Source organism: Oncorhynchus masou, chromosome 9, assembly GCF_036934945.1.
Source record: "Oncorhynchus masou masou isolate Uvic2021 chromosome 9, UVic_Omas_1.1, whole genome shotgun sequence".
In the NCBI taxonomy this organism is placed as follows: Eukaryota; Metazoa; Chordata; class Actinopteri; order Salmoniformes; family Salmonidae; genus Oncorhynchus; species Oncorhynchus masou.
The window spans coordinates 4,721,010-4,865,188 of record NC_088220.1 but is presented as its reverse complement, the minus strand read 5'-3'; the positions used below and the strand labels follow the sequence as shown (position 1 = coordinate 4,865,188).

Here is a 144,179-nt window from a genome sequence, read left to right as displayed (position 1 = left end):
AGAACACTTTTTGGAGACACTTCACCTGGAGAAGACACAAGCTGGACTTCTACAAAAGATCTCCACCAAGGATGACTACTCATGCTGAAAGACCAGACCCCAGCTCCAAGCTACACCCTAGATACACCTCACCTGGACCAAGCCGCCAGCTGGTACTCTACACTCCCCACGAATATTCCATCTCCAAAGTCTACTCCTTTTGAACAAAAGGTACTCCTTTTGAACAAAAGGTCCCTAAAACTTCATGCTACACCCCGAATTTGGACCACTCCGAGCCGCTTTTAAATCCTTGCGATTTCTTCCCTAATCTAGGTACTCCCACATCACGGAACCCACCCTTCAGAGAATCAACGCCCTTTTTGGCCCTTTTTCCTTCAACGGACCTTCATAGACCTCCAGACCATCGAGCCTCAACTACACATATACCCACACACACCCCGTTTTCTCTGGTCCAAAATACGGCCTTTTTACCGTACTACGACCAAGTGCACCTATTTTGCACCTTTCTTTTCTCCTCCCTGCCACCTGATGAAGCCGAGTAAGGCAGCGTCGTGGCTGGGCTACCCCTAGACCCGTTGTGCAGCTGTAAGGAAGGCAGGTCCCACACGGACTTCGGGGGTACCTCCTTTTGGCTCTCTATTTTCATTTGTACTTTTCTCTTACCCTTATTTTGAGTCTTACACAGGGACACACTACAATGGAAGATCTACGAGACAACGAGGACCCCGGGCACTCTGATGGCAACTCAGACACCCTACTCTACAACAAAACGGGCCCACAAATTTCGACGGGGCATAGATACTCACTTAGACCCTCTACACCTTTTAAGAAGAGACGCACAGAGGGGCCAGCCGAAAAAAAGTTGACTGGCAACCGAGTCTCATTACAGGAACGTCGACTTCGCCTAACATTACGTCTCTTTTTCAGGCTTCAACGAATGGCAGAACAGGCTCCCACCACTACAACTCCGACCACACAGGACAACCCGGTCTCACAAACCCAAGACCAACCGGAACCGAGAAGAAAGAAACCCTTCTAAAAAAGCGGCCAAACCCCCACCATACCAGAGGACCCAGAGACCCGGTCATACCCTCACAAGGTTGACATAGGGAAGGGCTCCTTTTGGGCAACACAAACCCTCCTAACCTTCCCCCACATCATACCTTGACCAGGGTGATTAAGGGAACGGAGCAGAGGCAGAGTGTTAAGGTGGCCTCTGAATTGTCATCTCCATCCCATACCCAGTCCTGGGTGGTATGGAATGATAATCAGCAGGAACAGGTTAAAACTCCGCAACCATCTATGTCCACATACTCTTCCCAGTCAACACCATCTAACATGGGATTTCTGGACAGAACCACTAGATGACATCCCCAGCAGGCAACCAAACCCACAGCCAATCCCACATGATGCGAATCCAGGACCTTCTAGACACCTAGCCCCTTGAGAAGGACACGCCTCAAACCTGCCAAACAGGTCACTCTTCAAACAGAATACCACCATCGCTCACCACACCATAGGATGGAGAGATAGGACGTGGACACCCCAGAGGACGGTCCCCCACATAGGACAAGAGGGCACCAGTACCGAACCACCTTCACGAGCACTAAGACGCTGCAGGAAACTCAAAGAACACCATCAACTTCCTACACCCCAACATAAGCTATCCAATTTTGGACCATGACTCCCTGCTATGTCCCCCTCCAGAAACTCCACGGACCGGATCAACCCACCCACTCCATCAAACAGCAAACCCTTCCAAAAGGCGAAGCTCTCACCGATCCAGTGGAGAGATAGGAAGTGGACAACCCAGAGGACGGTCCCCCACATAGGACTAGAGGGCACCAGTGCCGGAACACCTTTAAGAACACTAAGACGCTGCAGGAAATTCCAAAAACACCATCAACTTCCTACATCCCAACAGAAGCTATCCATTTGTGGATCCTGACTCTGTGCTTTGTCCCCCTCCAGAAACCCCACGGCCCGGATCAACCCACCTGCCCCATCAAGCAGCAAAACCCAGTGAAAGGCGAAGCCCTCGCCGATCCAGTACCACAGGGTTAATGCCTCCACAGGTGGGACAATACCACAGCAAAATATAAGAAACCGTTTGGAACACCAGGCCCTCACCACTACCACTCTGAAAACACGGGACAACCTGGCCTCACCAACCAAAGACCAACTAGAACCAATGTTAAAGAAACTCTCCCAAGAAAGAGGCTCCACCCCACCATACCCAATGGCCCACTTCCACCATACAACTCACCAAGCTGCCGGGTAGCGACCCACATCTAGAAGAGACTACGGTCAAAACAACTACTCCCTCTTCACACACCGACCCTGGCCTCCCAAAGGAATAAAACACCTCAAGGATTCCTTGGTATACAGCCACCTCTAAAGACCACCACAAGGAACCAAAGAATCTCACCGGGACCCACAGACCAAGGATGGACCTCCCAAACCCCTCGAGGACCAACACCACTTCCAACAGGAACCGATGTTAAAGAAACTCTCCTAGAAGCGGATCAACCCCACCATACCCGATGACCCACCCCCACCATACCACTCACCATCTTCCGAGTGGCTACTCGCATCCCCCAAAATGATGACTCAAATCCAAGCAACTAACTCACTCATCACCTACCCATCCTGGCCTTCAAAAGGAACAAAAAAACATCAAGGATTTCTTGTTGAGCAGCCACCCCTAAAACAAAACCACAACGTAGAAATCAAAGAATAACACCTGGACTCACGGATCAAGGATGGACCCCCCTAAACCCCTCCAGGACCAACACCACTACCACGGGAGGGACCACCACTGAGGCTCCCAGTACAGCGGAGAAACATCTGGACATACACTGCACCCGCACCTTACACACCCCACATCCCATATAAAAAATAGGGGGTCATTTAGACCACAAAAATAGGCCTCCAATAGCACTAATAGAGGTACCGTGACCACGGACTCTCAAATATACTTATCTTTAAATCACTTTACTTACACATAAAAAATAATAATAATAATAAATGAAAATGTAATATATATATATATATATATATATATTTGTTTTTTAGTTTCTGGAAGTAAGGGTTACCATGACCATGGACCCTTAACTATAAAATAGAACACAAATAGACTAAATTTAACAACAAAAAACCTTCACCAACCCACCATCCTTCTAAAACCCTTTTTTGTAGATACCCACCAGCACCCCCAACGGACGAGAACTTTTTTTCTCCAACTACTCTGGGGACCCCGACCTGGCGACTCCCCCGCAGCGATTACACCCTAAGCAATTAGGCTCTTCCATACACCAAGCAAGAAGACAGGAGGAAATGGATAGACCGGACTCCTTCGGGACCTCTCGGGGTCCTGTTGGCAGACCAATCGGCTCAACGCTCCCAGCCCACAAAAACAGGAGACTCACGTACCGCGCTGAACGACTATCTACCCCAGTTTAGAATTGGATTGGATCAGTAGCGCGTGTTTCATCCTAGCGGGTTGGGGCAGTTAAGTCCTCGAAAAGTGGGGCTTTTGGGTCAGGCGCTGCGGCTGGAGGTTTCACTTCGGCCGTGTAATCCCTGGGGTGCCCAGATTACGTCTGGCGGAGAATTGGATCCCACAGAACAATTTTTTACTGGGGACTCCTTACCCCGCCGCACTAAGCCTGGACAACCGAACCACTTTTTTACCTGGACTACGAAAAAAATTCACTGTCTAGGGTTTAGTCACGATCACCCAAACCACTGAATTACCTACGACTGAGATGGTGGGGATGGACACATGGCAATCAACTTCTACTACTGCCGGACGTACAATACGAAAATCAGAGAAGATTTGCCTGATCCTAAACCCTCCATATACATACTGAAACACAAGACGGAACACCAAGGGCGGATGCATGACAACCGTAGAGAGGGCTTGCCTTCTGGGTTTTTGTCTGCTCAAACCACTGGTAGTTTAAAGACTAACCACTTGACAGGGACACATGGCAACCAACTGACGCCCGGACCTGCATAAGGTACGCAACTCGACGGTTTTGCCTGATCCTACGCCGAGTATACCCATACAGACCAGCTGGATTCGACTAGACATGGGCTGATTCAGAGTTAGGATCCTGGAAGAGAATAACCCCTGAATTACACAACATGATTGAAAACATCCAGGACCTAAAGACGGACGAACACGGAAGTAAATACATAGACAACATGGAGCTAAGAAAAAAGGATCCGATGGGGAGTAAACTCCTAGGTTGCACTATGCTTTCCACATCCGTTGACAAGCGGACCTAGACATCATGACCACACCACTCGATATGGACACATGGCAACCAACCGAGGACCAAACCTGCATAAGGTGAGCAACTCAAGGGTTTGGCCTGATCCTACGTTGAGTTGACAGACCTACCTAAACCTAACCTTAACCTTTCTAAAAAACTATACCTTAACCTAACCCTAACCATCCTAAAAACCATACCTAACCTTAACCCTCACCCTAACCCCTTACCCTAACCTTAACCTAAATATTAAAATACTATACCTTCCCCTAACCTCAACCCTAACCTTAACCATTCTACCAACTATACCTAACCCTAACCCCTACCCTACGGACAGACGGCGTTTTAACCCAACCAATGGGTTAATCTACAAGTGGGCAACCATGGGGCCTACAACTTTGGCCAGCCGCGCCCGGACCCCTCCGGCCTATGCGCACATGAGTGGAGTGCACCCCCTCCCTTCCCCCCTCCGGTTTCCACGTGTCAGAGATGGAAGTGGATCAACCGACTCAAAACTAGAAACCTAACCCTAACCCATATCAACCCACTTTTTATTACCGCTTTTTAGACGATATAATAGGAGCCTGGCCCCACAACATCCAGTTATTCACAGATTTTATAAACATTCTCAACGGTCATCATCGATCCATTAAGGTTAAATACACAATTCATCCACAAGAAGTCAACTTCTTAGACAAGTTTTTTTCAGTAATAACAATCAATCACAGAAAACACTACACACTAGAGTTTACTTCAAACCAACAAACACACACGCTTTACTTCATGAACACAGTTACCATCCTAAACATACATTTAAGGGAATAATAAAATTACAAATCATACGGTTCCACAGGATATCTTGCAAGCAAGACCTGGATCATGCAATAAATACACTATTCAATGCACTTAGAAGAGGATGATATTCAAAACTATTTTTAAGATCCATTAAAAACAACACATTGGCCGCCCTCCCTCCCATTCATCCAACACTCACAGACCACAGCAAATCACCCACTTCTCTTAACCTTAACCCCTCCCCAAACCCCATGCCTAACCTTAACCCCTTCCCAAACCCCATGCCTAACCTTAACCTTTCCCCAAACCCCACGCCTAACCCCAATGTGTACCATTACCCTAACCAGGGTTCTCATCCTATCTCCCTCCCTCACCCTAATCCTGACTCCCCTATGGAAAGTGATCTGCACCAATCACTAAACTGAAACACTTCCTCGGTCTCTTCTCCTTTGCCATCAATACTCAATCAACAGACAATTATCATCCCCCTAGTAACCACATTTTCACATAGAATTAGACCCCTACATCAATCAAACACAATTTCTCTACAGTTCAGCACACGTACATACCACTCAAACCATACAGAATCATTTCAGCATTTAGAAAGAACAAAAATTTAAAGGACCTCCTCACCAAAGCAAGATTCAGTAGTAAGCCACCACAAGACCTCAAACCTCATCATTTCCATTTGACAGATAAAGTTCATTACAAATATACACAGCCACACATCAGCACCAGTACAAGAATCCTATTCATTGAACACACATAACACCATTTATATCATTACATGTACACTTTGTAACAGTTTTGACTTGAGGTTATTAATTATAGGGGTGCCAGGTAGGTTTTGCCTACCAGAGAAAACATTGGTTTCTCATTTTGGTTTGGGAGGGAATGAGTCCCATTTGGTCCGTCAAGTCTACACCAATACAAAGGACTTATGTAAAAGTCAGGATGGAAATAAACTTTTCATAAACCCTTAAAACATTGGAAAAACTTTAAAAAAACAACTATTCTTTTGCGTGGGTTGTATTAGCAACATCAATGATTACACACACATATAATAATATAACAAGGAGTTCTGGTTCCTCCAGAAATGTCCTGTACCTCGGGCCTAAAAAGAGTCCAGCCCGGTAAAGGAGTTCAGGGAACTCAAGTGACTACTGTCACGCAGTGTTTGTCCGTTCATTCAGTGTAGAGTATACCCAGTATTAAATCATACAATCAATATAACAATTTTACCACAGAACTTTAAAGCGTATCAACTCTTACTAAGTCCTCAACTACAACTAACTACATAAATCACCGTATACATGACATCAAAACAAATGAAATACCGTATACAAAAAGGTTGTAGTCAGTCGGTCAGTCAGACAATCCAATCAGCCAATAGATCTCCAGCGGAGAAAAGCCACGAAGAACGAAGAGGTGTAGTCCACAGACGCAAAGAGTGGATCCGATCCTGGGTAAACTCTATTAGGCTACAAAACAACGGAATAGAGAAGCTTCCGAACTGAGGCTTGACCTCATCCTCATTCACGTCTCCATCAAAAACCCCACTTTTGCGCAGCTGATGTTGGCTATTTAATTGGGAATTAAAGGGAAAGCACCCTATTGGAAGGTGCTGCACTGAGATGGTTCAGAAAAATTCAGGGCCGTCACAACTTTGCAATAAACAATACATTGGAGAAACCAAACACACCATAGAAACCAGACTCAAACTACACCTGTATTACATTAAAAGGGCACATCTACCGACGTAACTCATAAACCACTTCCAGGACCACCCCATCACTCACCTTAACATATCAGGGTTACAGTCACATATAGGCTGGACCTGTGGGCAGCGAAAGAGGGTAGAACGGGAGTGGATCCAGCACCTACAGACAGTAACGCCAAATGGCCTGAACGAGAGGTTTTAGAAAATGGGTTTTAACAGACAGGAAAATGGATGGAGAAGAACATGGTTTTATTCAAATTGTAGTTTTACTCTCTATATATTTATAGTTTGTTTGGTGGCACTTCCTTTTTTAGGTTTTCCTTTCCTTTAACAAAACAATAAAACCATTTAAATGCACAATATGGCGTTTAGGTTCATATTTAACAACACTATGGTTGAATGAATCTCTCACCACATCGACTTCTGTACTGCCACCCAGAAAAAGAGGCAACTTGGAGCTTACCTCAGTTTAATGTATGATCCTAGGAGGACATCTACGGGCCTTAAGTACTACACCTATGATATCAGATCATCAGAAATGGGAGGGATAAACAGGAGATAGGCCTGTGCACCGTAAAACTAACTAGTTGAAACGAAACACAATTATATTCAAAACCTAACCCTAACCCCACCCCAACCCTAACCTTAACCATCCTAACCCTAACCATTCCTAACACTAACACTAATCCTAACCTTAACCCTAGCCCCCCACCTTAACTGCAATCCTAGCCCGAACCCCCCTGTGAGTGTGTGTATTAGTATATGTATCTGTGTCTGACCTTATGTTGTTAACCTTGTCTGTCTCTTATAATGTACTGTGATCCCTATTTGTTATTTGGACCTTACAAGACTTAACCAACTCCTCACCTACTGATAACCTAACGTTAACCATTCTAACCCTAACCGCAACCATTCTTACTCTAAACCTAACCTCAATCACCCTTACTTTGTCCTTAACACTAACCCTAACCAATCTAACCCTAACGCCAACCTTAACCATTCTAACTTTGACCTTAACCCTAGCCTGAATAACTCCAACCCTAACCGTAACTATTCTAACCCAAACCTTAACCATTCTACCCTAAACCTACCCCTAAACTTAACCATTCTTACTCTGACCTCAACCTTAGCCTTAACCATTCTAACCCCTACCATTCCTAACACTAACTCTAACCTTAACCCTAGCCCCTAACCCGAACTGCAACCCCAGTTCTAACCCCTCTGTGTGTGTGTGTGTACATGTATCTGTACCTGACCTCATGTCGTTAACCTTGTCTGTCCCGTACAATGTATTGTGACCCCTGTTTTGTCACACTCCATTCTTCATTCATACCAAATAATATTTTGAAAACCTTGTGTCACTACAAGGTTGAACTTTTATCACATTGGGTCTCCATTCTATTGTTGTTAGGTGTGCTTGACCTCTACTCTAACTGCCCATCCACTTTACTGCATCCCCATTCCACTCTCACCTTTATCTGAACCCTCCACACCACAACCTGTTACCGGCTATCCTACCTAGTAACAGTACAGACCAATCAAAATAACCTAAGCCACCTGGCCCACACATGCACACACCAGAGAGGTAGCACTCCTCACAACTTTACAGGGAGACCACCGGACAGGCAGCATTTCTCTCCACACACCCAACCAGGACTACATTCAAGGCAAGTAAATTACACAGTACACCCTACTGTACATGTAGATATATATACATACATTTTTACTACTTTTTTGCACCTTTTATTTCAATTTTATTTATGTATTCTCCTCCCTGCTACCTGATGAAGCCGAGTAAGGCAGAAACGCGTCGTGGCTGGGACTTCTCTAGATCTGTAGTGTTGCTGCAAGGAAGGGCAGGTTCCACACAGACGTCGGAGGAGTCTCCTTTTGGCTACTATTTTATTTGTACACTTTTCTTTCCTTAATTGGATTTTTACATACATGAAAGGTTGTGTGGCTTAATGGGTAGCGCACTTGCCTCACAATTGGACAGTCAGTGTTCGAGACCCGCCTGGGTATTCCATTTTTTGTTTCCACAGGGGCCTGGTAACCCAAAAAAGGCCCATAGGCCCATAGGCCAGAAAGCCACTGGCCTGGTCTGGTACCTACATATCCCTAGCCTGGTTACATGCCTTTATCTGGGCATGAGAGGACACAGACAGGCATAAAGGTCAGGACTCTCTCTCATGGGATGAAGGGACATACAGGCCTAAAGGCCTTATAGCCCTACCCGGGTTACATGCCTTTATCTGGGCATCAGAGGACACAAACAGGCCTCAAGGCCTTATATGACCTAACCGGGTTACATGCCTTTATCTGGGCATGAGAGGACACAGACAGGCCTAAAGGTCAGGCCTCTCTCATGGGATGAAGGGACAGAAAGGCCTAAAGGCCTTATAGCCCTACCCGGGTTACATGCCTTCATATGGCTATGAGAGGACACACACAGCTTGCCCACTCTCTCTCTGGGCCTATGGACTCTGGACTTACCCACAAGGTAATAGCTGGGATAGAGCACCTGCCCAGGACAAGGCTCAATATCCTCCCACCACCAAGCTGGGAAACATGGATCATCAGTTAGGACAAATCGGGCGGTTTCCGTTTTCTAAAATTTCCAAATTTTGGTCATTTTTCCGCTGTCCCTGTAAATCTCACAAGAAGGCGAGTGGAATCATATTGCAAATGTTCAAAATATCACCAATCACGACGTGGCCTTTTCTCCTAAATGGAAAAGACTTTGAAGACGAAACTTGGTGAGATAGGTTTGCCATAATGGACAGTTGGCCCCGAACAAGATGGTGTCGAGGGCTCAATGGTTTTGAGTTATGGCCATTCTTCTGGGATTAAAGGTAAAAAATGAAAATAGAGTGCTAATTTTTCCGCTTCACGTCAAAGTAAATGAACCTACGGTGTCAATAAAAAATTAACCAGCCATTTATCTATCGTAATTTAAGAGAAATCTACAATGTACAATTGGTGATGTTAAAAAAGAGTTACAGATCCAGTTGCAGCGTGTTCAGATTAAACTTTTTGAAGTGTGTTTCCGAGCTCTGCGAGATTTCTGTGATTTTTTGTGATTTTCCGAAATAACACACACTCATTCAACCCTCTGTAAATAAGTCAGTTCTTAACATAGACTTAAAACTCAATATACTGTACTATAAGTGCCTACCCAAAGGAAGATATGTGTTCACTTTCAGCTTCCTGTGTAAATCTGAAGTGCCTTAAAATGGTGTCATAGGTGCTGTTTCGAAGGGTTAAAAAGGTCAGATCTTTTCAAAACTTCATAAGTGTGATTAGGCAACCCTCAGGAACTGTAAATCAGTAATTTCTCCCAACAGATGTCAAAGAAAAGCTCTCTCTCACTCACTCATTCACTCAAACACACACACACACACACACACACACACACACACACACACACACACACACACACACACACACACACACACACACACACACACACACACACACACACACACACACACACACACACACACACACACACAGCCTATGTAGGTTATTAATGCCATGTTGTCGAATGATTGGAGACAGGCACAGGAACACATAATAGGGGGTTTAATTTTCTCCACTCAATAGAGCGAAGTGTAAACCTCTAAATAATATACGGGTCGAGACCCATAAAAACAAGTGCACAAATACATGTAGCATGGAAGCCGGTAAAAAAACACAGGACCAACGGACATGGTAACAATAACCAGAGGCCACATATATACACATACTAATCAGGGGGAACAAGGTTTGTGTAATGAGACAAGACAGTCTTGGGTTGGTGGTAATGAATCCAGTTCAGTGACTCCTAGAAGGCCGGTGACGTAGACCTCCGGAACTGGTGAACGGAATGAGCTGCAGTACCGGGCCGCGAAAAGCCTGAGAGAAAATTATGCACACACCTGCAGCCAATGTGAGCACAGGTGTCCCTATATAAGGGGACTCTTCCTCTCAATCATCCTTCCATTATATTCAGTGACTTGACATGGACTGAAGAAGCCGAGAAGAGAAACTCAGGACGAACCCTCCTTCCAAGCCTCAACTTCATCCTTCAATTAGCACACCAGGAGATTTTCCATCCCCAAAAGCTCTTTTCAGAGAGCTTCTCCTCTCTGGCGTCTGTGGACTCACGACCTGTGTTTCGTATGTCTATGCTCACAGCACGCTACGAGTGGCCTGGTGTTTGCTGGGAGTTGGGGAAAGAGCATGCCCAATCATCGGATTGTCTACCTGGGGATACAGCTAGACACTGTGACTATGAAGGCTCCTGTCTCAGCCTCCAGTATTTATGCTGCAGTAGTTTATGTGTCGGGGGCTAGGGTCAGTCTGTTATACCTGGAGTATTTCTCCTGTCTTATCCGGTGTCCTGTGTGAATTTAAGTATGCTCTCTCTAATTCATTCATTCTTTCTCAGAGGACCTGAGCCCTAGGACCATGCGTCAGGACTACCTGGCATGATGACTCTTTCTGTCCCCAGTCCACCTGTTCGCGCTGCAACTCCAGTTTCAACTGTTCTGCCTGCGGCTATGGAACCCTGACCTGTTCACTGGACGTGCTACCTGTCCCAGACCTGCTTTTTCAACTCTCTAGAGACAGCAGGAGTGGTAGAGATACTCTTAATGATCGGCTATGAAATGCCAACTGACATTTACTCCTGAGGTGTTGACCTGTTGCACCCTCTACAACCACTTATTATTATTTGACCATGCTGGTCATTTGAACATCTTGGCCATGTTCTGTTAAAATCTCCACCTGGCACAGCTAGAAGAGGACTGGCCACCCCCATGGCCTGGCTCCTCTTTAGGTTTCTTCCTAAGTTGTGTCCTTTCTAGGGAGTTTTTCCTAGCCACCGTGCTTCTACACCTGCATTGCTTGCTGTTTGGGGTTTAGGCTGGGTTTATGTACAGTACTTTGTGACATCAGCTGATGTAAGAAGGGCTTCATAAATCCATTTGATTGATTGAGTATAGGGCGACACATTGTGTTGTGAAACTAGTACCGGTAGTTATAGGGATATTAGAGCGTTAACTGTCTGCTTGTTCAGTTCAGTTTTTAGCTCATGTCTTGAACTCTGGTTCAGTCTGTACTCAGCTTAACTGATGGGAGGACTTTGACTAAGAGGGAAAGGAGCAGGGCCACGGGGCATGGTTCACATTAGGTCCACGCTTTTCTCAATGAGAGATATTTCAGTCAGGTAGAGGTCATTATGTTAGATTAGTATGGCTCATATTCTGGTTGTCTGCCCACTAGCCATTGGCATTGCCTTGGACTGAGTGTGGCGGATTGTAACGAGGACACAGTGTATTGTAACACCTTTCAGTATATTGTACCCTTTCAGACAATTTTTGTGAACTCAGTCGATTCACTTAATGTTTGGTGCAGTGTGAACTCTCCAAAGGAACTTTCTCTGCAAAGGACTCCTCAAAACAGCCACAAACCCAACTGAGAACATCTGGAGAGGTGGTTGGAGTTCGGTTCGCTTGTCATTATTCCTGCATCACATACTACACTACTGCAACAACATTTCCTCAGCCATTGACATGGTTCCATCTGTCACCAGAGGGCAGCAGAGACCGTCCTAGAGACATTAACGACACTCAAGTGTGTCATATTTACTCATTATGTTGTCACTGTTAATTAAAAGAGGTCTGTTTTCTGTTTTCCATTGCTGAAGCAAGAATTGTTTACAGTGTGCATTTGTTTCCTGAGGGAGTTTTTGAGACTTAGCGTTTGTTGTTTTTCAAGTGTACTGTGATACTATGACTAAGGTTTCTCAGTAAAGTATTACGTTTAAGGAAAATATGAATGGTCTGATGAGGTGGTAAGGGAACTATATGAATGGTCTGATGGCTAGGTGGTAAGGGAACTATATGAATGGTCTGATGTCTAGGTGGTAAGGGAACAATATGAATGGTCTGATGAGGTGGTAAGGGAACTATATGAATGGTCTGATGGCTAGGTGGTAAGGGAACTATATGAATGGTCTGATGGCTAGGTGGTAAGGGAACTATATGAATGGTCTGATGGCTAGGTGGTAAGGGAACTATATGAATGGTCTGATGTCTAGGTGGTAAGGGAACAATATGAATGGTCTGATGAGGTGGTAAGGGAACTATATGAATGGTCTGATGGCTAGGTGGTAAGGGAACTATATGAATGGTCTGATGGCTAGGTGAAAGGGAACTATATGAATGGTCTGATGGCTAGGTGAAAGGGAACTATATTAATGGTCTGATGGCTAGGTGGAAAGGGAACTATATGAATGGTCTGATGAGGGTTAAGGGAACTATATGAATGTTCTGATGAGGTGGTAAGGGAACTATATTAATGTTCTTCTTGATCCAAATCAGTCAGGTTTCAAGGCTAGTCATTCAACTGAGACTGCTCTTCTTTGTATCACGGAGGCGCTCCGCACTGCTAAAGCTAACTCTCTCTCCTCTGCTCTCATCCTTCTAGACCTATCGGCTGCCTTCGATACTGTGAACCATCAGATCCTCCTCTCCACCCTCTCCGAGTTGGGCATCTCCGGCGCGGCCCACGCTTGGATTGCGTCCTACCTGACAGGTCGCTCCTACCAGGTGGCGTGGCGAGAATCTGTCTCCTCGCCACGCGCTCTCACCACTGGTGTCCCCCAGGGCTCTGTTCTAGGCCCTCTCCTATTCTCGCTATACACCAAGTCACTTGGCTCTGTCATAACCTCACATGGTCTCTCCTATCATTGCTATGCAGACGACACACAATTAATCTTCTCCTTTCCCCCTTCTGATGACCAGGTGGCGAATCGCATCTCTGCATGTCTGGCAGACATATCAGTGTGGATGACGGATCACCACCTCAAGCTGAACCTCGGCAAGACGGAGCTGCTCTTCCTCCCGGGGAAGGACTGCCCGTTCCATGATCTCGCCATCACGGTTGACAACTCCATTGTGTCCTCCTCCCAGAGCGCTAAGAACCTTGGCGTGATCCTGGACAACACCCTGTCGTTCTCAACTAACATCAAGGCGGTGGCCCGTTCCTGTAGGTTCATGCTCTACAACATCCGCAGAGTACGACCCTGCCTCACACAGGAAGCGGCGCAGGTCCTAATCCAGGCACTTGTCATCTCCCGTCTGGATTACTGCAACTCGCTGTTGGCTGGGCTCCCTGCCTGTGCCATTACACCCCTACAACTCATCCAGAACGCCGCAGCCCGTCTGGTGTTCAACCTTCCCAAGTTCTCTCACGTCACCCCGCTCCTCCGCTCTCTCCACTGGCTTCCAGTTGAAGCTCGCATCCGCTACAAGACCATGGTGCTTGCCTACGGAGCTGTGAGGGGAACGGCACCGCAGTACCTCCAGGCTCTGATCAGGCCCTACACCCAAACAAGGGCACTGCGTTCATCCACCTCTGGCCTGCTCGCCTCCCTACCACTGAGGAAGTACAGTTCCCGCTCAGCCCAGTCAAAACTGTTCGCTGCTCTGGCCCCCCAATGGTGGAACAAACTCCCTCACGACGCCAGGACAGCGGAGTCAATCACCACCTTCCGGAGACACCTGAAACCCCACCTCTTCAAGGAATACCTAGGATAGGATAAAGTAATCCTTCTCACCCCCCCCCTTAAATGATTTAGATGCACTATTGTAAAGTGGCTGTTCCACTGGATGTCAGAAGGTGAATTCACCAATTTGTAAGTCGCTCTGGATAAGAGCGTCTGCTAAATGACTTAAATGTAAATGTTCTGATGAGGTGGTAAGGGAACTATATGAATGGTCTGATGGCGAGGTGGTAAGGGAACGATATGAATGTTCTGATGAGGTGGTAAGGGAACTATATGAATGGGCTGATGGCTAGGTGGTAAGGGCACTATATGAATGGTCTGATGGCTAGGTGGTAAGGGAACTATATGAATGGTCTGATGGCTAGATGGTAAGGTAACTATATGAATGGTCTGATGGCTAGGTGGTAAGGGAACTACATGAATGGTCTGATGAGGTGGTAAGGGAACTATATTAATGGTCTGATGAGGTGGTAAGGGAACAATATGAATGGTCTGATGAGGTGGTAAGGGAACTATATTAATGTTCTGATGAGGTGGTAAGGGAACTATATGAATGGGCTGATGGCTAGGTGGTAAGGGAACTATATGAATGGTCTGATGGCTAGATGGTAAGGGAACTATATGAATGGTCTGATGGCGAGGTGGTAAGGGAACGATATGAATGTTCTGATGAGGTGGTAAGGGAACTATATTAATGTTCTGATGAGGTGGTAAGGGAACTATATGAATGGGCTGATGGCTAGGTGGTAAGGGCACTATATGAATGGTCTGATGAGGTGGTAAGAGAACTATATGAATGGTTTGAGGAGGTGGTCAGGGAACTATATGAATGTTCTGATGAGGTGGTAAGGGAACTATATTAATGGTCTGATGAGGTGGTAAGGGAACAATATGAATGGTTTGATGAGGTGGTAAGGGAACGATATGAATGTTCTGATGAGGTGGTAAGGGAACTATATTAATGTTCTGATGAGGTGGTAAGGGAACTATATGAATGGTTTGATGAGGTGGTAAGGGAACGATATGAATGTTCTGATGAGGTGGTAAGGGAACTATATTAATGTTCTGATGAGGTGGTAAGGGAACGATATGAATGTTCTGATGAGGTGGTAAGGGAACTATATTAATGTTCTGATGAGGTGGTAAGGGAACTATATTAATGTTCTGATGAGGTGGTAAGGGAATGATATGAATGTTCTGATGAGGTGGTAAGGGAACTATATTAATGGTCTGATGAGGTGGTAAGGGAACAATATGAATGGTTTGATGAGGTGGTAAGGGAACGATATGAATGTTCTGATGAGGTGGTAAGGGAACTATATTAATGTTCTGATGAGGTGGTAAGGGAACTATATGAATGGGCTGATGGCTAGGTGGTAAGGGAACTATATGAATGGTCTGATGGCTAGATGGTAAGGTAACTATATGAATGGTCTGATGGCGAGGTGGTAAGGGAACTACATGAATGGTCTGATGAGGTGGTAAGAGAACTATATGAATGGTTTGAGGAGGTGGTCAGGGAACTATATGAATGTTCTGATGAGGTGGTAAGGGAACTATATTAATGGTCTGATGAGGTGGTAAGGGAACAATATGAATGGTCTGATGAGGTGGTAAGGGAACGATATGAATGTTCTGATGAGGTGGTAAGGGAACTATATTAATGTTCTGATGAGGTGGTAAGGGAACAATATGAATGGTCTGATGAGGTGGTAAGGGAACGATATGAATGTTCTGATGAGGTGGTAAGGGAACTATATTAATGTTCTGATGAGGTGGTAAGGGAACTATATGAATGGGCTGATGGCTAGGTGGTAAGGGAACTACATGAATGGTCTGATGAGGTGGTAAGAGAACTATATGAATGGTTTGAGGAGATGGTCAGGGAACTATATGAATGTTCTGATGAGGTGGTAAGGGAACTATATTAATGGTCTGATGAGGTGGTAAGGGAACAATATGAATGGTCTGATGAGGTGGTAAGGGAACGATATGAATGTTCTGATGAGGTGGTAAGGGAACTATATTAATGTTCTGATGAGGTGGTAAGGGAACTATATGAATGGTCTGATGGCTAGGTGGTAAGGGAACTATATGAATGGTCTGATGGCTAGATGGTAAGGGAACTATATGAATGGCCTGATGGCTAGGTGGTAAGGGAACTATATGAATGGTCTGATGGCTAGATGGTAAGGTAACTATATGAATGGTCTGATGGCTAGGTGGTAAGGGAACTACATGAATGGTCTGATGAGGTGGTAAGAGAACTATATGAATGGTTTGAGGAGGTGGTCAGGGAACTATATGAATGTTCTGATGAGGCTGTAAGGGAACTATATGAATGGTCTGATGAGGTGGTAAGGGAACTATATGAATGGTCTGATGAGGTGGTAAGGGAACTATATGAATGTTCTGATGAGGTGGTAAGGGAACTATATGAATGGTCTGATGGCTAGGTAGTAAGGGAACTATATGAATGGTCTGATGGCTAGGTGGTAAGGGAACTATATGAATGGTCTGATGGCTAGGTGGTAAGGGAACTATATGAGTAGTCTGATGAGGTGGTAAGGGAACTATATGAATGGTCTGATGCCTAGGTGGTAAGGGAGCTATATGAATGGTCTGATGGCTAGGTGGTAAGGGAGTTAACTATATGAATGGTCTGATTGCTAGGTGGTAAGGGAGTTAACTATATGAATGGTCTGATGGCTAGGTGTTAAGGGAACTATATGAATGGTCTGATTGCTAGGTGGTAAGGGAGCTATATGAATGGTCTGATGGGGTGGTAAGGGAACTATATGAATGTTCTGATGGCGAGGTGGTAAGGGAACGATATGAATGTTCTGATGAGGCTGTAAGGGAACTATATGAATGTTCTGATGAGGTGGTAAGGGAACTATATGAATGGTCTGATGGCTAGGTGGTAAGGGAACTATATGAATGGTCTGATGAGGTGGTAAGGGAACTATATGAATGGTCTGATGAGGTGGTAAGGGAACTATATTAATGGTCTGATGAGGTGGTAAGGGAACTAGATTAATGGTCTGATGAGGTGGTAAGGGAACTATATGAATGTTCTGATGGCGAGGTGGTAAGGGAACGATATGAATGTTCTGATGAGGCTGTAAGGGAACTATATGAATGTTCTGATGAGGTGGTAAGGGAACTATATGAATGGTCTGATGAGGTGGTAAGGGAACTATATGAATGGTCTGATGAGGTGGTAAGGGAACTATATGAATGGTCTGATGCCTAGGTGGTAAGGGAGCTATATGAATGGCCTGATGGCTAGGTGGTAAGGGAGTTAACGATATGAATGGTCTGATGGCTAGGTGGTAAGGGAGTTAACGATATGAATGGTCTGATGAGGTGGTAAGGGAACTATATGAATGGTCTGATGAGGTGGTAAGGGAACTATATGAATGGTCTGATGAGGTGGTAAGGGAACTATATGAATGGTTTGATGAGGGTGTAAGGGAACTACATGAATGGTCTGATGAGGTGGTAAGGGAACTATATGAATGGTCTTATGAGGTGGTAAGGGAACTATATGAATGGTCTGATGAGGTGGTAAGGGAACTATATGAATAGTCTGAGGTGGTATGGGAACTATATGAATGGTCTGATGAGATGGTAAGGGAACTATATGAATGGTCTGATGAGGTGGTAAGGGAACTATATGAATGGTTTGATGAGGTGGTAAGAGAACTATATGAATGGTTTGATGGCTAGGTGGTAAGGAAACTGTATGAATGTTCTGATGAGGGTGTAAGGGAACTATATGAATGTTCTGATGAGGTGGTAAGGGAACTATATGAATGTTCTGATTAGGTGGTAAGGGAACTATATGAATGTTCTGATGAGGTGGTAAGGGAACTATGTTAATGGTCTGATGAGGTGGTAAGGGAACTATATGAATGGGCTGATGATTTGGTAAGGGAACTATATGAATGTTCTGATGAGGTGGTAAGGGAACTATATGAATGGTCTGATGGCTAGGTGGTAAGGGAGCTATATGAATGGCCTGATGGCTAGGTGGTAAGGGAGTTAACGATATGAATGGTCTGATGAGGTGGTAAGGGAGTTAACGATATGAATGGTCTGATGGCGAGGTGGTAAGGGAACTATATGAATTGTCTGATGAGGTGGTAAGGGAACTTTATGAATGGTCTGATGAGGTGGTAAGGGACTTATATGAATGGTCTGATGAGGGGGTAAGGGAACTATATATTTTTTATTTATTTTTATTTATTTCACCTTTATTTAACCTCTTGATACTCCCCACCCCGGATCCGGGATCGTGACTAAAGCTTCAGGCTCATTAGCATTACGCAACGTTAACGATTTCTGAAAATCACAAATAAAATGAAAATAATGCACCTGCTCTCAAGCTTAGCCTTTTCTTAACAACACTGTCATCTCAGATTTTCAAAATATGCTTTTGAACCATAGCAAATCACTAATTTGTGTAAGAGTATGCTAAGCTAGCTTAGCATTTTGAGTAGCATTTAGCACGCAACATTTTCACAAAAACCATATAACCAAATAAATAAAATCATTTTTGAAGAGCTTCGGATGTTTTCAATGAGGAGACTCTCAGTTACATAGCAAATGTTCAGTTTTTCCTGAAAGAATCTTTGTGTAGGAGAAATCGCTCCGTTTTGTACATCACATTTGGCTACCGAAACGAAACGAAAATTCAGTCACCAAAACGTCAAACTTTTTCCGAATTAACTCCATAATATCGACCGAAACATGGCAAACGTTGTTTGGAATCAATCCTCAAGGTGTTTTTTCACATATCTCTTCATTGATATGCAGTTCGTGGAAGCCTGCTTTCCCCTCAGAATCGCATGGAAAAATACCAGCAGCTGAAAAAGACGAACCAATTTCGACGGAGGACACCGGGCGGACACCTGGAAAATGTAGTCTCTTATGGTCAATCTTCCAATGATATGCCTACAAATACGTCACAATGCTGCAGACACCTTGGGGAAACGACAGAAAGGGCAGGCTCATTCCTCTCGCATTCACAGCCATATAAGGAGACAATGGAAAACGGAGCCTCAAAAATCCTGCTGGTTTCCTGGATGCCGTTTCATCTCGGTTTTGCCTGTAGCTCCCGTTCTAGGGCACCCACAGAGAATATCTTTGCAGTTCTGGTAACGTCAGAGTGTTTCCTTTCCAGAGCTATCAATTATATGCATAGTCGAGCATCTTTTTGTGACAAAATATTGCGCTTAAAACGGGCACGTCTTTTTATCCAAAAATGAAATAGCGCCCCCATAGCATCAAGAGGTTTTAACCAGGTGGGCTAATTGAGAACAAGTTCTCATGTGCAACTGCGACCTGGCCAAGATAAAGCATAGCAGTGTGAACAGATAACACAGAGTTACACATGGAGTAAACAATTAACAAGTCAATAACACAGTTGAAAAAAAGTCTATATACATTATGTGCAAAATGCATGAGGAGGTAGGCGAATAATTACAATTTTGCAGATTAACACTGGAGTGATAAATAATCAGATGGTCATGTACAGGTAGAGATATTGGTGTGCAAAAGAGCAGAAAAGTAAATAAATATAAACAGTATGGGGATGGGGTAGGTAAATTGGGTGGGCTATTTACCGGTAGACTATGTACAGCTGCAGCGATATGTTAGCTGCTCAGATAGCTGATGTTTGAAGTTGGTGAGGGAGATAAAAGTCTCCAACTTCAGCGATTTTTGTAATTCGTTCCAGTCACAGGCAGCAGAGAACTGGAACGAAAGGCGGCCAAATGAGGTGTTGGCTTTAGGGATGATCAGTGAGATACACCTGCTGGAGCGCGTGCTACGGGTGGATGTTGCCATCGTGACCAGTGAACTGAGATAAGGTGGAGCTTTACCTAGCATGGACTTGTAGATGACATGGAGCCAGTGGGTCTGGCGACGAATATGTAGCGAGGGCCAGCCGACTAGAGCATACAGGTCGCAGTGGTGGGTGGTATAAGGTGCTTTAGTAACAAAATGGATGGCACTGTGATAAACTGCATCCAGTTTTCTGAGTAGAGTATTGGAAGCTATTTTGTAGATGACATCGCCGAAGTCGAGGATCGGTAGGATAGTCAGTTTTACTAGGGTAAGTTTGGCGCCGTGAGTGAAGGAGGCTTTGTTGCGGAATAGAAAGCCGACTCTAGATTTTATTTTAGATTGGAGATGTTTGACATGAGTCTGGAAGGAGAGTTTACAGTCTAGCCAGAAACCTAGGTACTTAACGATGTCCACATATTCTAGATCGGAACCATCCAGGGTGGTGATGCTAGTCGGGCGTGCGGGTGCAGGCAGCGAATGGTTGAAAAGCATGCATTTGGTTTAACTAGCATTTAAGAACAGTTGGAGGCCACGGAAGGAGTGTTGTATGGCATTGAAGCTCGTTTGGAGGTTAGATAGCACAGCGTCCAAGGACGGACCGGAAGTATACAGAATGGTGTCGTCTGCGTAGAGATGGATCAGGGAATCGCCCGCAGCAAGAGCAACATCATTGATATATACAGAGAAAAGAGTCGGCCCGAGAATTTAACCCTGTGACACCCCCATAGAGACTGCCAGAGGACCAGACAACATGCCCTCCGATTTGACACACTGAACTCTGTCTGCAAAGTAGTTGGTGAACCAGGCAAGGCAGTCATTAGAAAAACTGAGGCTACTGAGTCTGCCGATAAGAGTATGGTGATTGACAGAGTCGAAAGCCTTGGCCAGGTTGATGAAGACGGCTGCACAGTACTATCTTTTATCGATGGCGGTTATGATGTCGTTTAGTACCTTGAGCGTGGCTGAGGTGCACCCGTGACCGGCTCGGAAACCAGATTGCACAGCGGAGAAGGTAAGGTGGGATTCGAGATGGTTAGTGATCTGTTTGTTGACTTGGCTGTCGAAGACCTTAGATAGGCAGGGCAGGATGGATATAGGTCTGTAACAGTTTGGGTCCAGGGTGTCTCCCCCTTTGAAGAGGGGGATGACTGCGGCAGCTTTCCAATCCTTGGTGATCTCAGACGATATGAAAGAGAGGTTGAAGAGGCTGGTAATAGGGGTTGCGACAATGGCGTCGGATAGTTTCAGAAATAGAGGGTCCAGATTGTCAAGCCCGGCTGATTTGTACGGGTCCAGGTTTTGCAGCTCTTTCAGAACATCTGCTATCTGGATTTGGGTAAAAGAGAAGCTGCGGAGGCTTGGGCGAGTAGCTTCGGGGGGGGCGGAGCTGTTGGCCGAGGTTGGAGTAGCCAGGAGGAAGGCATGGCCAGCCGTTGAGCTTGTTGAAGTTTTCGATAATCATGGATTTATTGGTGGTGACTGTGTCACCTAGCCTCAGTGCAGTGGGCAGCTGGGAGGAGGTGCTCTTGTTCTCCATGGACTTTACAGTGCCCCAGAACTTTTTGGAGTTAGAGCTACAGGATGCAAATTTCTGCCTGAAGAAGCTGGCCTTTGCTTTCCTGACTGACTGACATTTGAATGGTCTGATGAGGTGGTAATGGAAATATGAGGGATTTTATAACTTCAGGCTTTTTTGTTTCTTGAGTAGATTTGTGCTAAAAAAAAATATTACTATTTTACATATTTTAAGTAGACACTAAAATAATGTAACTTTGTTTTCAGCTTTCAGATTTTTATATATATATATTTTTATTTATTTATTTAATGTCCTGATTTCACTTTTTGTCTTGTCTCACACCCAGACTTTTGATATTCTGTTACCGATTACCAAATGTTGAGAATTTGAAAATATTTAATGAAAACAATTAGCTATATAAATGTAATTTAGTAAATCTGCATTCTCTGTGAGGGCTTCCCATGTCTGGAATACACTGCCATCAGACACACATAACTGCACCACATATCACACTTTCACAAAATGCTTGAAGACATGGCTAAAGGTCAATCAGATTTGTGAACATGGTCCCTAGCTGTGTGATGCCGCTTTCCATGTTGTCTGTTGTCTGTAGCTTGTGAGGTGTGGAAACACTTTGTTGCTTTTATGAATTTTGCCTTGCTGCTTTTTGTTCTATGTTGCTCTGTCTGTATGCTACGCCTTGCTTGTCCTATGTTGCTCTGTCTGTATGCTATGTCTTGCTTGTCCTATGTTGATATGTCTTGCTTGTTCTATGTTGCTATTGTCTATATTGTAGTTGTTTTTAATAACCTGCCCAGGGACTGCGGTTGAAAATTAGCCGGCTGGCTAAAACCGGCACTTTTAATGAAACGTTGATTAATGTGCAATGTCCCTGTAAAAATAAAAATAAACTAAACCTAATGTACATAGCAGGTCAGATTAATAAAGCTATATAAACGTTATTTACATAGCGGGTCAGATAAATAACGCTATATAAGCATTATTTACATAGCGGGTGAGATTAATAAAGCTATATAAACATTATTTACATAGCGGGTGAGATTAATAAAGCTATATAAATGTACATAGGACTAAGTACTCTATGGTTGTACACAACAGCTGTCTCACAGTATCGTCTCATTAACATCACACTGAACAACATGACCAATTTTGGAGTTTTACAACATTTTTAGACATCGAGTCACCCAAGAACTGTGAAGTCAGTGTAGAACAAGGGTGTCAAACTCATTCCTCGGAGGGCTTGGTGTCTGCAGGTTTCAAATCTTTCAATTAAGCACTAGACAATCATTTGTGGGGAGTTCCTTACTAATTAGTGACCTTATTTAATCAATCAAATACAAGGAAGGAGCGAAAACACTCTGCCTTCCCTGTTATGAGTTTGACGCATGCTTTAGAACAGGAAGTGACAGTGTAAAAAAGGAAGTGACAGTGGAACAGAATATGACATGAAAGAGGGTTTGGTAGGTTCCAAGAGGGTTCCACCTTCAAGAAAAGTCTGTGAATGTGTCAAAATAGGAAATTGTTTTGTATTCTGGTCATTACCGCAACGGTGATAACTCATTTAGATTGTCCACTATTTGAATAAAGATGGATTGATTTATTACACAATGACACACCAATGCCAATACCACATTCTGATGTTAATTAATTGAATATTTTCAAAGTGACACGGATGTAGAAGAACTGAACATGTGATGTTATAAAACGTGATGACCTGTGTCTTCTCCTTAAACCCTTGTTGGTTTGCTGTTCATTTAACTTGTCTCAAATCTTTGTTTTTAACGTTTCAGAGTGAACTATTTGAAACGTTTAAAAACAATACTCATTTTGAATGCACCCCAAATCTTACTTCATACACCCAATACTAATTTTCAAAGATTATTTTTTTTTTTACCTTTATTTAACAAGGCAAGTCAGTTAAGAACAAATTCTTATTTTGAATGACTGCCTGGGAACAGTGGGTTACCTGCCTGTTCAGGGGCAGAACGACAGATTTGTACCTTGTCAGCTTGGGGGTTTGAACTCGCAACCTTCTGGTTACTAGTCCAATGCTCTAACCACCAGGCTACCCTGCCGCCCTGATGGTGGATAAATAAGATAGCTTACTCCTGCCATTTACCATTGAAAATAATTCTGAGCATTTATTTATGTCCTGTGAGCATGCTTTCCCTCATGGGCTCACGGTTCAGAGAAGAGGAAGAGAGGCCCAATTTAGCATGAAATCTGTGTGAAATCTCCAGAAGGTGGCGTTTCCCCCCCCCCCCCCCCCCCCCCCCACCAAGCAAGACGTTTTTGTTTGGGGGTCAATAAAAGTGTTTAATTTGGCCAACAAAAGAATTAATGGTTTATTTGCTACGTGAGTTTTTTTTGATCGAATAGAAGTTTTGTAAGATTTAAGTTTTTATGCTTGTACTAATATAAGTAGTACACGTGACATCCCGGCAACTTTGAGAAAAAACCCCCACTTTATATCGGAATTGTCTCGAGATGGCTATGCATATTCATGGTATATGAGGCTAGTAGCATAGCATCTCTTTCCATTTAATACAGGTGGGTGACGTAAACAACCCTCATCAAATACTAAAAACAAGCATTACAATAAGGAGATGCCCCACCCCAATCAGTAAAAATTCGGAAGTAGGGTGTCTCGCTTTCTTTACAGTCTCTGCCCCTATCACGCCATTGGCTCTTGAGGCGGAAAATCGACCAATCGGAATGTTACAGAGAATCCTTCAATCCGTGGTCAGTCGATTGACGGAAGCGCCTCTGTGAAAGATGATTAAAATGTATCTAAAAGTTTTGTATGCGTTGTTGTTGATGTTGAGTTTCTATGGAATCCCTTCAACCGGACAGAAGAAAAAGGAGGTATTTTATTCTCAGCGCACGGTGTCATAATCATTACACTAGCTAGCAGGCTAACGTTAGCTCATGGGTCTAGGAGAGATGGGTTTAGCTAGCTAGCCATGAACTTTTAGGAAGGAACCGTTTACCTAGCTAGTTTGCATCGTCAGTATGCTTCATATATAAGTATCTAGCTCATTGTAATAACTAACACGTCACATGCCGTGTCTATGTTCTACTTGGTCTAGAACTTTGACCTTTCCTGCAGCTATAATCCGCATCATTCCTAAACGTTGTTAGCACTTCCGGGTGAGGAAGGTGCCTTCTTTCGGCTCGAGCTAGGTAGATACACTAGAGACTTGTTCTCTGAGAGGGTGGGCCAGTTGATGGACTGGGCTGGTATTAAGACCCTGATCTCTAACCCCTCTTCTCTCTCCCTCCAGACCCTGCTGTCTGAGTGGTTGGGCCAGCTGATGGACCAGGTCGCTATACGACTCTGACCTCTAACCCCTCTTCCCCTTTTCTCCCTCCAGACTCTACTCTCTGAGAAGGTGGGTCAGCTTATGGACTGGACAGGGAAGAGAGCTGTGATCCGTATGAACGGGGAGAAGTTTCGTCGCTTTGTGAAGGCTCCTCCCAGGAACTACTCTGTGGTCATCATGTTCACCGCCCTGCAGCCACAGAGACAGTGTGGCGTCTGCAAGTAACTTATCTACAAATTGTTACACCAGATAATGTGATTTAATCAAAGGTGTTTGGTATCCATTACTGGGAGTTACAGGGTGGGTACAGTTTGGTGTAGTGGAGGGAATTTTGTACCAACCTTGGCGATACTGTATTTGTCCACGATTCGTGCAAACATGAGTCTCATAAAATGTCTGTCTCCAGTGCAGGGGTTTCATTTGAATTGGGGTGACAGGTGGGTATCACATGTCATGATACTCACCTGTCTCGATCAATGAGAGAAGATTTGAAATAGGCAAGATGACAGCGTACACATTGTTGGATTACTTTATGGAGCCAAAAAATAATTTATTCAAACAAACCGTCTGCCAGTCAGTAACCGAGACAATTTGTAGTCTGCCGGTCCATAACAGAGACAATTTGTAGTCTGAAGGTCCGTAACAGAGACTGTGTGTAGTCTGCCAGTCAGTAACAGAGACTGTGTGTAGTCTGCCAGTCAGTAACAGAGACTGTGTGTAGTCTGCCAGTCAGTAACAGAGACTGTGTGTAGTCTGCCAGTCAGTAACAGAGACTGTGTGTAGTCTGCCAGTCAGTAACAGAGACTGTGTGTAGTCTGCCAGTCAGTAACAGAGACTGTTTGTAGTCTGCCAGTCAGTAACAGAGACTGTGTGTAGTCTGCCAGTCAGTAACAGAGACTGTGTGTAGTCTGCCAGTCAGTAACAGAGACTGTGTGTAGTCTGCCAGTCAGTAACAGAGACTGTGTGTAGTCTGCCAGTCAGTAACAGAGACTGTGTGTAGTCTGCCAGTCAGTAACAGAGACTGTGTGTAGTCTGCCAGTCAGTAACAGAGACTGTGTGTAGTCTGCCAGTAAGGGGTCACATGTTAGTTTTACACATGGATGGGGCAAATGCATGTCCTAATATGCCTTTGTGGTACGCCCAGTATGCCAGACTTTTGTGACTATTTTATTAGTTCCATTGTTCTGGACACACTAAATCAATCGTATCTCAAATATTGAAAGGTATTTGACATACTGTGTGTCCACCACCTCTACAGACAGGCTGACGAGGAGTACCAGATCCTAGCTAATTCCTGGCGTTACTCCAGTGCCTTCACCAACAAGGTCTTCTTCGCTACCGTCGACTTTGATGAAGGATCTGACGTCTTTCAGATGGTAAAACTCTTCTGTCTCTTTTAGTTTATTTCACCCTTCATGTGTTATTTAGAGCCGGGCTTTAAGCTGTCCATTAGAGCCTAACGGTTGGCATCGGTAAACCAGCCTGATCTCGACAGCTCGCATTCTTTAAGTGAAACTACACTTTACAGCAGCTCTGTCTGGTGACTCTACCTGACTAGATCATTACAACATGAACCTTCTGGAACACTGCTTTAACTGGTGCATATCAACTCAGTAGTGTGTATGAATATAGTAGTAGTTATACAGTGGGGCAAAAAAGTATTTAGTCAGCCACCAATTGTGCAAGTTCTCCCACTTAAAAAGATGAGAGGCCTGTAATTTTCATCATAGGTACACTTCAACTATGACAGACAAAATGAGAAAAAAAATCCAGAAAATCACATTGTAGGATTTTTAATGAAATTATTTTCAAATTATGATGGAAAATAAGTATTTGGTCACCTACAAACAAGCAACATTTCTGGCTCTCACAGACCTGTAACTTCTTCTTTAAGAGGCTCCTCTGTCCTCCACTTGTTAGGGTTAGGGCTAACCCACAACCTCAAACAGTCACACTCCAAACTCCACTATGGCCAAGAACAAAGAGTTGTCAAAGGACACCAGAAACAAAATTGTAGACCTGCACCAGGCTGGGAAGACTGAATCTGCAATAGGTAAGCAACTTGGTTCGAAGAAGTCAACTGTGGGAGCAATTATTAGGAAATGGAAGACATACAAGACCACTGATAATCTCCCTCGATCTGGGGTTCCACGCAAGATCTCACCCGTGGGGTTAAAATGATCAAAAGAACGGTGAGCAAAAATCCCAGAACCACACGGGGGACCTAGTGAATGACCTGCAGAGAGCTGGGACCAAAGTAACAAAGCCTACCATCAGTAACACACTATGCCACCAGGGAATCAAATCCTGCAGTGCCAGACGTGTCCCCTTGCTTAAGCCAGTACATGTCCAGGCCCGTCTGAAGTTTGCTAGAGAGCATTTGGATGATCCAGAAGAAGATTGGGAGAATGTCATATGGTCAGATGAAACCAAAATATAACTTTTTGGTAAAAACTCAACTCGTCGTATTTGGAGGACAAAGAATGCTGAGTTGCATCCAAAGAACGCCATACCTACTGTGAAGCATGGGGGTGGAAACATCATGCTTTGGGGCTGTTTTTCTGCAAATGGACCAGGACGACTGATCCGTGTAAAGGAAAGAATGAATGGGGCCATGTATCGTGAGATTTTGAGTAAAAACCTCCTTCCATCAGCAAGGGCATTGAAGATGAAACGTGGCTGGGTCTTTCAGCATGACAATGATCCCAAACACACCGCCCGGGCAACGAAGGAGTGGCTTCGTAAGAAGCATTTCAAGGTCCTGGAGTGGCCTAGCCAGTCTCCAGATCTCAACCCCATAGAAAATCTTTGGAGGGAGTTGAAAGTCCGTGTTGCCCAGCAACAGCCCCAAAACATCACTTCTCTAGAGATCTGCATGGAGGAATGGGCCAAAATACCAGCAACAGTGTGTGAAGACTTACAGAAAACGTTTGACCTCTGTCATTGCCAACAAAGGGTATATAACAAAGTATTGAGAAAAACTTCTAATATTAACCAAATACTTATTTTCCACCATTATTTGCGAATAAAAAAAATAAAAATCCTACAATGTAATTTTATGGATTTTTTTTCCCTCATTTTGTCTGTCATAGTTGAAGCGTACCTATGATGAAAATTACAGGCCTCATCTTTTTAAGTGGGAGAACTTGCACAATTGGTGGCTGACTAAATACTTTTTTGCCCCACTGTATAACTACTACTAAATTCATATATACTACATATATAACTACTACTACATTCATATACACTACATATATAACTCCTACTATATTCATATATACTAAAGATTGAACTACTATATTCATATACTACTATATTCATATATACTACAGATTTAAATACTACTATATTCATATATACTACATATTTAACTACTACTATATTCACATATACTACATTAATATAGTAGTAGTGTATATATGTAGTATGTATGAATATATCTAGTAGTTATATACACTGCTCAAAAAAATAAAGGGAACACAGAAACAGACTCCATGAGGGTGGTATGAGGGCCCGACGTCCACAGGTGGGGGTTCTGCTGCCTGCAACATCCTCCAGCATGACCGGTTTGGCGGTGAGTCAGACATAGTGTGGGGTGGCATTTCTTTGGGGGGGCCGCACAGCCCTCCATGTGCTCGCCAGAGGTAGCCTGACTGCCATTAGGTACCGAGATGAGATCCTCAGACCCCCTTGTGAGACCATATGCTGGTGCGGTTGGCCCTGGGTTCCTCCTAATGCAAGACAATGCTAGATCTCATGTGGCTGGAGTGTGTCAGCAGTTCCTGCAAGAGGAAGGCATTGATGCTATGGACTGGCCCGCCCGTTCCCCAGAGCTGAATCCAATTAGCACATCTGGGACATCATGTCTCGCTCCATCCACCAACGCCACGTTGCACCACAGACTGTCCAGGAGTTGGCGGATGCTTTAGTCCAGGTCTGGGAGGAGATCCCTCAGGAGACCATCCGCCACCTCATCAGGAGCATGCCCAGGCGTTGTAGGGAGGTTATACAGGCACGTGGAGGCCACACACACTACTGAGCCTAATTTTGACTTGTTTTAAGGACATTACATCAAAGTTGGATCAGCCTGTAATGTTGTTTTCCACTTTAATTTTGAGTGTGACTCCAAATCCAGACCTACATGGGTTGATAAATTTGAATACCATTGATAATTTTTGTGTGATTTTGTTGTCAGCACATTCAACTATGTAAAGAAAAAAAGTATTTAATAAGGATATTTCATTCACTAGCATGTGTTATTTTAGTGTTCCCTTTATTTTTTGAGCAGTGTATGTTGTGTATATGAATATTGTAGTAGTTAAATCTGTAGTGTATGCGAATATAGTAGAAGTTATATATGTAGTGTATATGAATATAGTAGTAGTCATATATGCAGTGTATATGAAAATAGTAGTAGTTATATATCTTATTTGTGTATATAGTTGTAGTTACATATCTTATTTGTGTATATAGTAGTAGTTATATATCTGTGTTATTTGTGTATATTGTAGTATTTATATATCTGTGTTATTTGTGTATATAGTAATAGTTATATATCTGTGTTATTTGTCTCCCCAGTTGAATATGAACTCGGCTCCCTCCTTCATCCATTTTCCTGCTAAAGGGAAGCCTAAGAAGTCTGACTCCTATGAGCTGCAGGTCAGAGGCTTCGCTGCAGAACAACTGGCCCGCTGGGTCGGGGACCGCACTGACGTACAGGTAGCCCCTCCTGACCTCTCACCTCTTTACCTTTCACCTCTCACGCTAGGTATTTGCGTAATGTATTAGTCTGTGTTTATCTGAGTAGATGTGGGTGATCAGGTGTGTATTTTTTAAATTTGTTTTATTTCAACTTTAATTAACCAGGTTGGCCAGTTGAGAACAAGTTCTCATTTACAACTGTGATCTGGCCAAGATAAAGCAAAGCAGTGCGACAAAAACAACAACGCAGAGTTACACATTGGATAAACAAACGTACAGTCAATAATACAATAGAAAATAAATCTATATACAGTGTGTGCAAATGTCGTGTCTTTGGCTATGCCGGATAAAGTGATATGACGTGCTATTCTATAAAATAATTTCTCCGTAATTAATATTACCTGATTGAGCTAATCATGTAAATGTAATTAACTAGACAGTCTGGCACCACAAAATAATATTTATAGAGCTGTTATCTTCCGAATAAACTCTTAAAGACCTAGTAATATTTTACATCAATAGCAGTCAGTATTAATCGTCATCTTAATTCAGTCTCATCTGAAAGTTGTAAATTCTTAGTTATCTGCACGAACCCGGGCTAACAAGTTGAATCAGCAATACAAAATTGGGTTTAATTATTTATTTACTAAATACCTAACTAATCACACAGAATTACACATAATTAATCATAACTTGATTACAAATGACGTCATCAAGGAAAAAGTCCCTAGCGGGAGGAATAGATATGACAGCTTGTTACACAAAAGAAAAGGGGCTGGGTGAAAGTGAAGGAGCGGAAAGACTGAGAAACAAAGGGCGAAGCTGTGCTAACGTAAATACAGTATCTTATGCATTCTAAATTACCGGCAATTTGGAAAAGGAAAATGCAATAAATATTTACTCTGAGCTGCGCTTCAGTAGGTTGGTGGTAGATGGAAGGCCACGTTGCCCAACCTAGTCCTTTGAAGAAGGTCTCTGATTGTCAATTGGATATGTTGTAGTAACGTCATTCTGTGATAGACGGGATACTCTGTCTGTTCCTTCCTAACCCACGTTTGCCGCGGCTGTTGCTAACTCAATGGCTAGTAGGTATCACTTCTGTAGTGAATAAGAGTTCAAAGTTCATACCATTCGCAACCAAAGCTCACGCTGATGTTGGCTTCGTTCTGTAGTTATTATCTGAACCATTCTGACATCGGACCATCGTCCTCGGAACAGGAGGTTATATTGTCGTCAAGGGCTTATATAGGAAGGGAGAGGAGGGCGTGTTTGAAAAGTTTTATAGCCCTTGTCCCTTCACAGGGCCACTGTTTGGGCAGAGTCCTATCTTATGAAAACCCAAATCTCACATTTTAGAAGCTAAAATCACATTTCATCCCATCATGAATAATTTCATATTCAAACATTTAAATTGAACAACAATTCCATATGAATCCGATAACTCTGATGTGTAGACTTTCCACTGTAGAGTTTGTCATCTTATCATTGATGAGAATGTCTCAGATGACATGATATTCAATAAGTACCACCGCATATGTTCCATTGGTCGGATTACCAGAATATAGTTAATTTCCCCCCACCTTCTGATGTTCCCAGAATCTCTATGTTAACCAAGGGTTTTGCAAATGTAACATCAATAGGGTAAAGAGAGGAAAAAGGGGGAAAGAGGTATTTATGACTGTCATAAACATACCAACAGGCCAACTTCATGACAGTAGTAAGATTAGGAAGGTAAGGCAATACAATATGTATGTGTGTGTCAATCTGTTTGTGTGTGTGTCTCTCTCTTGTGTAGATCCGTGTGATCCGTCCTCCTAACTATGCGGGGCCGTTGATGCTGGGATTCCTGCTGGCAGTGATAGGAGGACTGGCTTACCTCCGCAGAAACAACCTGGAATTCCTCTACAACAAGAACGTCTGGGCCTTCTCTGCTCTGGTAGGAACACACTGGTTCATTATGTAGCTGACTATCAAAGTTATGGATGAATAAGTGTTGAGTCATTGTCAACGGTTTGCATTCTCTCTAGTGTTTCTGCCTGATCATGACTTCAGGTCAGATGTGGAACCACATTAGAGGACCTCCCTACGCCCACAAGAACCCCACCACTGGACAAGTGGTACGTCCCTCTCTCTCTCTATAGAGATCTGTCAACTTCTTGACAGTATTGAGTAGCTTGGATGAATAAGTTGCTCAAAAGTAAACGGCCTGCTCCTCAGTCTCAGTTTCTAATATATGCATATTATTATTAGTATTGGATAGAAAACACTCTAAAGTTTCTAAAACTGTTTGAATGATGTATGTGAGTATAACAGAACTCATATGGCAGGCAAAATCCTGGTGAGAAATCAAAACAGGAAGTGAGAAATCTGAGCTTGGTATGTATTCATCACAGTTCCCATTGAAATCCCCTTGGGTATTAATGATGTTGCACTTCCTAGGGCTTCCACTAGATGTCAAACATCTATAGAAATTTGAATGAGACTTCTACTGTGTTGTGGGACTGAATGAGAGCAGAATGTATCAGGTGTCTGGCAGTCAGCCAATTTCTGATCATGCACAATCCTCATGGTATCCACTTGCGTTACATTGCTCATCAAGACGCAAAGTCATACTCCGGTTGGAACTTTATTGAAGCTATATGTTAAAAACATCCTAATGATTGATTCTGTACTTAGTTTGAAATGTTTCTTCACCTTGGATTCCTGGGAGTGCTTTCTGATGAAGATCATCAAAGGTAAGGGAATATTTATCATGTAATTTCTTGTTTATGTTGACTCCAACACGGCGGCTATTTTGACTATTTTTCTGAGCGCAGTCTCAGATTATTGCATTGTTTGCTTATTCCGTAAGGTTTTTTGAAATCAGACACAGCGGTTGCATTAAGGAGAGGTATATCTATAATTCCATGTGTATAACTTGTATTATCATCTACATTTATGATGAGTATTTCTGTTGAATGATGTGGCAAAGCAAAGTCACTGGATGTTTTTGGAACTAGTGAATGTAACGCGCCAATGTAAACTCATATTTTGGTCAGGCTACGGAGACGGGCACATCGTGCCCCACTTCCTAGCATTCTTCTTGCCAATGTCCAGTCTCTTGACAACAAGGTTGATGAAATCCGAGCAAGGGTAGCATTCCAGAGGGACATCAGAGACTGTAACGTTCTGTGCTTCACGGAAACATGGCTCACTGGAGAGACGCTCTCGGATGCGGTGCAGCCAGCGGGTTTCTCCACACATCGCGCCGACAGAAACAAACACCTTTCTGGTAAGAAGAGGGGTGGGGGTGTATGCCTTATGGCTAACGAGGCATGGTGCGATGAAAGAAACATACAGGAACTCAAATCCTTCTGTTCACCTGATTTAGAATTCCTCACATTCAAATGTAGACCGCATTACCTACCAAGAGAATTCTCTTCGATTATAATCACAGCCGTATATATCCCCCCCCCAAGCAGACACATCGATGGCTCTGAACGAACTTTATTTAACTCTTTGCAAACTGGAAACCATTTATCCGGAGGCTGCATTCATCGTTGTTGGGGATTTTAACAAGGCTAATCTGAAAACAAGACTCCCTAAATTTTATCAGCATATCGATTGCGCAACCAGGGGCGGAAAAACCTTGGATCACTGTTACTCTAACTTCCGCGACGCATATAAGGCCCTGCCCCGCCCCCCTTTCGGAAAAGCTGACCACGACTCCATTTTGCTGATACCTGCCTACAGACAAAAGCTAAAAAAAGAAGCTCCCACGCTGAGGTCTGTCCAACGCTGGTCCGACCAAGCTGACTCCACACTCCAAGACTGCTTCCATCACGTGGACTGGGACATGTTTCGTATTGCGTCAAATAACAACATTGACGAATACGCTGATTCGGTGTGCGAGTTCATTAGAACGTGCGTTGAAGATGTCGTTCCCATAGCAACGATTAAAACATTCCCTAACCAGAAACCTTGGATTGATGGCAGCATTCGCGTGAAACTGAAAGCACGAACCACTGCTTTCAATCAGGGCAAGGTGTCTGGTAACATGACTGAATACAAACAATGCAGCTATTCCCTCCGTAAGGCTATCAAACAAGCTAAGCGTCAGTACAGAGACAAAGTAGAATCCCAATTCAACGGCTCCGACACAAGAGGCATGTGGCAGGGTCTACAGTCAATCACGGACTACAGGAAGAAATCCAGCCCAGTCACGGACCAGGATGTCTTGCTCCCAGGCAGACTAAATAACTTTTTTGCCCGCTTTGAGGACAAGACAGTGCCACTGACACAGCCTGCAACGGAAACATGCGGTCTCTCCTTCACTGCAGCTGAGGTTAGTAAAACATTTAAACGTGTTAACCCTCGCAAGGCTGCAGGCCCAGACAGCATCCCCAGCCGCGCCCTCAGAGCATGCGCAGACCAGCTGGCTGGTGTGTTTACGGACATATTCAATCAATCCCTATACCAGTCTGCTGTTCCCACATGCTTCAAGAGGGCCACCATTGTTCCTGTTCCCAAGAAAGCTAAGGTAACTGAGCTAAACGATTACCGCCCCGTAGCACTCACTTCCGTCATCATGAAGTGCTTTGAGAGACTAGTCAAGGACCATATCACCTCCACCCTACCTGACACCCTAGACCCACTCCAATTTGCTTACCGCTCAAATAGGTCCACAGACGATGCAATCTCAACCACACTGCACACTGCCCTAACCCATCTGGACAAGAGGAATACCTATGTGAGAATGCTGTTCATCGACTACAGCTCGGCATTCAACACCATAGTACCCTCCAAGCTCGTCATCAAGCTCGAGACCCTGGGTCTCGACCCCGCCCTGTGCAACTGGGTACTGGACTTCCTGACGGGCCGCCCCCAGGTGGTGAGGGTAGGTAACAACATCTCCTCCCCGCTGATCCTCAACACTGGGGCCCCACAAGGGTGCGTTCTGAGCCCTCTCCTGTACTCCCTGTTCACCCACGACTGCGTGGCCACGCACGCCTCCAACTCAATCATCAAGTTTGCGGACGACACAACAGTGGTAGGCTTGATTACCAACAACGACGAGACGGCCTACAGGGAGGAGGTGAGGGCCCTCGGAGTGTGGTGTCAGGAAAATAACCTCACACTCAACGTCAACAAAACTAAGGAGATGATTGTGGACTTCAGGAAACAGCAGAGGGAACACCCCCTATCCACATCGATGGAACAGTAGTGGAGAGAGTAGCAAGTTTTAAGTTCCTCGGCATACACATCACAGACAAACTGAATTGGTCCACTCACACAGACAGCATCGTGAAGAAGGCGCAGCAGCGCCTCTTCAACCTCAAGAGGCTGAAGAAATTCGGCTTGTCACCAAAAGCACTCACAAACTTCTACAGATGCACAATCGAGAGCATCCTGGCGGGCTGTATCACCGCCTGGTACGGCAACTGCTCCGCCCTCAACCGTAAGGCTCTCCAGAGGGTAGTGAGGTCTGCACAACGCATCACCGGGGGCAAACTACCTGCCCTCCAGGACACCTACACCACCCGATGTTACAGGAAGGCCATAAAGATCATCAAGGACATCAACCACCCGAGCCACTGCCTGTTCACCCCGCTATCATCCAGAAGGCGAGGTCAGTACAGGTGCATCAAAGCTGGGACCAAGAGACTGAAGAACAGCTTCTATCTCAAGGCCATCAGACTGTTAAACAGCCACCACTAACATTGAGTGGCTGCTGCCAACACACTGACACTGACTCAACTCCAGCCACTTTAATAATGGGAATTGAATGGGAAATGATGTAAATATATCACTAGCCACTTTAAACAATGCTACCTTATATAATGTTACTTACCCTACATTATTCATCTCATATGCATACGTATATACTGTACTCTATATCATCGACTGCATCCTTATGTAATACATGTATCACTAGCCACTTTAACTATGCCACTTTGTTTACATGCTCATCTCATATGTATATACTGTACTCGATACCATCTACTGTATCTTGCCTATGCTGCTCTGTACCATCACTCATTCATATATCCTTATGTACATATTCTTTATCCCCTTACACTGTGTATAAGACAGTAGTTTAGGAATTGTTAGTTAGATTACTTGTTGGTTATTACTGCATTGTCGGAACTAGAAGCACAAGCATTTCGCTACACTCGCATTAACATCTGCTAACCATGTGTATGTGACAAATACATTTGATTTGATTTGAAATATGACCGTTATCAAACAAAACATACATGTATTCTTTGATAAAAAGCGCCCTGCACTTTCACTGGCTGCTGTAATATCATCCCAGTAACGGGATGTCAGCCCAAAGCATAACCCCACCGCTGGACTAGTGGTACGTCCCTCTCTCTCTATAGATATCTCTTAACATAACCCCACTGCTGGACTAGTGGTACGTGCCTCTCTCTCTATAGATATCTCTTAACATAAGCCCACTGCTGGACTAGTGGTACGTCCCTCTCTCTCTCTAGATATCTCTTAACCCCACAGCTGGACTAGTTGTACGTCCCTCTCTCTCTATAGATATCTCTTAACATAACCCCACTGCTGGACTAGTGGTACGTCCCTCTCTCTCTATAGATATCTCTTAACATAAGCCCACTGACTGGACTAGTGGACTAGTGGTACGTCCCTCTCTCTCTCTATAGATATCTTTTAACATAACCCCACTGCTGGACTAGTGGTACGTCCCTCTCTCTCTCTATAGATATCTCTTAACATCACCCCACTGCTGGACTAGTGGTACGTCCCTCTCTCTCTCTATAGATATCTCTTAACATAACCCCACTGCTGGACTAGTGGTACGTCCCTCTCTCTCTATAGATATCTCTTAACATCACCCCACTGCTGGACTAATGGTACCTCCCTCTCTCTCTATAGATACAGTGCCTTGCGAAAGTATTCGGCCCCGTTGAACTTTGCAACCTTTTGCCACATTTCAGGCTTCAAACATAAAGATATAAAACTGTATTTTTTTGTGAAGAATCAACAACAAGTGGGACACAATCATGAAGTGGAACGACATTTATTGGATATTTCAAACTTTTTTAACAAATCAAAAACTGAAAAATTGGGCGTGCAAAATTATTCAGCCCCCTTAAGTTAATACTTTTGCTGTAAGTCGCTTGGGGTATGTCTCTATCAGTTTTGCACATCGAGAGACTGAAATGTTTTCCCATTCCTCCTTGTAAAACAGCTCGAGCTCAGTGAGGTTGGATGGAGAGCATTTGTGAACAGCAGTTTTCAGTTCTTTCCACAGATTCTCGATTGGATTCAGGTCTGGACTTTGACTTGGCCATTCTAACACCTGGATATGTTTATTTTTGAACCATTCCATAGTAGATTTTGCTTTATGTTTTGGATCATTGTCTTGTTGGAAGACAAATCTCCGTCCCAGTCTCAGGTCTTTTGCAGACTCCATCAGGTTTTCTTCCAGAATGGTCCTGTATTTGGCTCCATCCAGCTTCCCATCAATTTTAACCATCTTCCCTGTCCCTGATGAAGAAAAGCAGGCCCAAACCATGATGCTGCCAACACCATGTTTGACAGTGGAGATGGTGTGTTCAGAGTGATGAGCTGTGTTGCTTTTACGCCAAACATAACTTTTTGCATTATTGCCAAAAAGTTCAATTTTGGTTTCATCTGACCAGAGCACCTTCTTCCACATGTTTGGTGTGTCTCCCAGGTGGCTTGTGGCAAACTTTAAACGACACTTTTTATGGATATCTTTTAAGAAATTGTTTTCTTCTTGCCACTCTTCCATAAAGGCCAGATTTGTGCAATATACGACTGATTGTTGTCCTATGGACAGAGTCTCCCACCTCAGCTGTAGATCTCTGCAGTTCATCCAGAGTGATCATGAGCCTCTTGGCTGCATGTCTGATCAGTCTTCTCCTTGTATGAGCTGAAAGTTTAGAGGGACGGCCAGGTCTTGGTAGATTTGCAGTGGTCTGATACTCCTTCCATTTCAATATTATCGCTTGCACAGTGCTCCTTGGGATGTTTAAAGCTTGGGAAATCTTTTTGTATCCAAATCCGGCTTTAAACTTCTTCACAACAGTATCTCGGACCTGCCTGGTGTGTTCCTTGTTCTTCATGATGCTCTCTGCGCTTTTAACGGACCTCTGAGACTATCACAGTGCAGGTGCATTTATACGGAGACTTGATTACACACAGGTGGATTGTATTTATTATCATTAGTCATTTAGGTCAACATTGGATCATTCAGAGATCCTCACTGAACTTCTGGAGATAGTTTGCTGCACTGAAAGTAAAGGGGCTGAATAATTTTGCACGCCCAATTTTTCAGTTTTTGATTTGTTAAAGTTTGAAATATCCAATAAATGTCGTTCCACTTCATGATTGTGTCCCACTTGTTGTTGATTCTTCACAAAAAAATACAGTTTTATATCTTTATGTTTGAAGCCTGAAATGTGGCAAAAGGTCGCAAAGTTCAAGGGGGCCGAATACTTTCGCAAGGCACTGGATCTCTTAACATGGGGCGGCAGGGTAGCCTAGTGTTTAGAGCGTTGGACTAGTAACCGAAAGGTTTCCTGTTCAAATCCCCAAGCTGACAAGGTACTAATCTGTCGTTCTGCCCCTGAACAGGCAGTTAGCCCACTGTTCCTAGGCCATCATTGAAAATAAGAATTTGTTCTTAATTTTAACTGACTTGCCTAGTTAAATAAAGGTAAAATAAATAAATAAAACCCCCACTGTTGGACAAGTGGTATGTCTCTCTCTTTCTCTCTCAATTCAATTTCAATTAAATTTAAGGACTTTATTGGGAACTTTGCCAAAGCAAGTGAAATAAAAAATCTCTATCAAATCATTTAACATTACATTTAAGTCATTTAGCAGACGCTCTTATCCAGAGCGACTTACAAATTGGTGAATTCACCTTCTGACATCCAGTGGAACAGCCACTTTACAATAGTGCATCTAAATCATTTAAGGGGGGGGGGGTGAGAAAGATTACTTATCCTATCCTAGGTATTCCTTGAAGAGGTGGGGTTTCAGGTGTCTCCGGAAGGTGAATCAAACTTTATTTTTCACATGCGCAGGTCTACAGGTGTAGACCTTACCGTGAAATGCCCTTATTTATTAAATAGACAAATAGACAAAAGTAAAAATAAGAATATAAAGTAACACAATAAGAATAACAATAAGGCTATATACAGGGGGTTCTGGTACCAAGTCAGTGTGCGGGGATATAGGTTAGTACATTTGTTCATGTAGGTAGGGGTGAAGTGACTATGCATAGATAATAAACAGTGAGTAGCAGCAGTGAAAAACAAATATGGGGGGGGTCAATGTAAATAGTGCTGGTAAATGTAAATAGTGCTGGTAGCCATTTGATTAGTTGTTCAGCAGTCTCATGGCTTAGGGGTAGAAGCTGTTAAGGAGCCTCTTGGTCCTAGACTTGGCCCTCCGGTACTGCTTTTAATTTTTTTTTAACCTTTTATTTAACTAAGCAAGTCAGTTAACTTCTTATGGCTTGGATCCCATTAACGGGATCGATATAACAGCCAATGAAAGTGGAGGGCACCAAATTCAAAACAACACAAATCTCATAATTAAAATTCCTCAAACATAGAATTATTTTACACCATTTTAAAGATAAACTTGTTGTTTATCCCACCACAGTGTCCGATTTCAAAAAGGCGTTACAGCGAAAGCACAACATATGATTGTTCGGTCAGAGCCTAGTCACAAAAACACACACAGCCATTTTTCCAGCCAAAGAGAGGAGTCACAAAAAGCAGAAATATAGATAAAATGAATCACTAACCTTTGATGATCTTCATCAGATGACACTCATAGGACTTGTTTTGTTCGATAAAGTTCATATTTATATACAAAAATCTGAGTTTACATTGGCATGTTATGTTTAGTAGTTCCAAAACATCCGGGGATTTTGCAGAGAGCCAAATCAATTTACAGAAATAATCATAATAAACATTGATCATGCATGGAATTAGAGATACAATACCTCAAATGAAAGATAAACACCTTGTTCATCTACCCAGCGTGTCAGATTTTTAAAATGTTTTACGGCGAAAACATAGCACATTTATGTTAAACCACCACAAAGAGACAGTCAATATGTAGCCATTTTGTCGAACAAAAGATACAATCACAAATGCAGGATTAAAAGAAAAATCATTCACTAACCTTTTGAAAATCTTCATCAGATGACAGTAATATGACGTCACACGGTACATTTGTTTTGTTCGATAATATGCATTTTATATCCATAGATCTCGGTTTACATTGATGCCATGTTTAGAAAATTCTCCAAAATGTCCGGAGAAATTATAGAAAGCTACGCCAGATAACTCCAGATAACAGAAATACTCCTCATAAACTTTGACTAAAGATACATGTTCTACATATAGTTAGAAAGATACACTGGTTCTTAATGCAACCGCTGTGTCACATTTTTTTTTAACGTTACGGAATTAGTTTACTATGCAATAATCTGAGACAGCGCTCAGACGTAACAATATTTCTCCGCTATGTTGGAGTCAACAGAAATACAAAATTACAACAGAAATATTCCCTTACCTTTGATGGTCTTCGATCAGAATGTAGTGGAAGGAGTCATACTTACACAGTACATCGTTTTGTTTCATAATGTTCAATTCTCGTGTCCATGTAGTAGCATATGCTACCACTTTCAGCTCAAATGCCCCAAAAATGACTTCTGGTCCAGAATAAATGCGCGGCAGGGTAGCCTAGTGGTTAGAGTGTTGGACTAGTAACCGCAAGGTTGCAAGTTCAAACCCCCGACCTGACAATGTACAAATCTGTCGTTCTGCCCCTGAACAGGCAGTTAACCCACTGTTCCTAGGCCGTCATTGAAAATAAGAATTTGTTCTTAACTGACTTGCCTGGTTAAATAAAGGTAAAATAAATCTTCAGGATGTTATAAACGTACAAAACGAATGACATTCCAACCGCGGCATCCATGTTCGTCTGAGGCTGATTGGAACAAAGGAAGCTCTCTTTCCCAAGCGCGCCTTCACGCACATGATAATCTTCACAGAATCAAAGTTCACAGGTCAAAGTTCACAGAATATGCACCATTCAATGTTCTACTGAATGAGGACATCTAGTGGAAGACATAGGAAGTGTTTCCAGATCCATAACTTGTTGGGAAGGGAGGGGGCGATGAAGTCAAAGTTGCCCCAACTATCAGGATTCCAAAACTAGTTTGGAAGATTGCCTGCCCTGTGAGTTCTGTTATACTCACAGACATAATTCAAACGGTTTTCTATCCAATAATAATATGCATATATTAGCAATTTAGGACAGATTTTTATGCAGTTCACTATGGGCACGCAATTCACCCAAAGGGGAAATACCGCCCCCTATCCTTAACAAGTTTTAACTGTCTTGTTCAGGGGCAGAAAGACCGATTTGTACGTTGTTAGCTCGGTGATTCGATCTTGCAACCCTTCCAGTTGCTAGTTAAATGCTTAAATACTTACTTAAATACCACTAGGCTACCTGCCACCCTGGGTAGAAGAGAAAACAGTCTATGACTTGGGTGACTGGAGTCTCCGACAATTTTATGGGCTTTCCTCTGACACTGCCTATTATATACAGTGGGGAGAACAAGTATTTGATACACTGCCGATTTTGCAGGTTTTCCTACTTACAAAGCATGTAGAGGTCTGTCATTTTTATCATACGTACACTTCAACTGTGAGAGATGGAATCACATTGTATGATTTTTAAGGAAATAATTTGCATTTTATTCCATGACATAAGTATTTGATACATCAGAAAAGCAGAACTTAATATTCGGTACAGAAACCTTTGTTTGCAATTACAGAGATCATATGTTTCCTGTAGTTCTTGACCAGGTTTGCACACACTGCAGTAGGGATTTTGGCCCACTCCTCCATACAGACCTTCTCCAGATCCTTCATGTTTCGGGGGTGTCGCTGGGCAATACGGACTTTCAGCTCCCTCCAAAGATTTTCTATTGGGTTCAGGTCTGGAGACTGGCTAGGCCACTCCAGGACCTTGAGATGCTTCTTACGGAGCCACTCCTTAGTTGCCCTGGCTGTGTGTTTCAGGTCGTTGTCATGCTGGAAGACCCAGCCACGACCCATCTTCAATGCTCTCACTGAGGGAAGGAGGTTGTTGGCCAAGATCTTGCGATACATGGCCCCATCCATCCTCCCCTCAATACGGTGCAGTCGTCCTGTCCCCTTTGCAGAAAAGCATCCCCAAAGAATGAAGTTTCCACCTCCATGCTTCACGGTTGGGATGGTGTTCTTGGGGTTGTACTCATCCTTCTTCTTCCTCCAAACACGAGTTCAGACCAAAACGCTCTATTTTTGTCTCATCAGACCACATGACCTTCTCCCATTCCTCCTCTGGATCATCCAGATGGTCATTGGGAAACTTCAGACGGGCCTGGACATGCGCTGGCTTGAGCAGGGGGACCTTGCGTGCGCTGCAGGATTTTAATCCATGCCGGCGTAATGTGTTACTAATGGTTTTCTTTGAGACTGTGGTCTCAGTTCTCTTCAGGTCATTGACCAGGTCCTGCCGTGTAGTTCTAGGCTGATCCCTCACCTTCCTCATGATCATTGATGCCCCACGAGGTGAGATTTTGCATGGAGCCCCAGACCAAGGGTGATTGACCGTCATCTTGAACTTCTTCCATTTTCTAATAATTGCGCCAACAGTTGTTGCCTTCTCACCATGCTGCTTGCCTATTGTCCTGTAGCCCATCCCAGCCTTGTGCAGGTCTACAATTTTAGCCCTTATGTCCTTACACAGCTCTCTGGTCTTGGCCATTGTGGAGAGGTTGATTGAGTGTGTGTACAGGTGTCTTTTATACAGGTAACGAGTTCAAACAGTTGCAGTTAATACAGGTAATGAGTGGAGAACAGATGGGCCTCTTAAAGAAAAACTAACAGGTCTGTGAGAGCCAGAATTCTTACTGGTTGGTAGATGATCAAATACTTATGTCATGCAATAAAATGCAAATTAATTACTTACAAATCATACAATGTGATTGTCTGGATTTTTGTTTTAGATTCCGTCTCTCACAGATGAAGTGTACCTATGATAAAAATTACAGACGTCTACATGCTTTGTAAGTAGGAAAACCTGCAAAGTCGGCAGTGTATCAAATACTTGTTCTCCCCACTGTAGGTCCTGGATGGCAGGAAGCTTGGCCCAAGTGATGTACTGGGCCGTACGCACTACCCTCTGCAGGTCTTACGGTCAGATGCCGAGCAGTTGCCATACCAGGCAGGGATGCATCCGGTCAGGATGCTCTCGATGGTGCAGCTGTTGAACTTGTTGAGGATCTGGGGACGCATGCCAAATCTTTTCAGTCTCCTGAGAGGGGAAAAGGCGTTGTCTTGCCCTCTTCACGACTGTCTTAGTGTGTTTGGACTAGAGGTCGACCAAATAGGATTTTTCAACGCCGATGCCGATTATTGGAGGACCAAAAAAGCCGATACCGATTAATCGGTCGATTTTTATTTATTTATTTGTAATAATGACAATTAGCTGACGTGAGTAAGACATTTAAATGTGTTAACCCTCGCAAGGCTGATGGCCCAGACGGCATCCCTAGCCGCGTCCTCAGAGCATGTGCAGACCAGCTGGCTGGAGTGTTTACCGACATATTCAGTCTCTCCTTATCCCAGTCTGCTGTCCCCACATACTTCAAGATGGCCACCATTGTTCCTGTACCCAAGAAGGAAAAGATAACTGAACTAAATGACTATCGCCCCGTAGCACTCACTTCTGTCATCGTGAAGTTCTTTGAGAGACTAGTCAAGGATCAAATCACCTGCACCTTACCCAACACCCTAGACCCAATTCAATTTGCATATCTCCCCAATAGGTCAACAGACGATGCAATCGCCATCACACTGCACACTGCCCAATCCCATCTGGACAAGAGGAATACCTATGTCAGAATGCTATTCATTGACTACAGCTCAGCATTCAACATCATAGTACCCTCCAAGCTCCTCATTAAGCTGGAGGCCCTGGGTCTCAACCCCACCCTGTGCACAAATAGCATTCTAGTTTGCATAGTTTTTTTGTTAATTCTTTCCAATGTGTTTTTGGTTTTTGGTTTTGGTTGTGTCTAATTGTGTTGCTGTCCTGGGGCTTTGTGGGGTCTGTTTGTGTTTGTGAACAGAGCCCCAGGACCAGCTTGCTTAGGGGACTCTTCTCCAGGTTCATCTCTCTGTAGGTGATGGCTTTGTTATGGAAGGTTTGGGAATCGCTTCCTTTTTGGTGGTTATATTATTTTTTTTCTGGATTTTGATAATTAGCAGGTATCTCTCTCGCTTTGTCTCTCTCTCCATCTCTGTTTCCCTGTCTCTCTCTCTCCCTCGGGCTCTCTCTCTGTCTCTCCTAATTTACACCTTCCGTCAGCTCCTACTAAATGATTTGATGTGGACATCCGGTGGACAGCCGATGCGGACGTCCGCTCCTATCCGCACCAACTCTCACTGCGTCCCTTTTGTGTGTGTGTGTGTGTGTGAACTTCTTATGGGCCAACATTCGGTGACATTGCAGAGCGGGAAATTCAAATGACAGAAATATAATATTTACCGTTCATAAAAATTTAAGTATTATACTTCAAAATAAAGCTGAACTACTTGTTAATCCAGCCGCTGTGTCAGATTTCAAAAAGGCTTTACGGCGAAAGCACACCATGCGATTATCTGAGGACAGCTCCCCGCTTACAAAAGCATGAAAAACATTTTTCAACCAGGCAGGTGCGACACGAAAGTCAGAAATAGAGATATAATAAATGCCTTACCTTTGAAGATCTTCTTCTGTTGGCACTCCAAAAGGTCCTAGATACATCGTAAATGGTCCTTTTGTTCGATAAAGTCCTTCTTTATATCCATAACTCAGTTTAGCTGGCACACTTCATTCAATAATCCACCGGTTTCCCTCCTTCAAAATGCATACAAAATGAATCCCAAACGTTACTAATAAACTTATCCAAACAAGTTAAACAACGTTTATAATCAAACCTCAGATACCCTAATATGTAAATAAACAATACAATTGAAGACGGAGAATAGTATGTTCATTACCGGAGATAAATAACAAAGAACGCGCTTTCATCCACACGCATTGAAACACTACAGCCAAAATACGAGCCACTTAGAAAAACTACAACTTCTTGCTCATTTTTCCAAAAAACAGCCTGAAACTCTTTCTAAAGATTGTTTACATCTAGTGGAAGCCCTAGGAACTGCAATCTGGGAGGACTTCGCCTCATAATAAACATGAAAGCCATTGGAAACAGTGGTAGGCTGAAATTATTATTTTTTTGGATGGTTTGTCCTCGGGATTTTGCCTGCCATATCAGTTCTGTTATATTCACAGACATTATTTTAACAGTTTTAGAAACTAGACTGTTTAGAGTGTTTTCTATCCAAATCTACAAATTATATGCATATCCTAGCTTCTGGGCCTGAGTAACAGGCAGTTTACTTTGGGCACGCTTTTCATCTGGATGTGAAAATACTGCCCCCTACCCAAGACAGGTTAATAACTGTGAGTGTTAATAACTGTGTGTGTGTATGTTTTAACTCTGTCTTAACAGTGTGTGTTTGTTCATCACTGTGTGTGTGTGTTGTTTCAGAGTTACATCCACGGCAGCAGTCAGGCCCAGTTTGTAGCAGAAACTCACATCGTGCTGCTCTTCAGTATCCTTTACACACCTCAGTCTGTCCCTTGACTTCTAACCCTGTATGAGAGCCTCTCATTGGCTACAGCTTCTCTCTATGACCCTTAACCTCCTGCCCAGACTCTGCTGTTACCATGGGAATGGTGCTGTTGCACGAGGCGGCCACTTCAGATATGGATATTGGCAAGAGGAAAAGTATGTATCTAGATATCTCTCTCTCTCCTCTCTCGATCTGTGCCCATATTTCTCTCTCTCTCTGTCTATATCCATAACTCACCACAGGTTAATGAGAAGGTTGTGCTTGAAAGGATGCACATAACTTGTATTGGAGAGAGTCTCAGTCTTAAATCACTTTCCTCACACAGTCTGTGCCTGTATTTATTTGTCATGCTAGTGAGGGCCGAGAATCCACTCTCACATAGGTAAGTGGTTGCAAAGGGCATCAGTGTCTTAACAGTGTGATTGGCCAAGGCAAGAAACTCTGAGCGTAGCCCTATCCAGAAACCTGGCTGTGGCCTCTGATTAAATTCAGTTTTCACAGAACCGCTTGTTTCAATTTTGTTGAGTCTCTCTTGTTCCCATATTGGTAAGTGGACTGGAGGCAGGGCATGAAAGGGATAACGAATCCAGTTGTTTCTGTTTCCGGGAAAGTACATGCGCAACCAACTCACTCAGGTGCTTCGCTATATCACATTTGACATTGTCAGCTTGAGTTCATTTGCACAAAAAAAAAAACTTACAGTGACGGAAAGACCTGTGTGTTGTCCGTGCTAATGCAGACAGAGAAGAGCTCCAACTTCTTAATCATAGCTTAAATTTTGTCCCGCACATTGAATATAGTTGCGGAGAGTCCCTGTAATCCTAGATTCAGATCATTCAGGAAAAATCGTCTCCCAGACAGGCCAGTTGTGTGAGAAACTCAAGCGGTCAGACAAGTGAAAATGATGGTCAGTAAAGAAAACTTTAAGCTCGTCTCTCAATTCAAAAACATTTGTCAATACTTTGCCCCTTAATAACCAGCGCACTTCTGTATGTTGTAAAAGTGTTACATGGTCGCTGCCCATATCAGTGCATAGTGCAGAAAATACACGAGAGTTCAGGGGCCTTTGTTTAACAAAGTTAACTATTTTCACTGTGGTGTTCAAAACGTCTTTCAAGCTGTCAGGCATTCCCTTGACAGCAAGAACCTCTCGGTTGATGCTGCAGTGTACACAAGTGGCGTCGGGAGCAACTGTTGCAGGCGTGTTATGGCTTTGGCGCCGTCAGTACAGATGCCAACATGAGCAGCAGCTACGTTTGGCTACATACGGACCGTTAGTGGAATTTCCATGAGAGAGTAAAGGTTAATGTGATTGGATGTTCATTATTTGACTAGGCTACCTGTATTTGACATTGTGTTTTTATTTCGATGAACACTGGATGGTTTCATTTTATTTTTGGCAGTGAAACGAGGCTACTCAGGCGAGGAAAAAACCTCACCCAAATGGGTAGCCCCGCTGGAAAATATAAATGGACTGTTTGAAGATGTGAAGAAGAAAAAAAATTGCGTTTAAATTTTATTTTAAATGTTTTATGTGAATCACATTTCATTTTGGCGGAACACCTGGGCCACAGAACGCGACCGCCGACTGCTGAACCGCATAAAAAACCAATGTCCTCGTTTGTAACACCCATAACCGAGTTCCAAACTGCCTCGGCAAGCAACGTCAACACAATAACTGTTCGTTGGGAGCTTTGTGAAATGGGTTTCCATGGCTGAACAGCCGCACACAAGCCTGAGATCACCATGCCCAATGCCAAACATCGGCTGGAGTGGTGTAAAGCTCGCCTCCATTGGACTCTGGCGTTCTCTGGAGTGAAGAATCACGCTTCACCCTCTGGCAGTCCAACGGACAAATCTGGGTGTGGGAGATGCCAGGAGAATGCTACTTGCCCTAATGCATCGTGCCAACTGTAAAGTTTGGTGGAGGAGGAATAATGTGCATAATCCATCTTTGTAGCAACAGTTCGGGGAAGGCCCTTTCCTGTTTCAGCATGGCAATGCCCCCGTGCACAAAGCAAGGCCCATACAAAATGGTTTGTCGAGATCAGTGTGAAAGAACTTGACTGGGCTGCACAGAGCCCTGACCTTAACCCCATCGATCATCTTTGGGATGAACTGGAACACCAACTGTGAGCCAGGCCTAATCGCCCCCAACATCACTGTCCGACCTCACTAATGCTCTTGTAGCTGATGGAAGCAAGTCCTCGCAGCAATGTTCCAACATCTAGTGGAAAGCCTTCCCAGAAGAGTGGAGGCTGTTATTGCAGCAAAGGCCTTGATTTTGTAAGGAGATGTTTGATGAGTAGGTGTCCGCGTACTGAGGTGTTTGACGAGTAGGTGTCCTCGTACTGAGGTGTTTGACGAGTAGGTGACCGCGTAGTGAGGTGTTGGACGAGTAGGTGTCCGCGTAGTGAGGTGTTTGACGAGTAGGTGACCGCGTACTGAGGTGTTTGACGAGTAGGTGTCCGCGTACTGAGATTTTTGTCGTACTTCTGGTCATGTAGTGTATTCGTGTTTTTTTTCTCCATTAATAAAAACATATTGTAAGAATTATTCTTCCACTTTGACAGAATATGTTGTGTAGATCTTTGACACAAAAAATGACATCCAATTTAATCACACTTTGTATTACAACAAAATGTGGAAAATGTCAAGGGTTCTGAATACTCTCTGAAGGCACTGTATATTTCTAAATCTCTCTTTTTATTTCTCTACCTCTTTTGAAGTAGCTGGTCCCACTAGGCTTGATGAGTATGTGACACAGGTGTGCTGGAACTAACTGTCTCTCTCCCCCTCTTTGTCTCTCTCTCTCCCCCCTCTGTCTCTCTCTCTCCCCCCTCTGTCTCTCTCTCTCCTCTGTCTCTCTCTCCTCTGTTTCTCTCTCCTCTGTTGCTCCTTGCCCCTCTCTCTCTCCTCTGTCAATTCAATTCAAGGGCTTTATTGGCATGGGAAACATGTGTTAACATTGCCAAAGCAAGTGAGGTAGATAATATATAAAGTGAATATATAAAGTGAAAAACAATACAAATTAACAGTAAACATTACACATACAGAAGTTTCAAAACAATAAAGACATTACAAATGTAATATTATATATATACAGTGTTTTAACTATGTACAAATGGTTAAAGGACACAAGATAAAATAAATAAGCATAAATATGGGTTGTATTTACAATGGTGTTTGTTCTTCACTGGTTGCCCTTTTCTCGTGGCAACAGGTCACAAATCTTGCTGCTGTGATGCTGCTGTGGAATTTCCCCCAGTAGATATGGGAGTTTATCAACATTGGATTTGTTTTCGAATTCTTTGTGGATCTGTGTAATCTGGGGGAAATATGTCTCTCTAATATGGTCATACATTTGTCAGGAGGTTAGGAAGTGCAGCTCAGTTTCCGCCTCATTTTGTGGGCAGTGAGCACATAGCCTGTCTTCTCTTGAGAGCCATGTCTGCCTACGGCGGCCTTTCTCAATAGCAAGGCTATGCTCACTGAGTCTGTACATAGTCAAAGCTTTCCTTACTTTTGGGTCAGTCACAGTGGTCAGGTATTCTGCTGCTGTGTACTCTCTGTTTATGGCCAAATAGCATTCTTGTTTGCTTTGTTTTTTTGTTAATTCTTTCCAATGTGTCAAGTAATTCTCTTTTTGTTTTCTCATGATTTGGTTGGGTCTAATTGCGCTGCTGTCTCTCTCCTGTCTCTCTCTCTCTCACCTCTCTCCTGTCTCTCTCTCCTGTCTCTCTCTCTCTCTCTCTCTCTCTCTCTCTCTCTCTCTCTCTCTCTCTCTCTCTCTCTCTCTCTCTCTCTCAATTCAAGGGCTTTATTGGCATGGGTAACATGTGTTAACATTGCCACAGCAAGTGAGGTAGATAATATATAAAGTGAAATAAACAATAGAAATTAACAGTAAACATTACACATACAGAAGTTTCAAAACAATAAAGACTTTACAAATGTCATATTTTATATATATATATATATACACAGTGTTTTAACAATGTACAAATGGTTAAAGGACACAAGATATAAAATAAATATGGGTTGTATTTACAATGGTGTTTGTTCTTCACTGGTTGCCCTTTTCTCGTGGCAACAGGTCACAAATCTTGCTGCTGTGATGGCACACTGTGGAATTTCACCCAGTAGATATGGGCTTTTATCAAATTGGATTTGTTTTCGAATTCTTTGTGGATCTGTGTAATCTGAGGGAAATATGTCTCTCTAATATGGTCATACATTGGGCAGGAGGTTAGGAAGTGCAGCTCAGTTTCCACCTCATTTTGTGGGCAGTGAGCACATAGCCTGTCTTCTCTTGAGAGCCATGTCTGCCTACGGCGGCCTTTCTCAATAGCAAGGCTATGCTCACTGAGTCTGTACATAGTCAAAGCTTTCTTTTAATTTTGGGTCAGTCACAGTGGGTAGGTATTCTGCTGCTGTGTACTCTCTGTGTAGGGCCAAATAGCATTATAGTTTGCTGTTTTTTCGTTAATTCTTTCCAATGTGTCAAGTAATTCTCTTTTTGTTTTCTCATGATTTGGTTGGATCTAATTGTGCTGCTGTCCTGGGGCTTGAGTAGGGTGTGTTTGTGAACAGAGCCCCAGGACCAGCTTGCTTAGGTGACTCTTCTCCAGGTTCATCTCTCTATACGTGATGGCTTTGTTATGGAAGGTTTGGGAATCGCTTCCTTTTAGGTGGTTATAGATTTTAATGGCTCTTTTCTGGATTTTGATCATTAGTGGGTATCGGCCTAATTCTGCTCTGCATGCATTATTTGGTGTTCTACGTTGTACACCAAGGATATTTTTGCAGAATTATGCGTGCAGAGTCTCAATTTGGTGTTTTGTGAATTATTTTATTACCATTATTTTGGTCTTACTGAGATTTACTGTCAGGGCCCAGGTCTGACAGAATCTCTGCATAAAATCTAGGTGCTGTTGTAGGCCCTCCTTGGTTGGTGACAGAAGCACCAGATCATCAGCAGACATTTGACTTCGGATTCTAGTAGGGTGAGGCCGGGTGCTGCAGACTTTTCTAGTGCCCGCACCAATTCGTTGATATATATGTTGAAGAGGGTGGGGCTTAACCTCTAGCGTTGAGCAATCCCATATCCGGGAGCGTAATCATAGCCTCAAGCTCATTTAGCATAACGCAACGTTAACTATTCATGAAAATCTCAAATTAAATGAAATAAATATATTGGCTCACAAGCTTAGCCTTTAGTTAACAACACTGTCATCTCGGATTTTCAAAATATGCTTTTCAACCATAGCCACACAAGCATTTGTGTAAGAGTATTGATAGCTAGCATAGCATTAAGCCTTGCATTCAGCAGGCAACATTTTCACAAAAACAAGAAAAGCATTCAAATAAAATCATTTACCTTTGAAGAACTTCGGTTGTTTTCAATGAGGAGACTCTCAGTTAGATAGCAAATGTTCAGTTTTTCCAAAAATATTATTTGTGTAAGGAGAAATCGCTCCGTTTTGTTCATCACGTTTGGCTAAGAAAAAAAAGAAAATTCAGTCATTACAACGCCAAACCTTTTTCCAAATTAACTCCATAATATCGACAGAAACATGGCAAACGTTGTTTAGAATCAATCCTCAAGGTGTTTTTCACATATCTATTCGATGATAAATCATTCGTGGCAGTTGCCTTTCTCCTCTGAACCAAATAGAAAAGTGGACGCATCTGGAGATTGCGCAATAATTTTGACGGAGGACACCAAGCGGACACCTGGTAAATGTAGTCTCTTATGGTCAATCTTCCAATGACATGCCTACAAATACGTCACAATGCTGCAGACACCTTGGGGAAACGACAGAAAGTGTAGGCTCATTCCTGGCGCATTCACAGCCATATAAGGAGACATTGGAACACAGCGCATTCAAAATCTGGGGCATTTCCTGTATGAAATTTCATCTTGGTTTCGCCTGTAGCATTAGTTCTGTGGCACTCACAGACAATATCTTTGCAGTTTTGGAGACGTCAGAGTGTTTTCCTTCCAAAGCTGTCAATTATATGCATAGTCGAGCATCTTTTCATGACAAAATATCTTGTTTAAAACGGGAACGTTTTTTTATCCAAAAATTAAAAGAGTGCCCCCTATATCGAAGAAGTTATGCTCACCCCACGACCCTGTGTGAAGAAATTTGTGTGTTTTTTGCCAATTTTAACCGCACACTTGTTGTTTGTGTACATGGATTTTATAATGTCGTATGTTTCACCCCAAACACCACTTTCCATCAGTTTGTATAGCAGACCCTCATGCCAAATTGAGTCGAAGGCTTTTTTAAAATCAACAAAGCATGAGAAGACTTTGCCTTTGTTTTGGTTTGTTTGGTTGTCAATTAGGGTGTGCAGGGTGAATACATGGTCTGTTGTACGGTAATTTGGTAAAAAGCCCATTTGACATTTGCTCAGTACATTGTTTTCATTGAGGAAATGTACGAGTCTGCTGTTAATGATAATGCAGAGGATTTTCCCAAGGTTACTGTTGATGCATATTCCACGGTAGTTATTGGGGTCAAATTTGTCTCCACTTTTGTGGATTGGGGTGATCAGTCCTTGGTTCCAAATATTGGGGAAGATGACAGAGCTAAGGATTATGTTAAAGAGTTTTAGTATAGCCAATTGAAATTTGTTGTCTGTATATTTGATAATTTCATTGAGGATACCATCAACACCACAGGCCTTTTTGGGTTGGAGGGTTTTTATTTTGTCCTGTAACTCATTCAATGTAATTGGATAATCCAGTGGGTTCTGATAGTCTTTAATAGTTGATTCTAAGATCTGTATTTGATCATGTATATGTACCTACCATAGGAGTCCCCTCGAAGCCGACCATTGACTATGTACATAGTCAGCGTGCGACAGAGCTGCAGGAGTTGTGACCCGTTTTTGTTGGTTATGTTGTCATAGTTGTGCCTAGGGGGGCATATGTGGGAGGGAATGCTGTCACCTCCAGGCAGGTGCTTGTCCCCGTGTGCTGAGGGTGTCAGGTTCTTGTCCGGTTCTGGCATTTAGGTCGCCACAGACTAGTACATGTCCCTGGGCCTGGAAATGATTGATTTCCCCCTCCAGGATGGAGAAGCTGTCCACATTAAAGTATGGGGATTCTAGTGGGGGGATATAGGTAGCACACAGGAGGACATTTTTCTCTGTTAGGATAATTTCCCTTTGAATTTCTTGCCAAATGTAGAATGTTCCTGTTTTGATTAATTTAATGGAGTGAGTTAGGTCTGATCTATACCAAATTAGCATACCCCCTGAGTCCCTTCCCTGTTTCACACCTGGTAGTTTGGTGGATGGGACTACCAGCTCTCTGTAACCTAGAGGGCAACCAGTGGGTCCGTCTCCACTATACCAGGTTTCTTGTAGGATTACAATGTCTGTATTACCGATTTCTTTGGTGAAGTCCGGGTTCCTGCTCTTTAGGCCAAAGGCAGATGACCTCAGGCCTTGGATATTCCAGGATGATATAGTGAAGGCTTTTTGTTCCATAGAGTGTCCAATGTTGTTGGTCGTGGTTTGGCCTCAGGCCAGTAAGTCAAATCAAATCAAATCAAATTTATTTATATAGCCCTTCGTACATCAGCTGATATCTCAAAGTGCTGTACAGAAACCCAGCCTAAAACCCCAAACAGCAAGCAATGCAGGTGTAGATGCACGGTGGTTAGGAAAAACTCCCTAGAAAGGCCAAACCCTAGGAAGAATACTGGATATAAATACTGGAGGCTGAGACGGGAGGGGTCAGGAGACACTGTGGCCCCACCCGAGGACACCCCTGGACAGGGCCAAACAGGAAGGATATAACCCCACCCACTTTGCCAAAGCACAGCCCCCACACCACTAGAGGGATATCACAGTAAGTGTGAGCAGAGCCTGCTGAGCATCTGGTACATGCCATTGGCTTGGGCGAGTGTGAGAGTGGGGGTTGGGACTGTTTGCCCGCTCACTACCTGGGCGTATGTGTGGCTTACATGTTGAGGCCCTCTTTGCGGGGGTGGGGTGCATGGGGTGGGCAGGAGTGGCATAGGTCTGATCTGAGGGGGCCTAAATGGGGTGTGGGCATGGTTGACGTGGGGGGTGTTGATTGGATGGGATGGGGTGGGGTTGTGGATGTGTCTGGGGGTGCTGTGGTCTGGATGTAATTCCTCTTGGCGTGGGTCCTCTATGTGTAGGTCCAGGGGGGGGTCCTGCAGGTCTGGGAGGGTGTCTCGCTGGTCTGGGTGGGGTGTCTATGGATCTGTTGCTCCTGTGTGAAGTTTTGGGGATACGTTTGAGAGCGATGTCCTTTAGAGTTCGGGCAAAGGTGGGCACTGCTGCCTTGTAGACCTGGTCATAGAGGCTGTTCAAGTCCAGTGTGGAGTGGTGGGCCAGGAAAACATTTGTTTTTGAGGCACACGCCCGGGAAATACTTGCATTTACCATTGTGGCAGGCTGGAAGTCTTTTCGTGGTAGCAGGGTGGAGATAACCACTTGTGCATTAGGGAAAGTAGAAGAAGCCTTTTCAATCACTCCCTTCAGTGCTGTGGCCACCCTTTCCTGCTGTGCTCTCAGGTCGTTTGTGCCTGTGTGTATTATTATGTGGCTGGGTGAGCTTAGTTGGTCCTCAGACAGAAGGTCGAGGGCGCGCTGGGTGTTTGGACACCAGAGTTTAAACACACTGTGTTTGGGAAAAAGTGTTTTTTCTTCTATATATTTCCCATTTGAGTTCATAAGTAATACAATCTGTGTCTTGTGTTTGTCCTCAGTGGGTGTGGGGGGGTTGTCAGAAGGGCTATCAGGGTGGCTGACGGGGGGTGCTCAGAGGGGGTGAGAGCCGCTGGGCTTGGGGTTCTTCATTTGTCTGTTCTGCTGTGATGTCGACTCTATGGTCAGGGTCTGGTGTGGACTGTTCTGCTGTGATGTCGAGACTTTTGTTGGGTGCTGAGGTGGGCTGATCTGCTGGCTTCTCTGTGGGGGTGGCCACCTCTCTAGTGGGTTGTTCTCTGTCACACGCCGTCCCCCTCACCCTCTCCTCCATCCCCCTCACCCTCTCCTCCATCCCCCTCAACCTCTCTTCCACCAGCAGTCTGATCCTCTCCTCTAGTGCTCTGTTCTTCTCCTGATCCTGCTCTTTCTCCTGTTGAAGTTGTCTCACCACTATCCAGGGTGCAGATATGTCTCTCTCCACCTCCAGCATTCCGGGTCTGGTTAAGGGGGTGTTTTTGTGCTGGACTGTTGTCTGGGTCTGTGCTGACTGAAGTGTAATCACCTGCTGTTCCAGCTCCACCTGCCTTACCTCCAGCTGGGTGAATTTATCCTTCATTTCAATGAGGGAGTAGTAATCTGTGCTGGGAGGTTGACTCTCCGCTGGGGGTTGCTCATCTGTGGGGTTACATAATGAAGAGGTCTGGTCTGACCCGCTCGGGGTGGGGGTATCTTTGTCAAGGGAGAGTTTCTCCTGCTGGGCTGATTCTTTAATTTGATGAAAGTCCAGCTGAAACTGTTTGGGGTTACCCTGTACCAGTACTGTTCCGGACTTATAGAGGTTTATATTAGCTGACTCAGAGTCCTCGTTGTCAAGTATTCTGAGGGGTTAGGGTTATTCCACCCCTCATTAACCCCCCCCCTCTCTTAACAAAGGGGTAGTGTGCTAATATAGCACTGTGCCATGCCAGGGGATGGTTTGTGTGGAAGGTAATGATGTTGCTGATGTTCCCATTTTTGTAATAGTCAGCAAAAAGTGTCTCTTGATTTTTCATAAGGAGCTTAATTTTGTAATCTTTTCTTGCCTTATCATTCTTTACATTCACAGGGTACTGTATTTTAATTACCTCTGAACAGCGGGAGGGAGCTTCTAAGGCCTCTCCATTTGGTTGGGGTAGACTGTGTAACTCTCCTGCCATTGTTGGGCTAATGGGCTTTGACACCTCTCACTTGACACGTCAGTGCTAGTTGAAGCTGTATCAAGTTTGGCAGAATTATGTTAGAATTCAGTCCTTATAAAGTAATGTTGTGTATTTTTCTTCTTGGCTTTTGGAAATAAAATATAGTTTCCGACTAAACATTACTCACTCAGTTCCAGGTTGGATGGTGTTTTCAGGTTTCTGTTGTTTTCCAGTGAATTTTCTGTATAGAGTAATCATCCTTGGTAGTTGTGAACCTTCCAGGTGATTCGTAATTCCGTCCAAAATCAGGTTGTAGGTTTTAAGTTTTGATTTGAAGTGGGGGTTATATTGTAGAGGGTAGAATCCAGTATGTGTTCCTGACAAAAAATCAAAATGTATCTATCTTTTTTTAAGAAAAGAAAATGCTGAGAAATGCAGGAGCTCATCTGACCGTGACCTCTGCTCTCTCTCTCCTTTACCCCTCTCTGTCTCCTCTGTCTCTAGTCATGTGTGTAGCAGGGATCGGTCTGGTGATGCTCTTCTTCAGTTGGCTGCTGTCCATCTTTAGAGCTAAATACCATGGATACCCTTACAGGTAATAAACACACACACACACACACACCAACTTTTCACTCTGTTGTCTGACTGACTGTTTGTGTTTCCAGTTTCCTGTTGAGTTAGAGAGCTGGGAGGAAGAAGCCTGGATGCTCCATAGTGCCTCGGACGCCTCACAGACCAGAACACTGTTCATCTGGGGTTATCTCCTCTTCTGTTGCTGGAAACTACCAGGAAGACATTGTTTACATTGACATTCACAAAGTTCACAATGTCTTTTTATTAATAAATACTGTACATGAATATAAACGTAATCCATTAAATGTAGATATGAAGGTGACCATTGACAGCAGCAGCAGACGGGTCATAACAGTTAGTCAGTGTTCAACATAGTGGTGAGATGGAAGGAGGGGAGAGGCATAAGGATGTTCAATCTACATGGAGGAGGGTAGGGGCATAAGGATGTTCTATCTACATAGGGTAGGGGCATAAGGATGTTCAATCTACATGGAGGAGGGGGTTAAGGATGTTCTATCTACATGGAGGAGGGGGGTTAAGGATGTTCTATCTACATGGAGGAGGGGGGGTTAAGGATGTTCTATCTACATAGGGTAGGGGCATAAGAATGTTCTATCTACATGGAGGAGGGGGGTTAAGGATGTTCTATCTACATGGAGGAGGGGGGGTTAAGGATGTTCTATCTACATAGAGTAGGGGCATAAGGATGTTCTATCTACATGGAGGAGGGCGGTTAAGGATGTTCTATCTACATGGAGGAGGGGGGTTAAGGATGTTCTATCTACATGGAGGAGGGGGGGTTAAGGATGTTCTATCTACATAGAGTAGGGGCATAAGGATGTTCTATCTACATGGAGGAGGGGGGTTAAGGATGTTCTATCTACATGGAGGAGGGGGGTTAAGGATGTTCTATCTACATAGAGTAGGGGCATAAGGATGTTCTATCTACATGGAGGAGGGGGTTAAGGATGTTCTATCTACATGGAGGAGGGGGGTTAAGGATGTTCTATCTACATTGAGGAGGGGAGGGGCATAAGGATGTTCTATCTACATGGAGGAGGGGGGTTAAGGATGTTCTATCTACATGGAGGAGGGGGTTTAAGGATGTTCTATCTACATGGAGGAGGGGGGTTAAGGATGTTCTATCTACATAGAGGAGGGGAGGGGCATAAGGATATTCTATCTACATAGAGGAGGGGAGGGGCATAAGGATGTTCTATCTACATAGAGTAGGGGCATAAGAATGTTCTATCTACATAGAGGGGAGGGGCATAAGGATGTTCTATCTACATGGAGGAGGGGGGTTAAGGATGTTCTATCTACATGGAGGAGGGGGTTAAGGATGTTCTATCTACATGGAGGATGGGGCATAAGAATGTTCTATCTACATAGAACATCCTTATGCCCCTCCCCTCTATCTACATAGAGGGGAGGGGGGATAATGATGTAATATCTACATAGAGGGGAGGGGGAATAATGGTGTAATATCTACATAGAGGGGAGCGGGGATAGTGTTGTAATATCTACATAGAGGGGAGGGGGATTAATGATGTAATATCTACATAGAGGGGAGGGGGGGATACTGATGTAATATCTACATAGGGGGGGGGGGTAATGATGTAATATCTACATAGAACATCCTTATCCCCCCCTATCTACATAGTGGAGGAGGGGAGGGGGAATATGGATGTTATATCTACATAGAGGAGGGGGGATAAGAATGTTTTATCTACATGGAGGTGGGTAGGGTGGATAAGGACGTTCTATCTTCATAGAGGAGGGGAGATAAGAATGTTCTATCTACATAGAGGAGGGGTGTTAAGGATGTTCTATCTACATGGAGGAGGGGAGGGGGGATAAGAATGTTCTATCTACATAGAGGAGGGGGGATAAGGATGTTCTATCTACATAGAGGAGGGGGGATAAGGATGTTCTATCTACATAGTGGAGGGGTGTTAAGGATGTTCTATCTACATGGAGGAGGGGAGGGGGGATTAGAATGTTCTATCTACATAGAGGAGGGGGGATAAGGATGTTCTATCTACATGAAGGAGGGGAGGGGGTATAAGGACGTTCTATCTACATAGAGGAGGGGGGATAAGGATGTTCTATCTACATAGTGGAGGGGAGATAAGGATGTTCTATCTACATAGTGGAGGGGAGATAAGGATGTTCTATCTACATAGTGGAGGGGATAAAGTTGCTATATCTGCATAGAGGAAATGGGGGAGGGGATATTGATCTGCAGTGTTTGAGAGAATGGAAAGGGTCTGTAACTGAGTGTTGGGGTTAGAGAACAGAGAGGTTCTGTAACTGAGTGTTGGGGTTAGAGAACGGAGAGGGTCTGTAACTGAGTGTTGGGGTTAGAGAACGGAGAGGGTCTGAGTGTTGGGGTTAGAGAACGGAGAGGGTCTGTAACTCGGTGTTGGGGTTAGAGAACGGAGAGGGTCTGTAACTGAGTGTTGGGGTTAGAGAACGGAGAGGGTCTGTAACTGAGTGTTGGGGTTAGAGAACGGAGAGGGTCTAACTGAGTGTTGGGGTTAGAGAACGGAGAGGGTCTGTAACTCGGTGTTGGGGTTAGAGAACGGAGAGGGTCTGTAACTGAGTGTTGGTGTATGGAGGGTTATGTGATATCTGACTGAGCTGCTGTATGTCTCTGTCTGTCTCAGGTGGTGATGATGCTTGTTGCCATTAAAGTGCCTTAATGACTATTCCGCCTCCTGTGGATGTTTGCAGTCTTCTGTCTCCTCACAACAGTCCTCACAAATTAGCAATGTACCAGAATGACAGCCCAAACAGCACAACCCGTCATTCTGTTACCTAACTTTGCATCTCCACTGTTCTTCAAGTAAATATGTTTTTGTGAACTGTTCAGTGGAAAGTGTTCAAAGTAGTCCTTGTGCAAACAGTTGTATGGTTTGTTCAATTTTGAAATCATTGATTTAAAGTGAAAAATCTGATTGTTTGTGTCATTCTGTTACTGTGGAATATACCATTAACATCTGTGCTATAGACTGGCTGTCATCTGGCCCTGCAGCGTTTATCCACCTTTAACCCCTAGGTCTGGCTGTCGTCTGGCCCGGCAGCATTTGGCCATCTCTAACCCCTAGGACTGGCTGTCCTCTGGCAGCGTTTAGTCACCTTTAACCCCTAGGGCTTGCTGTCGCCTGGCCCGGCAGCGTTTAGTCACCTTTAACCCCTAGGGCTTGCTGTCGCCTGGCCCGGCAGCGTTTAGTCACCTTTAACCCCTAGGGCTTGCTGTCGTCTTGCCTGGCAGCGTTAAGCCACCTTTAACCCCTAGGACTGTCTGTCATCTAGCCATGCAGCGTTTAGCCACCTTTAACCCCTAGGACTGGCTGTCATCTGGCAGCGTTTATCCACCTTTAACCCCTAGGTCTGGCTGTTGTCTGGCCCAACAGCATTTGGCCACCTTTAACCCCTAGGACTGGCTGTCATCTGGCAGCGTTTAGCCACCTTTAACCCCTAGGACTGACTGTCATCTGGCCCTGCAGCGTTTAGCCACCTTTAACCCCCAGGACTGGCTGTCGTCTGGCACGGCAGCGTTTGGCCACCTTTAACCCCTAGGGCTTGCTGTCGTCTGACCTGGCAGCGTTTAGTCACCTTTAACCCCTAGGGCTTGCTGTCGTCTGGAATGGCAGCGTTTAGTCACCTTTAACCCCTAGGGCTTGCTGTCGTCTGGCCTGGCAGCGTTCAGTCACCTTTAACCCCTAGGGCTTGCTGTCGTCTTGCCCGGCAGCGTTCGGCCACCTTTAACCCCTAGGGCTTGCTGTCGTCTGGCCCGGCAGCGTTCGGCCACCTTTAACCCCTAGGGCTTGCTGTCATCTTGCCTGGCAGCGTTTAGCCACCTTTAACCCCTAGGACTGTCTGTCATCTGGCCCTGCAGCGTTTAGCCACCTTTAACACCTAGGACTGGCTGTCATCTGGCCTGGCAGCGTGTAGCCAACTTTAACCCCTAGGACTGTCTGTCGTCTGGCCCCGCAGCGTTTGTCAACCTTTAACCCCTAGGGCTTGCTGTCGTCTGGCCTGGCAGCGTTTAGTCACCTTTAACCCCTAGGGCTTGCTGTCGTCTGGCCCGGCAGCGTTCGGCCACCTTTAACCCCGAGGGCTTGCTGTCGTCTGGCCAGGCATTGTTTAGCCACCTTTAACCCCTAGGACTGGCTGTCTTCTGGCCCGGCAGAATTTGGCCACCTTTAACCCCTAGGACTGGCTGTCGTCTGGCCCGGCAGCGTTTGTCAACCTTTAACCCCTAGGGCTTGCTGTCATCTTGCCCGGCAGCGTTTGGCCACCTTTAACCCCTAGGGCTTGCTGTCGTCTGGCACGGCAGCGTTTAGTCACCTTTAACCCCTAGGGCTTGCTGTCATCTGGCCCGGCAGCGTTTAGCCACCTTTAACCCCTAGGGCTTGCTGTCGTCTGGAATGGCAGCGTTTAGTCACCTTTAACCCCTAGGGCTTGCTGTCGTCTGGCCTGGCAGCGTTCAGTCACCTTTAACCCCTAGGGCTTGCTGTTGTCTTGCCCGGCAGCGTTCGCCACCTTTAACCCCTAGGGCTTGCTGTCGTCTGGCCCGGCAGCGTTTAGCCACCTTTAACCCCTAGGGCTTGCTGTCATCTTGCCTGGCAGCGTTTAGCCACCTTTAACCCCTAGGACTGTCTGTCATCTGGCCCTGCAGCGTTTAGCCACCTTTAACACCTAGGACTGGCTGTCATCTGGCCTGGCAGCGTGTAGCCACCTTTAACCCCTAGGACTGGCTGTCTTCTGGCCCGGCAGAATTTGGCCACCTTTAACCCCTAGGACTGGCTGTCGTCTGGCCCGGCAGCGTTTGTCAACCTTTAACCCCTAGGGCTTGCTGTCATCTGGCCCGGCAGCGTTTGGCCACCTTTAACCCCTAGGGCTTGCTGTCGTCTGGCACGGCAGCGTTTAGTCACCTTTAACCCCTAGGGCTTGCTGTCATCTGGCCCGGCAGCGTTTAGCCACCTTTAACCCCTAGGGCTTGCTGTCGTCTGGCCTGGCAGCGTTTAGTCACCTTTAAACCCTAGGGCTTGCTGTCGTCTGGCCTGGCATCGTTTAGTCACCTTTAACCCCTAGGACTGGCTGTCATCTGGCAGCATTTAGCCACCTTTAACCCCTAGGACTGGCTGTCATCTGGCAGCGTTTAGCCACCTTTAACCCCTAGGACTGGATGTCATCTGGCAATGTTTAGCCACCTTTAACCCCTGGACTGGATGTCATCTGGCCCAGCAGCGTTTGGCCACCTTTAACCCCTGGACTGGATGTCATCTGGCCCGGCAGCGTTTAGCCACCTTTAACCCCTAGGACTGAATGTCATCTGGCCCGGCAGCGTTTAGCCTCCTTTAACCTCTAGTACTTTTTATTTATTTTTTTATTTTATTTCACCTTTATTTAACCAGGTAGGCTAGTTGAGAACAAGTTCTCATTTACAACTGCGACCTGGCCAAGATAAAGCATAGCAGTGTGAACAGACAACACAGAGTTACACATGGAATAAACAATTAACAAGTCAATAACACAGTAGAAAAAAAGGGGGAGTCTATATACAATGTGTGCAAAAGGCATGAGGAGGTAGGCGAATAATTACAATATTGCAGATTAACACTGGAGTGATAAATGATCAGATGATCATGTACAGGTAGAGATATTGGTGTGCAAAAGAGCAGAAAAGTAAATAAATAAAAACTGTGGGGATGAGGTAGGTGAAAATGGGTGGGATATTTACCAATAGATTATGTACAGCTGCAGCGATCGGTTAGCTGCTCAGATAGCTGATGTTTGAAGTTGGTGAGGGAGATAAAGGTCTCCAACTTCAGCGATTTTTGCAATTCGTTCCAGTCACAGGCAGCAGAGTACTGGAACGAAAGGCGGCCGAATGAGGTGTTGGCTTTAGGGATGATCAGTGAGATACACCTGCTGGCGCGCGTGCTACGGATGGGTGTTGCCATCGTGACCAGTGAACTGAGATAAGGCGGAGCTTTACCTAGCATGGCCTTGTAGATGACCTGGAGCCAGTGGGTCTTGCGACGAATATGTAGCGAGGGCCAGCCGACTAGAGCATACAAGTCGCAGTGGTGGGGAGTATAAGGTGCTTTAGTGACAAAACGGATGGCACTGTGATAAACTGCATCCAGTTTGCTGAGAAGAGTGTTGGAAGCAATTTTGTAGATGACATCGCCGAAGTCGAGGATCGGTAGGATAGTCAGTTTTACTAGGGTAAGCTTGGCAGCGTGAGTGAAGGAGGCTTTGTTACGGAATAGAAAGCCGACTCTTGATTTGATTTTCGATTGGAGATGTTTGATATGGGTCTGGAAGGAGAGTTTGCAGTCTAGCCAGACACCTAGGTACTTATAGGTGTCCACATATTCAAGGTCGGAACCATCCAGTGTGGTGATGCTAGTTGGGCATGCGGGTGCAGGCAGCGATCGGTTGAAAAGCATGCATTTGGTTTTACTAGCGTTTAAGAATTGAAGCTCATTTGGAGTTTAGATAGCACAGTGTCCAATGACGGGCCGAAAGTATATAGAATGGTGTCGTCTGCGTAGAGGTGGATCAGGGAATCGCCCGCAACAAGAGCAACATCATTGATATATACAGAGAAAAGAGTCGGCCCGAGAATTGAACCCTGTGGCACCCCCATAGAGACTGCCAGAGGACCGGACAGCATGCCTTCCGATTTGACACACTGAACTCTGTCTGCAAAGTAATTGGTGAACCAGGCAAGGCAGTCATCCGAAAAACCGAGGCTACTGAGTCTGCTGATAAGAATATGGTGATTGACAGAGTCGAAAGCCTTGGCAAGGTCGATGAAGACGGCTGCACAGTACTGTCTTTTATCGATGGCGGTTATGATGTCATTTAGTACCTTGAGTGTGGCTGAGGTGCACCCGTGACCGGCTCGGAAACCAGATTGCATAGCGGAGAAGGTAAGGTGGGATTCGAGATGGTCAGTGACCTGTTTGTTGACTTGGCTTTCGAAGACCTTAGATAGGCAAGGCAGAATGGATATAGGTCTGTAACAGTTTGGGTCCAGGGTGTCTCCCCCTTTGAAGAGGGGGATGACTGCGGCAGCTTTCCAATCCTTGGGGATCTCAGACGATATGAAAGAGAGGTTGAACAGGTTGGTAATAGGGTTTGCGACAATGGCGGCGGATAGTTTCAGAAATAGAGGGTCCAGATTGTCAAGCCCAGCTGATTTATACGGGTCCAGGTTTTGCAGCTCTTTCAGAACATCTGCTATCTGGATTTGGGTAAAGGAGAACCTGGAGAGGCTTGGGCGAGGAGCTGCGGGGATGCCGGAGCTGTTGGCCGAGGTTGGAGTAGCCAGGCGGAAGGCATGGCCAGCCGTTGAGAAATGCTTGTTGAAGTTTTCAATAATCATGGATTTGTCGGTGGTGACTGTGTTCCCTAGCCTCAGTGCAGTGGGCAGCTGGGAGGAGGTGCTCTTGTTCTCCATGGACTTCACAGTGTCCCAGAACTTTTTGGAGTTGGAGCTACAGGATGCTAACTTCGGCCTGAAGAAGCTGGCCTTAGCTTTCCTGACTGACTGCGTGTATTGGTTCCTGACTTCCCTGAACAGTTGCATATCGAGGGACTGTTCGATGCTATTGCAGTCCGCCACAGGATGTTTTTGTGCTGGTCGAGGGCAGTCAGGTCTGGAGTGAACCAAGGGCTGTATCTGTTCTTAGTTCTGCATTTTTTGAACGGAGCATGCTTATCTAAAATGGTGAGGAAGTTACTCTTAAAGAATGACCAGGCATCCTCAACTGACGGGATGAGGTCAATGTCCTTCCAGGGTACCCGGGCCAGGTCGATTAGAAAGGCCTGCTCACAGAAGTGTTTTAGGGAGCGTTTGACAGTGATGAGGGGTGGTCGTTTGACTGCGGCACCGTAGCGGATACAGGCAATGAGGCAGTGGTCGCTGAGATCCTGATTGAAGACAGCGGAGGTGTATTTGGAGGGCCAGTTGGTCAGGATGACGTCTATGAGGGTGCCCTTGCTTACAGAGTTAGGGTTGTACCTGGTGGGTTCCTTGATGATTTGTGTGAGATTGAGGGCATCTAGCTTAGATTGTAGGACTGCCGGGGTGTTAACTTCTTGAAACTCCCCATCCCGGATCCGGGTTTGTGACTAAAGCCTCAGGCTCATTAGCATAACGCAACGTTAATGATTTCTGAAAATTGCAAATAAAATGAAAATAATGCGTCTGCTCTCAAGCTTAGCCTTTTCTTAACAACACTGTCATCTCAGATTTTCAAAATATGCTTTTGAACCATAGAAATTGACTAATTTGTGTAAGAGTATGCAAAGCTAGCATAGCATTTTGAGTAGCATTTAGCACGCAACATTTTCACAAAAACCAGATAACCAAATAAATAAAATCATTTACCTTTGAAGAGCTTCTGATGTTTTCAATGAGGAGACTCTCAGTTACATACCAAATGCGCAGTTTTTCCTGAAAGCGTCTGTGTGTAGGAGAAATCGTTCCGTTTTCTACATTTGGTCTGGCTACCGAAACGAACCGAAAATTCAGTCACCTACAACGTAAAACTTTTTCCGGATTAACTACATAATATCGACCGAAACATGGCAAACGTTGTTTGGAATCAATCCTCAAGGTGTTTTTTCACATATCTCTTCATTGATATGCAGTTCGTGGAAGCTTGCTTTCCTCTCTGTATCGCATGGAAAAATACTGGCAGGTGACTTTTGCGCACCAATTTCGGCGCAGGACACCGGGCGGACACCTGGTAAATGTGGTCTCTTATGGTCAATCTTCCAATGATCTGCCTACAAATACGTCACAATGCTGCAGACACCTTGGGGAAACGACAGAAAGGGCAGGCTCATTCCTCTCGCATTCACAGCCATATAAGGAGACAATGGAAAACAGAGCCTCAAAAATCCTTGTCATTTCCTGGATGCCATCTCATCTTGGTTTTGCCTGAAGCTCACGTTCTAGGGCACGCACAGAGTATATCTTGGTATTTCTGGACACGTCAGAGTGTTTTCTTTCGAATGGTATCAATTATATGCATAGTCGAGCATCTTTTTGGGACAAAATATCTTGTTTAAAACGGGAACGTTTTTCATCCAAAAATGAAATAGCGCCCCCATAGATGTAAGAGGTTAAGCATATCCCAGTTTAGGTCACCTAACAGAACAAACTCTGAAGCTAGATGGGGGGCAATCAATTCACAAATGGTGTCCAGGGCACAGCTGGGAGCTGAGGGGGGTCGGTAGCAGGCGGCAACAGTGAGCGACTTATTTCTGGAGAGAGTAATTTTCAGAATTAGTAGTTCGAACTGTTTGGGTATGGACCTGGAAAGTATGACATTACTTTGCAGGCTATCTCTGCAGTAGACTGCAACTCCTCCCCCTTTGGCAGTTCTATCTTGACGGAAGATGTTATAGTTGGGTATGGAAATCTCTGAATTTTTGGTGGCCTTCCTGAGCCAGGATTCAGACACGGCAAGGACATCAGGGTTAGCAGAGTGTGCTAAAGCAGTGATTAAAACAAACTTAGGGAGAAGGCTTCTGATGTTGACATGCATGAAACCAAGGCTTTTTCGATCACAGAAGTCAACAAATGAGGGTGCCTGGGGACATGCAGGGCCTGGGTTTACACATCACCCGCGGAACAGAGAAGGAGTAGTATGAGGGTGCGGCTAAAGGCTATCAAAACTGGTCGCCTAGAGCGTTGGGGACAGAGTATAAGAGGAGCAGGTATCTGGGCATGGTAGAATATATTCAGTGCATAATGCGCAGACAGGGGTATGGTGGGGTGCGGGTACGGCGGAGGTAAGCCCAGGCACTGGGTGATAATGAGAGAGGTTTTATCTCTGGACATGCTGGTTGTAATGGGTGAGGTCACCGCATATGTGGGAGGTGGGACAAAGGAGGTATCAGCGGTATGAGGAGTGGGACAAGGAGCTCCATTGTGAACTAAAACAAAGATAACTAACCTGAGAAACAGTATAGAAGGCATATTGACAATTGAGAGAGACATACAGCGAGGCATACAGTAATCACAAGTGTTGAACTGGGAAAGCTAGCTAAAACAGTGGGTGAGACAACAGCTAATCAGCTAGCATAACAACAGCAGGTAAAATGGCATTGACTAGGCAACGGGGCCGACAGATAAAACAAACAAGCAGAATGGAGTACCGTGATTAATGGACAGTCCAGCGTGCATCAGCTATGTAGCCAAGTGATCAGAGTCCAGGGGGCAGGGGGGCTGGACTGGCGAGTGTTATCCATTTTAAAAAACTAACAATGACTACATAGCTTGTAGCTAGTTAGCTGGTTAGCTTCTGGAGGTTCTTGAGTGTGTTCTAAAAATTAAAAATAATAGCGATTCCGTATCACATTGGGTGAGGCAGGTTTCCGGAAGGTATAAACAAATTTTAAAAATAAATCAGGAAGAGATAGAAAGGGTTAGGGTTATGGGCCACTGCGTGTTTGGGACGCGGCGATGCAGACGGTTAGCAGGCCTGTGCTAACAAGCTAACAGATTAGCAGGCCTGTGCTAACAAGCTAACAGATTAGCAGGCCGGGGTAAACAAGGTAGTAGTTAGCGGACCTGGGCTAAACAAGCTAGCAGTTAGCATGCCGAATTAGCAAGCAAGGAGATAGCGATAGCGATAATCAGCAATACAAAATTGGGTTTAATTATTTATTTACTAAATACCTAACTAATCACACAGAATTACATATACAAAGAATAAATTATACTTGGATAATTCTTTACGTCATAGGAAAACGTCCCTAGCAGGCGGAACAGATATGACAGCTTGTAACACAAAGGAAAAGGGGTGGGGTTTTAGTGAAAGAGCGGGAGACTGGGGAACAAAGGGAAGAAGCTGTGCTATCGTAAATACAGTATCTTATGTATTCTAAATTACCGCCCATTTGGAAAAGGAAAATGCAATACATATTTACTCTGAGCTGCGCTTCAGTAGGTTGGTGGTAGATGGAAGGCCATGTTGCCAAACCGAGTCCTTTTTCCTTTGAAGAATGTCTCTGGTGGTCACTTGGATAAGTTGTAGTAACGTCGTTGTGTGGTAGATGGGATACTCTGTCTGTTCCTTCCTAACCTGCGTTTGCAGCTGCGGTCGCCAACTTCACTTCTGTCGTTAATAAGAGTTCAAAGTTCATTCCATTCGCAACCAAAGCTCATGCTGATGTTGGCTTCGTTCTGTAGTTTTATCTGAACCATTCTGACATGGGATCGTCATCCTCACATCCGCGGAACAGAAAGTTATGTTGTCGTCAAGAGCTTATATAGGAAGGAAGAGGAGGGTGTGTTTGAAATGTTTTATAGCCCTTCTTTCTTCACAGGGGAGGGCCACTGATTGAGCAGAGCCCTATCTTATGAAAATCAAAATCTCACATTTTAGAAGCTAAAATCACATTTCACCCCATCACAAAAAATGTCATATTCAAACACTTAAATTGAACAACAATTCCATGTGAATCTGATAACTCTGATTTGTAGACTTTCCACTGTAGTGTTTGTCATTTTATCATTGATGAGAATGTCTCAGATGACAACCGAACTGACATGATATTCAATAAGTACCACCGCATATGTTCAATTGATCGGATTACCAGAATATAGTACATTTCCCCCACATACTGATGTTACCAGAATCTCTATGTTAACCAATTTTTTTTTAAATGTAACCTCAGTAGGTTAGAGAGAGGAAAAAGGGGGGTAGAGGTATTTATGACTGTCATAAACCAACACCCAACGTCATGACAATAACTACTACTATATTCATATATACCTACTACTATATCATATATATTACATATATAATGACTACAATGTTCATAAACACAACCATTTAAAGGTTTGGGGTCACATAGAATAGTCTTTGTTTTTGAACAATGTATTTATCAGCTACCTGTATCTCTAATATAACCATCTTTTAATCAGCTACCTGTATCTCTAATATAACCATGTATTAATCAGCTACCTGTATCTCTAATATAACCATCTTTTAATCAGCTACCTGTATCTCTAATATAACCATGTATTTATCAGCTACCTGTATCTCTAATATAACCATCTTTTAATCAGCGACCTGTATCTCTAATATAACCATGTATTTATCAGCTACCTGTATCTCTAATATAACCATGTATTAATCAGCTACCTGTATCTCTAATATAACCATCTTTTAATCAGCGACCTGTATCTCTAATATAACCATGTATTTATCAGCTTCCTGTATCTCTAATATAACCATGTATTTATCAGCTACCTGTATCTCTAATATAACCATGTATTAATCATCTACCTGTATCTCTAATATTACCATGTATTTATCAGCTACCTGTATCTCTAATATAACCATGTATTTATCACCTACCTGTATCTCTAATATAACCATGTATTTATCAGCTACCTGTATCTCAATTAGAACCATGTATTAAGTAGCAGATCTGAACATGAAACAGAACACTCTGAATGGAATTTCTGCACTTTGTCCACACACACATACACATTACCAAACGTTCCCCGCACTTCACACACTTCAAACAAGCTTCCTGAATAATGATGAGCTCATGGTACAATAGGACAGGAGATGGGAGGGGGTTGAACACACAGACAGAACGTTGGAAGACCACCACTCAAAGGAGATGGAGCGATGGAGAGAGACGGATGGATGGAGGGAGAGGGAGGGATGGATGGAGGGAGAGGGAGGGATGGAGAGAGAGAGAAAGCATTTGTCTTAGTTGAACTGAGATGAAGGGAGGCGTGTGGTGTGTTTCTGTTTGGAGTGGCATATGATTACCCTCTCATTTCCTCTCAGCTCTTCCCACTCTCTCCATCTCTCCGTCTCTCCATCCTTCCATCTCTCCCCTCCTCCCTCTCATCTCTCCCCTCATCCCTCCATCTGTCTGTGTTTGGATTTCACAGAAATAACCTGTTGCATTCAGGGGCAGACTGACATATAGGCAGACCTCTATAGCATATACACACATCTAAATTGACAGACTTTTTCAACACACACACACATTCACACAGCTATGAGAGAGACAGATGATTTAGTCTGGTTTACTACTCAATGTTAGTACACGGTGAGTTAGTTTTGAGGTTGTGTGGCTGGTTGACTGGCTGGGATGGGACAATCTAGGGTCTAGCATTCTACAGGGACGGAGGACAACAGGAAGGTGAAGCCTGAAAAAGACCAAATGTGAAGGTATTTGTCTAGGGTTCCTCACTTCACACTTCTCCTCTCTTCATCCCACTAGTCCTTTCCTCTTTTCCTCTGTCTCTCTCTCTCCTTCTCTCCTCTCTCCTTCTCTCCTCTCTCCCTCTCTCTTCATCTCCCTTTCTGTCCCTCACGCTCTCTCTTTCCTCTCTCCCTCTCATTTTCTTTCCTCTTCTCTCCTTCTCCCCCCCATCTTTCTCCTCCCTCTCTCTCCTTCGTTACTCATCCCATTCTTTGTTTCTGTGACCAGGTGGTTGCTATGGTGGCCAAGGTTGTCTCCATGGTGATGGCAGCTTGTTGGTTACGTTTGGTTATGTTTCTGGACAATCCATGTCCTGGCTGACCTTCACACTGTGTGTCTAGATGACGGGGCAGGTGTTGGGTGAGGGTACTGAGCTGGCGTCTCAGAGGCTGTCAGTGAAGACATGGCTGGACGAGGAATGCGAGAGAGCAGACAGCAACCTGAGTCATCTGAGTCGGTATGAACACACACACACACACACATTTATTTTCCAGCAGCACACCATCCAATTTTCCACCGCTGGCTTGCCAGTGACCAGTGTTCCACTATTAAAATGACCTGTGTTCCATATCTATATACAGCAGCAGCCTCTGAGAGGCAGGGTAAATGGGTGTTTACCATAGCTACTAGCAGGATGTCTGTCAGGTCAGGTGTTTACCATAGCTACTAGCAGGATGTCTGTCAGGTGTTCAACATAGTTACTAGCAGGATGTCTGTCAGGTGTTTAACATAGCTACTAGCAGGATGTCTGTCAGGTGTTCAACATAGTTACTAGCAGGATGTCTGTCAGGTGTTCAACATAGTTACTAGCAGGATGTCTGTCAGGTGTTCAACATAGCTACTAGCAGGATGTCTGTCAGGTGTTCAACATAGTTACTAGCAGGATGTCTGTCAGGTGTTTAACATAGCTACTAGCAGGATGTGTGTCAGGTGTTTAACATAGCTACTAGCAGGATGTCTGTCAGGTGTTTAACATAGCTACTAGCAGGATGTGTGTCAGGTGTTTAACATAGCTACTAGCAGGATGTCTGTCAGGTGTTTACCATAGCTACTAACAGGATGTCTGTCAGGTGTTTAACATAGTTACTAGCAGGATGTCTGTCAGGTGTTTACCATAGCTACTAACAGGATGTCTGTCAGGTGTTTAACATAGCTACTAGCAGGATGTCTGTCAGGTGTTTAACATAGCTACTAACAGGATGTCTGTCAGGTGTTTAACATAGCTACTAGCAGGATGTCTGTCAGGTGTTTAACATAGCTACTATCAGGATGTATGTCAGGTCAGGTGTTTACCATAGCTACTAGCAGGATGTCTGTCAGGTGTTTACCATAGCTACTAGCAGGATGTCTGTCAGGTGTTTAACATAGCTACTATCAGGATGTCTGTCAGGTGTTTAACATAGCTACTAACAGGATGTATGTCAGGTGTTTAACATAGCTACTAGCAGGATGTATGTCAGGTCAGGTGTTTACCATAGCTACTAGCAGGATGTATGTCAGGTGTTTAACATAGCTACTATCAGGATGTCTGTCAGGTGTTTACCATAGCTACTAGCAGGATGTCTGTCAGGTGTTTAACATAGCTACTAGCAGGATGTCTGTCAGGTGTTTAACATAGCTACTAGCAGGATGTCTGTCAGGTGTTTAACATAGCTACTATCAGGATGTCTGTCAGGTGTTTAACATAGCTACTAACAGGATGTATGTCAGGTGTTTAACATAGCTACTAGCAGGATGTATGTCAGGTCAGGTGTTTAACATAGCTACTAGCAGGATGTCTGTCAGGTGTTTAACATAGCTACTAGCAGGATGTCTGTCAGGTGTTTAACATAGCTACTAGCAGGATGTCTGTCAGGTGTTTAACATAGCTACTAGCAGGATGTCTGTCAGGTGTTCAACATAGTTACTAACAGGATGTCTGTCAGGTGTTTACCATAGCTACTAACAGGATGTCTGTCAGGTGTTTAACATAGCTACTAGCAGGATGTCTGTCAGGTGTTTAACATAGTTACTAACAGGATGTCTGTCAGGTGTTTAACATAGCTACTAGCAGGATGTCTGTCAGGTGTTTAACATAGCTACTAGCAGGATGTCTGTCAGGTGTTTAACATAGCTACTAACAGGATGTATGTCAGGTGTTTAACATAGCTACTAGCAGGATGTCTGTCAGGTGTTTAACATAGCTACTAGCAGGATGTCTGTCAGGTGTTTAACATAGCTACTAGCAGGATGTCTGTCAGGTGTTTAACATAGCTACTATCAGGATGTCTGTCAGGTGTTTAACATAGCTACTATCAGGATGTCTGTCAGGTGTTTAACATAGCTACTAGCAGGATGTCTGTCAGGTGTTTAACATAGCTACTAGCAGGATGTCTGTCAGGTGTTTAACATAGCTACTAGCAGGATGTCTGTCAGGTGTTTAACATAGCTACTAGCAGGATGTCTGTCAGGTGTTTAACATAGCTACTATCAGGATGTCTGTCAGGTGTTTAACATAGCTACTAGCAGGATGTCTGTCAGGTGTTTAACATAGCTACTAGCAGGATGTATGTCAGGTCAGGTGTTTACCATAGCTACTAGCAGGATGTATGTCAGGTCAGGTGTTTAACATAGCTACTAGCAGGATGTATGTCAGGTCAGGTGTTTAACATAGCTACTATCAGGATGTCTGTCAGGTGTTTAACATAGCTACTAGCAGGATGTCTGTCAGGTGTTTAACATAGCTACTAGCAGGATGTATGTCAGGTCAGGTGTTTACCATAGCTACTATCAGGATGTCTGTCAGGTGTTTAACATAGCTACTAGCAGGATGTCTGTCAGGTGTTTAACATAGCTACTAGCAGGATGTATGTCAGGTGTTTAACATAGCTACTAGCAGGATGTATGTCTGTCAGGTGTTTAACATAGCTACTAGCAGGATGTATGTCAGGTGTTTAACATAGCTACAAGCAGGATGTCTGTCAGGTTAGGTTTTTAACATAGCTACTAGCAAGAAGTCTGTCAGGTTAGGTATTTAACATAGCTCCTTGCAGGATGACTAGTAGGGGGGCGGGTTCAATGTACATATTCCCAGTGAACATTTGATTAATTGTTCAGCAATCTGATGGCTTGGGGGTGGAAGCTGTTCGGCAGTCTGATGGCTTGAGGGTGGCAGCTGTTCGGCAGTCTGATGGCTTGGGGGTGGAAGCTGTTCGGCAGCCTGATGGCTTGGGGGTGGAAGCTGTTTGGCAGTCTGATGGCTTGGGGGTGGAAGCTGTTTGGCAGTCTGATGGCTTGGGGTAGAATCTTTTTGAAGGTCTGATAGCTTGGGGGTGGAAGCTGTTTGGCAGTCTGATGGCTTGAGGGTGGAAGCTGTACGGCAGTCTGATGGCTTGGGGGTGGAAGCTGTTTGGCAGTCTGATGGCTTGGGTGTGTAAGCTGTTTGGCAGTCTGATGGCTTTGGGGTGGAAGCTGTTTAGCAGTCTGATGGCTTGGGGGTAGAAGCTGCTCAGCAGTCTAATGGCTTGGGGCTTGAAGCTGTTCAGCAGTCTGATGGCTTGTGAGTGGAAGCTGTTCAGCAGTCTGATGGCTTGAGGGTGGAAGCTGTTCAGTAGTCTGATGGCTTGAGGGTAGAACCTGTTTTGCAGTCCGATGGCTTGGGCTTGGAAGCTGTTTTGCAGTCTGATAGCTTGGGGGTGGAAGCTGTTTGGCAGTCTGATGGCTTGGGGTAGAATCTGTTTGAAGGTCTGATAGCTTGGGGGTGGAAGCTGTTTGGCAGTCTGATGGCTTGAGGGTGGAAGCTGTACGGCAGTCTGATGGCTTGGGGGTGGAAGCTGTTTGGCATTCTGATGGCTTGGGTGTGTAAGCTGTTTGGCAGTCTGATGGCTTTGGGTGGAAGCTGTTTAGCAGTCTGATGGCTTGGGGGTAGAAGCTGCTCAGCAGTCTAATGGCTTGGGGCTTGAAGCTGTTCAGCAGTCTAATGGCTTGGGGGTAGAAACTGTTCAGCAGTCTGATGGCTTGGGGTTGGAAGCTTTTCAGCAGTCTGATGGCTTGTGGGTGGAAGCTGTTCAGCAGTCTGATGGCTTGAGGGTGGAAGCTGTTCAGTAGTCTGATGGCTTGAGGGTAGAACCTGTTTTGCAGTCCGATGGCTTGGGCTTGGAAGCTGTTTTGCATTTACATTTACATTTACATATTTTGCAGTCTGATAGCTTGGGGATGGAAGCTGTTTGGCAGTCTGATGGCTTGGGGTAGAATCTGTTTGAAGGTCTGATAGCTTGGGGGTGGAAGCTGTTTGGCAGTCTGATGGCTTGAGGGTGGAAGCTGTACGGCAGTCTGATGGCTTGGGGGTGGAAGCTGTTTGGCATTCTGATGGCTTGGGTGTGTAAGCTGTTTGGCAGTCTGATGGCTTGGGGGTGGAAGCTGTTTAGCAGTCTGATGGCTTGGGGGTAGAAGCTGCTCAGAAGTCTCATGGCTTGGGGGTAGAAGCTGTTCAGCAGTCTCATGGCTTGGGGGTAGAAGCTGTTCAGCAGTCTCATGGCTTGGGAGTGGAAGCTGTTCAGCAGTCTGATGGCTTGGGTGTGGAAACTGTTCAGCAGTGTGAAGGTTTGGGGATGGAAGCTTTTCAGCAGTCTGATGGCTTGTGGGTGGAAGCTGTTTGGCAGTCTGATGGCTTGGGGGTGGAAGCTGTTTGGCAGTCTGATGGCTTTAGGGTAGAAGCTGTTCTGCAGTCTGATGGCTTGGGGGTAGAAGCTGTTTGGCAGTCTGATGGCTTGGGGGTGGAAGCTGTTTAGCAGTCTGATGGCTTGGGGGTAGAAGCTGTTCAGCAGTCTAATGGCTTGGGGGTAGAAGCTGTTCAGCAGTCTAATGGCTTGGGGGTAGAAGCTGTTCAGCAGTCTCATGGCTTGGGGGTAGAAGCTGTTCAGCAGTCTCATGGCTTGGGGGTGGAACCTGTTCGGCAGTCTGATGGCTTGGGAGTGGAAGCTGTTCAGCAGTCTGATGGCTTGGGGGTGGAAGCTGTTCAGAAGTCTGATGGCTTGGGGGTGGAAACTGTTCAGCAGTCTGATGGCTTGGGGGTAGAAGCTGTTCAGCAGTCTCATGGCTTGGGGCTGGAACCTGTTCGGCAGTCTGATGGCTTGAGGGTAGAAGCTGTTTGGCAGTCTGATGGCTTGAGGGTAGAAGCTGTTCAGCAGTCTGATGGCTTGGGGGTGGAAGCTGTTTGGCAGTCTGATGGCTTTAGGGTAGAAGCTGTTCAGCAGTCTGATGGCTTGGGGTGGAAGCTGTTTGGCAGTCTGATGGCTTGGGGGTAGAAGCTGTTCAGCAATCTGATGGCTTGGGGTGGAAGCTGTTTGGCAGTCTGATGGCTTGGGGGTAGAAGCTGTTCAGCAGTCTCATGGCTTGGGGGTAGAAGCTGTTCAGCAGTCTCATGGCTTGGGAGTGGAAGCTGTTCAGCAGTCTGATGGCTTGGGTGTGGAAGCTTTTCAGCAGTCTGATGGCTTGTGGGTGGAAGCTGTTCAGCAGTCTGATGGCTTGAGGGTGGAAGCTGTTCAGTAGTCTGATGGCTTGAGGGTAGAACCTTTTTTGCAGTCCGATGGCTTGGGCTTGGAAGCTGTTTTGCATTTACATTTACATTTACATATTTTGCAGTCTGATAGCTTGGGGGTGGAAGCTGTTTGGCAGTCTGATGGCTTGGGGTAGAATCTGTTTGAAGGTCTGATAGCTTGGGGGTGGAAGCTGTTTGGCAGTCTGATGGCTTGAGGGTGGAAGCTGTACGGCAGTCTGATGGCTTGGGGGTGGAAGCTGTTTAGCAGTCTGATGGCTTGGGGTGGAAGCTGTTTGGCAGTCTGATGGCTTGGGGGTAGAAGCTGTTCTGCAGTCTCATGGCTTGGGGGTAGAAGCTGTTTGGCAGTCTGATGGCTTGGGGGTGGAAGCTGTTTAGCAGTCTGATGGCTTGGGGGTAGAAGCTGTTCAGCAGTCTAATGGCTTGGGGGTAGAAGCTGTTCAGCAGTCTAATGGCTTGGGGGTAGAAGCTGTTCAGCAGTCTCATGGCTTGGGGGTAGAAGCTGTTCAGCAGTCTCATGGCTTGGGGGTGGAACCTGTTCGGCAGTCTGATGGCTTGGGCTTGGAAGCTGTTTTGCAGTCTGATAGCTTGGGGGTGGAAGCTGTTTGGCAGTCTGATGGCTTGGGGTAGAATCTGTTTGAAGGTCTGATAGCTTGGGGGTGGAAGCTGTTTGGCAGTCTGATGGCTTGAGGGTGGAAGCTGTACGGCAGTCTGATGGCTTGGGGGTGGAAGCTGTTTGGCATTCTGATGGCTTGGGTGTGTAAGCTGTTTGGCAGTCTGATGGCTTTGGGTGGAAGCTGTTTAGCAGTCTGATGGCTTGGGGGTAGAAGCTGCTCAGCAGTCTAATGGCTTGGGGCTTGAAGCTGTTCAGCAGTCTAATGGCTTGGGGGTAGAAACTGTTCAGCAGTCTGATGGCTTGGGGTTGGAAGCTTTTCAGCAGTCTGATGGCTTGTGGGTGGAAGCTGTTCAGCAGTCTGATGGCTTGAGGGTGGAAGCTGTTCAGTAGTCTGATGGCTTGAGGGTAGAACCTGTTTTGCAGTCCGATGGCTTGGGCTTGGAAGCTGTTTTGCATTTACATTTACATTTACATATTTTGCAGTCTGATAGCTTGGGGATGGAAGCTGTTTGGCAGTCCGATGGCTTGGGCTTGGAAGCTGTTTTGCATTTACATTTACATTTACATATTTTGCAGTCTGATAGCTTGGGGATGGAAGCTGTTCAGCAGTCTGATGGCTTGAGGGTGGAAGCTGTTCAGTAGTCTGATGGCTTGAGGGTAGAACCTGTTTTGCAGTCCGATGGCTTGGGCTTGGAAGCTGTTTTGCATTTACATTTACATTTACATATTTTGCAGTCTGATAGCTTGGGGAGTGGAAGCTGTTCAGCAGTCTGATGGCTTGGGGGTGGAAGCTGTTCAGAAGTCTGATGGCTTGGGGTGGAAACTGTTCAGCAGTCTGATGGCTTGGGGGTAGAAGCTGTTCAGCAGTCTCATGGCTTGGGGCTGGAACCTGTTCGGCAGTCTGATGGCTTGAGGGTAGAAGCTGTTTGGCAGTCTGATGGCTTGAGGGTAGAAGCTGTTCAGCAGTCTGATGGCTTGGGGGTGGAAGCTGTTTGGCAGTCTGATGGCTTTAGGGTAGAAGCTGTTCAGCAGTCTGATGGCTTGGGGGTGGAAGCTGTTTGGCAGTCTGATGGCTTGGGGGTAGAAGCTGTTCAGCAATCTGATGGCTTGGGGTGGAAGCTGTTTGGCAGTCTGATGGCTTGGGGGTAGAAGCTGTTCAGCAGTCTCATGGCTTGGGGGTAGAAGCTGTTCAGCAGTCTCATGGCTTGGGAGTGGAAGCTGTTCAGCAGTCTGATGGCTTGGGTGTGGAAGCTTTTCAGCAGTCTGATGGCTTGTGGGTGGAAGCTGTTCAGCAGTCTGATGGCTTGAGGGTGGAAGCTGTTCAGTAGTCTGATGGCTTGAGGGTAGAACCTGTTTTGCAGTCCGATGGCTTGGGCTTGGAAGCTGTTTTGCATTTACATTTACATTTACATATTTTGCAGTCTGATAGCTTGGGGATGGAAGCTGTTTGGCAGTCTGATGGCTTGGGCTTGGAAGCTGTTTTGCATTTACATTTACATTTACATATTTTGCAGTCTGATAGCTTGGGGATGGAAGCTGTTCAGCAGTCTGATGGCTTGAGGGTGGAAGCTGTTCAGTAGTCTGATGGCTTGAGGGTAGAACCTGTTTTGCAGTCCGATGGCTTGGGCTTGGAAGCTGTTTTGCATTTACATTTACATTTACATATTTTGCAGTCTGATAGCTTGGGGAGTGGAAGCTGTTCAGCAGTCTGATGGCTTGGGGGTGGAAGCTGTTCAGAAGTCTGATGGCTTGGGGTGGAAACTGTTCAGCAGTCTGATGGCTTGGGGGTAGAAGCTGTTCAGCAGTCTCATGGCTTGGGGCTGGAACCTGTTCGGCAGTCTGATGGCTTGAGGGTAGAAGCTGTTTGGCAGTCTGATGGCTTGAGGGTAGAAGCTGTTCAGCAGTCTGATGGCTTGGGGGTGGAAGCTGTTTGGCAGTCTGATGGCTTGAGGGTAGAAGCTGTTCAGCAGTCTGATGGCTTGGGGTGGAAGCTGTTTGGCAGTCTGATGGCTTGGGGGTAGAAGCTGTTCAGCAATCTGATGGCTTGGGGTGGAAGCTGTTTGGCAGTCTGATGGCTTGGGGGTAGAAGCTGTTCAGCAGTCTCATGGCTTGGGGGTAGAAGCTGTTCAGCAGTCTCATGGCTTGGGAGTGGAAGCTGTTCAGCAGTCTGATGGCTTGGGTGTGGAAGCTGTTCAGTAGTCTGATGGCTTGAGGGTAGAACCTGTTTTGCAGTCCGATGGCTTGGGCTTGGAAGCTGTTTTGCATTTACATTTACATTTACATATTTTGCAGTCTGATAGCTTGGGGATGGAAGCTGTTTGGCAGTCTGATGGCTTGGGCTTGGAAGCTGTTTTGCATTTACATTTACATTTACATATTTTGCAGTCTGATAGCTTGGGGATGGAAGCTGTTCAGCAGTCTGATGGCTTGAGGGTGGAAGCTGTTCAGTAGTCTGATGGCTTGAGGGTAGAACCTGTTTTGCAGTCCGATGGCTTGGGCTTGGAAGCTGTTTTGCATTTACATTTACATTTACATATTTTGCAGTCTGATAGCTTGGGGAGTGGAAGCTGTTCAGCAGTCTGATGGCTTGGGGTGGAAGCTGTTCAGAAGTCTGATGGCTTGGGGGTGGAAACTGTTCAGCAGTCTGATGGCTTGGGGGTAGAAGCTGTTCAGCAGTCTCATGGCTTGGGGCTGGAACCTGTTCGGCAGTCTGATGGCTTGAGGGTAGAAGCTGTTTGGCAGTCTGATGGCTTGAGGGTAGAAGCTGTTCAGCAGTCTGATGGCTTGGGGGTGGAAGCTGTTTGGCAGTCTGATGGCTTTAGGGTAGAAGCTGTTCAGCAGTCTGATGGCTTGGGGGTGGAAGCTGTTTGGCAGTCTGATGGCTTGGGGGTAGAAGCTGTTCAGCAATCTGATGGCTTGGGGTGGAAGCTGTTTGGCAGTCTGATGGCTTGGGGGTAGAAGCTGTTCAGCAGTCTCATGGCTTGGGGGTAGAAGCTGTTCAGCAGTCTCATGGCTTGGGAGTGGAAGCTGTTCAGCAGTCTGATGGCTTGGGTGTGGAAGCTTTTCAGCAGTCTGATGGCTTGTGGGTGGAAGCTGTTCAGCAGTCTGATGGCTTGAGGGTGGAAGCTGTTCAGTAGTCTGATGGCTTGAGGGTAGAACCTGTTTTGCAGTCCGATGGCTTGGGCTTGGAAGCTGTTTTGCATTTACATTTACATTTACATATTTTGCAGTCTGATAGCTTGGGGATGGAAGCTGTTTGGCAGTCTGATGGCTTGGGGTAGAATCTGTTTGAAGGTCTGATAGCTTGGGGGTGGAAGCTGTTTGGCAGTCTGATGGCTTGAGGGTGGAAGCTGTACGGCAGTCTGATGGCTTGGGGGTGGAAGCTGTTTGGCATTCTGATGGCTTGGGTGTGTAAGCTGTTTGGCAGTCTGATGGCTTGGGGGTGGAAGCTGTTTAGCAGTCTGATGGCTTGGGGGTAGAAGCTGCTCAGAAGTCTCATGGCTTGGGGGTAGAAGCTGTTCAGTAGTCTCATGGCTTGGGGGTAGAAGCTGTTCAGCAGTCTCATGGCTTGGGAGTGGAAGCTGTTCAGCAGTCTGATGGCTTGGGTGTGGAAACTGTTCAGCAGTGTGAAGGTTTGGGGATGGAAGCTTTTCAGCAGTCTGATGGCTTGTGGGTGGAAGCTGTTTGGCAGTCTGATGGCTTGGGGGTGGAAGCTGTTTGGCAGTCTGATGGCTTTAGGGTAGAAGCTGTTCTGCAGTCTGATGGCTTGGGGTTAGAAGCTGTTTGGCAGTCTGATGGCTTGGGGGTGGAAGCTGTTTAGCAGTCTGATGGCTTGGGGTGGAAGCTGTTTGGCAGTCTGATGGCTTGGGGGTAGAAGCTGTTCTGCAGTCTCATGGCTTGGGGGTAGAAGCTGTTTGGCAGTCTGATGGCTTGGGGGTGGAAGCTGTTTAGCAGTCTGATGGCTTGGGGTAGAAGCTGTTCAGCAGTCTAATGGCTTGGGGGTAGAAGCTGTTCAGCAGTCTAATGGCTTGGGGGTAGAAGCTGTTCAGCAGTCTCATGGCTTGGGGGTAGAAGCTGTTCAGCAGTCTCATGGCTTGGGGGTGGAACCTGTTCGGCAGTCTGATGGCTTGGGCTTGGAAGCTGTTTTGCAGTCTGATAGCTTGGGGGTGGAAGCTGTTTGGCAGTCTGATGGCTTGGGGTAGAATCTGTTCAACAGTCTCATGGCTTGGGGGTGGAACCTGTTCGGCAGTCTGATGGCTTGGGAGTGGAAGCTGTTCAGCAGTCTGATGGCTTGGGGGTGGAAGCTGTTCAGAAGTCTGATGGCTTGGGGGTGGAAACTGTTCAGCAGTCTGATGGCTTGGGGGTAGAAGCTGTTCAGCAGTCTCATGGCTTGGGGCTGGAACCTGTTCGGCAGTCTGATGGCTTGAGGGTAGAAGCTGTTTGGCAGTCTGATGGCTTGAGGGTAGAAGCTGTTCAGCAGTCTGATGGCTTGGGGGTGGAAGCTGTTTGGCAGTCTGATGGCTTTAGGGTAGAAGCTGTTCAGCAGTCTGATGGCTTGGGGGTGGAAGCTGTTTGGCAGTCTGATGGCTTGGGGGTAGAAGCTGTTCAGCAATCTGATGGCTTGGGGTGGAAGCTGTTTGGCAGTCTGATGGCTTGGGGGTAGAAGCTTTTCAGCAGTCTAAGGGCTTGGGGGTAGAAGCTGTTCAGCAGTCTCATGGCTTGGGGTGGAACCTGTTCGGCAGTCTGATGGCTTGGGCTTGGAAGCTGTTTTACAGTCTGATAGCTTGGGGTGGAAGCTGTTTGGCAGTCTGATGGCTTGGGGGTAGAATCTGTTTGGCAGTCTGATAGCTTGGGGGTGGAAGCTGTTTGGCAGTCTGATGGCTTGAGGGTGGAAGCTGTACGGCAGTCTGATGGCTTGGGGGTGGAAGCTGTTTGGCAGTCTGATGGCTTGGGTGTGGAAGCTGTTTGGCAGTCTGATGGCTTGTGGGTGGAAGCTGTTTAGCAGTCTGATGGCTTGGGGGTAGAAGCTGCTCAGCAGTCTAATGGCTTGGGGCTTGAAGCTGTTCAGCAGTCTAATGGCTTGGGGGTAGAAACTGTTCAGCAGTCTGATGGCTTGGGGTTGGAAGCTTTTCAGCAGTCTGATGGCTTGTGGGTGGAAGCTGTTCAGCAGTCTGATGGCTTGAGGGTGGAAGCTGTTCAGTAGTCTGATGGCTTGAGGGTAGAACCTGTTTTGCAGTCCGATGGCTTGGGCTTGGAAGCTGTTTTGCATTTACATTTACATTTACATATTTTGCAGTCTGATAGCTTGGGGATGGAAGCTGTTTGGCAGTCCGATGGCTTGGGCTTGGAAGCTGTTTTGCATTTACATTTACATTTACATATTTTGCAGTCTGATAGCTTGGGGATGGAAGCTGTTCAGCAGTCTGATGGCTTGAGGGTGGAAGCTGTTCAGTAGTCTGATGGCTTGAGGGTAGAACCTGTTTTGCAGTCCGATGGCTTGGGCTTGGAAGCTGTTTTGCATTTACATTTACATTTACATATTTTGCAGTCTGATAGCTTGGGGAGTGGAAGCTGTTCAGCAGTCTGATGGCTTGGGGGTGGAAGCTGTTCAGAAGTCTGATGGCTTGGGGGTGGAAACTGTTCAGCAGTCTGATGGCTTGGGGGTAGAAGCTGTTCAGCAGTCTCATGGCTTGGGGCTGGAACCTGTTCGGCAGTCTGATGGCTTGAGGGTAGAAGCTGTTTGGCAGTCTGATGGCTTGAGGGTAGAAGCTGTTCAGCAGTCTGATGGCTTGGGGGTGGAAGCTGTTTGGCAGTCTGATGGCTTTAGGGTAGAAGCTGTTCAGCAGTCTGATGGCTTGGGGGTGGAAGCTGTTTGGCAGTCTGATGGCTTGGGGGTAGAAGCTGTTCAGCAATCTGATGGCTTGGGGTGGAAGCTGTTTGGCAGTCTGATGGCTTGGGGGTAGAAGCTGTTCAGCAGTCTCATGGCTTGGGGGTAGAAGCTGTTCAGCAGTCTCATGGCTTGGGAGTGGAAGCTGTTCAGCAGTCTGATGGCTTGGGTGTGGAAGCTTTTCAGCAGTCTGATGGCTTGTGGGTGGAAGCTGTTCAGCAGTCTGATGGCTTGAGGGTGGAAGCTGTTCAGTAGTCTGATGGCTTGAGGGTAGAACCTGTTTTGCAGTCCGATGGCTTGGGCTTGGAAGCTGTTTTGCATTTACATTTACATTTACATATTTTGCAGTCTGATAGCTTGGGGATGGAAGCTGTTTGGCAGTCTGATGGCTTGGGCTTGGAAGCTGTTTTGCATTTACATTTACATTTACATATTTTGCAGTCTGATAGCTTGGGGATGGAAGCTGTTCAGCAGTCTGATGGCTTGGGGTGGAAGCTGTTCAGCAGTCTGATGGCTTGGGGTAGAAGCTGTTCAGCAGTCTGATGGCAGTGGCAGTCTGATGGCTTGAGGGTAGATGGCAGTTGATGGCTTGGAAGCTGTTTTTGCATTTAGTCATTTACATTTACATAGCTTTTGCAGTCTGATAGCTTGGGGAGTGGAAGCTGTTCAGCAGTCTGATGGCTTGGGGGTGGAAGCTGTTCAGAAGTCTGATGGCTTGGGGGTGGAAAGCTGTTCAGCAGTCTGATGGCTTGGGGGTAGAAGCTGTTCAGCAGTCTGATGGCTTTAGGGTAGAAGCTGTTTGGCAGTCTGATGGCTTGGGGGAAGCTGGCAGTCTGATGGCTTGGGGGTAGAAGCTGTTCAGCAGTCTGATGGCTTGATGGGGTAGAAGCTGTTTGGCAGTCTGATGGCTTGAGGGTAGAAGCTGTTTGGCAGTCTGATGGCTTGGGGTGGAAGCTGTTCAGCAGTCTGATGGCTTGGGGGGTGTTCAGCAGTCTGATGGCTTGGGGGTGGAAGCTGTTCAGCAGTCTGATGAAACTGTTCAGCAGTCTGATGGCTTGGGGGTAGAAGCTGTTCAGCAGTCTCATGGCTTGGGGCTGGAACCTGTTCGGCAGTCTGATGGCTTGAGGGTAGAAGCTGTTTGGCAGTCTGATGGCTTGAGGGTAGAAGCTGTTCAGCAGTCTGATGGCTTGGGGGTGGAAGCTGTTTGGCAGTCTGATGGCTTTAGGGTAGAAGCTGTTCAGCAGTCTGATGGCTTGGGGGTGGAAGCTGTTTGGCAGTCTGATGGCTTGGGGGTAGAAGCTGTTCAGCAATCTGATGGCTTGGGGTGGAAGCTGTTTGGCAGTCTGATGGCTTGGGGGTAGAAGCTGTTCAGCAGTCTCATGGCTTGGGGGTAGAAGCTGTTCAGCAGTCTCATGGCTTGGGAGTGGAAGCTGTTCAGCAGTCTGATGGCTTGGGTGTGGAAGCTTTTCAGCAGTCTGATGGCTTGTGGGTGGAAGCTGTTCAGCAGTCTGATGGCTTGAGGGTGGAAGCTGTTCAGTAGTCTGATGGCTTGAGGGTAGAACCTGTTTTGCAGTCCGATGGCTTGGGCTTGGAAGCTGTTTTGCATTTACATTTGCATTTACATATTTTGCAGTCTGATAGCTTGGGGATGGAAGCTGTTTGGCAGTCTGATGGCTTGGGCTTGGCAGTCTGATGGCTTGTGGAAGCTGTTTACATTTACATTTACATATTTTGCAGTCTGATGGCTTGGGGATGGAAGCTGTTCAGCAGTCTGATGGCTTGAGGGTGGAAGCTGTTCAGTAGTCTGATGGCTTGAGGGTAGAACCTGTTTTGCAGTCTGATGGCTTGGGCTTGGAAGCTGTTTTGCATTTACATTTACATTTACATATTTTGCAGTCTGATGGCTTGGGGGTGGAAGCTGTTCAGCAGTCTGATGGCTTGGGGTGGAAGCTGTTCAGCAGTCTGATGGCTTGGGGGTGGAAGCTGTTCAGCAGTCTGATGGCTTGGGGTGGAAGCTGTTCAGCAGTCTGATGGCTTGGGGTGGAAGCTGTTCGGCAGTCTGATGGCTTGGGGTAGAAGCTGTTCAGCAGTCTGATGGCTTGGGGTGGAAGCTGTTTGGCAGTCTGATGGCTTGGGGGTAGAAGCTGTTCAGCAGTCTGATGGCTTGGGGTGGAAGCTGTTCAGCAGTCTGATGGCTTGGGGGTGGAAGCTGTTTGGCAGTCTGATGGCTTGGGGTGGAAGCTGTTCAGCAGTCTGATGGCTTGGGGTGGAAGCTGTTTGGCAGTCTGATGGCTTGGGGTGGAAGCTGTTTCTGAGCAGTCTCATGGCTTGGGGGTAGAAGCTGTTCAGCAGTCTGATGGCTTGGGGTGGAAGCTGTTCAGCAGTCTGATGGCTTGGGTAGAAGCTGTTCAGCAATGGCTTTTCAGCAGTCTGATGGCTTGGGGGTGGAAGCTGTTCAGCAGTCTGATGGCTTGGGGTGGAAGCTGTTCAGCAGTCTGATGGCTTGAGGGTAGAAGCTGTTTTGCAGTCTGATGGCTTGGGGGTGGAAGCTGCAGTTGGCAGGGTTTAGTCCTGATGGCTTACATTTACATAGCTGTTTTGCAGTCTGATAGCTTGGGGATGGAAGCTGTTTGGCAGTCTGATGGCTTGGGGTAGAATCTGTTTGGCAGTCTGATAGCTTGGGGGTGGAAGCTGTTTGGCAGTCTGATGGCTTGAGGGTGGAAGCTGTACGGCAGTCTGATGGCTTGGGGGTGGAAGCTGTTTGGCAGTCTGATGGCTTGGGTGTGGAAGCTGTTTGGCAGTCTGATGGCTTGGGGGTGGAAGCTGTTTGGCAGTCTGATGGCTTGGGGTTCAGAAGTCTGATGGCTTGGGGGTAGAAGCTGTTCAGCAGTCTCATGGCTTGGGGGTGAAGCTGTTCAGCAGTCTGATGGCTTGGGGGTAGAAGCTGTTCAGCAGTCTGATGGCTTGGGGGTGGAAGCTGTTTAGCAGTCTGATGGCTTGGGGTGGAAGCTGTTTGGCAGTCTGATGGCTTGGGGGTGGAAGCTGTTTGGCAGTCTGATGGCTTTAGGGTAGAAGCTGTTCTGCAGTCTGATGGCTTGGGGTTAGAAGCTGTTTGGCAGTCTGATGGCTTGGGGGTGGAAGCTGTTTAGCAGTCTGATGGCTTGGGGTGGAAGCTGTTTGGCAGTCTGATGGCTGTTTGCAGTCTCATGGCTTGGGGGTAGAAGCTGTTTGGCAGTCTGATGGCTTGGGGTGGAAGCTGTTTAGCAGTCTGATGGCTTGGGGTAGAAGCTGTTCAGCAGTCTGATGGCTTGGGGGTAGAAGCTGTTCAGCAGTCTAATGGCTTGGGGGTAGAAGCTGTTCAGCAGTCTCATGGCTTGGGGGTGGAACCTGTTTGGCAGTCTGATGGCTTGGGGTAGAAGCTGTTCAGCAGTCTGATGGCTTGGGGGTGGAAGCTGTTCAGCAGTCTGATGGCTTGGGGTGGAAGCTGTTGGCAGTCTGATGGCTTGGGAAGCTGTTCAGAAGCTGTTTTGGCAGTCTGATGGCTTGAGGGTAGAAGCTGGTGGAAGCTGTTTTGGCAGTCTGATGGCTTGGGGGTAGAAGCTGTTCAGCAGTCTCATGGCTTGGGGTAGAAGCTGTTCAGCAGTCTCATGGCTTGGGGTGGAACCTGTTCGGCAGTCTGATGGCTTGGGAGTGGAAGCTGTTCAGCAGTCTGATGGCTTGGGGTGGAAGCTGTTTGGCAGTCTGATGGCTTGGGGGTGGAAACTGTTCAGCAGTCTGATGGCTTGGGGGTAGAAGCTGTTCAGCAGTCTCATGGCTTGGGGCTGGAACCTGTTGGCAGTCTGATGGCTTGAGGGTGGAAGCTGTTTGGCAGTCTGATGGCTTGAGGGTAGAAGCTGTTCAGCAGTCTGATGGCTTGGGGGTGGAAGCTGTTTGGCAGTCTGATGGCTTTAGGGTAGAAGCTGTTCAGCAGTCTGATGGCTTGGGGTGGAAGCTGTTTGGCAGTCTGATGGCTTGGGGGTAGAAGCTGTTCAGCATCTGATCTGATGGCAGTCTGATGGCTTGGGGTAGAAGCTGTTCAGCAGTCTGATGGCTTGAGGGTAGAAGCTGTTCAGCAGTCTCATGGCTTGGGAGTGGAAGCTGTTCAGCAGTCTGATGGCTTTAGGTGTGGAAACTGTTCAGCAGTCTGATGGCTTGGGGGTGGAAGCTCAGCAGTCTTGGCTCTGATGGGTGGAAGCTGTTTGGCAGTCTGATGGCTTGGGGTGGGCTATTTGGCAGTCTGTTAGAAGTTGTTCTGCAGTCTGATGGCTTGGGGGTGGAAGCTGTTTGGCAGTCTGATGGCTTGGGGGCGGAAGCTGTTCAGCAGTCTGATGGCTTGGGGTGGAAGCTGTTTGGCAGTCTGATGGCTTGGGGGTGGAAGCTGCAGTCTCATGGCTTGGGGTAGAAGCTGTTTGGCAGTCTGATGGCTTGGGGGTGGAAGCTGTTTAGCAGTCTGATGGCTTGGGGGTAGAAGCTGTTCAGCAGTCTAATGGCTTGGGGTAGAAGCTGTTCAGCAGTCTGATGGCTTGGGGGTGGAAGCTGTTCAGCAGTCTGATGGCTTGGGGGTAGAAGCTGTTCAGCAGTCTCATGGCTTGGGGCTGGAACCTGTTCGGCAGTCTGATGGCTTGGGAGTGGAAGCTGTTCAGCAGTCTGATGGCTTGGGGTGGAAGCTGTTCAGCAGTCTGATGGCTTGGGGGTGGAAACTGTTCAGCAGTCTGATGGCTTGGGGTAGAAGCTGTTCAGCAGTCTGATGGCTTGGGGCTGGAACCTAGGCAGTCTGTTTGAGGGTAGAAGCTGTTCAGCAGTCTGATGGCTTGGGGGTGGAAGCTGTTTGGCAGTCTGATGGCTTTAGGGTAGAAGCTGTTCAGCAGTCTGATGGCTTGGGGGTGGAAGCTGTTTGGCAGTCTGATGGCTTGGTGGTAGAAGCTGTTCAGCAGTCTGATGGCTTGGGGTGGAAGCTGTTTGGCAGTCTGATGGCTTGGGGTAGAAGCTGTTCGGCAGTCTGATGGCTTGGGGGTGGAAGCTGTTTGGCAGTCTGATGGCTTGCAGTCTGATGGCTTGGGGGTGGAAGCTGTTCGGCAGTCTGATGGCTTGGGGGTGGAAGCTGTTCAGCAGTCTGATGGCTTGGGGGTGGAAGCTGTTCAGCAGTCTGATGGCTTTGGGGTAGAAGCTGTTCAGCAGTCTAATGGCTTGGGGCTAGAAGCTGTTCAGCAGTCTGATGGCTTGGGGGTGGAAGCTGTTCAGCAGTCTGATGGCTTGGGGGTAGAAACTGTTCAGCAGTCTGATGGCTTGGGGGTGGAAGCTTTTCAGCAGTCTGATGGCTTGTGGGTGGAAGCTGTTCAGCAGTCTGATGGCTTGAGGGTGGAAGCTGTTCAGTAGTCTGATGGCTTGAGGGTAGAACCTGTTTTGCAGTCCGATGGCTTGGGCTTGGAAGCTGTTTTGCAGTCTGATAGCTTGGGGGTGGAAGCTGTTTGGCAGTCTGATGGCTTGGGGTAGAATCTTTTTGAAGGTCTGATGGCTTGGGGGTGGAAGCTGTTTGGCAGTCTGATGGCTTGAGGGTGGAAGCTGTACTGCAGTCTGATGGCTTGGGGGTGGAAGGTTTGTAAGCTGTTTGGCAGTCTGATGGCTTGGGGTGGAAGCTGTTTAGCAGTCTGATGGCTTGGGGGTAGAAGCTGCTCAGCAGTCTAATGGCTTGGGGCTTGAAGCTGTTCAGCAGTCTAATGGCTTGGGGTAGAAGCTGTTCAGCAGTCTGATGGCTTGGGGGTGGAAACTGTTCAGCAGTCTGATGGCTTGGGGGTAGAAGCTGTTCAGCAGTCTCATGGCTTGGGGCTGGAACCTGTTCGGCAGTCTGATGGCTTGGGAGTGGAAGCTGTTCAGCAGTCTGATGGCTTGAGGGTAGAACCTGTTTTGCAGTCCGATGTCTTGGGCTTGGAAGCTGTTTTACAGTCTGATAGCTTGGGGTGGAAGCTGTTTGGCAGTCTGATGGCTTGGGGGTAGAATCTGTTTGAAAGTCTGATGGCTTGGGGGTGGAAGCTGTTTGGCAGTCTGATGGCTTGAGGGTGGAAGCTGTACGGCAGTCTGATGGCTTGGGGGTGGAAGCTGTTTGGCATTCTGATGGCTTGGGTGTGTAAGCTGTTTGGCAGTCTGATGGCTTGGGGTGGAAGCTGTTTAGCAGTCTGATGGCTTGGGGGTAGAAGCTGCTCAGCAGTCTAATGGCTTGGGGCTTGAAGCTGTTCAGCAGTCTAATGGCTTGGGGGTAGAAACTGTTCAGCAGTCTTTTGGCTTGAGGGTGGACGCTTTTCAGCAGTCTGATGGCTTGAGGGTGGAAGCTGTTCAGTAGTCTGATGGCTTGAGGGTAGAACCTGTTTTGCAGTCCGATGGCTTGGGGGTAGAAGATGCTCAGCAGTCTCATGGCTTGGGGGTAGAAGCTGTTCAGCAGTCTCATGGCTTGGGGGTAGAAGCTGTTCAGCAGTCTAATGGCTTGGGAGTGGAAGCTGTTCAGCAGTCTGATGGCTTGGGTGTGGAAACTGTTCAGCAGTGTGAAGGTTTGGGAATGAAGCTTTTCAGCAGTCTGATGGCTTGTGGGTGGAAGCTGTTTGGCAGTCTGATGGCTTGGGGGTGGAAACTGTTTGGCAGTCTGATGGCTTTAGGGTAGAAGCTGTTCAGCAGTCTGATGGCTTGGGGGTGGAAGCTGTTTGGCAGTCTGATGGCTTGGGGGTAGAAGCTGTTCAGCAATCTGATGGCTTGGGGTGGAAGCTGTTTGGCAGTCTGATGGCTTGGGGGTAGAAGCTGTTCTGCAGTCTCATGGCTTGGGGGTAGAAGCTGTTTGGCAGTCTGATGGCTTGGGGGTGGAAGCTGTTTAGCAGTCTGATGGCTTGGGGGTAGAAGCTGTTCAGCAGTCTAATGGCTTGGGGTAGAAGCTGTTCAGCAGTCTAATGGCTTGGGGTAGAAGCTGTTCAGCAGTCTCATGGCTTGGGGGTAGAAGCTGTTCAGCAGTCTCATGGCTTGGGGTGGAACCTGTTTGGCAGTCTGATGGCTTGGGAGTGAAGCTGTTCAGCAGTCTGATGGCTTGGAGGTGGAAGCTGTTCAGCAGTCTGATGGCTTGGGGTGGAAGCTGTTCAGCAGTCTGATGGCTTGGGGTAGAAGCTGTTTGGCAGTCTGATGGCTTGGGGCTGGAAGCTGTTCGGCAGTCTGATGGCTTGGGAGTGGAAGCTGTTGCAGTCTGATGGCTTGAGGGTAGAAGCTGTTTGCAGTCCGATGTCTTGGGCTTGGAAGCTGTTTTACAGTCTGATAGCTTGGGGTGGAAGCTGTTTGGCAGTCTGATGGCTTGGGGGTAGAATCTGTTTGGCAGTCTGATGGCTTGGGGGTGGAAGCTGTTTGACAGTCTGATGGCTTTAGGGTAGAAGCTGTTCAGCAGTCTGATGGCTTGGGGGTAGAAGCTGTTTGGCAGTCTGATGGCTTTAGGGTAGAAGCTGTTCAGCAGTCTGATGGCTTGGGGGTAGAAGCTATTTGGCAGTCTGATGGCTTGGGGGTAGAAGCTATTTGGCAGTCTGATGGCTTGGTGGTGGAAGCTGTTTGGCAGTCTGATGGCTTGGTGATAGAAGCTGTTCAGCAGTCTGATGGCTTGGGTGTGGAAGCTGTTCAGCAGTCTCATGGCTTGGGGGTAGAAGCTGTTTGGCAGTCTGATGGCTTGGGTGTGGAAGCTGTTTGGCAGCCTGATGGCTTGAGGGTAGAAGCTGTTCAGCAATCTGATGGTTTGGTGGTGGAAGCTGTTTGCAGTCTGATGGCTTGGGGGTAGAAGCTGTTCAGCAATCTGATGGCTTGGGGGTGGAAGCTGTTTGGCAGTCTGATGGCTTGAGGGTCGAAGCTGTTTGACAGTCTGATTGCTTGAGGGTAGAAGCTGTTCAGCAGTCTGATGGCTTGGGGGTGGAAGCTGTTTGGCAGTCTGATGGCTTTAGGGTAGAAGCTGTTCAGCAGTCTGATGGCTTGGGGGTAGAAGCTGTTTGGCAGTCTGATGGCTTGCTGTGTCGTATTACAGAGAATTATGACGGAGTCTTTGAACATTTTGGGTGCCTTCCTCTGAGTGTGAAGCTGTCATCAAGGCAAAAGGTGGCTACTTTGAAGAACCTAAAATCTGAAATATATTTGATTTGTTTAACACTTATTTTGGTTACTACATGATTCCTTATGTGTTTTTTCTTAGTTGTTATGTCTTCACTATTATTCACACACACACACACACACACACACACACACACACACACACACACACACACACACACACACACACACACACACACACACACACACACACACACACACACACACATACACGCACACGCACACGCACACACACACACACACACACACATTTCTTAATCCTTCATGTGTGTGTGTAGAGGCCAGTCTATGTGTGATGACACGTCGTCAGAACTACAACGGATGGCTGTCATTGACCGGAGAGGACTCACCTCCCAGAACTCCTTCAGAGGGAGAGGAGCCATGTCAAGGTGACACAAAACACTGCCATGTTGTCTGTTATATTCACATATAACGTTTATAGAAGGAACAAAATTACAGACGCAACATGTAAAGTGTTAGTCCAATGTTTCATGAACTGAATTTTAAAATCCTGAGGAGTATTTCTATCTGTAGTAAAGCCCTTTTTGGGGGAAAAACTCATCCTGATTGGCTGAGCCTGGCTCCCCAGTGGGTGGGCCTATGCTCTCCAAGGCCTACCAATGGCTGCGCCCCTGCCCAGTCATTGAAATCAATAGAGTCGGGCCTAATGAAATTATTTCATTCGACTGATTTCCTGATAATAACTGTGTTTTATAATTTTTGCTTTGGTATAAATAATATGTCAATATTTTCTAACATAGTACAATATAATGTTATGTCACAATATCCTAATATACATTTGTGTTTGTGTGTGTGTTTCTGTGTGTGTTTCCAGGTTGGTCAGCATGGTGGTGACTTTGAGAGAGTGGGCTCATAAGAGTTTGGTTGAGGAGCAAGAGAGACCTGATTCGTTCCTGGAAAGGTTCCGAGGCCCTGATCTGCAGGATCCGCCCAGCAGGATCAGCCAATCACGACCGGATGCTGAGCCCACTGACCACAACGACCACATACATACGTATGATTTCCTAATTTCCGATTTAATACAAATAGTGACAATTCATACCACCAGTCAGCTGACAAACACAGCAAAGCAATTCCACTCTTCCGCTCTCTCTCCCACTCTTTCTTTCTCTCTCTCTCTCTCCCTACCCCTCTCTGTCACTCACTCCCTCTCTGTCACTCACTTCCTCTCACCCCTCTCTCCCCCCTTCCTGCAGTAAGAGTCCAGGTATGTTGATATTATCTCCAGCTGATAATATCTATTACCACTGGCTCCTGATCATCTCGACTGCTGTGCTCTACAACTGGTGCCTCCTGGTGGCCAGGTATGGCAGCCCACTTCTCTTCTTTTATACAACATCATTACTGTGAGACTTCTGAGTCATTTTACGTAGGTCAGGAATTAATCCAAGGCAATTTTTCAGAGCAGCACGCTAGACAGCTGACAATTAAGGGATTTTGCTCCACCTTTAAAAGTCTGTTAGGGACGTTATTTATACTGAACAAAAATATAAAAGCAACATGCAACAATTTCAAATCTTTTTCAGTTACAGTTCATATGAGGAAATCTGTCAATTTATATAAATTCATTAGGCCCTAATCTATGGATTTCACATGATTAGGCAGTGGTGTAGCCATGGGTGGGCCTGGGAGGTAGCCAGACCCACCCACTGGGGAACCAGCCCCAGCCAATCAGAATTTGTTTTTCCCCACAAAAGGGCTATATTTCAGCATTCACACCACTCCCTCCTTGATGATCACGCAGCTGTGTGTAATGATCATGCTGTTTAATCATCTTGATATGCCAAGTGGCTGGATTATCTTGACAAAGGATCAAATGTTCACTAACAGGAATGTAATCAAATTTGTGTACAACATTTTAGACAAATAAGCTTTGTGCATATGGAAGATTTCGGGGATTTTTTAAATTTCAACTCATAAAACATGGGACCAGCACTTTACATTGTAGCAAGATCAAGGGTGTGGGGTTTCCATGTCACCAAGTTCAATAACAAAACAGGCACCAGTGGCACAAATAGAATGCAAAGAGGAAGTTTATTAGGGATTTTGGTACTGTGATGACCTGGTTTAGATGTGCCTCCCACTCACTCTCATGGATCACAAAATCATCAATGTACGCCACTGCGTACTTCTGATAGGGTCAGAGAACCATGTCCATCAACCTCCAGGGCCCTTTGCAGTTCAAAGGGCAGCTTCTTATAATGGAACACACCATCCGTGGTGGCGAAAGCAGTTTTCTACCATGCCTTGAGAGCTAAGGGCACCTGTCAATAATCCTTTGTCAGGTCGAGCGTGCTGATCAATCGGGCGGTCCCGAGCCATTCTATTAGTTCATCAAGTCGGGGCATGGGGTAGGCGTCGAACTTTGAGATTTAATTTACCTTCCTAATATTATTACAGAATCGATAATTTCCGGCACCGACAAAGATGGCCGCCTCGCTTCGCGTTTCTAGGAAACTATGCAGTTTTTTGTTTTTTTATGTGTTATTTCTTACATTGGTACCCCAGGTCATCTTAGGTTTCATTACATACAGGCGGGAAGAACTACTGAATATAAGAGCAACGTCAACTCACCATCAGTACGACCAGGAATATGACTTTCCCGAAGCGGATCCTGTGCTCTGCCTTCCACCCAGGACAATGGAATGGATCCCAGCCTGCGACCCAAAACAAAGACGTCGTAAAATAGGGAATCGTAGCGGTCTTCTGGTCAGGCTCCGGAGACGGGCACATCGCGCACCAGTCCCTAGCATACTACTCGCCAATGTCCAGTCTCTTGACAACAAGGTTGATGAAATCCGAGCAAGGGTAGCATTCCAGAGAGACATCAGAGACTGTAACATTCTTTGCTTCACGGAAACATGGCTCACTCGAGAGACGCTAACGGAATCGGTGCAGCCAGCTGGTTTCTTCACGCATTGCGCCGACAGAAACAAACATATTTCTGGTAAGAAGAGGGGCGGGGGTATATGCTTTATGGTTAATGAGACGTGGTGCGGTCACAACAACATACAGGAACTCAAGTCCTTCTGTTCACCTGACTTAGAATTCCTCACTATCAAATGTCGACCGCATTATCTACCAAGGGAATTCTCTTCGATTATAATCACAGCCGTATATATTCCCCACAAGCAGACACATCGATGGCCCTGAACGAACCTTATTTGACTACTATGTAAACTGGAAACCACATATCCTGAGGCTGCATTCATTGTAGCTGGGGATTTTAACAAGGCTAATCTGAAAACAAGACTCCCTAAATTGTATCAGCATATCGATTGCGCAACCATGGCTGGTAAAACCTTGGATCATTGCTATTCTAACTTCCGCGAACGCATATAAGGCCCTCCCCCACCCTCCTTTAGGAAAAGCTGACCACGACTCCATTTTCTTGCTTCCAGCCTACAGACAGAAACTAAAACAAGAAGCTCCCGCGCTCAGGTCTGTTCAACACTGGTCCGACCAATCTGATTCCACGCTTCAACACTGCTTCGATCACGTGGATTGTGTTATGTTCCGCATTGCGTCCAACAACAACATTGACGAATACACTGATTAGGTGAGCGAGTTCATTAGAAAGTGCATTGATGATGTCATTCCCATAGCAACGATTAAAACATTCCCAAACCAGAAACCGTTGATTGATGGCAGCATTCGCGTGAAACTGAAAGCGCGAACCACTGCTTTTAACCAGGGAAAGGTGACCGGATACATGACCGAATACAAACAGTGTAGCTCTTCCCTCCGCAAGGCAATCAAACAAGCTAAGCCTCAGTATAGAGACAAAGTGGAGTCACAATTCAACGACTCAGACACAAGAGGTATGTGGCAGGGTCTACAGTCAATCACGGATTACAAAAAGAAAACCAGCCCCGTCACGGACCAGGATGTCTTGCTCCCAGGCAGACTAAATAACTTTTTTGCCCGCTTTGAGGACAATACAGTGCCACTAACACGGCCCGCAACCAAAACCTGCGGACTCTCCTTCACTGCAGCCGACGTGAGGAAAACATTTAAACGTGTTAACCCTTGCAGGGCTGCAGGCCCAGACGGCATCCCCAGCCGCGTCCTCAGAGCATGCACAGACCAGCTGGCTGGTGTGTTTACGGACATATTCAATCAATCCTTATCCCATTCTGCTGTTCCCACATGCTTCAAGAGGGCCACCATTGTCCCTGTTCCCAAGAAAGCTAAGGTAACTGAGCTAAACGACTACCGCCCCGTAGCACTCACTTCCGTCATCATGAAGTGCTTTGAGAGACTAGTCAAGGCCCATATCACCTCCACCCTACCTGACACCCTAGACCCACTCCAATTTGCTTACCGCCCAAATAGGGGTGGCAGTGTAGCCTAGTGGTTAGAGCATTGGACTCGTAACCGAAAGGTTGCAAGTTCAAATCCCTGAGCTGACAAGGTACAAAATCTGTCGTTCTGCCCCTGAACAGGCAGTTAACCCACTGTTCCTAGGCCGTCATTGAAAATAAGAATTTGTTCTTAACTGACTTGCCTGGTTAAATAAAGGTAAAAAAAAGGTCCACAGACGATGCAATCTCAACCACACTGCACACTGCCCTAACCCATCTGGACAAGAGGAATACCTATGTGAGAATGCTGTTCATCGACAACAGCTCGGCATTCAACACCATAGTACCCTCCAAGCTTGTCATCAAGCGCGAGACCCTGGGTCTCGACCCTGCCCTGTGCAACTGGGTACTGGACTTCCTGACAGGCCGCCCCCAGGTGGTGAGGGTAGGCAACAACATCTCCTCCCCCACAAGGGTGCGTTCTGAGCCCTCTCCTGTACACCCTGTTCACCCACGACTGCGTGGCCACGCACGCCTCCAACTCAATCATCAAGTTTGAGGACGACACAACAGTGGTAGGCTTGATTACCAACAACGACGAGATGGCCTACAGGGAGGAGGTGAGGGCCCTCGGAGTGTGGTGTCAGGAAAATAACCTCACACTCAACGTCAACAAAACTAAGGAGATGATTGTGGACTTCAGGAAACAGCAGAGGGAACACCCCCCTATCCACATCGATGGAACAGTAGTGTAGAGGGTAGCAAGTTTTAAGTTCCTCGGCATACACATCACAGACAAACTGAATTGGTCCACTCACACAGACAGCATCGTGAAGAAGGCGCATCAGCGCCTCTTCAACCTCAGGAGGCTGAAGAAATTTGGCTTATCACCAAAACCACTCACAAACTTCTACAGATGCACAATCGAGAGCATCCTGGCGGGCTGTATCACCGCCTGGTACGGCAACTGCTCCGCCCTCAACCGTAAGGCTCTCCAGAGGGTAGTGAGGTCTGCACAACGCATCACCGGGGGCAAACTACCTGCCCTCCAGGACACCTACACCACCCGATGTTACAGGAAGGCCATAAAGATCATCAAGGACATCAACCACCCGAGCCACTGCCTGTTCACCCCGCTATCATCCAGAAGGCGAGGTCAGTACAGGTGCATCAAAGCTGGGACCAAGAGACTGAAGAACAGCTTCTATCTCAAGGCCATCCGACTGTTAAACAGCCACCACTAACATTGAGTGGCTGCTGCCAACACACTGACACTGACTCAACTCCAGCCACTTTAATAATGGGAATTGATGGGAAATTATGTAAATATATCACTAGCCACTTTAAACAATGCTACCTTATATAATGTTACTTACCCTACATTATTCATCTCATATGCATACGCATTTGTACTCTATATCATCGACTGCATCCTTATGTAATACATGTATCACTAGCCACTTTAACTATGCCACTTTGTTTACATACTCATCTCATATGTATATACTGTACTCGATACCATCTACTGTATCTTGCCTATGCTGCTCTGTACCATCACTCATTCATATATCCTTATGTACATATTCTTTATCCCCTTACACTGTGTATAAGACAGTAGTTTAGGAATTGTTAGTTAGATTACTTGTTGGTTATTACTGCATTGTCGGAACTAGAAGCACAAGCATTTCGCTACACTCGCATTAACATCTGCTAACCATGTGTATGTGACAAATAAAATTTGATTTGATTCAACCACCAACTTACCATCCTGAGACAAGGCCGAGTATAGCCCACAAAGATCTCCGCCACGGCACAACCCAAGGGGGGGGCGCCAGCCAAGACAGGAAGAGCACGTCAGTGAACCCACTCAAGTTACGCACCCCTCCTAGGGACGGTATGGAAGAGCACCAGTAAGCCAGTGACTCAGCCCCTGTAATAGGGTTAGAGGCAGAGAATCCCGGTGGAGAGAGGGGAACCGGCCAGGCAGAGACAGCAAGGGCGGTTCGTTGCTCCAGAGCCTTTCCGTTCACCTTCACACTCCTGGGCCAGACTACACTCAATCATATGACCTACTGAAGAGATGAGTCTTCAGTAAAGTCTTACAGGTTGAGACCGAGTCTGTGTCTCTCACATGGGTATGCAGACCATTCCATAAAAATGGAGCTCTATAGGAGAATGCCCTACCTCCAGCTGTTTGCTTAGAAATTCTAGGGGCAATTAGGAGGCCTGCGTCTTGTGACTGTAGCGTACGTGTAGGTATGTATGGCAGGACCAAGATAGGTAGGAGCAAGCCCATGTAATGCTTTGTAGGTTAGCAGTAAAACCTTGAAATCAGCCCTTGACTTAACAGGAAGCCAGTGTAGGGAGGCTAGCACTGGAATAATATCATCACATTTGTTGGTTCTAGTCAGGATTATAGCAGCTGTATTTAGCACTAACTGAAGTTTATTTAGTGCTTTATCCAGGTAGCCGGAAAGTAGAGCGTTGCAGTAGTCTAACCTAGAAGTAAAAAAAACATGGATGAATTTTTCTTCATCATTTTTGGACAGAAAGTTTCTGATTTCTGCAATGTTACGTAGATGGAAAAAAGCTGTACTTGAAACAGTCTTGATATGTTCGTCAAAAGAGAGATCAGGGTCCAGAGTAACACCAAGGTCCTTCACAGTTTTATTTGAGACGACTGTACAACCATCAAGATTAATTGTCAGATTCAACAGAAGATCTCTTTGTTTCTTGGGACCTAGAACAAGCATCTCTGTTTTGTCCGAGTTTAAAAGTAGAATGTTTGCAGCCATCCACTTCCTTATGTCTGAAACACAGGCTTCTAGAGAGGGCATTTTTTGGGGTTTCACCATGTTTCATTGAAATATGCAGCTGTGTGTCATCCGCTAAGCAGTGAAAGTTAACATTATGTTTTCGAATGACATCCCCAAGAGTTAAAATATATTGTGAAATCAATAGGGGTTCTAAAATGGAACCTTGAGGAACACTGAAATTTACAGCTGATTTGTCAGACCATTCACAGAGACAAGCTGATATCTTTCCGACAGATAAGATCTAAACCAGGCCAGAACTTGTCCGTGTAGACCAATTAGGGTTTCCAATCTCTCCAAAAGAATGTGGTGATCGATGATATCAAAAGCAGCACTACGGTCTAGGAGCACGAGAACAGATGCAGAGCCTCGGTCTGACGCCATTAAAAGGACATTTACCACATTCACAAGTGCAGTCTCAGTGCTATGATGGGGTCTAAAACCAGACTGAAGCATTTGGTATACATTGTTTGTCTTCAGGGAGGCCATGAGTTGCTGCTCAACAGCTTTTTCAATTTTTTTTGAGAGGAATGGAAGATTTGATATAGGCCCATAGTTTTTTTTTTTTTTCTGGGTCAAGGTTTGGCTTTATCAAGAGAGGCTTTATTGCTGCCATTTTTAGTGAGTTTGGTACACATCTGGTGGATAGAGAGCCATTTATTATGTTCAACATAGGAGGGGCAAGCACAGGAAGCAGCTCTTTCAGTAGTTTAGTTGGAATAGGGTCCAGTATGCAGCCTGAAGATTTAGATGCCATGATTATTTTCATCATTGTGTCAAGAGATATAGTACTAAAACACTTGAGTGTCTCTCTTGATCCTAGGTCCTGGCAGAGTTATGCAGACTCAGGACAGCTGAGCTTTGGAGGAATACGCAGATTTAAAGAGTCCGTAATTTTCTTTCTAATGATCATGATATTTTCCTCAAAGAAGTTCATGAATTTATTACTGCTGAAGTGAAAGCCATCCTCTCTTGGGGAATGGTGCTGTAACGGGATTCTTCTGTTGAAGGAGAGGCGGACCAAAACGCAGCATGGTTATTTGGATACATCTTTAATAAAGATGACAATAGAACAATATCAAAAACAATAAACGTGAAGAAACCGAAACAGCCCTATCTGGTGCAACAAACACAGAGACAGGGACAATCACCCACAAACCCCAACACCAAACAGGCTACCTAAATATGGTTCCCAATCAGAGACAATGACTAACACCTGCCTCTGATTGAGAACCATATCAGGCCAAACACAGAAACTAGACACACAACATAGAATGCCCACTCAGATCACACCCTGACCAAACAAAACATAACAACATACAAAGCAAACTATGTTCAGGGTGTGACAGGTGCTTTTTAGTTAGCTTTGTGACGGTATCAAAAATACATTTAGGATTGTTCTTATTTTCCTCAATTATGTTGGAAAAATAGGATGATCGAGCAGCAGTGAGGGCTCTTCGATACTGCACGGTACTGTCAGAAGACTTCCAGTTTGGTGTGGCGCCATTTCCGTTCCAATGTTCTGGAAGCTTGCTTCAGAGCTCGGGTATTTTCTGTATACCAGGGAGCTAGTTTCTTATGACAAATGTTTTTAGTTTTTAGGGGTGCACCTGCATCTAGGGTATTGCACAAGGTTAAATTGAGTTCCTCAGTTAGGTGGTTAACTGATTTTTGTCCTCTGACATCATTGGGTAGGCAGAGGGAGTCTGGAAGGGCATCAAGGACTCTATGGGTTGTCTGAGAATTTATAGCACGACTTTTGATGCTCCTTGGTTGGGGTCTGAGCATATTATTTGTTGCGATTGCAAACGTAATAAAATGGTGGTCCGATAGTCCAGGATTATGAGGAAAAACATTAAGTTCCACAACATTTATTCCATGGGACAAAACTAGGTCCACAGTATGACTGTGAGGGTGAGTTGGTCCAGAGACATGTTGGACAAAACCCACTGAGTCGATGATGGCTCTGAAAGCCTTTTGGAGTGGGTCTGTGGACTTTTCCATGTGAATATTAAAATCACCAAAAATTTGAATATTATCTGCTATGACTACAAGGTCCGATAGGAATTCAGGGAACTCAGTGAGGAATGCTGTATATGGCCCAGGAGGCCTGTAAACAGTAGCTAAAAAAAGTGTTTGAGTAGGCTGCATAGATTTCATGACTAGAAGCTCAAAAGACAAAAACATCAGGGGGGGTTTTTTGTATATTGAAATTTGCTATCGTAAATTATAGCAACACCTCCGCCTTTGCGGGATGCAAGGGGGATATGGTCACTAGTATAACCAGGAGGTAAGGCCTCATTTAAATCAGGCTTAAGCCATGTTTCAGTCAGGCCAATCACATCAAGATTATGATCAGTGGTTAGTTCATTGACTATAACTTCTTTTGAAGTGAGGGATCTAACATTAAGTAGCCCTATTTTGAAATGTGAGGTATCACGATCTCTTTCAATAATGGCAGGAATGGAGGAGGTCTTTATTCAAGTGAGATTGCTAAGGCGAACACCACCATGTTTAGTTTTGCCCAACCTAGGTCGAGGCACAGACATGGTCTGGGTAATGGTAATGGGGATAGCTAAGCTGGCTGTGCTAGTGGCAGACTCCACTAAACTGGCAGGCTGGCTAACAGCCTGATGGCTGGCCTGCACCCTATTTTGTTGTGTAGCTAGAGGAGTTAGAGCCCTCTCTATGTTGGTAGATAAGATGAGAGCACCCCTCCAGCTAGGATTGAGTCTGTCACTCCTCAACAGGCCAGGCCTGGTCCTGTTTGTGGGTGAGTCTCAGAAAGAGGGCCAATTATCTGCAAATTCTATATTTTGGGAGGGGCAAAAAACAGTTTTCAACCAGCGATGGAGGTCTACAATTTTTTGTCTGAGGTCTTGTCTGATTTCTTTAGATTTTTCACGATGTCAAGCAAAGAGGCACTGAGTTTGAAGGTAGTCCTTGAAATACATCCACAGGTGCACACCTCCAACTGACTCAATTATCCTATCAGAAGCTTCTAAAGCCATGACATTATTTTCTGGAATTTTCCAAGCTGTTTAAAAGCACAGTCAACTTAGTGTATTTAAACTTCTGACCCACTGGAATTGTGATACAGTGAAATAATCTGTCTGTAAGCAATTGTTGGGAAAATGACTTGTGTCATGCACAAAGTAGATGTCCTAACAGACTTGCCAAAACTATAGTTTGTTAACAAGAAATTTGTGGAGCGGTTGAAAAACTAGATTTAATGACTCCAACCTAAGTGTATGGAAACTTCCGACTTCAACTGTATAGCCCTTGGTTCACTCCAGACTTGACTGCCCTTGACCAGCTCAAAAACATCCTGTGGCGTACTGCATCAGCACCGAATTACCCCCGCGATATGCAAGTCAGGAACCAAAATACAAAGTTAGTTAGAAAAGCTAAGGCTAGCTTTTTTTTACACAGAAGTTTGTATCCTGTAGCACTAATTCCAAAATCTTTTGGGACAATGTAAAGTCCATGGAGAATAAGAGCACCTGCTGCCCACTGCACTGAGGATAGGAAACACTGTCACCACCAATAAATCTACGATAATCGAACATTTCAAAATGCATTTTTCCACAGCTGGCCATGCTTTCCACCTGGCTACCCCTACCCCGGCCAATAGCTCTGCACCCCCTGCAGCAACTTGCCCCAGCCCCCCCCGCTTTTCCTTCACCCAAATCCAGATAGCTGATATTCTGAAAGAGCTAAAAAATCTGGATCCCTACAAAGCATCTGGGCTAGACAATCTGGACCCTCTCGTTCTAAAATTATACGCCAACATTTTTTGCAACACCTATAACTAGCCTGTTTAACCTCTCTTTTGTATCGTCTGAGATCCCTAAAGATTGGAAAGCTGCCGCAGTAATCCCCTCTTCAAAGGCCAAGACACTCTAGACCCAAACTGTTATAGACATATATCCATCCTGCCCTGCTTTTCTAGTCTTTGAAAGCCAAGTTAACAAACAGATCACCGACCATTTCGAATCCCACCGTACATTCTCCACTATGCAATCTGGTTTTGGAGCGGTCATGGGTGCACCTCAGCCACGCTTAAGGTCCTAAACGATATCATAACTGCCATCAATAAAAGACAGTAATGTGCAGCTGTCTTCATCAACCTGGCCAAGGCTTTCGACTCTGTCAATCAACACATTCTTATCGGCAGACTCAATAGCCTTGGCTTCTCAAATGACTGCCTCGCCTGGTTCACTAACTACTTCTCAGATAGAGTTCAGTGTGTCAAATCGGAGAGCCTGTTGTCCGGACCTCTGGCAGTCTCTATGGGGGTGCCACAGGGTTCAATTCTCGGGCCGACTATTTTCTCTGTATACATCAATGATGTCGCTCTTACTGCTGGTGAGTCTCTGATCCACCTCTACGCAGACGACACCATTCTGTATACTTCTAGCCCTTCTTTGGACACTGTGTTAACAACCCTCCAGGCAAGCTTCAGTGCCATACAACTCTCCTTCCATGGCCTCTGTTGTGGATAATCATTTCAAAATATAACACTTACAAGAACTTGTGAATTCAATATAGGCTTTTAATACAAACATATCAGAAGCCTAGATGGTCCGCGGAACACACACCGCTTCCCCCGAGCCCCGGCTCCTGTATTTAAACACATATAGCATATGGGTCCAACCCATATGCAGATAAACATACTTCCCCTAATTCTTCTGCCCCCATTATCTTTTTATTTCAGGCTTCCTGCTTGTTCACGCCCAATAACGCCCATATCTGCTTTCCGTCAGACTATACTGGTGACAAGACCCTTGCTTTGTTACATTCCTCTATTCTATGGGCCTATGCTTTGGCCCTGCACTTAGCTTAATGCGTTCTTATGTGTGTTCTTATCTAGGATCAGCAGACTATGTGTCTCCTCTGTTTTTAGCATGTCCAGCTATACTAAAAATACTATACATTCCTCTATCTTGTGTGTCCAGTTGTCCTAGGCACCTATGTGTCGCCTTCTCTTCGTGTGGTCTGTTTTTAATGTTCAGCTGTCCTATACTCTCATGGCCTTACTCTGGCCTCCTGTCCTATACAATAGACAATGCATTGTACCAGAATGGCAAATGCACTCTAAGTGTATCTTTGTCTTGTGTTACAGTATTATGTTCCTCCCTATATATACATCTTTCTCCCACACCTCCAACTGCTCTTAAAAGCTAGTAACACTAAATGCATGCACTTCAACCGATCGCTGTCCGCACCTGTATGTTTGTTTATTTCATGTGTAACTCTGTGTTGTTGTTTTTGTCGCACTGTTTTGCTTTATCTTGGCCAGGTCGCAGTTGTAAATGAGAACTTGTTCTCAACTGGTCACCTGGTTAAATAAAGGGGAAATATTATTTATATATTTATTTATTAAATCTACCAACTTTAAAAATGTAGCTCAACAGAACCAGTTTCATTGGATTCTTAACACATTAGGTAGGCCTGTATGCACATTTTATATATGAACATTTTCTAATTCATTCCTTTATATTGTTGTTACAAAATAGATGTATAGTGACTGTGATCAGGGCATGGGAATATAAGAGCATCTGCTAGGCTAAATTAACAAAGCATGCTTAGCTTACCACATGGGAATATAAGAGCATCTGATAAGCATGCTTTGTTAATTTAGCCTATCAGATGCTCTTGTATTTCCATGTGGTAAGCTAAGCATGCTTTGTTAATTTAGCCTATCTTACCACATGGGAATATAAGAGCATCTGATAGGCTAAATTAACAAAGCATGCTTAGCTTACCACATGGGAATATAAGAGCATCTGCTAGGCTAAATTAACAAAGCATGCATAGCTTACCACATGGAAATGGGAATGGAAGAGCATCTGCTAGGCTAAATTAAGAAGACATGCATAAATTACCACATGATTCTCAAACAAAAGACTGGCCAAACCTGTGTTTCTAAAAGTTCATTCAAATGCAAATATAGTTAGATCAACCAATACATCATGAGTAGTCTAGTTATAGTTAGATCAACCAATACATAATCTCTAGTAGTCTAGTTATAGTTATATCATCACTAGTAGTCTAGTTATAGTTACATCATCACTAGTAGTCTAGTAATAGTTAGATCATCACTAGTAGTCTAGTTATAGTTACATCATCACTAGTAGTCTAGTTATAGTTAGATCAACCAATACATCTGTCACGATTTCCGGTGCTCGGCGGTCGTCGTCGCCGGTCTACTAGCTGCCAACGATCCTTTTTTTCTTTTCATTTGGTTATGTCTGTCTTATGTGCCACCTGTGTTCTATTTGGGTAATTAGGGGGGTGGTATTTAAATCTCATCATTTCTTCCGGGTTTTGTGCGTGATTTTTTCGTTTGTTGTCGTTCTGTTCTGGGCTGTGTTTTAGGTTCTGTTGTACAGGTGGTTTGAGGCTACTGTGCTAGTCCTGTTTTTCATGCTCTTTGGACCTTGTTTATTAAACTCCCTTTTCGGAAACTTGCTTTCTCCTACGCCTGACTCCACACCCACATCTCCTTTTGGAGAGATCTGACAACATCATCATGAGTAACTCATTATTACTTGGTTGCTTTTGAAGCGCTTTGAGATTGTTATGAAATGCGCTATAGAATCAAATCAAAGTTTATTTGTCACGTGTGTCGAATACAACAGTAGTAGACCTTACAGTGAAATGCTGAATACAACAGGTGTAGACCTCACCGTGAAATGCTGAATACAACAGGTGTAGACCTCACAGTGAAATGCTGAATAAAACAGGTGTAGTAGACCTTACAGTGAAATGCTTACTTACAGGCTCTAACCAATAGTGCGAAAAAAAGGCGTGTGTGTAGGTAAGTAAAGAAATAAAACAGTAAAAAGACATTTGAAAATAACAGTTGCAAGGCTCTATACAGACAGCGGTTAGTCAGGCTGATTGAGGTAGTATGTACATGTAGGTATGGTTAAAGTGACTATGCATATATGAACAGAGAGTAACAGTAGCGTAAATAGAGGGGTTGGCGGGTGGTGGGACACAATGCATATATTATTATTAATATTATTATAATATGTCAAAAAGGTAGGCAATAGTATGCAATCCACAGTAAAAAGAGTCCTATATCGACATAACCTGAAAGGCCGCTTAGCAAGGAAGAAGCCACTGCTCCAAAACCGCCATAAAAAAGCCAGACTATGGTTTGCAACTGCATATGGGGACATCAACTGCATATGATAGTACTTTTTGGAGAAATGTCCTCTGGTTTGATGAAACAAAAATAGAACTGTTTGTCCAAAATGATCATCATTATGTTTGGAGGAAAAAGAGGGAGGCTTGCAACCCGAAGAACAACATCCCAACCGTGAATCACAGGGGTGGCAGCATCATGTTGTGGCGGTGCTTTTCTGCAGGAGGGTGTGGTGCACTTCACAAAATAGATGGCATCATGAGGTAGGAAAATTACGTGGATTTATCAAAGCAACATCTCAAGACATCAAGTTAAAGCTTGGTCGCAAATGGGTCTTCCAAATGGACAACGACCACAAGCATACTTTCAAAGTTGTGGCAAAATGGCTAAAGGAGAACAAAGTCAAGGTATTGGAGTGACCATCACAAAGCCCTGACCTCAATCCTATAGAAAATGCATGGGCAGAACTGAAAAAGTGTGCGTGAGCAAAGAGGTAACCTGACTCAGTTACACCAGCTCTGTCAGGAGGCCTTACACCAGCTCTGTCAGGAGGAATGGGCCCCAACATTCACCCAACTTATTGTGGGAAGCTTGTGAAAGGCTTCCTGAAATGTTTGACCCAAGTTAAACAATTTAAAGGCAATGCTACCAAATACTAATTGAGTGTATATAAACTTCTGACCCACTGGGAATGTGATGAAAGAAATAAAAGCTGAAATAAGTCATATCTACTATTTTTCTGACATTTCACGTTCTTAAAATAAAGTGGTGATCCTAACTGACCTATTTCAGGTAATTGTACTAGGATTAAATGTCAGGATTTGTGAAAAACTGAGTTTAAATGTATTTGGCTGAGGTATATTTAACCACCGACTTCAACTGTGTATATACACCTTTTCTGAAAGGCCTCAGAGTCTGCAACACCACTAAGCATCGGCACCACCAAGCAAGCGGCACCATGAAGACCAAGGAGCTTTCCAAAAAGGTCAGGGACAAAGTTGTGGAGAAGTACAGATCAGGGCTGGGTTATGAAAACACTTTGAAGATCCCAAGGAGCACCATTAAATCCATTATTAAAATAGTGAAAGAATATGGCATCACAACAAACCTGCTGTCAGGTGTGCGCTACTGGTAGCGAAGTCAGGTGCAGGAGAGCAGAGAGTTGTGAATAGGCGCACACTTTAATGAGGCAGGAGAAACCAACAGATGGACGCAACTGCGTCTAAACCTCCAGCCTGTTGTGCACTTGAGTGAGGACCCAAAAGCGGTTTAACAAAAACAGAGTTCTTTAATGAGAACACAGGAAAGACATAGATCCTCTTCAGACGTTGATAATGGCAAAAATAGACAACCCGCAGAGAGGGCGACAAATGAAACATAAAGTCCCTCTGATAAATAACAAGAGAGTCCCCTTCTTAGCAGCAGAGGAGAAAAGCTGGGTTAGCGGCGACAGGCTGCAGGTCGCTCTGGGTCGGCGCGGGTCATAGAGGAACAGTGGTACCTGATCTCACGTAGCATCAGATGAACTGGACACAGTGCAAACGAAAGACAGTTAGTAGTGTACAGGATGCACCTGCCAGGCAGATTCCGACAGGATAGGACAAGGATGAAGCAAACGAGACGATAGCTTGCCTCTGGCATGAGAAACTCAAACGAGAATCTGACACCGAAAGTAGCAGGAACAGAGAGAGAAATAGAGACCTAATCAGAGGGAAAAAAGGGAACAGGTGGGGAAAGGGTGAACGAGGTAGTTAGAGGAGATGAGGAACAGCTGGAGATGGAGAGAAAGAGAAGGTAACCTAATAAGAACAGCAGAGAGAGACAGAGTGAAGAGAAAGAACAGGAACAAGACATAATAAGACATGACAGTACCCCCCACTCACCGAGCGCCTCCTGGAGCACTCGAGGAGGAAACCTGGCAGGCAACGGAGGAAATCCTCGATCAGCGAACGGTCCAGCACGTCCCGAGAGGGAACCCAACTCCTTTCCTCAGGACCGTACCCCTCCCAATCCACTAGGTACTGATGACCACGGCCCCGAGGACGCATGTCCAAAATCTTACGGACCCTGTAGATAGGTGCGCCCTCGACAAGGATGGGGGGGGGAGGGACGAGCGGGGGTGCGAAGAACGGGCTTAACACAGGAGACATGGAAGACCGGGTGGACGCGACGAAGATATCGCGGGAGAAGAAGTCGCACTGCGACAGGATTAATGACTTGAGAAATACGGAACGGACCAATGAACCGCGGGGTCAACTTGCGAGAAGCTGTCTTAAGGGGAAGGTTCTGAGTGGAGAGCCATACTCTCTGACCGCAACAATATCTAGGACTCTTGGTTCTACGCTTATTAGCGGCTCTCACAGTCTGCGCCCTATAACGGCAAAGTGCCGACCTGACCCCCTTCCAGGTGCGCTCACAACGCTGGACAAAAGCCTGAGCGGAGGGGACGCAGGACTCGTCGAGCTGAGATGAGAACAGCGGAGGTTGGTACCCGAGGCTACTCTGAAAAGGAGATAGACCGGTCGCAGACGAAGGAAGCGAGTTGTGGGCGTACTCTGCCCAGGGGAGCTGTTCTGACCAAGACGCAGGGTTACGAAAAGAAAGACTGCGTAAGATGCGACCAACAGTCTGATTGGCCCGTTCGGCTTGACCGTTAGACTGGGGATGGAAGCCGGACGAGATACTTCCGGCGCCGACAGAGATGGCCGCCTCGCTTCGCGTTCCTAGGAAACTATGCAGTTTTTTGTTTTTTTTACGTGTTATTTCTTCCATTAGTACCTCAGGTCATCTTAGGTTTCATTACATACAGCCGAGAAGAACTAATGTATATAACATCAGCGTCAATCCACCAGCAGTACGACCAAGAATATGTTTTTTGCGACGCGGATCCTGTGTTCTGCCTTACAAACAGGACAACGGAATGGATCGCATGCAGCGACCCCAAAAAACGACTCCGAAAAAGAGGGAAACGTAGCGGTCTTCTGGTCAGACTACGGAGACGGGCACATCGTGCCCCACTTCCTAGCATTCTTCTTGCCAATGTCCAGTCTCTTGACAACAAGGTTGATGAAATCCGAGCAAGGGTAGCATTCCAGAGGGACATCAGAGACTAACGTTCTGTGCTTCACGGAAACATGGCTCACTGGAGAGACGCTATCCGATGCGGTGCAGCCAACGGGTTTCTCCACGCATCGCGCCGACAGAAACAAACACCTTTCTGGTAAGAAGAGGGGTGGGGGTGTATACCTTATGGCTAACGAGGCATGGTGCGATGAAAGAAACATACAGGAACTCAAATCCTTCTGTTCACCTGATTTAGAATTCCTCACAATCAAATGTAGACCGCATTACCTACCAAGAGAATTCTCTTCAATTATAATCACAGCCGTATATATCCCCCCAAGCAGACACATCGATGGCTCTGAACGAACTTTATTTAACTCTTTGCAAACTGGAAACCATTTATCCGGAGGCTGCATTCATCGTTGTTGGGGATTTTAACAAGGCTAATCTGAAAACAAGACTCCCTAAATTTTATCAGCATATCGATTGCGCAACCAGGGGCGGAAAAACCTTGGATCACTGTTACTCTAACTTCCGCGACGCATATAAGGCCCTGCCCCGCCCCCCTTTCGGAAAAGCTGACCACAACTCCATTTTGCTGATACCTGCCTACAGACAAAAGCTAAAAAAAGAAGCTCCCACGCTGAGGTCTGTCCAACGCTGGTCCGACCAAGCTGACTCCACACTCCAAGACTGCTTCCATCACGTGGACTGGGACATGTTTCATATTGCGTCAAATAACAACATTGACGAATACGCTGATTCGGTGTGTGAGTTCATTAGAACGTGCGTTGAAGATGTCGTTCCCATAGCAATGATTAAAACATTCCCTAACCAGAAACCTTGGATTGATGGCAGCATTCGTGTGAAACTGAAAGCGCGAACCACTGCTTTCAATCAGGGCAAGGTGTCTGGTAACATGACTGAATACAAACAATGCAGCTATTCCCTCCGTAAGGCTATCAAACAAGCTAAGCGTCAGTACAGAGACAAAGTAGAATCCCAATTCAACGGCTCAGACACAAGAGGCATGTGGCAGGGTCTACAGTCAATCACGGACTACAGGAAGAAATCCAGCCCAGTCACGGACCAGGATGTCTTGCTCCCAGGCAGACTAAATAACTTTTTTGCCCGATTTGAGGACAATACAGTGCCACTGACACTGCCTGCAACGGAAAAATGCGGTCTCTCCTTGACTGCAGCCGAGGTGAGTAAAACATTTAAACGTGTTAACCCTCGCAAGGCTGCAGGCCCAGACGGCATCCCCAGCCGCGCCCTCAGAGCATGCGCAGACCAGCTGGCTGGTGTGTTTACGGACATATTCAATCAATCCTTATACCAGTCTGCTGGTCCCACATGCTTCAAGAGGGCCACCATCGTTCCTGTTCCCAAGAAAGCTAAGGTAACTGAGCTAAACGACTACCGCCCCGTAGCACTCACTTCCGTCATCATGAAGTGCTTTGAGAGACTAGTCAAGGACCATATCACCTCCACCCTACCTGACTCCCTAGACCCACTCCAATTTGCTTACCGCTCAAATAGGTCCACAGACGATGCAATCTCAACCACACTGCACACTGCCCTAACCCATCTGGACAAGAGGAATACCTATGTGAGAATGCTGTTCATCGACTACAGCTCGGCATTCAACACCATAATACCCTCCAAGCTCGTCATCAAGCTCGAGACCCTGGGTCTCGACCCCGCCCTGTGCAACTGGGTACTGGACTTCCTGACGGGCCGCCCCCAGGTGGTGAGGGTAGGTAACAACATCTCCTCCCCGCTGATCCTCAACACTGGGGCCCCACAAGGGTGCGTTCTGAGCCCTCTCCTGTACTCCCTGTTCACCCACGACTGCGTGGCCACGCACGCCTCCAACTCAATCATCAAGTTTGCGGACGACACAATAGTGGTAGGCTTGATTACCAACAACGACGAGATGGCCTACAGGGAGGAAGTGAGGGCCCTCGGAGTGTGGTGTCAGGAAAATAACCTCACACTCAACGTCAACAAAACTAAGGAGATGATTGTGGACATCAGGAAACAGCAGAGGGAACACCCCCCTATCCACATCGATGGAACAGTAGTGGAGAGAGTAGCAAGTTTTAAGTTCCTCGGCATACACATCACAGACAAACTGAATTGGTCCACTCACACAGACAGCATCGTGAAGAAGGCGCAGCAGGGCTTCTTCAACCTCATGAGGCTGAAGAAATTCGGCTTGTCACCAAAAGCACTCACAAACTTCTACAGAGGCACAATCGAGAGCATCCTGGCGGGCTGTATCACCGCCTGGTACGGCAACTGCTCCGCCCTCAACCGTAAGGCTCTCCAGAGGGTAGTGAGGTCTGCACAACGCATCATTGGGGGCAAACTACCTGCCCTCCAGGACACCTACACCACCCGATGTTACAGGAAGGCCATAAAGATCATCAAGGACATCTACCACCCGAGCCACTGCCTGTTCACCCCGCTATCATCCAGAAGGCGAGGTCAGTACAGGTGCATCAAAGCTGGGACCGAGAGACTGAAAAACAGCTTCTATCTCAAGGCCATCAGACTGTTAAACAGCCACCACTAACACAGAGAGGCTGCTGCCAACACACTGACTCAACTCCAGCCACTTTAATAATGGGAATTGATGAGAAATTATGTAAATATATCACTAGCCACTTTAAACAATGCTACCTTATATAATGTTACTTACCCTACATTATTCATCTCATATGCATACGTATATACTGTACTCTATATCATCGACTGCATCCTTATGTAATACATGTATCACTAGCCACTTTAACTATGCCACTTTGTTTACATACTCATCTCACATGTATATACTGTACTCGATACCATCTACTGTATCTTGCCTATGCTGCTCTGTATCATCACTCATTCATATATCCTTATGTACATATTCTTTATCCCCTTACACTGTGTATAAGACAGTAGATTAGGAATTGTTAGTTAGATTACCTGTTGGTTATTACTGCATTGTCGGAACTAGAAGCACAAGCATTTCGCTACACTCGCATTAACATCTGCTAACCATGTGTATGTGACAAATAAAATTTGATTTGATTTGATTTAGACTGACGGAAGCCCCAATCAAACGGCAAAACTCCCTCCAAAATTGAGACGTGAACCGCGGGCCTCTGTCCGAAACGACGTCTGACGGAAGGCCATGAATTCTGAAAACATTCTCGATGATGATCTGTGCCGTTTCCTTTGCAGAAGGGAGCTTAGCGAGAGGAATAAAATGAGCCGCCTTAGAGAACCTATCGACAACCGTAAGAATAACAGTCTTCCCAACTGACGAAGGCAGTCCGGTGATAAAATCTAAGGCGATGTGAGACCACGGTCGAGAGGGAATGGGAAGCGGTCTGAGACGGCCGGCAGGAGGGGAGTTCCCGGATTTAGTCTGCGCGCAGACCGAACAAGCAGCGACAAAACGACGCGTGTCACGTTCCCGAGTGGGCCACCAAAAACGCTGGTGAATGGAAGCAAGCGTACCCCGAACGCCGGGGTGGCCGGCTAACTTGGCAGAGTGGGCCCACTGAAGAACGGCCAGACGAGTAGGAACGGGAACGAAAAGAAGGTTCCTAGGGCAAGCGCGCGGCGACGGAGTGTGAGTGAGTGCTTGCTTTACCTGCCTCTCAATTCCCCAGACAGTCAACCCGACAACACGCCCCTCAGGGAGAATCCCCTCGGGGTCGGTGGAGACTACTGAAGAACTGAAGAGACGAGATAAAGCATCAGGGTTGGTGTTCTTTGAGCCCGGACAATAAGAAATAACGAACTCGAAACGAGCGAAAAACAGAGCCCAATGAGCCTGACGCGCATTAAGTCATTTGGCTGAACGGATGTACTCAAGGTTCCTATGGTCAGTCCAAACGACAAAAGGAACGGTCGCCCCCTCCAACCACTGTCGCCATTCGCCTAGGGCTAAGCTGATGGCGAGCAGTTCGCGGTTTCCCACATCATAGTTACATTCTGATGGCGATAGGCGATGAGAAAAATACGCGCAAGGGTGGACCTTGCCGTCAGAGAGGGAGCGCTGAGAAAGAATGGCTCCCACGCCCACCTCTGACGCGTCAACCTCAACAACGAACTGTCTAGAGATGTCAGGTGTAACAAGAATAGGTGCGGATGTAAAACGATTCTTGAGAAGATCAAAAGCTCCCTGGGCGGAAACGGACCACTTAAAGCACGTCTTGACAGAAGTAAGGGCTGTGAGGGGAGCTGCCACCTGACCGAAATTACGGATGAAACAACGATAGAAATTCGCGAAGCCGAGAAAGCGCTGCAGCTTGACGCGTGACTTAGGAACGGGCCAATCAATGACAGCCTGGACCTTAGCGGGATCCATCTTAATGCCCTCAGCGGAAATAACGGAACCGAGAAAAGGGACAGAGGAGGCATGAAAAGTGCACTTCTCAGCCTTCACATAAAGACATTTCTCTAAAAGGCGCTGGAGGACGCGTCGAACATGCTGAACATGAATCGGGAGTGACGGTGAAAAAAATCAGGATATCGTCAATGTAAACGAAAACAAAGATGTTCAGCATGTCTCTCAGGACGTTGTTAACTAGTGCCTGAAAGACAGCTGGAGCGTTAACGAGGCCGAAAGGAAGAACCCGGTATTCAAAGTGCCCTAACGGAGTGTTAAACGCCGTCTTCCACTCGTCCCCCTCCCTGATGCGCACGAGATGGTAAGCTTTACGAAGGTCCAACTTGGTGAAAAACCTGGCTCCCTGCAGGATCTCGAAGGCTGAAGACATAAGAGGAAGCGGATAACGATTCTTAACTGTTATGTCATTCAGCCCTCGATAATCTATGCAGGGGCGCAGGGACCCGTCCTTCTTCTGAACAAAAAAAACCCCCGCTCCGGCGGGAGAGGAGGAGGAGACTATGGTACCGGCGTCGAGAGATACAGACAAATAATCCTCGAGAGCCTTACGTTCGGGAGCCGACAGAGAGTATAGTCTACCCCGGGGGGGAGTAGTTCCCGGAAGGAGATCAATACTACAATCATACAACCGGTGCGGAGGAAGAGAAGTGGCCCTGGAACGACTGAACACCGTGCGCAGATCGTGATACTCCTCCGGCACCCCTGTCAAATCACCAGGCTCCTCCTGTGAAGAAGAGACAGAGGAAACAGGAGGGATAGCAGACATTAAACAGGTCACATGACAAGAGACGTTCCAGGATAGGATAGAATTACTAGACCAATTAATAGAAGGATTATGGCGAACTAGCCAGGGATGGCCCAAAACAACAGGTGTAAAAGGTGAACGAAAAATTAAAAAAGAAATGGTTTTGCTATGATTACCAGAGACAGTGATGGTTAAAGGTAGCGTTTCACGCTGAATCTTGGGGAGAGAACTACCATTTAAAGCGAACAAGGCCGTGGGATCCCTTAACTGTCTGAGAGGAATGTCATGTTCCCGAGCCCAGGTCTCGTCCATAAAACAGCCCTCCGCCCCAGAGTCTATCAAGGCACTGCAGGAAGCTGATGAACCGGTCCAGCGGAGATGGACCGGAAAGGTAGTGCAGGATCTTGAAGGAGAGACCTGAGTTGTAGCGCTCACCAGTAGCCCTCCTCTTACTGATGAGCTCTGGCTTTTACTGGGCATGAAGTGACAAAATGACCAGCGGGGCCGCAGTAGAGACAGAGGCGGTTGGTGATTCTCCGTTCTTTCTCCTTAGCCGAGATGCGGATACCCCCCAGCTGCATAGGCTCAGAACCCGAGCCGGCGGAAGAAGGTGGCAGTGATGCGGAGAGGGGGGCAACGGAGAACGTGAGCTCCTTTCCACGAGCTCGGCGACGAAGATCAAACCGTCGCTCTATGCGAATAGCGAGTGCTATCAAGGAGTCCATGCTGGAAGGAACCTCCCGGGAGAGAATCTCATCCTTAACCTCGGCGAGGAGACCCTCCAGAAAACGAGCGAGCAAAGCCGGCTCGTTCCAGTCACTAGAGGCAGCAAGAGTGCGAAACTCAATAGAATAATCCGTTATGGATCGATTCCCTTGACATAGGGAAGACAGGGCCCTGGAAGATTCCTCCCCAAAAACAGAATGGTCAAAAACCCGTATCATCTCCTCCTTAAAGTCCTGATACTGGTTAATACACTCAGCCCTCGCCTCCCAGATTGCCGTGCCCCACTCACGCGCCCGTCCGGTAAGGAGAGAAATGACGTAGGCGATGCGAGCTGTGCTCCTGGAGTAAGTGTTGGGCTGGAGAGAAAACACCACATCACACTGAGTGAGGAATGAGCGGCATTCAGTGGGCTCCCCAGAGTAACACGGCGGGTTATTGATTCTGGGCTCCGGAGACTCGGAAACCCTGGAAGTGGCCGGTGGATCGAGGCGGAGATGGTGAATCTGTCTTGTGAGGTCGGAGACTTGGGCGGCCAGGGTCTCAACGGCATGTCGAGCAGCAGACAATTCCTCCTCGTGTCTGCCTAACATCGCTCCCTGGATCTCGACGGCTGAGTGAAAAGGATCCGGAGTCGCTGGGTCCATTTCTGGTCAGATTCTTCTGTTGTGCACTTGAGTGAGGACCCAAAAGCGGTTTAACAAAAACAGAGTTCTTTAATGAGAACACAGGAAAGACATAGATCCTCTTCAGACGTTGATATTGGCAAAAATAGACAACCCGCAGAGAGGGTGACAAATGAAACATAAAGTCCCTCTGATAAATAACAAGAGAGTCCCCTTCTTAGCAGCAGAGGAGAATAGCTGGGTTAGCGGCGACAGGCTGCAGGTCGCTCTGGGTCGGCGCGGGTCATAGAGGAACAGTGGTACCTGATCTCACGTGGCATCAGATGAACTGGACACAGTGCAAACGAAAGACAGTTAGTAGTGTACAGGATGCACCTGCCAGGCAGATTCCGACAGGATAGGACAAGGATGAAGCAAACGAGACGATAGCTTGCCTCTGGCATGAGAAACTCAAACGAGAATCTGACACCGAAAGTAGCAGGAACAGAGAGAGAAATAGAGACCTAATCAGAGGGGAAAAAGGGAACAGGTGGGGAAAGGGTGAACGAGGTAGTTAGAGGAGATGAGGAACAGCTGGAGAAGGAGAGAAAGAGAAGGTAACCTAATAAGACCAGCAGAGAGAGACAGAGTGAAGAGAAAGAACAGGAACAAGACATAATAAGACATGACACAGCCCATAGACAAAAGTGAAAAACGCGCAAAATCAGTCCCAATCAGTTATGTTTAACAATAAACATGTGAACAAACACGGTAAAAGCAAACCAGTCAACAAGAAACACGTAACACAAACAATTCCACACAAATACATAAATACATGTAGATTGATTGGGGAATGAAAACCAGGTGTGCAGAGAACAAGACAAAACAAATGGATAAATGAAAAACGTAGCGGCGATGGCTAGAAAGCTGGTGACGGCGACCGCCGAACACTGCCTGAACAAGGAGAGGAGTCGACTTCGGCGGAAGTCGTGATACCTGCCAAGAGAGTGCCGCCCACCAATACTCACAGACCAGTCAAGGAAGGCATTAATCAGAGAGGCAACAAAGAGACCAAAGATAACCCTGAAGGAGCTGCAAAGCTCTACCTCGGAGATTGGAGTATTTGTCCATAGGACCACTTTCAGCCGTACACTCCACAGAGCTGGGCTTTACGGAAGAGTGGCCAGAAAAAAAGTAATTGCTTAAAGAAAAATATAAGCAAACACATTTGGTGTTCGCCAAAAGGCATGTGGGAGACAACCCAAACATATGGAAGAAGGTACTCTGGTACTCTACTCTGGCGCAATCCCAACACCTCTCATCACCCCGAGAACACCATCTCCACAGTGAAGCATGATGGTGGCAGCATCATGCCGGGGACATGTTTTTCATCAGCATGGACTGGGAAACTGGTCAGAATTGAAGGAATGATGGACGGTGCTAAATACAGGGAATTTCTTGAGGGAAACGTGTTTCAGTCTTCCAGAGATTTGTGACTGGGACATAGGTTCACCTTCCAGCAGGACAATGACCCTGAGCATACTGCTAAAGCAAAACTTGAATGGTTTAACAATCCAATTGAGAATCTGTGGTATGACTTAAAGATTGCTGTATACCAGCGGAACCCATCCAACTTGAAGGAGCTGGAGCAGTTTTGCCTTGAAGAATGGGAATAATTCCCAGTGGCTGGATGTGCCAAGCTTATAGAAGACATAAGAGAGACCCCAAGAGACTTGCAAAAGGTGGCTCTAAGAAGTATTGACTTTGGGGGAATGAACAGTTATGCACGCTCAAGTCTTATTTCTTGTTTGTTTCATAATAACACATATTTTTCATCTTCAAAGTGGTAGGCATGTTGTGTACATCAAATGATATTAATAACAGCCAAAAAAATCTATGTTAATTCCAGGTGGTAAGGCAACGAAATAGGAAAAATGCTAAGGGGGGGTGAATACTTTGGCAAGCCACTGTAGCCTAGGCCTATGGCCTATAGTAATCAACACCACACTAACAGAACTTGATACTGAGCGTACAGCAGAGAATCAGGGATTGGGGGCATCATTGAGCACACATGAGATACTATAACAAGCAACTCATTATCAACCCCTTAGCGATATGACATTTAATCTAAGTTCAAATTTAAAATGGATGACCCTCCCCCATTTTCCTCTGGGTAATTGTGTACCTTTCGACCACTCCCTTTTCGTCAACAATGTATATGGATTTGAAGCTACCCCACCTAGCATCAGACTGACTGGTTCATTCTTTACTTACCTTAAAGATATGTAGCGACAGTAATGTAGTGACAGTACTTTAGTGACAGTATTGTAGTGACAGTAATGTAGTGACAGTAATGTAGTGACAGTAATGTTGTGACAGTGTTGTTGTGACAGTAATGTAGTGACAGTAATGTAGTGACAGTAATGTAGTGACAGTAATGTAGTGACAGTAATGTAGTGACAGTATTGTAGTGACAGTATTGTAGTGACAGTAATGTAGTGACAGTAATGTAGTGACAGTAATGTAGTGACAGTATTGTAGTGACAGTATTGTAGTGACAGTAATGTAGTGACAGTAATGTATTGACAGAATTGTTGTGTGTTCTGTGCAGGGCATGTTTTGATGAGCTTCAGACGAGTGGTGCCATCGTGTGGCTGGTGTTGGACTACCTGTGTGACGGTCTCTACATCTTGGACACAGCCGTCAGGCTACGCACAGGTCAGAGGTCAATTCTCCACAATTTGTTTCTGTCGTGTTTCTGTTCTCTTTCTTTGATTCCTCACGCCCCGTGTTCTCACCCCCCTGAAAGAGTCTGTCTGCCTACCCTGAGTCTGTCTGCCTACCCTGAGTCTGTCTGCCTACCCTGAGTCTGTCTGCCTACCCTGAGTCTGTCTGCTTACCCTGAGTCTGTCTGCCTACCCTGAGTCTGTCTGCCTACCCTGAGTCTGTCTGCCTACCCTGAGTCTGTCTGCCTACCCTGAGTCTGTCTGCCTACCCTGAATCGGTCTGCCTACCCTGAGCCTGTGCCCTAACACTGACTGTGTAACTCTATCTGTTTGTTTATCAGGTTTCCTGGAGCAGGGTCTGTTGGTGAAGGACCTCTCTAAGCTGAGAGACAGTTATCTGAAGACGGTTCAGTTTAAACTAGACCTGTTGTCTATCCTGCCTACTGACCTGTTCTACCTATCTCTGGGAATACACACTCCTCTCCTCCGCTTCAACAGACTGCTGCGGTTCAACCGCATGTTCGAGTTTTTCGACCGTACAGAGACCAGGACCAGTTACCCCAACGCCTTCCGCATCACTAACCTGGTCCTTTACATACTGGTACGTGCACACACACGCACACACACACACACTGGTGAGAGATATGTTGTACACACACAAACTAACACATTTACACACACAAGCATGCATGTGTAACCAAGTTGAATTAGTTAAACTAACAGCTCAGCTAAAAATACCACCACCTGCGCCATTTTTTGGTGGCGCAGCTGTCTAAAGTGTTTCAAACAGGGTGGTCACATGGGTTTGCGAGGCTGAGGATTCAACATGGCATACCAGTTTGGAAGGAAGCTATACTGATAAGCAAACAGCATTAAGCCAGTATATAAACACACACAGACTCTAACATCAAAAAGGAGCTGATCGTGGACAACAGGAAAAGGGGGAGCGAGCACACCCATATCCACATCATTGGGGTTGTATTAGTTTCTCAGTGTCCACATTATTAAGGAATTATCATGGTCCACACACACCCACACAGTTGTGAAGAGGGCACAACAGCGCCTCGTCCCTCTCACGAGGCTGAAAATATTGGCATGGGCCCTCGGATCTTCACAAGATTCTACAGTTGCATCTTGACTAGCTGCGCCACCGCTTGGTATGGCAACAGCAATGCCCCCAACCGTAAGGCGCTGTTGTGACAGTAATGATGTGACTTCAAAGGGTGGTGTGAACGGCCCAGTACATCACTGGGAAGGTGGTGTGAACGGTCCAGTACATCACTGGGAATGTGGTGTGAATGACCCAGTACATCACTGGGAAGGTGGTGTGATCGACCCAGTACATCACTGGGAAGGTGGTGTGATTGACCCAGTACATCACTGGGCCCGAGTTCCCTTCCATCCAGTACTTCTATACCAGGGGGAGAGTCCAGTCACCCAACAGGACCCTGAACAGTTTCTACCCCCAAGCCATAGACTGCTAAATAGCTCATCAAACGGCTACCTCGGAGTACCTGCATTGACCCTTTTTCCAGCTAACTCTTTTACACTGACTCTACCCACACACTCACACATACATACACACATACATATACTGACACCCCAACACACACACACTTGAGTAATTTAGCAGACCCTCGTATTCATAGTGATTTACAAGTGCAATTAGGGTTAAGTGCCTTGCTCATGGGCACATCGGCAGATTTCTTACAAACCAGCAACCTTTCGGTTACTGGCCCAACACTCCTGACTGCTAGGCTACCTATCATTGGATTTAGGGTAAAAGTTGGATGAAAAAAATACTGAAATGCCCTTACGTTGATGACTTTTTGCAAATCCAATGAGTAATCTAATACCCTGAGTCTGTCTGCCACTGATTCAACATTATTGCATAGATTTGAGGGGTTGAAATGTCCAGGAAACAATCTTGATTCAACCATTTTTTTGCCCAGTGGGTTGTTGGAAAAGGACCCATAAGTTAGCTTTTCCTGTTAGTCTGTTAGTCTGATTACCTGTTGACTAATTCATCTTGATTTGATTTAACCCTGCTGTCTCTCCTCCAGGTGATAATCCATTGGAACGCCTGTATGTACTACTCCTTCTCCAAGGCCCTGGGACTGGGGTCTGACTCCTGGGTGTATCCCAACCAGACAACTCTGTCGCGGGGTTACATCTACTGCCTCTACTGGTCCACCCTCACCCTCACCACCATAGGAGAGACACCACCACCCGTACGAGATGAGGAGTTCCTCTTTGTGGTCTTTGACTTCCTGGTGAGTGTATAATGTAACCGTATACCATATACCCTATTCCATAGATAGTGTACCATTTTATTTCTGACAAGGAACCAATTGACCTAGATAGTGGATTACTTTATGGCTGACATTGAACCCTATTCCCTAGATAGTGCACTACTTTGTCTGACATGGAACCCTGTTCCCTAGATAGCGGACTACTTTGTCTGACATGGAACCCTGTTCCCTAGATAGTACAGTACCAAGGCTATTGAGTCAATAAGAATACAGTGATTGACAGAGTCGAAAGCCTTGGTCAGGTTGATGAAGACGTTTGCACAGTATTGTCTTTTATCGATGGCGGTTATGATATTGTTTAGGACCTTGAGCGTGGCTGAGGTGCACCCATGACCAGCTCTGAAACCAGATTGCATAGCGGAGAGGTATGGTGGGATTCGAAATGGTCAGTAATCTGTTTGTTGACTTGGCTTTCGAAGACCTTAGAAAGGCAGGGTAGGATAGATATATGTCTGTAGCAGTTTGGGTCTAGAGTGTCTTGCACTTTGAAGAGGGGGATGGCCGCAGCTGCTTTCCAATCTTTGGGGATCTCAGATGATACGAAAGAGAGGTTGAACAGGCTAGTAATAGGGGTTGCAACAATTTCGGTGGATCATTTTAGAAAGAGATGATCCAGATTGTCTAGCCCGGCTGATTTGTTGGGTTCCAGATTTTGCAGCTCTTACAGAACATCAGCTGTCTGGATTTGGGTGAAAGAGAAGTGGGGAGGCTTGGGCAAGTTGCTGTGGGGCTGATGACATGTTGGCCGGGGTAGGGGTAGCCAGGTGGAAAGCATGGCCAGCCGTAGAAAAATGCTTATTGAAATGATCGATTGTCGTAGATTTATCGGTGGTGACAATGTTTCCTATCCTCTGTGCAGTGGGCAGCTGGGAGGAGGTGCTCTTATTCTCCATGGACTTTACAGTGTCCCAAAGAGGTAGAGACCCCTTATCTTGGTGTTAGGTGCAGAGGAATCCTCTTATCTTGGTGTACTCTGCAGCGCAGCTAAGACCTGTGTTAACCCTAACAAGCTGCTTATTACTTTCAGTCTGCTATTGTGTGGTGATGTTCTGGCCCAAACACCACAAAGCAAGCTCAAAACTATGCCCAAACTGCGGTGAGTCCGTAAGGAAGAATTCAAATGCGGTGGCTAATGACATTTGTGATTTGTGTGATCTTAAAGTGTGGAGATATCCAACACTTGTTATATGATGAATCTGTACAGTCTCAAAGTAACATTTCGCTTGTTTGCAATGTATGCTGGGTAAATGTGGTTCCAAACATTGGAATGCTGGACACAAGCAGGGATGATGAGTGAAATCTAGATGAGATAGTCGATGTATCAGTAGTGGGCACAGAAGATGACATGTTTGACTGCTTCAATCAGAGGTCTTCACTTTATCCATGTGAACGCACGGAGCCTGCTGCCGAAATTAGAGGAATTAAACCTCCTGGCTTCTAACACCCATGCTTCAGTAGTTGCTGTGACTGATAATTGATGGGTCAACTGAGGACAATGAGGTTGAGCCACCAGGTTTTAGTATTTATAGAATTATCTGAAACTGAAACGGTGGCAGTGTGTTTTTACTAGGAAGAATGTGCATTTTAACCCTCGTTCAGATCTGAAAATGGATGGTCTTGAGGTTGTATGTGTAGAAACACTTCTTCCTGAATATCGTCCTGTACTTGTTGGTCTGTGCTATCGGCCTCTTAAGCAGAATCATTTCCATGATTGGATTGAATTGCTGTGATCACAATGTATTGACTGATTGAGAATGTATTCTGCTTGGTGGTTTTAATACAAATGTGCAGTTACCACCACAGAGACGTACACTAGTAAATACCCTGTATGACTTTAATCAGTTATTTGGACTTAAACAACTGATTGTTGAGCCAACCCGGATGTGTATTGACAGAAAATCAACTTTGGATTTGATTATTGTATCAGACCAAGAGAACATCTGTCAGTCAGGAGTCTTAAATATTGGTTTTAGTGATTATATGGTATCCTGCTGTACCCGTAAGACATCCAAAATGCTACTTAAGCCAGGTAATAACTACATGGTTTTAGTGATTATATGGTATCCTACTGTACCCGTAAGACATCCAAAATGCTACTTGAGCCAGGTAATAACTACATGGTTTTAGTGATTATATGGTATCCTGCTGTACCTGTAAGACATCCAAAATGCTACTTGAGCCAGGTAATAACTACATGGTTTTAGTGATCATATGGTATCCTGCTGTACCCGTAAGACATCCAAAATGCTACTTAAGCCAGGTAATAACTACATGGTTTTAGTGATTATATGGTATCCTGCTGTACCTGTAAGACATCCAAAATGCTACTTGAGCCAGGTAATAACTACATGGTTTTAGTGATCATATGGTATCCTGCTGTACCCGTAAGACATCCAAAATGCTACTTAAGCCAGGTAATAACTACATGGTTTTAGTGATTATATGGTATCCTACTGTACCCGTAAGACATCCAAAATGCTACTTAAGCCAGGTAATAACTACATGGTTTTAGTGATTATATGGTATCCTACTGTACCCGTAAGACATCCAAAATGCTACTTAAGCCAGGTAATAACTACATGGTTTTAGTGATTATATGGTATCCTACTGTACCCGTAAGACATCTAAAATTCTACTTGAGCCAGGTAATAACTACATGAAGGTACGGTCTATGACACAATACTCAATGGAACGTTTTGTAGAAGGACTTTTGGATTGGTCTCATGCACTGTGATGTCACGTACCTCAACTAACCTGTACCCCCACACACTGACTCGGTTCTAGTGCCCCCTGTATATAGACTCATTATTGTTATGTTACTGTGTTACTTTTTATGATTTTTTTATTTAGTCTATTGGGTAAATATTTTCTTAACTATTCTTGAACTGCACTGTTAAGGGCTTGGAAGTAAGTATTTCACGGTTGTTGTATTCGGCGCATGTGACAAATTAAAGTTTGATGTTGATCAAGCTTGGTATCTTTTTAAAGATCTGTTTCTGTCTGCACTCAACTCTCTGACTCCAATGAAACAAATTAGAATCAAACAGCAGTCAGGGAAATGGATCACTTGGAAGATCTTAGAACTCATAAGGAAAAGGGAATAGCCACCTGACCAGATTCAGAAGGACAAATCTACTTCAAGATTATGATGGTTAAAGTAACTGTAGAAACAGGCAAGATACAAAATGGATAAGGCCAAATCCTAACATTACATAGACACTGTGAATGACACCTTACATCAGCCTCGTAAAATGTGGAACATTTTCAAAGACATTGGCTCAAAAGCTCCCCAAACGGTAAAATCCTGTAGTATTGGCCTGGATATTGATGATGTTTCATGTTATGACCAGGCAAAGGTTGCTAATTACATTAACCCATTTTTAACCACTATAGCCTCATCTCTGGTTAAGAAGTAACCCAGCTGCTCTGGACGCTATGGCCAGTCTTTATTATCAACTTTTACCACAGTAAAGGATCACTAATGATTTGTTTGAGATATGCATGGTAACAGAGGACAACATTTCCAATCTACTATGCTTAATGAGCACCAACAAAGCAACTGGGCTGGATAACCTTCCTGCAAGATTCATAAAGGATAATGGTGGTGTCACTGCTAAAATTATAACTCATATTGTAAACCTTTCTATTACTAGTGGTACGTTTCCCAAGTATCTCAAAACAGCCCGGATGGGTCCACTCCACAAGAAGAGCAGTAAAACAAATGTAGGAAACTACAGGTCCGTGTCAATCCTCAGAACCTTATCCAAAGTTTCAATCAACTTGAAGGATAACTTCTGGAGAACAATCTTCTTCATGAACTCCAGTCTGACTTTAGAACAGCTCATTCCACTGATACTTGCCTTATCCACCTTTTTGACCACATTAAGCAGGAAAGTGAGAAGTGAAACTATACAGCTATGATCATGCTAGAGTTGTGGAAAGATTTTGACTCTGTGGACCAATGATATTCTCCTGATGAAACTGAAATGCATGGGTCTAAATGATGTAGCAGTGAATTGGTTTAGGTCTTATCTGACCAACAGAACACAAGTATGTAATGTTGGTGATGTCAGAGGCCAAAGAAATATCCTGTGGAGTACCACAGGGATCCATTTTAGGGCCTCTCTCATTTCTAATATATGTTAATGATATGCCAGATACAGTAAAGTCCTGCTTTATGCTGATGACTCGGCCATACTGGTATCAGGGAAGGACACAGTTTACATAGAGGAGACCCTGAGCAAGGGATTGCATTTTGTTAGAGGTGGGTTGACTGACAACAAATTGTCACTGCATTTGGGATAAACTGAACTAATTTTGTTTGGAACAAAACGTAGATTGCTTAGGGCTGACAAGATAAAAGTAAACCGTTTAGGCAAGGAGAATGAATCTTAAATAAGTGTAAATTATCATAGTTTGTCTCCAAATCAATCCCTTTCTGAAGACCTGATTGCTTCTCAAAAGATTTCTAAAATGGCGAACAAATTTACATTTTGATATAGTAACACTAGATATTTCAACATTAAAGTTAAGAAACTGCTTGTCTCAACTTTGATTCAGTGTCAACTTGATTATGCCTGCTCTGCTGGGCTATAAAAACAGCTGAAAAAGAGAATGCAGGTCATGCAAAATAATATTATCAGGTAAACCCCTAGTACCCATATAATGTTATCAGGTATATGCTGAATGTCCGTCCGTCCCCCAGGACCCACATAATGGTTTCAGGTATATGCTGAATGCACCCCCCCCCCCAGGACCCACATAATGTTATCAGGTATACGCTGAATGCCCCCAGGACCCCCAGGACCCACATAATGTTATCAGGTATATGCTGAATGTCCCCCCCCCAGGACCCACATAATGTTATCAGGTATATGCTGAATGTCCGTCCGTCCCCCAGGACCCACATACTGGTTTCAGGTATATGCTGAATGTCCATCCCCCCACATAGGGGTGCAGGACCCACATAGGGGTACAGGAGGTGGGCTTATTGCCTTTGTAGTCCTTTGGACCAACTTAATTATATGTATGATATCATAAATTATCGTACCCCAGGTTATATGAAAAACCACATCGACATGGTCCATAACCAACACAGTCACAATACCAGATCTAGTGTTATGTCTTGTAAAATCCCAAGAGTAAACTCTACAGCGAGGAGCAGGTTTTTTCTATTCAGGCATTTGTATATGGAATAGCTTCCTCTTGGAGATCAAGCAAAGATAAAGTAGAAATAGCTTTAAAAAGCAGGCAAAGGTTTTCATTTGGACAAGGTTGTCTCAGTAAGAGAATCTGCTCCACTGCCCCTTGTGCCACTACTGCTGGTCAGGTGTATTCATATGAATGATAGGTATGATGGGCAATTATAGATTGTTTTTTAAGGTCGAAATGTGAAATGAATATGGTTGATTTTTAAGGTTAGGGACAATTACAGCGAATAGTGACACTTTTAAACATGTCAATATAAATTTATGTATTTATGTTTATTTGTAATTTAGTCTTGCCTTTTAATCATTATATGTGTTATTGTTTTTACCATCGACGACCACTTTGGAAACAACCGTGTAAATTAATACATTCAAGTGATATCCTCTGGGTCCACATTGTATATTTTGTCATATGTCTGTCACTCAAAATGAATAATATTAAAATCAATATCCTAGATAGCGCTCTCTATTCCCTAGATAGCGCTCCCTATTCCCTAGATAGTGCTCTCTATTCCCTAGATAGTGCTCTCTATTCCCGAGATAGTACACCTTATTCCCCAGATCACGTATACTCTTAGGAAAAAGTGTTCCAAAATGGTCCTTTTTGTTTCCAGGGAGAATCCTTTTTTTGGTTCCAGGTAGAACCCTCTGTGGAAACTTTCACATATTGGGTGTCTTAATCCTAGAATATTAACATATTGGGTGTTTTAATACTAGACTATTAACATATTGGGTGTCTTAATCCTAGAATATTAACATATTGGGTGTTTTAATCCTAGAATATTAACATATTGGGTGTTTTAATCCTAGAATATTAACATAATGGGTGTTTTAATCCTAGAAAATTAACATATTGGGGGTTTTAATCCTAGAATATAAACATGTTGGGTATGCTTATTTTAGGTGGGCGTGTTGATCTTCGCCAGCATCGTGGGGAACGTGGGAGCCATGATCTCCAATATGAACGCTACGCGGGCAGAGTTCCAGAGCCGCATCGACCAGGTCAAACACTACATGCAGTTCAGACACGTCAGCCGTGACCTGGAGCACCGTGTCATTCGCTGGTTCGACTACCTCTGGACCAATCAGAAGGCGGTAGACGAACAGGAAGTTCTGAAGAGCCTGCCCAATAAACTGAGGGCTGAGATCGCTATCAATGTGCACCTGGAAACTTTAAAGAAGGTCGAACACACACATGCACAGACACACACGCACACACACCCACAAACACATACTCGCACACACTTGTTGTCCCATCTCCTCGCCTCCCTCTCTTTCTCTCTCCCCGTCTTTCGAGGTATGCAACTTCCATGACTGTGAGGAAGTAGAGTTGGCATTGAAGCTGTTTCTGCTTCTCTCTTTCGCTCTCTCTCTCTCTCGCTCTCTCTCTCTCACTCTCTCTCTCTCTGCCTCTCTCACGGCCTCTCCCTCGGACTGCCTGCCTGCCTCTCTCTTCTCCTCCTCTCTCTCTCTGTTCCCCCCTCTCCCCCACTCCTCTAGGTGCGTATCTTCCAGGACTGTGAAGCAGGCCTGCTAGTAGAGTTGGTATTGAAGCTGCGTCCCCAGGTCTTCTCTCCAGGAGATTATATCTGTCGTAAAGGAGATATTGGGAAGGAGATGTACATTATTAAAGATGGCCGCCTGGCGGTGGTGGGAGATGATGGAGCTACTCAGCTGGCCATGCTCACTTCAGGAAGCTGCTTCGGGGAGATCAGGTAGGTGGGAGTGGGGGTGGGAGTGTGTGCACGACTGTGGGTGTTTCTGTCTAATTGTTGTTACATAAATACTATAATGTTTGTGTGTTTTCCTCTGTCAGCATCCTGAACATCCGGGGCAGTAAGATGGGAAACAGGAGAACAGCTAACATCCGTAGCCTTGGTTACTCTGACCTGTTCTGTCTGTCTAAGAGAGATCTGACCGAGGCACTCAGCGACTTCCCTCATGCAAGAACCCAGTTGGAGCAGAGGGGGCGGGATATCCTCAGGAAGGAGGGGCTACTGGATGAAGTGGGAGGAGATAGCCTGGGAGTGGAGGAAATGGAGGAGAAGGTGTGTGTTTGTTTGTTTGTAAGGAAGCACAACATGTATAGCAAGATGATTGAGGTGGACACATTAAAGACCTATGTGTTTCCTGAATGGCCCCATAGGACTCTAACCTCAAGGAGTGCCCCCATAGGACTCTAACCTCAAGGAGTGCCCCCATAGGACTCTAACCTCAAGGAGTGTCCCCATAGGACTCTAGCCTCAAGGAGTGCCCCCATAGCACTCTAACCTCAAGGTGTGCACTGCTAAGAGTATACGGAATACTAATTTTCCTCATGGGCCTCACATGGAAGAGTGTGTGAACCGAGTGTTTGAACTGTGTACAGAATTATAATACTAATCATCATCATCTTAACTACTGTCCTCTTATAGGTGGAGAAGTTGGAGGCGTGTGTGGATCGTCTCCAGACGCGGTTGGCACGTTTACAAATGGAGTATGCCACCGCGCAGCAACGTCTGAAGCAGCGAATCACGGCTCTGGAACACAGCGTCGGCACCACGGTTACCGTCGGAAGCGGTTTCCTGTCCGACGCCGATGGTAATGAGAGTGGCGGTGACGACGGAGCACGCAGTGAGATCAACATCAGACTGTGACAACGCTGTATCGCCATAGAGACAGCTGGAAGAGCGTTTATCTTATTTACTCTGTTTTATTTAGTTAGATTTAATATTTTGTGTTAGATTTGATATCTGTTGTTGTTGTTGTTTTTGTCTGTCAGCAGGGTGTCGCTGTGTTTAATGATGGTGTAACGCTGAGTCTACCTGTAAGCTACTGTATGTTCAACAATGTAAAAACAAAACTGTCTCTTGAAAAACACCTTAAATTCCTGTTCATGACAATCCAAATAATAACTTCCAATAGTTTTTTTTTACTTGATGGTTATTTTTTGAAATAACAGAGCTCTCTACCAGGCGGTTGAGAAGTCAACAGGAAATAACAGAGCTCTCTACCAGGCGGTTGAGAAGTCAACAGGAAATAACAGAGCTCTCTCTGCCAGGCGGTTGAGAAGTCAACAGGAAATAACAAAGCTCTCTACCAGGCAGGTGAGAAGTCAACAGGAAATGACAGAGCTCTCTACCAGGCAGTTGAGAAGTCAACAGGAAATAACAGAGCTGTGATACAGACTGGATTTGAACCGGGATTGTAGTGATGTAGTTTTGCACTGAGATGCAGTGCCTTAGACCGCTGCTCCACATACATATCAGTACATACACACAACAAGTAGGTCACATGGAGGAGAGTTGTTGTGCCATGAGGGAAAGGGAAAGGGGGATACCTTGTCAGTTGTACAACTGAATGCATTCAACTGAAATGAGTTGTTTTATTCGTTTTTGAAACCAGGTATGCTGTTCACTATATAAGAAGGGAGTCCCATGCACTCATGGCTCTGTATAATACTGTATGTTTCCTTGAATTTGAGACCCCTGATGGCATGTTTGCTGGGATAAGTGTGTGTGTCAGTGCTGTGTGGAAGTTGACTATGCAAACAATTTTGAATTTCCTTCACATTAATGTTTCTTATAAAAACAAGATGTGACGCAGTCAGTCTTCCTCGACTCTTAGCCGAGAGAGACTGGCATGCACGGTGTTGATACAGTATAGCCATCTGATTACGATGAATAGCAAGACGTGCAGCTCTATTCTGGATCAGCTGCAGCTTAACTAGGTATTTTATTGCAGCACTTGACCATATGACTGGACAATAATCAAGATAAGGAAAAACTAGAGCCTGCAGAACTTGCTTTGTGGTGTGTGGTGTCAAAAAAGCAAAGCATTTTTTCTCCCCATCTTTACAACCATTGAATCAATATATTTTGACCATGACGGTTTACAATTTAAGGTAATATCAAGTAATTTAGTCTCCTCAATTTGTTCAGCCACACCATTCATTACCAGATTCACCTGAGGGTCTAGAACTGAAAAGGAATTATTTGTACCAAATACAATACTCTTAGTTTTACAGATGTTCAGGACCAGTTTATTACTGGCCACCCATTCCAAAACAGAGCTCAACTCTTTGTAAAGGGTTTAAGTCAAATCAAATCAAATTTATTTATATAGCCCTTCGTACATCAGCTGATATCTCAAAGTGCTGTACAGAAACTCAGCCTAAAACCCCAAACAGCAAGCAATGCAGGTGTAGAAGCACGGTGGTTAGGAAAAACTCCCGAGAAAGGCCAAAACCTAGGAAGAAACCTAGAGAGGAACCAGGCTATGTGGGGTGGCCAGTCCTCTTCTGGCTGTGCCGGGTAGAGATTATAACAGAACATGGCCAAGATGTTCAAATGTTCATAAATGACCAGCATGGTCGAATAATAATAAGGTAGAACAGTTGAAACTGGAGCAGCAGCACGGCCAGGTGGACTGGGGACAGCAAGGAGTCATCATGTCAGGTAGTCCTGGGGCATGGTCCTACGGCTCAGGTCCTCCGAGAGAGAGAAGGAGAGAATTAGAGAACGCACACTTAGATTCACACAGGACACCGAATTGGACAGGAGAAGTACTCCAGATATAACAAACTGACCCCAGCCCCCGACACATAAACTACTGCAGCATAAATACTGGAGGCTGAGACAGGAGGGGTCAGGAGACATTAAGTGACTTAATCTGTGGTTGCTGATGGGTATATGGTTGAATCATCAGTATACATACACACACATGTTTTGTTTAATGCCAGTGTCAGGTCATTGGTAAAAAATAGAAATAGAGGGCCTAGAGAGCTGCCCTGCGGTACACCCCACTTTAAATGTTTGACATTAGAGAAGCTTCCATTAAAGAAAACCCTCTGTTCTATTAGATAGCTCTCAGTCCACAATATGGCAGAGGTTGAAAACCCATAACACACGCTTTCTCATTATTGATCATAGGTTATAGTATATTGTTGACAATTCAATAATACTTTTCATCAAAATAAGTATATAAAAAAAGTACCTTATTCTTAGTCTACCTTTTATTGACATATTATAACGGTTTTCTTGTGGTGAAGGAGAGGCGGACCAAAACGCAGCGTGGTGGTTATTCATGGTTCTTTAATATAGACACTATACATGAATAAACTAACAAAACAAGAAATGTGAACAAACCGAAACAGCCCTATCCGAAACAGAGACAGGAACAATCACCCACAAAACCCAACACCAAACAGGCTACCTAAATATGGTTCCCAATCAGAGACAATGACTAACACCTGCCTCTGATTGAGAGGCATATCAGGGCAAACATAGAAATAGACAAACTAGACATGTAACATAGAATGCCCACTCAGATCACACCCTGACCAAACAAAACATAGAAACATACAAAGCAAACTATGGTCAGGGTGTGTACCCCCCCCCCCCCAAGGTGCGGACTCCGGCCGCAAAACCTGAACCTATTGGGGAGGGTCTGGGTGGGCATCTGTCCGCGGTGGCGGCTCTGGTGCTGGACGTGGCCCCCACTTCACCATAGTCTTAGTCCGCCACCTTGTCCGCTTCTGTGGCCTTCTAACCACGGCAACCCTTCTAAATGACCACACTGGACAGAGGGGCAGCTCGGGACAGAGTGGCAGAAGCTCTGGCTCAGGACAGAGGGGCGGAAGCTTGGGACAGAGGGGCGGAAGCTCGGGACAGAGGGGCGGAAGCTCGGGGCTGAGGGGCTCTGGCGCCTCTGGGCTGAGGGGCTCTGGCGCCTCTGGGCTGGCGGGAGACTCCGGCAGCGCTGTAGAGGAGGAAGGCTCCGACAGCGCTGAACAGGCGGGAGACTCCGGCAGCGCTGGAGCGGTGGAAGGCTCCGGCAGTGCTTGACAGGCGAGGTGCACTGTAGGCCTGATGCGTGGTGCTGGCACTGGGCCGAGGACACGCACAGGAAGTCTGGTGCGGGGAGCTGGTGCGTGGAGGTGGTACTGGATAGACCGGACCGTGCAGGCGCACTGGAGCTCTTGAGCACCGAGCCTGCCCAACCTTACACGTTTGAATGCTCCCGGTCACCCTACAAGTGCGGCGAGTTTGAATAGCCCGCACTGGGCTATGCAGGCGAACCAGGGACACAGTGCGCAAGGCTGGTGCCATGTAAGCCGGCCCAAGGAGACGCACTGGAGACCAGATGCGTAGAGCCGGCTTCATGGCACTAGGCTCAATGCTCACTCTAGCCCGGCCGATACGCGGAGCTGGTATGTACCGCACCGGGCTATGCACCCGCACTGGGGACACCGTGCGCTCCACAGCATAACACGTTGCCTGCCCGGTCTCTCTCGCCCTCCGGTAAGCACAGGAAGTTGGCGCAGGTCTCCTACCTAGCGTCGCCATACTTCCTTTATTCCTTCACACGGTAATATGGGGAAAAGGGGCTGGACGGAACCAAAGCAAAGAAAGTAAATCTCAAAGCCCCCCCTCTCCTATCTTACCTGCCTATCCACTACTTACCTAATTTAGCACCACCTGGTGCCCTAACCAAAATACAAGGGGGTGGTCCGCCCAGGTCTTACCTAGTGTGCCTAGACAGCGAATATGCTACGGGTATATGTATGCCCGTGGGCCTCTTGCCTAAGCACTCCCTAGGTGCCTTCCCCAGGAAGCCATTTCCTGAAATAAACACATGCAAACATACAAACTACAACACATAAACTGGGGAACGTAACACGCCCACCACAAAAATTGCAAACCTAGTTTTGCAATAACAAAAGCCAACGCATCCCCAGTTAGTAAACCCGTGATAGAGCGTCAGCAACCACATTCGCCAAGCCCTTCACATAAGCAATCTGTACATTATATCCTTGTACAATCAAAGCCCACAGCATAAGGCGGCGGTTCTGGTTGTACATTTGTTTCAAGAACACCAATGGATTATGGACCGTGTAGACCATTATAGGCAAGACACTGGAGCCCACATATACCTCAAAGAACTGTAAGGCAAGCAATAAAGCCAGCGTCTCTTGTTCAATTGTAGAGTACCTTGACTGACACGAGTTGAACTTACGGGAGAAGAAACTGACGGGCCGATCCACTCCGTCTTCATCTTCCTGTAAGAGAACCGCACCCACCCCCACTATACTAGCATCTACCTCCAACTTAAAAGTTTTTTCAAAGTTGGGGGCGGCAAGCACTGGGGACTCAAAAGCGTAGTTACAGTCCTTGGACCACTTGAATGGTACCTTGGGACTAAGCAGAGATGAAAGGGGAGCTACTACCGTTGAGAAATTCTTACAGAAGGTACGATAGTACCCTACCATCCCCAGGAATCTGCGCAACTGGCGGCGAGTAGTGGGAGCAGGGTAAAGCAACAATTGCTTCCACTTTAGCAGTTACTGGGCGCACTTGACCTCGTCCCACTTGTTTCCCTAAGTAAGTCACTGTAGCCTTCCCAAACTCACACTTGGCCAAATTGAGGGTTAAAGAAGCCTTCTCCAACCGCTGAAACACACTTTTCAAAGTGGCGAGATGATCAGACCAAGTAGACGAATGAATCACCACATCGTCAAGGTAAGCAGTACAATTTGGCACATCTGCAAACACAATGTTAACTAGCCGCTGAAAGGTAGCAGGTGCATTACACATGCCAAAGGGCATCACAGTGTATTGTACAAAGTTATCTGGCGTAACAAAAGCTGATATGTCAGAAGCTCGAGAGGTCAGAGGCACCTGCCAATAACCTTTTAGCAAATCTAACTTACTAACGTAAGCAGCAGAGCCTATTCTATCAACACAGTCATCTAAGCGAGGTAGAGGAAAATAATCAGACTTTGTAACTGCATTTACACGACGATAGTCCGTACATAAGCGGGACATGCCATCAGGCTTAGGAACAAGAATACATGGGAAACTCCAGGAGCTGTTACTGGGTTTTGCCATGTCATTCTGTAATAAATAAGTTACCTCACTTTTCATTACTTCCCTTTTCTTAGCATTAACCCGGTACGGATGCTGACGTATAGGAACAGCGTTCCCTACATCCACGTCATGTTCCAAGATGGATGTGCGACTTGGAATGTCCTGAAACACACTGAGAAAACTGTTTATCAACAGGATAAGATCCTTAGTTTGATCATTATCCAAATGTTCCATTTGAGAGGGTAACTTCTTCAGCATCTCTGAATTACATAGGCGTTCACCTTGCTGTAACGTATGGCGTAACTCCAACCCGTCCTCCTTATTCTCATCTAGGTCCCAGCCAGGCTTCAGCACCACCGCAGCCACACTGGAGACGGCGGGCTGGACCGGCTTACTTGAGGAGCTGTCGGGAGAATCACGCACATAATATGTTTTCAGCATGTTAACATGACACACACGGGAAGAACGCCTTCGATCTGGTGTCTTTATCACATAATTGGTGTCATTGAATTTCTTTTCCACCAGATATGGTCCAGAACAACGTGCTGACAGAGATGAGCCAGGGATTGGCAACAAAACTAAAACTTGATCCCCTGGTGCAAATGAACGGCCAACAGCCTTTTTGTCATAATGCAACTTCATGCGTTTTTGAGACGAGGAGAGAGACTTTTGGGCTAACGCACATGCGGCGTGCAGTCTCTCCCGCATCTTACTGACATAATCCAAAACATTTTTAGGGGCAATACTGGGTGTAGGAGATAAGATATGCTCCTTCAAAACTTTCAGCAGACCCCGTGGGGTGTGTCCAAACACAAGGTCAGCAGGGCTGAACCCTAAGGACTCTTGTATCGTTTCCCTTATAGCAAATAGGACAAAGTGCACCCCCTCATCCCAATCAGTACTGGTATCCATACAATACTTGCGTAGCATTGCCTTCAGTGTCTGATGCCAGCGTTCTAGAGCCCCTTGACTCTCTGGATGATACGGACTGGAGACCTGATGGGAAATACACAATGTCTTTAACGCATTTGAAAACAGTTTAGACATGAAGTTAGATCCCTGATCAGTTTGGATTACTTTAGGGAGTCCAAACGTAGAGATGAACTTCACTAGTGCCTTCACCACAGTCTTAGCCGTTATAGTACGGAGAGGAATAGCCTCTGGGTATCGAGTAGCACTGCACATTATTGTTAGTAGGAACTGGTTACCTGACCTGGTTTTCGGCAATGGACCTACACAATCAATTATCACTCTTTCAAACGGTTCCCCCACCACAGGAATCGGGCAGAGCGGCGCTCGAGGAACTGTTTGATTCGCTTTCCCAGTGAGTTGACATACGTGACATGTTTTACAAAATTGGACCACGTCAGACTTCAAACCTGGCCAGAAGAAATGACGAAGGACCCAGTTATAAGTCTTTGTGATCCCCAAATGTCCAGACCACGCCTGGTCATGAGCGAGTGACAGCACCTGCTGTCGGAACGGTGTAGGAACAACCACTTGACACACTTCACTCCAGTCATTAATGGTGTCATGAGATTCCCATTTCCGCATCAAAACTCTTGCTTCCATAAAGTAGGCGGTCTCTCTAGTTTTAGCTTCCTCAATGGAAATTACCGAAGCAAAACACTTGCGAAGACTGGTGTCTTCTTTTTGACATTCAATCACCTTCTCGGGGGTGACAGACAAAAGAATGTCATGTAATTGGGGCGCGATTTTGTTTTCACCTGCCTTAGTTTTTACGGGGGTAAAAACTGTCGGCATTGCAGAAGGCATAATCGGGGCATTGTCTTCTACCTCAACGTTCTCAAAAATGGAACTAGCCAAATCCACCACATCTCCTAGCTTGCGAGATTGTTCCCTCGTTAACACACAAGCAGGAAAAACATGTGGAAATGCTTGAACCAATTTCTCATCTGAAGTTCTGATTTCTGGGTTGTCTACTACCTCTAACACAGGAGTGACATTACCACCAGCAATATCATTCCCTAGTAGCAATTTGACTCCTGATACTGGCAGTGTAGACACTACACCAACACGGAAACGCCCTGATACCAAGTCTGACACTAAGTGGACCCAGTGTAATGGTACAGGTACGGTTTGTCTCTCTATCCCCTGTAATATGACATTTACATTTACATTTAAGTCATTTAGCAGACGCTCTTATCCAGAGCGACTTACAAATCGTGCATCTAAATCATTAAGGGGTGGTGAGAAGGAGAGCGACAGTTTTACAAATCAATGGTGAATTCACCTTCTGACATCCAGTGGAACAGCCACTTTACAATCGTGCATCTAAATCATTAAGGGGGGGGGGGGGTGGTGATCCGTCATCCGCGAGCCACAATACGTTTCAGGAGACCAGGGTAAAGCATCAGTAATGATTACTGACTGCGCCGCCCCGGTGTCTCGTAGGATTTGGAAAGACTTTTGATCAGCTTGTTCTCCTGTTAAGGAAACACAACCGGCAGAGATAAACAGAGCATAGACAGGATCTGGTTTCTCAAATGCTGAATCAATAACTCGATCCAAGGGACGAGCCAAAGACTTGACTAAACCCAAACTTTTCATTTTTGGGGACGGTGACTGGGACTGTTGCGGTTTATTTTTCAAAACCGGGCAGTCCGCAATCACGTGACCCTTTTAGTGACAGTAAAAACGTTCACGGATTTCATGAAAAGGCTTAGGGTTGTTAGAGGAAAAGCGACCTGAACGAGGAACTGATGACGTAATCGTCCGGCCTTCAAAACGTGGTGCATCAAAGACAGTCTTGTGTGTCAAAGCGTACTCATCTGCCAACACTGCTGCTTGGGCCAATGTCGCCACTTTCTGTTCATTTAAATGAACTCAATTCTATCTGGGAGGTTGCTTTTAAAGTCCTCCAACAGCACCAACTCCCGAATATCAGCAAAGGTGTTAGCTTTGTTGGCTGAACACCAACGACTAAACAAAGACTCTTTGTCCCTAGCAAATTCAACAAATGTACGGTGAGATGTTTTTTTTGTGGTTCCTGAAGCGCTGCCTATAAGCTTCAGGCACCAACTCATAAGCCCGCAACACGGTAGTTTTAACTGTATCGTAGTGTAAACTGTCTTCCAGGGAGAGAGCAGCTACTACTTCCTGGGCTTTCCCAGACAATTTACTTTGTAACAGGAGCGGCCAAACCTCAAGTGGCCAATGCAGTGCAGCGGCCACACGCTCAAACGCAGAGAAATAAGAATCAACTTCCGACTCTCGGAATGGAGCTATGTTTTTACTCACATCGAAGTGGGCTTGATGATGAGCAGCTTGTGGAGTCGCACTGGAGGCAGCGTCTAGCTCCAGTTGTCGGATCCTCACCTCCTTGTCAGCTTCTATTTTCCTAATTTCAAGTTCAAAATTCATCTGTCTCTCTTTATCTTTTTGCTCCATTTCTAACCGAGCCAGCCTCACCTTCAGCCTAGCAGTCCCATCTGAACGAGCCGAAGCAGAAGATAAAGGATCAAATCGGGGCAATGTAAAAGGCGTACGAGGAACCCCTTCCTCCGCCCTGTCCTCCGACTTGGCATCAGATGGTCTACCCGTCTCCTCTCCTTGCAATGAGAGAATCCGTTCTCTCACTAAACCCTCCCTGACTAGCACCAAAAGCTCAGCCTTTAGGGCTTTCTCAGGGACAACAAATCCATAATGGTCAGCTATAGCTATAAGGTCTACTTTACGAAACCTCACCAAACAATCAATAGAGGGCGCTTCAAAAAACTTGGAGATGAGGCAGCCATCTTATACAATGCAGTCTCCTGAACACACTAACTAAAAAAGTCATCCAAACTCACAACCTACCATCACACCTCAATCACTAACCACAGAGAGCTCAGAGCAGCAGGGTCCGGTGGGTTTAATGGAAAAATCCCGGATGAGCCCCCATTATGTTACGCACGCCTATATGAAGAGGGAACGCAACACCCTGCTACAACTAAACTCTCCGTGAAGTGAAAAAGGTATGGACTGTAGGTGCGAGTAAGGATGACAACAGACAGAATGTGGTACCGTTTACCAGGACTTTATTCCTTCACACGGTAATATGGGGAAAAGGGGCTGGACGGAACCAAAGCAAAGAAAGTACATCTCAAAGCCCCCCCTCTCCTATCTTACCTGCCTACCCACTACTTACCTAATTTAGCATCACCTGGTGCCCTAACCAAAATACACGGGGGTGGTCCGCCCAGGACTTACCTAGTGTGCCTAGACAGCGAATATGCTACGGGTATATGTATGCCCGCGGGCCTCTTGCCTAAGCACTCCCTAGGTGCCTTCCCCTTCCCCCTGGGAACAAATGAAACAGAATATTAAACAATTTCACAAACAAACTAAGAAACAAAGGACATCAAATAAGCTCTATCTGAGCAACAAACTCACAAAACATACCAACTCTCAGCCCAGCAAAATCTCTGGCAAAATCTCTCTGGTAAAATCTCTGCAATGACCTCCCAGCAAAAATCTCTCTAGCAAATCTACCTCCAGCAAAATTCTCTCCTCCTGCACAGAACACTGGCTTTTATATAGCTTCTGGTATAGGTAATTGGAGACAGCTGCGTCTTGACGAGGGGGCGGGGTCAGCTCTCCAATTAGCCCTGGAGTCGACCAATCAGCTGCTTGATGGATTTCAGGAAGCCATTTCCTGAAATAAACACATGCAAACATACAAACTACAACACATAAACTGGGGAACGTAACACCTAGTCGTATACTCCAGACTTCGTAGCTCATGCTGCCGCTGCCTGTCACCACGCCACTTGGTCCTGTTGTGGTGGGTGATTCTGTAATGGTTTTCATGTGGTGAAGGAGAGGCGGACCAAAACGCAGCATGGTGGTTATTCATGGTTCTTTAATATAGACACTATACATGAATAAACTAACAAAACAAGAAATGTAAAAAAAAACGAAACAGCCCTATCTGGTGCAAACACAGAGACAAGAACAATCACCCACAAAACCCAACACCAGGTTACCTAAATATGGTTCCCAATCAGAGACAATGACTAACACCTGCCTCTGATTGAGAACCATATCAGGCCAAACATAGAAATAGACAAACTAGACATGTAACATAGAATGCCCACTCAGATCACACCCTGACCAAACAAAACATAGAAACATACAAAGCAAACTATGGTCAGGGTGTGACACATATCAACCACTTGTTTGAGCACAGATTATTTTTTATCTATCTTTTTTCTTTTTAGTCTTTTAAATTGGTACTTTTTATTTTAATATTAATACTCTTCAAGGTCTCTACTAACAAGAATGGTTTTGCTAGCACAGACTGGAATATGTTCTGGGATTCTTCAAATGGCATTGAGCAGTACATCACATCAAGCACTGGCTTCATCAATAAGTGTGTCGACGGCTTTGCACACTAAGAGCAAATCGTATGACACCGGCTCATACTCTCGTTGGATGTGGCAGGGCTTGCAAACTATAACAGACTACAAAGGGAAGCACAAACGAGAGCTGCCCAGTGACACGAGCCTACCAGACGAGCTAAATAACTTCTATGTTCGCTTCGAGGCAAGTAACACTGAAACATGCATGAGAGCATCAGCTGTTCCGGACGACTGTGTGATCCTGCTTACCACAGCCAATGTGAGTAAGACCTTATAACGGGTCAACATTCACCCAGCCGCAGGGGCAGATGGACTACCAGGACGTGTACTCCGAGCATGAGCTGACCAACTGGCAAGTATCTTCACTGACATTTTCAACCTCTCCCTGACTGAGTTTGTAATACCAACATCCTTCAAGTAGACCACCATAGTATTCTTGGGCACAGGGACTAAGGTAAACTTGCCTAAATGACAACCGACCCATAATCATGAAATGCTTTGAAAGGCTGGTCATGGCTCACATCAACACCATTATCCCAGCAACCCTAGACTCGCCCCAACAGATCCACAGATGATGCATTCTCTATTGCACTCCACACTGCCCTTTCACACCTGAGAATGCTATTAATTGACTACAGCTCAGCGTTAAAAACCATAGTGTCCTCAAAGCTCATCACTAAGCTAAGCTTCTTATGGCTAGGGGTTCCGCTCGACAACATTCCGCTGAAAAGGCAGCATGCGAAATTCAAAAATATTTTTGGGAAATATGCAAATTTCACACATTAACAAGTCCAATACACCAAATGAAAGATAAACTTGTTAATCTCCCCATCGACTAATCTGGTACGGGTATACCAATAAATTGGAGTGATCCAATATTGTGAAGCATAATGAAGGTTATGAGCTATATGAATAACTCCAATCCTCTACGGTGCTAGAGGCGCCTCAATGATGTGGAGAACGTGTGCTGCTGCCATGGGGTCTATACATAGGGGCGGACCGAACCGTGACACAGGTGTACACGGGAGTAAATCCTCACGTCGGATGTATCCCCCCCTCCGCGGATTGACACAAATATAATGGAGTGGTCCATATAGCTCACAATTTTTTTTTTTTTTTTTTTTTTTTTACCCTTGTTTAACTAGTCTCTTGAAACTCCCCATCCCGGATCCGGGATCGTGAATAAAGCCTCAGGCTCATTAGCATAACGCAACGTTAACGATTTCTGAAAATCGCAAATAAAATGAAAATAATGCGTCTGCTCTCAAGCTTAGCCTTTTCTTAACCACACTGTCATCTCAGATTTTCAAAATATGCTTTTGAACCATAGCAATTCACTAATTTGTGTAAGAGTATGCAAAGCTAGCTTAGCATTTTGAGTAGCATTTAGCACGCAACATTTTCACAAAAACCAGATAACCAAATAAATAAAATAATTTACCTTTGAAGAGCTTCGGATGTTTTCAATGAGGAGACTCTCAGTTACATAGCAAATGTTCAGTTTTTCCTGAAAGAATCTTTGTGTAGGAGAAATCGCTCCGTTTTGTACATCACATTCGGCTACCGAAACGAACCAAAAATTCAGTCACCAACAACGTCAAACTTTTTCCGAATTAACTCCATAATATCGACCGAAACATGGCAAATGTTGTTTGGAATCAATCCTCAAGGTGTTTTTTCACATATCTCTTCATTGATATATCGTTCGTGGAAGCCTGCTTTCTTCTCTGAATTCCATGGAAAAATACTTGCAGCTGAGGTTTGCGCACCAATTTCGGCGCAGGACACCGGGCGGACACCTGGTAAATGTGGTCTCTTATGGTCAATCTTCCAATGATATGCCTACAAATACGTCACAATGATGCAGACACCTTGGGGAAACGACAGAACGGGCAGGCTCATTCCTCTCGCATTCACAGCCATATAAGGAGACAATGGAAAACGGAGCCTCAAAAATCCTGCTCATTTCCTGGATGCCGTTTCATCTTGGTTTTGCCTGTAGCTCACGTTCTAGGGCACGCACAGAGAATATCTTTGCAGTTCTGGAAACGTCAGAGTGTTGTCTTTCCAAAGCTACCAATTATATGCATAGTCGAGCATCTTTTTGTGACAAAATATTGCGCTTAAAACGGGTACGTCTTTTTATCCAAAAATGAAATAGCACCCCCATAGCATCAAGAGGTTTTAAGTCAGTTAAAAACAAATTCTTATTTTCAATGGTGGCCTAGGAACAGTGGGTTAACTGCCTGTTCAGGGGCAGAATGACAGATTTGTACCTTGTCAGCTCGGGGGTTTGAACTTGCAACCTCCTGGTTACTAGTCCAACGCTCTTAACCACTAGGCTACCCTGCTGCCCCACATAACTGTGGTACGTAACCTTTTACGTCACTAAATACTGATGACCAATACAGATTAAACTGGTTTTACTTTACTAAATAATGATGACCAATACAGATTAAACTGGTTTTACTTTACTAAATAATGATGACCAATACAGATTAAACTGGTTTTACTTTACTAAATAATGATGACCAATACAGATTAAACTGGTTTTACGTCACTAAATAATGATGACCAATACAGATGAAACAGCAGCACCTGATGTCAATCCCACAGTGCATTGCTGCTCTTAATGCCTTAATGGTGACAAAGCTCATTGGTTGCTAAGAGATGGCTGACTGACTGAGGAGGGTCAGAGTCCAGCTGTAATTACTAGAACACTTTGAGGAAGTCTGTTTCCCACCGAGCCACCAGTCTCTGAGAACCTCGTCTGACCAGGTAAACACTCACAATTATTATAAGTGTATTAACAGGTAAACACCTCTATGTTTTCTTTTTACACACGTGGTGATTACGTACTGTATCTTTTTGGAGTGGCGGGGTTTGTAGGTTATAGGATCTGTTGTGTTAATACAGTATCTGTTATCTAGTAGCAAGCGACGTAACCCTTGACGAGAGGGAAACATGGTTATGTATTGTGTGTGTGTGTGTGTGTGTGTGTGTGTGTGTGTGTGTGTGTGTGTGTGTGTGTGTGTGTGTGTGTGTGTGTGTGTGTGTGTGTGTGTGTGTGTGTGTGTGTGTGTGTGTGTGTGTGTGTGTGTGTGTCTGTGTACCTGTGTGCGTGCGTGTGAAACAGACATGATGTTCGGCCGCCTGCTGCTTGCCTGTGTGTGTTTAATCCCGGCGGATCCAGTTCAGGTCAGGCTCTGCTAATATCATTCAAACTAGATATATGGCCTGGATTACTGTCATTTATACTAGAAATATGGCCTGGATTACTGTCATTCATACTAGAAATATGGACTGGATTACTGTCATTCAAACTAGAAATATGACCTGGATTACTGTCATTCATACTAGATATATGACCTGGATTACTCTCATTCAAATTAGATATATGGACTGGATTACTATAGTGTCTACTACATGTGCCATATTATAAGAATTATTGAGTGCTGTTCTCCTGTCGTTGTTTTATTAACTGAGCTGACACTGACCTCTTTACTCTTTAACTACCCTGTTAACCTATAAACTGTTGTTTACCCCTCTCTCTCTCTGTCTCTCTCTCTCATCTCTCTCTGTCTCTGTCTCTCTTTATGTCTCTCGTATCTCTCTCTCTGTCTCTCTCCCTTCTCTCTTTCTCACTTCTCTCTCTTCTCTCTCTCTATCTCTCTTCTGTCTCTCTCCCTTCTCTCGCTTCTCTCTCTCTCTCTCTCTCTCTCTCTCTCTCTCCCTTCTCTCTTTCTCACTTCTCTCTCTCTCTTCTCTCTCTCTCTCTGTCTTTCTCTCTCTCTCCCTTCTCTCTCTTCTCTCTCTCTCTCTCTCTCTCTCTCTCTCTCTCTCTCTCTCTCTCTCTCTCTCTCTCTCTCTCTCTCTCTCTCTCTCTCTATCCCCCCCTCTCTCTCCCCTCTCTCTCTTTCAGGCTACCTACAGACTTGTTCAGGTTCCAGAAGAAGCACATTTTGCAGAGACGTTTGACTCAGATCCTCTAGATAGGTGACGTGATCTGTTTAAATCTGTATTCTACATTCACCATATAGTAATGTCTTAGTAATATTAATGTCTTGGTAATAGTAGTTAGAAATAGTAGTTAGTAATAGTATTGTCTTAGTAATAGTAGTTAGTAATAGTAATGTCTTAGTAATAGTGGTTAGTAATAGTAATGTCTTAGTAATAGTAGTTAGTGATAGTAATATCTAGTAATAGTAATAATAGGTAGAATTAGTAGTTAGTAATAGTATTGTCTTAGTAATAGTAGTTAGTAATAGTAATGTCTTAGTAATAGTAGTTAGTAATAGTATTGTCTTAGTAATAGTAGTTAGTAATAGTAATGTCTTAGTAATAGTAGTTAGTAATAGTATTGTCTTAGTAATAGTAGTTAGTAATAGTATTGTCTTAGTAATAGTAGTTAGTATTAGTAATGTCTTAGTAATAGTAGTTAGTATTAGTAATGTCTTAGTAATAGTAGTTAGTATTAGTAATGTCTTAGTAATAGTAGTTAGTATTAGTAATGTGTAACGGCGTTCTTCGTTTGTTGAATGAGAGTCGGACCGAAATGCAGTGTGTTGGTTACTCATGTCTTTAATGTAGAAAAAACGGAACATGAAATAACTAATAAATACAAAACAACAAAACGGAACGTGAAACCTAATTACAGCCTATCTGGTGAAACTACACAGAGACAGGAACAATCACCCACGAAATACACAGTGAAACCCAGGCTACCTAAATACGGTTCCCTATCAGAGACAACAGGAATCACCTGACTCTGATTGAGAACCGCCTCAGGCAGCCAAACCTAAACTAAACACACCCCTAATCAACCACAATCCCAATGCCTACAAAAACCCCAATACGACAACACAATAACATAAACCCATGTCACACCCTGGCCTGACCAACTAATTAACTAAAACACAAAATACTAAGACCAAGGCGTGACATAATGTCTTAGTAATAGTAGTTAGTAATAGTATTGTCTTAGTAATAGTTGTTAGTAATAGTAATGTCTTAGTAATAGTAGTTAGCAATAGTAATGTCGTAGTAATAGTAGTTAGTAATAGTAATATCTTGGTAATAGTAGGTAGTAATATAAATATCTTAGTAATAATAGGTAGAATTAGTAGTTAGTATTAGTAATGTCTTAGTAATAGTAGTTAGTAATAGTATTGTCTTAGTAACAGTAGTTAGTAATAGTAATATCTTAGTAATACTAGGTAGAATTAGTAGTTAGTAATAGTTTTGTCTTAGTAATAGTAGTTAGTAGTAGTATTGTCTTAGTAACAGTAGTTAGTAATAGTAATATCTTAGTAATACTAGGTAGAATTAGTAGTTAGTAATACTATTGTCTTAGTAATAGTATTTAGTAATAGTAATATCTTAGTAACAGTAGTTAGTAATAGTAATATCTTAGTAATACTAGGTAGAATTAGTAGTTAGTAATAGTTTTGTCTTAGTAATAGTAGTTAGTAATAGTAATATCTTAGTAATACTAGGTAGAATTAGTAGTTAGTAATACTATTGTCTTAGTAATAGTAGTTAGTAATAGTAATATCTTGGTAATAGTAGGTAGTAATAAGAATGTCTTAGTAATAATAGGTAGAATTAGTAGTTAGTAAAAGTAATGTCTTAGTAATAGTAGTTAGTAATAGTATTGTCTTAGTAACAGTAGTTAGTAATAGTAATATCTTAATAATACTAGGTAGAATTAGTAGTTAGTAATAGTATTGTCTTAGTGATAGTAGTTAGTAATAGTAATATCTTGGTAATAGTCGGTAGTAATAAGAATATCTTAGTAATAATAGGTAGAATTAGTAGTTAGTATTAGTAATGTCTTAGTAATAGTAGTTAGTAATAGTATTGTCTTAGTAACAGTAGTTAGTAATAGTAATATCTTAGTAATACTAGGTAGAATTAGTAGTTAGTAATAGTTTTGTCTTAGTAATAGTAGTTAGTAACAGTAATATTTTGGTAATAGTAGTTAGTAACAGTAATATATTGGTAAACGTAGGTGGTAATAGGAATATATTGGTAATAGTAGGTAGTAATAAGAATATCTTGGTAATAGTAGTTAGTAATGGTATTATCTTAGTAACAGTAGTAAGTAATGGTAATATCTTGGTAATAGTAGTTAGTAATAGTATTATCTTAGTAACAGTAGTAAGTAATGGTAATGTCTTAGTAATAGTAGTTAGTAATAGTATTATCTTAGTAACAGCACTAAGTAATGGTAATGTCTTAGTAATAGTAGTTAGTAATAGTATTATCTTAGTAACAGTAGTAAGTAATTGTAATGTCTTAGTAATAGTAGTTAGTAATAGTATTAGCTTAGTAACAGTAGTAAGTAATGGTAATGTCTTAGTAATAGTATTGTCAAGGTAATAGTAGTTAGTAATAGTATTGTCAAGGTAATAGTAGTTAGTAATAGTAGTCTCTTAGTAAAATAACTAATATCGTATCAGTAAGACAATGTGTCATGTGTTTTACAGGAGATGGGTCCAATCCAAGGCTGTGAAAGAGACAGATGCTGAGGCTCTCAAATATGATGGTATGTAGACTACAATGTGACGGTATGATGGAGGTAGACAGAGTACTGCAGTATGACGGAGGAAGACAGAGTACTGACATTATGATGGAGGTAGACAGAATACTGACAGTATGATGGAGGTAGACAGAGTACTGACATTATGATGGGAGGTAGACAGAGTACTGACAGTATGAAGTGAGGTAGACAGAGTACTACAGTATGATGGAGGTAGACAGAGTACTGACAGTATGATGGAGGTAGACAGAGTACTGACAGTATGAAGGGAGGTAGACAGAGTACTACAGTATGATGGAGGTAGACAGAGTACTGACAGTATGATGGAGGTAGACAGAGTACTGACATTATGATGGAGGTAGACAGAGTACTGACAGTATGATGGAGGTAGACAGAGTACTGACAGTATGATGGGAGGTAGACAGAGTACTGACAGTATGATGGGAGGTAGACAGAGTACTGACAGTATGACGAAGGTAGACAGAGTCCTGACATTATGATGGAGGTAGACAGAGTACTGACAGTATGATGGAGGTAGACAGAGTACTGACAGTATGATGGGAGGTAGACAGAGTACTGACAGTATGATGGGAGGTAGACAGGGTACTGACATTATGATGGAGGTAGACAGAGTACTGACAGTATGATGGGAGGTAGACAGAGTACTGACAGTATGATGGAGGTAGACAGAGTACTGACAGTATGATGGGAGGTAGACAGAGTACTGACAGTATGATGGAAGGTAGACAGAGTACTGACAGTATGATGGAGGTAGACAGAGTACTGACATTATGATGGAAGGTAGACAGAGTACTGACAGTATGATGGGAGGTAGACAGAGTACTGACAGTATGATGAAGGTAGACAGAGTACTGACAGTATGATGGGAGGTAGACAGGGTACTGACAGTATGATGGGAGGTAGACAG

General features: G+C 45.2%; 2 protein-coding genes and 1 long non-coding RNA gene across 3 annotated transcripts; all 3 read left to right on the top strand.

Moving 5' to 3' along the window:
* Positions 1 to 24,436: 24,436 nt before the first annotated feature.
* On the top strand, positions 24,437 to 58,657 carry LOC135545446 (magnesium transporter protein 1-like). Its single transcript, XM_064973066.1, has 10 exons — positions 24,437 to 24,599; positions 25,109 to 25,278; positions 26,316 to 26,433; positions 29,636 to 29,776; positions 31,554 to 31,694; positions 31,786 to 31,875; positions 45,414 to 45,477; positions 45,579 to 45,653; positions 55,878 to 55,968; positions 56,039 to 58,657. The coding sequence occupies exons 1-10, from the start codon at positions 24,510 to 24,512 to the stop codon at positions 56,052 to 56,054; spliced, it is 996 nt and encodes a 331-aa protein (XP_064829138.1). The 5' UTR covers positions 24,437 to 24,509; the 3' UTR covers positions 56,055 to 58,657.
* A 10,902-nt stretch (positions 58,658 to 69,559) lies between these two features.
* Positions 69,560 to 126,414, top strand: LOC135545445 (cyclic nucleotide-gated cation channel-like). Its single transcript, XM_064973065.1, has 11 exons — positions 69,560 to 69,675; positions 89,693 to 89,803; positions 90,250 to 90,429; positions 90,632 to 90,739; positions 115,867 to 115,973; positions 116,323 to 116,582; positions 118,045 to 118,254; positions 124,404 to 124,682; positions 125,001 to 125,215; positions 125,317 to 125,548; positions 125,915 to 126,414. Exons 1-11 carry the CDS (start codon positions 69,560 to 69,562, stop codon positions 126,134 to 126,136), a joined length of 2,040 nt encoding a protein of 679 aa, XP_064829137.1. The 3' UTR covers positions 126,137 to 126,414.
* A 12,996-nt stretch (positions 126,415 to 139,410) lies between these two features.
* On the top strand, positions 139,411 to 143,259 carry LOC135545143 (uncharacterized). The gene is made up of 4 exons (XR_010456407.1): positions 139,411 to 139,488; positions 139,847 to 139,908; positions 140,633 to 140,706; positions 143,199 to 143,259. It is a non-coding gene; the product is annotated as an uncharacterized LOC135545143 (long non-coding RNA).
* The last annotated feature ends 920 nt before the right edge of the window (positions 143,260 to 144,179 follow it).

Coding starts and splice junctions, on each gene's coding strand:
- LOC135545445 (XM_064973065.1), top strand. CDS start 69,560: ATGACGGGGCAGGTGTTGGGTGAGGGTACTGAGCTGGCGTCTCAGAGG. Junction 69,676..89,692: donor AACCTGAGTCATCTGAGTCG/GTATGAACACAC, acceptor GTGTGTGTGTAG/AGGCCAGTCTATGTGTGATG. Junction 125,216..125,316: donor AGCTGCTTCGGGGAGATCAG/GTAGGTGGGAGT, acceptor TTCCTCTGTCAG/CATCCTGAACATCCGGGGCA.
- LOC135545446 (XM_064973066.1), top strand. CDS start 24,510: ATGATTAAAATGTATCTAAAAGTTTTGTATGCGTTGTTGTTGATGTTG. Junction 25,279..26,315: donor AGACAGTGTGGCGTCTGCAA/GTAACTTATCTA, acceptor CCACCTCTACAG/ACAGGCTGACGAGGAGTACC. Junction 31,695..31,785: donor TCTGGGCCTTCTCTGCTCTG/GTAGGAACACAC, acceptor CATTCTCTCTAG/TGTTTCTGCCTGATCATGAC.